This window comes from Podarcis erhardii, assembly GCF_964252035.2.
Source record: "Podarcis erhardii genome assembly, chromosome: 12".
Classification (NCBI taxonomy): domain Eukaryota; kingdom Metazoa; phylum Chordata; class Lepidosauria; order Squamata; family Lacertidae; genus Podarcis; species Podarcis erhardii.
In genome coordinates, this window is record NC_138513.1 from 44,358,283 (window position 1) to 44,502,461 (window position 144,179).

A 144,179-nucleotide genomic window follows, 5' to 3' on the forward strand; every position below is an offset into this window, starting at 1 on the left:
TGTTATGTAGTGAAGTTTCACCCTGGGCCAGCAGGGGGATACTGTATATAGTTTTCAATCAGGTCTGTAGATAGTTTTCCCTCAGGTCCGCGTCAGTTATTTTAGGCGGGAACTCTGGGCTGTTGTTGTTACAATGTTGACAGCCGGCTGCCTATAAAAGCAGGCCGGCTGAGCTGTTTGCAGTCAGTTCTATTCCAGCTTACGAAATAAAGAGCTACTTGGAGAAATCGCTGTGTCGTCGGCTATGTCAACCCACAACCTAACAGTTTGCACTTATAAATAAGACTTAAATGAAATCACTGCAGCTTTAACTAACTTGACATTCCCCTGGAAAAACATTTGCTACAACATACCTCCAGGAATGTGTTGTTACTTGCAATGCTTTAAAAACCGTCTCTCTTTTTTTGCATAGAGTTCCAGAAATAGCTCTGATGGGAACATGTTTGCTTCAAAAAGCCAGGTCATCATCAACAGTACTTTGGTTTATTTGCATAGTAGGTGTACAATTCTGTGTTTATGTGAGCACATGCATTTATAGACCAAATTGTTTGCATTTCTTTCAGAGGTAATCGGGAAGCAGCGTGCTTTCACAGCAGCGGGCAAGCTTGTAAAAAAATAGGAATTATTTCTTAAAAGAAAATATCCTGAAGCTGAGTGTGCAGAGTGAAGTGGGATTTGAGCAAAAAATGCAGAGGGCATCCTGGCTCAGCTTATATCAATGGGCATCTTTCTCATTGGCTTTCCAACGACGTCAGTTTGCCAACATATTTGTCTGGCGGAGTGCCACTGCCTTTAACAGCTGCGTAACAGGATGTAACAGGCTGACCGTGTCATAGAACTACAGTATTGACAGAAGCTGTATCTGGGGGGAATTTTTTTTTTTTTTACACCACTATCTATATTAGGAAAATGTTTGCAGTCTGCTGTTCAGTCTATCACTCCTGCTAAAAACGAACTTGGGATGTGAGGTCCAACCAGACCAGGAGTCAGAATGGGGAGGCAGATTTGTCCGATCAGAGAAAGCTTGATGCTGAGATGACCTTTGTGGTCAATTGACAGGGCAGCCAGGTCAAGCCTCAGGAGTATGGGAATACAAACCTTTTGGCCTAATTTCACTGCTTTTTTGGGGGGGGGCATTTTTGATCAGTTCATCTTCTTCTTCATTCAATAAAGTTGTGGCTATTTTAGTGCCCTGATCTCTTCATTGCCCTCACAACTGTGCAATCTGATAGCTAGCTGTTTCTGATCTGCGTCTACACCTGAGAATTACAGAATTGGTTGGTTCACTTTCAGATGCAGACTGAAGAACCTTTTTCTCCCCTCCTAGATTTGAATCCAGGTCTCAGAGGCAGACTACATTGGTACCTCAGGCTCCATACGCTTCAGGTTACAGACTCTGCTAACCTAGAAATAGTACCTTGGGTTAAGAACTTTGCTTCAGGATGAGAACAAAAATTGTGCTCCGGCGGCACGGCAGCAGTAGGAGGCCCCATTAGCTAAAGTGGTGCTTCAGGTTAAGTACAGTTTCAGGTTAGGAATGGACCTCTGGAATGAATTAAGTACTTAACCTGAGGTATCACTGTACATCACACTTGCTCCAAAACTCCTGCATTCAGCTGCCAACAGCACCTAGCATATCATACATAAAAACCTTGTTTTGGCTCTATGAAATGTATACCTCAGAAATCATCTATTCTAATCCCTCTGACCTTAATGACCTTAATCTTACATTGATGGTGACGGTATCTTGGCTCTACAACATACAATATAATAAATGAGCTTGCTTAGTCAAATGTCTGTTCTTTCTCCTTCCACACAAGATCTGTTTATATTTGGAGTGAAGCCCTCCTCGATCTTGCTGTTATCTAAATGATCCCAGATAAAATACCTTTGAAAAACAGGTTTTGCTTTAGACATGGAGCTGGGCGTGGATTATGAAAATGTCACTGCAGGATAGGCAAATGTTTGTCTTTCACCCTTTTGCTTGCTTCGTTTAGGAGCAGCAAGACAAAAAGGCTTCAAGTATTTTAAAGGCTGCAAGAGATATCACTTCGACTTGGGAAACTTACTGGCTGGATTTCTGTCTGTATAAAAGTCATTGGAAATGTCACCCGGGCATCACACTCCAATAGGTAAAGGTCTTTATTTTGGATTCTGTGTTTTATTCCCCACCCCACACACTATGGGTGTGATTGTGTGAGTGAAGAACACTTGTAAAAACGATTGGGTCTCGATGTGATCTTTCACTTCTTGTCCGGCTTCAGAATTACCAACATCTCAAACTTAAATTAAAATTTGATGGACAGTAAAACTGGGGGAAGCAAGTGAAAGTTTAAATGTATGGGTATGACTGTTATCTTGGGTGCTGTATTCTCTCTCTAAACAGTGAAAATTAGGACATCTATTATGTTGATCCTGTATCAAACAACCTTGGCTGAAGCACAGCAGAACCGTTTATTACAGATCATCCAATACTATTCTGTTCATTCAGGAGAAACTCCCATTGAAAATAGTTGGATTTACTTGGTTCAGGTCAGGTTAGAATCATAGAATCCTAGAGTTGGAAGAGACCACAAGGGCCATCGAGTCCAACCCCCTGCCAAGCAGGAAACACCATCAGAGCACTCCTGACATATGGTTGTCAAGCCTCTGCTTAAAGACCTCCAAAGAAGGAGACTCCACCACACTCCTTGGCAGCAAATTCCACTGTCGAACAGCTCTTACTGTCAGGAAGTTCTTCCTAATGTTTAGGTGGAATCTTCTTTCTTGTAGTTTGGAACCATTGCTCCGTGTCCGCTTCTCTGGAGCAGCAGAAAACAACCTTTCTCCCTCAGGAGTCATTTGGATGGTCTTGTAATATCCTCTTTACCGGTTGTGTAATTGTGGTTCAAGAATGAAATTCCCACAATAGCAGGTGGTAACCTCTCTCAGAAGAAGTGTGTGGATCATCGTTTGAGGTAGCCGGGAATGTTATTCCTTGTTCTCCAGACACCTGTGGGTGTGCTGTTTTCTCTGCTTCCGGCATACAGTGGTACCTCGGGTTACAGACACTTCAGGTTACAGATGCTTCAGGTTACAGACTTCGCTAACCCAGAAATAGTACCTTGGCTTAAGAACTTTGCTTCAGGATGAGAACAGAAATCGTGCTGTGGCAGCGGGAGGCCCCATTAGCTAAAGTGGTACCTCAGGTTAAGAACAGTGTCAGGTTAAGAACGGACCTCCAGAACAAATTAAGTTCTTAACCCGAGGTACCACTGTACTCTAATTGTGATGATTCGGGATTATCTTTTAATAATGATCAGGTATAAAAAGGTGAAGGGACCCCTGAGCATTAGGTCCAGTCGTGGCCGACTCTGGGGTTGCGGCGCTCATCTTGCTTTATTGGCCGAGGGAGCCAGCGTACAGCTTCCAGGTCATGTGGCCAGCATGACTAAGCCGCTTCTGGCAAACCAGAGCAGCGCATGGAAACGCCATTTACCTTCCCGCCGGAGCAGTACCTATTTATCTACTTGCACTTTGATGTGCTTTCGAACTGCTAGGTTGGCAGGAGCAGGGACTGAGCAATGGGAGCTCACCCCGTTGTGGGGATTCGAACCGCCGACCTTCTGATCGGCAAGTCCTAGGCTCTGTGGTTTAACCCACAGTGCCACCCGTGTCCCATATCATGGCAGAGGGTTTTCCCATGTAACATTTTAGTCTTCAATGACCCTCTGGTTTGTTTGGTACACGTGTTTTGTGTACATGCAGGACAGGTGCAGCCCTCCATATGTTGCTGAACTACAGCATCCATCAGTCCCAGCAACCATGGCTGATGGTCATGGATGATGGGAGTTATAGTGCAACAACACTTGGAGAGCCACATCTTCCCCATGCCCAATGTGCTTTCCTGTGTTAGATATTATACTGGGCATGCAGTTAGGAGGCACTCTGCCTGCTCCTCTCTTTCACTTCTAAAATGACTGACAACTGGCTGTTGGGCACTTGTGAAGTGCTGCCCACTGCTCTTTGACAGGTTAAAGTCACATGACATCATTATAGTGAATGATTGGCAGGTGGAGGTCCCACCCACCTGTCAAAGTTGGGTGAGTGAAGATAAAGATCTGGCCCACTAGGTCAGATTTTACGTTTTGATTGCTGTAAACAGCTTCGATATATGTTTTATGAAACACAGTGGTAGACAAATATTTTTTTTGAATGAATAAGAGGTCTCCCTGCCCCTGTTCTCTCACTCTGCTCATCCCAGATTTGTTTTACCACGTTTTCAGAACCATAGTGTCAGAGTTGCCTCCAGGTCCCAGCTCACAGAGGACCAACGCTAGCCAGTAATAACGTATAAAAGTCTTTATTGAAGATTAGTTTCCATTTCCAAATCACAGCGTGCAACTCTACGTCTTAGAGCTTAGACCGGCGAAGCTCCATCTGAGTCTCCGCCTCCTAGACACCAGTTTAAGACTCTAGCCTTACTCCACCTCTTCCGTTGTTCTTTCCTCCTCTGGGTCCTTCTGCCCCCTGGGGTTTCCTCCTTTCTGGACTCTTCTGACGCTGACCCCCCTGAGTCTTGCCCCTCCTTCCGGCGGGCTTTAGGACCTGGCTCCCTATCCGGGCTACGAGCTGTGCCGCTCGCCTGTACATTTGAACTTGGCGCGCGCGCCCAGCCGGTAACCTTCCTCTTGACCGTTTCCCCGCTCTCCGATGGAGGCGTGGTCAATCCTGACTCATCTCCTCTCGCTGGTGGTGAGAACACTGGTCCCGATTCCTGGGACTCCTCCCCCCCACTGCGCTCTGGTGGGGAAGCTGGTCCTGATTTCCAACTGCTGCTCTGGGAGTCCCCGCTGGCCCCTTCCTTCTGGGGTTTCCCCCTTGGCACCCCCCTTGCCCTGGTCATCGGCGCTCCCTTCTGTGAATCTTCCGATTCGCTGGAGAGGCTCGTGGAATCCCTCTGACCACTGTCACCGCCTACGCTCCCCTCGGATTCCTCCCCCTCGCTCTCCATTTCCTCCCTCTCCTGTGCCTCTGCTCCTGAGCCCCTGACACATAGTAACAAAGAAACAGCTTGTGTTCCCTTGATCGCTTTATTGTCTTTTACCTTTTTTAAAATTTAAATTTTTATTTGCATTTTTAATACAGAAACAAAGAACACACGTCCCACACCCCCTTCCCTCCACCCACCAATTATACAACTTTCATACCAATCACAGCGTACTGCTAAATCCCAAATGACTCCCCTTCCAACTTTTTCCTTGTTTCTTTACTTTTCTACTAAATCACGTATTTCAAATTTTTAGTCTTCATATTTCTTCCTCTATTAGCTCCTGTTCTGCTGGATTTACTCAAGACCTGCTAGGTTAATTACTTATTTATCCTGTTTCTCAAAATATCCAATAAACATTTTCCAATCCTCCTTATATTCTTTATCACCCTTTTCTTTTCTCTTATCCTATTCATTATACCTGCCAATTCAGCATCCCCAAGCATTTTAATATGGTCACTCTTCCTTGGTGGGTACCGTACTTGTTTCTCACCTTTGTACCAATAAGATTCTGGCCACAGTGGTGGCATATAATAATAATTTCTTTTGTTTTTAGGGACTTCTGTTGTTACCATTCCCAAGAGGAATGTCTCAGACTTTTTTGGGAGGTTTTTTTTTAATATCTGTCAGAGCCACCCTGGGTCCCAGCTCACAAGAGACCAAAGTCCAGTCCAAGCTATATACAAAAGGTTTTATTGAAGATCATTGTCGTCATTACATCCAAACTCCGTGGCTCCGCATCTGTTACCCTTAGATGTTAGAAGTCCCCTCTGAGTCCGTCCCTCCCCTGCACCAATTTAAGAGGCTTGTACTGCTCCACCTTTTCCTCTCTTTCCTTTTCCGCAGGGTCTTCCTGCCCCCCTGTCTTCCCTCTTTCCGGGACTCCCCAGAGGCTGAGTCTTCTCCCGCCTGCTCCCCCCTCCTTCGTGCTTTGGCACCAGGCTCCTCCTCAGAGCTCTCCTCATTTCCGCGCGCCTCTATATTTGAACTTGGCGCGCGTACGTTGCCTCTGACCTTCCTTTCTACAGTTACGCTGCTCTCGGTACTACACTCCTCCCTTTCAGGCAGGACGTCTTGCTCCGAACTCCTCCCCCTTCCTCCTTCCTGTCCTGCTCTTTCTGACACACTGGCAACTCCCCCCCCTCTACTCCGTTCCGACGGGGGAGCTGGTCCCGCTTTGCCACTCCCACTGGGGATTCCCTCTTCGTTCCCCTCTCTCTGACTGATTCCCTCTCTATTGCCCCTTGGCCTGACCAGGGGGGCTCCCTTCTGGGAATCCTCTGATTCGCTAGACGGACTTTGGGACAACCTCGGCTCGTTGTCGTCCTCTTCCTCCTCGCCCTCGCTCTCTGTCTCCTCTCTCCCTAAAACCCTGACATCCATCCCCCCCTCGAAGCCCCCCCTTCCCCCCTTCCGCTCATCGGGTGCAGGTTGTGGAAGCTGCCGCTCTTCGGAGGCGGACGCAGGATACAGATTCTGCACCTCCATCTCCTCTGTTTGCAGTTCGTTGTACGAGTGTTCGAATTCGGGTTCTTGACCCAAGGTGTTCTCTTCTCCCTCCTCCATTGGTACCTGGTCCGGTGCTGCCTGCCAAGGTCCCGTCAGCCATTTCCTGCGCCAGTCCTCCTCTGGTTGCTCGTCCCACCAATAAGAGGGTTCTGTGTCCACCCCCGAACACGATCCCCTGGGCGAGTTGGAGTCCGGCGACCTTTCTTCAGCTGAAGAAAAGCCGTGGAAAGTGCTGCCTGAACATGTGGGCGTAAAGAGCCAGTCATCAAAGTACTCGGCTGGCATGGGTCTATGAGGGAAAAGGGCATGGAACTCGTCTTTTAAAAGAGGTTCGTCTAAGGCGTAGCCCGGCACCCAACCATTGGCACTGACTGGGGCACCCTCTCTGACTAGAAAATATTCTACTCCCTCTTGCCCCCATCTCGAGTCCAGGATCTCTGTGACCTCGTTGAGTGGTTCGGCCCTAGGCGCCCTCTCCCTCTCCTGTGACTTAGTGTGTTGTTGCGTGACTGTGTCAGACTCCTGAAACCTGTGCGGTGCCTTGTAGGGAGTGAGCACCGATCTATGAAAGACCGGGTGCACTCTGGAACCTTCGGGGAGGGCTAGTCGAAAGGCTACAGGGTTGATTTTAGCCTCCACCTGGTACGGCCCTAACTGCCTGTGCCCCAGCTTCTTCTTGGCCAACGACTTGGCTGGCATCGCTTGGGCCGCTAACCACACCCAGTCCCCCACCTGGATCTCCTCTCCCTCTCTCCTGTTTTTGTCAGCCTGCACCTTATATGCTTGCTTGGCCAGCTCTAAATGTCTCCGCAACTCTTCGTGCACCTCCTGCAGCTCCGCTGCAAACTGGTCGGCTCCTTGCGGCACCCCCTCTCCCGGTGCCACGAACCCCGGGAAGGTTCTGGGGTGACGACCATTGTTCGCGAAAAACGGCGTCACCCCCGTGGACGCGTGCTTCGTGTTGTTATAGGCAAACTCTGCCATCGGCAGGTAGTCCACCCAAACTGCTGGTCGCTGGTTGGCGTAACATCTCAGGTACTGCTGCATGATCGCGTTGACCCTCTCAGCTTGGCCGTTGGTTTGTGGGTGTCTCGCCGACGTGAGGTTGATCTTGACGTTCAGGATACCTAAAAGCTTCTGCCAAAAATTGGAAACAAACTGGCGCCCCCTGTCGGACAGGATGGACTGCGGCAGCCCATGCACCTTGAACACGTGATCGATGAAGAGTTTGGCAGTCTGTTCCGCCGTCGCCACCTTTGCGCATGGAATGAAGTGCGCCATCTTGGTGAACAGGTCCACAACCACCAGTACCGCCGTCTTCCCCCTGGAGCTGGGCAGGTCAGTAACGAAGTCCAGAGCTACCCTCTCCCACGGTTGCTGTGGCGTTTCCAGCGGTTCCAACAGCCCCGCTGGCTTCTGGTGTACTGGCTTGAACCTCTGACAAGTGTCACACCTGGCGACGTAATCCGCTACCTCTCCACGCATCCGGGGCCACCAAAAGTCTCTTGCCACCAGTTCTATTGTCTTCTCCTTACCGAAGTGGCCCGCACTGGGGGCGTCGTGCAACTGCTGCAGAACCTTTGCGCGAAGCTCGTCGCTTGGCACGTAGAGGGCACCTTTGCGAGTTAGCAGCCCGTCGCGTAGTTGGAACTCTTCGCCACTCTGCACACCTCTGCGCAATTCCTCCATCTTGGACTGTGCGAACTGATCCACTTGCAACGCGCGTCGCACCGCGTCCAGATCTACTGTGGCGGCAGCGCACGACCACGCCTGCGGTGCGAAAATGTGCTTGGCTGCTACAGGCGCCGCTTCAGCGAGATATTGCGGTTTCCTGGATAGCGCATCGGCTATAACGTTGGAATCTCCTGGGACGTACTCTATCCGAAAGTCGAAATCCGCGAAGAATTCCGCCCAGCGCATGTGCCTCTGGCTTTGGAGCTTCGCCGTGCGCCAATACTCTAGGTTCTTGTGATCCGTGCGGACCTGTACTGTGTGCTTGGCTCCTATGAGGAAGTGTCGCCACGCTTTGAAAGCTGCGTGAATGGCTAACAGCTCCCTGTCCCATATGGTGTAGTTTTGCTCCGCTTTGCTGAGCTTTCTGGAGTAAAAGGCACCGGGTCTCCAGTTTCCATGTGGATCTTCTTGCAGGAGTACGGCTCCAACCGCTCTGTCTGACGCGTCGGTCTCTAGTCGTATGGGCTTGCCTGGATTCACGTGCAGCAGCTGCTCCTCGGAGGCGAAAAGGCTTTTAAGCTTCTGAAAAGAGCGCTCCGCCTGTTCCGTCCACACGAACCTCTTTTTCTTGGAACTGAGAGTGTCCGTGATCGCTGCCGTCTCCTTTGCAAAACCTCTGATGAATTTGCAGTAGAAGTTGGCGAAGCCGATGAATCTTTGGACTTCCTTCCGATTGCGAGGGCTCTTCCAGTCCAACACCGCGCGGACCTTGGCGCTGTCCATGGCCAGCCCCTTGTCGGACAGCTTGTAGCCTAGGAAATCCACGTCCGTCACATCAAACTGGCACTTCTCTAACTTGGCGTAGAGCTTGTTCTCCCGTAGTCTCTGCAGGACTTCCTTTACGTCCTTCTCATGGGCCTCCTCCGTTTCCGAAAAGATCAGGATGTCGTCGAGGAAACACACGCATTTCTTGTAGAGAAGTCCCGCTAGCACGTGATGCATAAATGCTTGGAAGACGTGAGATCCATTTTGGAGACCAAATGGCATAACTCTGTATTCGTACGTGCCCAGAGGCGTGAACATGGCCGTCTTCCACTCATCGCCCTCCCGGATGCGTATGAGGTTATACGCTCCACGCAGATCCAATTTGGTGAAGATCTTCCCCTTCCTTACGGTTGCCAGGAGATCATCTATCTTGGGCATGGGGAAGGCCTTGGGTTTGGTCTTACTGTTTATGAATCGATAGTCCACAATGAGTCTTTTCTGGGGCGTGTCTTTCTTCTTTACAAAGAAAACAGGACTGCCCCCCACCGCTTTCGATTCTCGGATGAATCCGCGCTTCAAATTGTGCTCTATGAACTCCCTGAGTTCTTGCATCTCATCCTCAGACATGGAATACAGCTTTGCAGTCGGCAACTGCGCCCCTGGCACCAGGTCGATGGCACAATCATAAGGCCTGTGGGGCGGCAACTGGTCAGCTTCCTTCTCGCAGAAAACCTCCAGGAACCCCTCGTACTTGCGGGGTACTGCCTGCACCATGCCAAGTTGCAACTGCTGCTCAGCTCCCTCCTCCTGGCTGGACTGGATGCAATGTTGAGCACAGTACGATGAGCAAAAGGTGATCTGCCGTTGGTACCACGCTACAGCAGGACTGTGTCTCTCCAGCCAACTCATGCCTAATACTATAGGCGTGTCTGAAAGGCGGGTGACATTGAAGCTGATGACTTCTCGATGATTTCCAATCCTCATCACCATGGGAGGCGTCTGTTGCACAACTTGTCCTCCTAGCAATTTCCTGCCATCCACCGTGACTACGTTCAGAGGTGTTGTCGCTGGCAGAAGCGCTATGCGATGCTGCTTGACAAAGTGCGTCCCCACAAAATCTGCGTTGCTCCCAGAATCAATCGTGATGGGGACTTCCAGGGTGGTTCCATTCGGCAACTGAAGTGTTGCAGTGAGCTGCACCGCTGGCTTGGGTGGTAAAGGGTCTGTGCGTTGCAAAAGCGCTGGGGACTGCTCTACAGATTCGCCTGGCTGAGCCCCAGCAGCTCTGCTTCCAGCCAGGCACTGTCGTTTCCCTGAGGTTGCTCTGCTTGCATCATTTCTGCTGCAACAGTTGCTAAAGCTGCAGTGTGTTTCTGCAGCCTCTGGGGACACTCTTTCGCCATGTGCTGTGCACTGTCGCAAATGTAACACTTCCTGGTCCCTCTAGGAGGCTTTGCCTTCACTGCACCGGAAGCTGGGGCTCTGGCTGTTGCTTGAGCCTTAGCACCACCAAGTTCCATGGGCTCCTCCCCCTGCCTTCCCAGTGGCGAAGGATGTGACTGACTGAACTCCCTGGGGATGAAAGAAGACGTCCTCGCTGGTGGACGCACCTGACGTTCTTCCTCAGTGTGCCAAGGACGTCCCTCGTGCCGTATCCCAATCGCCAAAGCCCTCTGCACAAGCTCCTCCAGGGTCTGGGGTCTGTCTCCCCTGGCAAGTTCATCCTTAATGGGACCGCTGAGCCCCTCCCAGAACAAATCCCTCACAGGTGCACAATCCTTCTCCCAGCTTAGCGCAGTCAGTAAAGCAAAAAATCTAGAATGGTACTGACGCACAGTGGCTTTGCCTTGCCGCAATCCAAAAATTTCCCTGCGTGCAAGATCCACATCTACAGTAGACTGGAAGCAGGCATCCATCGCTTTAATGAATTCATCTGCATCGCGGCGGGCAGGGCCATCTTCACGCCACAAATTGCGCAACCAGTCTCTGGCCGGCCCATGCAAGTGAGAAACAATAAACCCCACTTTCTCCTCCTCATCTTTAAAGTCATGACGAAGCAAGTGCAATGCATACAAAACGTCTGCTCTGAAACTGGGGTAGTGCTTCAGGTTCCCATCGAAGTGGGTGACTAGGCTGCCCCCCCTCCGTCCAAGTCCAATCCCCTCTGATCTGGACCCTGGGAACCCTTCCCTGCTTGCACGTTCCCACCTTGTTTGCAGGTCCTGGCAGCGCTTCTCCATTTCGTCATGCTTCTTCTGAGACGCAAGGACTGCAGCAGTGAGTTCGGAAACTGTAGTTCGCAGCGCTGTCAACTGCTCCTCCGCAGTCATGGCTGTCACCGTTCGTGAGCTTTGCAAAAAAAAAATTTTGCGTTCTTTGGAGGGGACTTTCTGTCAGAGCCACCCTGGGTCCCAGCTCACAAGAGACCAAAGTCCAGTCCAAGCTATATACAAAAGGTTTTATTGAAGATCATTGTCGTCATTACATCCAAACTCCGTGGCTCCGCATCTGTTACCCTTAGATGTTAGAAGTCCCCTCTGAGTCCGTCCCTCCCCTGCACCAATTTAAGAGGCTTGTACTGCTCCACCTTTTCCTCTCTTTCCTTTTCCGCAGGGTCTTCCTGCCCCCCTGTCTTCCCTCTTTCCGGGACTCCCCAGAGGCTGAGTCTTCTCCCGCCTGCTCCCCCCTCCTTCGTGCTTTGGCACCAGGCTCCTCCTCAGAGCTCTCCTCATTTCCGCGCGCCTCTATATTTGAACTTGGCGCGCGTACGTTGCCTCTGACCTTCCTTTCTACAGTTACGCTGCTCTCGGTACTACACTCCTCCCTTTCAGGCAGGACGTCTTGCTCCGAACTCCTCCCCCTTCCTCCTTCCTGTCCTGCTCTTTCTGACACACTGGCAACTCCCCCCCCTCTACTCCGTTCCGACGGGGGAGCTGGTCCCGCTTTGCCACTCCCACTGGGGATTCCCTCTTCATTCCCCTCTCTCTGACTGATTCCCTCTCTATTGCCCCTTGGCCTGACCAGGGGGGCTCCCTTCTGGGAATCCTCTGATTCGCTAGACGGACTTTGGGACAACCTCGGCTCGTTGTCGTCCTCTTCCTCCTCGCCCTCGCTCTCTGTCTCCTCTCTCCCTAAAACCCTGACAATATCCTTTTTAATTCATTGTAAATTGCTTCCCAGAATTCCCTGATTACCTTACTGGACCACAACATGTGGGGGAAAAATCCCTCTTTTCCAACATTTGCCTTTTTCTTTTTTAAACATTTTCGCTAGTTTGGCAGGTGTTAAGTACCATCTGTGGGTCATTTTCATCATATTTTCTTTTAATGCATAACACGCCGTAAAATTCATATTTACTGTCCATAAATTCTCCCATAGCTTATAATTAATATTATGACCCACATCCTGTGCCTACTTAATCATACTTGATTTCACAATTCCTCTTTTGTTTCCTGCTCTAGCAGCAGTTTGTACATTTTTGAGAATACTTTTACTTTTGTATCTAATAAATCCCTTGTAAATTTGGATTTTTGTTCTGCAAATCCATTTTTTTTATCTATGTTAGTTTGTTAATCTGATGTATCTGTAACCAATCCATTAATATATATTTTTAATTCCTCAGGATTTTTCAACTTTAGTTCCTGTCCTCTAAGATCTAGAATTTCTTTATATGTTAACAATTGTTTATCCATATTTGTTCTTTTCCTTGCAGTGGCTTCAGTCAGGGATATCCACATTGGTGTTTTCTTTTCTAATACTTTTTTGTACTTTTCCCATACTCTGTATATATTTTTTCTGATCACATGGTTTGTAAAGATTTTATAAATTTTTGCCTTCCCATACCATAGGCAGGCATGGCACCCAAATTGTATATCATGTCCTTCCAATTTTAACACTGATATTTTCCAACAATATCCAATATTCTATCCACCACAAACATGATACCTCAAAGTAGATTTGGAAGTCTGGTAGAGTGAAGCCTCTTCTTTTTTAATGTATCAATCATGACTTTGTGTTTTATTCTGGGCTTCCAGAATAAATGCCAGATAAACCTTGATATATTTTTCTGCCACGCTTTGTAGCATCGAGTGTTGTTAATTATTGGGTTATTTTGAAATAAGAATAACATTTTTGAAAGGATATTCATTTTAATAGCCGAAATCCTGCCCAGTAACAATTTCATTCTTTTCCATATTCCTCTTTATCTCTTTTCAAACCTTTACGTAATTATCTTGGCAAATATTATAGCTGTTTGTTGTTAACCAGATCCCCAGATATTTAATTTTTTTCTCTACATTCCACCCACACATAGTTTCTAGATCCTTGTTTTGCTTGGTTGTCCATATTTTTAACCATCATCTTGGTTTTTCTTTTATTTAATCTGAAATAAGCCAGTTTTCGAAATCTATCTTTTCTATCACTTCCAGTATGCTCTCTCTTGGCTGTTCTAAAAGTTAATATTAAGTCATCCGTGAATGCTTTTAATTTATAGTTATGCTGTCCCACTTTTATTCCTTGTATTCTATTGTTTTTCTTGATATTTATATTAATATTAAAAGTACTGGTGGAAAATAACAGCGGAGACAATGGACAGCCCTACCTCATCCCTTTGTGCATCTTAGATTTTTCTGAAATATTATTTACTATAATATTGGATGTTTAATCTTTATAAATTGATTTTATGCCCTTTAGAAAGGTTTCACCAAATCTCAGCTTTTCCAGGAACTTTGACATAGATAGCCACGAGACGTTATCGAAGGCCTTTTCGGCGTCCACAAATATTATCGCCACCTGCTTTTCATTATGAACACAAAACATTTATGATGTTCCTAACATTTTCTTTCATTTGTCTCCCAGGAAGAAAACCCACCTGGTCTTCATATATTAAATTTCTTAGAGTCATTTACAATCTATTTGCCAATATCAACGTAAAAAGCTTGTAATCGTTATTTGATAATGATATTGGTCTATAATCTTTAGGTTCCATTAGGTCTTTATCATATTATGGTATCACAGTAATATATGCTTCTTTCTAGGACTCTGGCATCCTTCCTGTCTCCAATGCCTCTGATTTGTTTTACCATGTTTTCAGCACCATAGCAACAAAGAAACAGCTTGTGTTCCCTTGATCACTTTATTGTCATTTTATTTTAACCCCTTTGGCTCTGCTGTTCAAGTTGAAGTCAGAGTAGTGAAATCACAGCTAAGAAGCTAAAATTGTATATGACTGACACCCTTCTTTGGAAATTAAACCCATGTCCAGACTTTAACATTTCAAAACTTTACTTGCAGAAACATAATATTTGCAGTCAAATGCTCATCCAAGCATGGGCTTACAGTCTCTTCTTTTAACTTCCAAACAACTGTATTTTCCTCCCTTTCCAATGTTCAGCACTTTCAGCCTTCGTATCTCAATCACAGCTCCTGTGAGAGATTTCTACTTTTACCTTCTTCTCCTGCAGCTTTGCTCTCGTTCTTTCAAGACGAGAAGAGGCACTCCAACACTCTATTCAACATAGCAGTGTTCACAGTGGATTCTAAAACACAGTCATCTTGCTTCACATAAAATGGAGTCTCTGCTTCACTAGATACCTCCCATGTGACCAATGTTAGCCAATCACAGGAGAACTACTAAAGAACTCTCTAGAATTCAGTTACCAACCAATCAAATTTAAGCACATAGTAATGGATACAAGCATTTACAGTTTCAGTGAATTAAATTACTATACTTAACAGTCCACACCTAATGTCAGCTTGTCCCACAAGAAGATTTTCACACCCAGCCCCCATTTTATTTATTTGAAATGTTTATGGCCTCCTCTTCATTGCAGAAGCAACCCCGGGGGTGGGTACATAAAAATGTAAAGGCCCGTTTCAAAGGAATGCATTAATTTCCCAATTCACTGCGGCATGTCATCTTCTTCAGTCCCCTGCATTTTCCTTTGCTATTCTTTACAATTGCAGGACTGGAGACTGTAAGGTAGTTTACAAATTCTATGGTGCACCATGATCTCCTGTGAAATCCACCCTCACGTGAATGATTGTGCAAGTTTAAGACTACAAGACCCAAAATGCACTGTGATCCTGAGAGGAGTATAAACCCCACACGGTGCTGTCCAAATTTTGATTGGAATCATGTCTTTTCTGTAGAAATCCATTGGAGTGAGGCCAAAAAAGATTGGCAAAACTATTCCTCTGAAGATTTTGCATGTGCCTACACTCAAGGCCCTCAGCTGAAATTTGGCTTCAGAAAGGATCGAGAAGGGGCCAGATGACCCCTTCTTGAATTCTCTAGCCAGTTTCTGCTTTGTAGAGAGAGGAGTTGCAAATAGATAGATGACAGACAGACACACCTGTAGAGACTGTATTTGTTTTATTCTAATCAAAATTAGGAGTGTCATTTATAGGATACAAGGACTCGAAATTGTGAGACTGGTAAGTCCTTTTCAAGCGCCACTATTCATACTGGTAATTGCCAGCTCTCAAAATGGAAGTTCCACAGCCTGTCTGCATTCAGAATACCAAGTTGTGTGTCCTCTACTGCTCGCTGTTGCTTTGCAATGCAAATTGGAGGGTTTTGTATCACTCAGCACTATATCCATGGCAACCAAAAGAGAAAAAATGAAGGGGTTTTTTGGGGGGGAGATAAGTTTGCATTACTTCCTTAGTGGAGTTTAATCCTTCCCCTTTGTGCACGGGCCAACAGGTCAAACTGTTTTAAAGGGACATCAGTGTCTTGCTTTGGAATCGAAGCAGAGAGGAGTTCCGGTTTTAGAATCGGCTTCAATTCCCTCTCCCGTTCCCTCCTCCCACCCCACTGCCCACATCACTAAAACTTAGATGACTTGTTGTTCTCCTCTTCCTTTTGCTGAGAGGGCAAGCAAAGAATCATCCATCGTAGCTGTCGTCTCAGAACGCCAGCATTTGGCAAAAAGCCCCTTTTGGCCTTTCATGGAAGGCTTTTTAATTCAATGGGGTTTGGGAAGGCAGGCCAGGAGCGCAAGTTCCTGTACCTTGGCTTTTCAATCCAGGGATCTGTGGAAAAACACAAATATAGAGGCACCAGACTAGCAAGGACCGTCCTATTGTATCCCTGCAGAAGCGGCAGAAACCAGGACAAATTGGACTTCACCATCATCTAAGGACCCTTGTCTATCCTGGTAAACTTTGAGATTCCCTTCTTCATATAATTAATGTCTGAATTAAGTTCAGGGAAGGTTTCGCTCATTCTTTGATATCTTGAAATTGTGCTTGTCGCAGAGGTTTTTGGCAAAGGCAGTGTTATCTAATGTTTGAGTTCTGACAGACCGCTGTTTCCTTACAATTTGCAGAACTTGCTTCCAAGTTAAGTTGGAAGGACTAGAAACTTAAATACTTATTTGGGAAGAAACGTTAGTTGAAATCCTGGGGCAGGGGCAGGTATAATTATTATAGTACACAATAAAATATTTTTTCCTTTGGGTTCTGACGTTTAAGAGGCCAAAGCTGAATATCCTGAGCTCGCTTTCTTTTTTGTACCGAATCCTAACCGGTTTTGGTGCTGCTGTGATGTTTGTTTTTCTCTAGCACACTCTTGACTTCAAGCTGCACCTGATTTTCTGGATCTATAAATATGTGTAGAACTCAAGAGAAAATATATCCCGAGCTTCTGCATATATAAGAATTAGTAGCTTTCAGACTTGGACCGGCATCCTCACATGGGAAAAAAGATGTATGCTGTCAAGAGTTAGCATTAGAGGTTAATGCAGTTGAAAGTTACTGCTTAGCCCTGATCCTTTAAAAATGCAGATAGGAGTCAATCTTATGGTCGCCAGCTGACCATAGAAACCTTTGAAAGTTGCTTCCATGAACTCAAGTATGGGCTAAGTATCGCCAATTTAACGAATTTGATGAATTCGTTATTCGTTATTATTGACGAATTCGAATTTGACGAATTTAAATGCTGTCTCTCTGCCAGTGTCAACCCCGTTCCCCTCTTGGTGCAGAACATACAAATGATTGATTTTTTTTAACACACTTTTGCCTCTGACTTTGCTCATCTGAGGAATCTCTGCCACTTTATGAAGAGAGTCGCATGCTGATGGCCCTCCATAGATTGCCGGTAAAAATACTTAAGATTTATTGGTGATACTGTTCAAGTCTAGGATCCGTTACAACACTTCTGTTGATGTGATTGTTAATGTGACTTGCGATTGTCTTTGTTCGCTTAGTTGAAGCCTTATTTAAATCAGAAGCCTGAAGTTGTTTGCCTTGGTGCACCAGTGATGGCCAAACTTAGCCCTCCAGCTATTTTGGGACTACAACTCCCATCATCCCTAGCTAACAGGACCAGTGGTCAGGGATGATGGGAATTGTATTCCCCAAACAGCTGGAGGGCTGTGTTTGGCCACCACTGACTTAGACCCTGCCATGCTATAGACATGAAAGATGCATGGGAATGACAGGGCTATGTCTAGCTGATGGCGACATGCAAAGCTTTGAAGGGCCCATGACTTCGTCACCAGGGAGATTTCAATATGGTGGCTGCAATTGAGTTAACAGAGTGCATCTTCCCTGAGAGCATGCTCTGATCTGTCACTCCCGCTGTATTATGTGTGGAGAGGGGTGTGTGCCTGATGGCACATGCCCTGCTACCATGTTGAGTGGAGCAACTTCAAAGGGTCTCGGTATACACATAGGCCTTTGTACACAATTGGAGCAATTGCACAGGGGACCAGTTCACACGAAATGCCTTTGCAAGCATAAGTGTGTATGTGCGCATTTACCTCTTTGAAGGTGTACTACTCAGTGCACACGTGTCAGATCAGAGCTGGTGGGCTGTTGGTGTTGCCCTCCTTAAAGGTAAAGGTAAAGGGACCCCTGACCATTAGTCATGACCAACTCTGGGGTTGCGCCGCTCATCTCGCTGTACAGGCCGAGGGAGCCAGCGTACAGCTTCCAGGTCATGTGGCCATCATGACTAAGCCGCTTCTGGCGAACCAGAGCAGCGCACGGAAATGCCGTTTACCTTCCTGCCAGAGCGGTACCTATTTATCTACTTGCACTTTGATGTGCTTTTGAACTGCTAGGTTGGCAGGAGCAGGGACCGAGCAACGGGAGCTCACCCCGTCGTGGGGATTTGAACCGCCGACCTTCTGATCAGCAAGCCCTAGGCTCTGTGGTTTAGACCACAGTGCCACCCGCATCCATGGCCCTCCTTACCTCCATGCAAATAGACTACATGTGGAAGGCAATCTGTGAGATGAGCATTTGTTGCCTGCACTTGTGGCCAATTAAGTGGTTGGCAACCCCTGTCCTACTTTTCTTGCTCTGCTCCTTACATCATGTTTATTTTTAAAAAATATTTATTTAAACAAAGTAATAATCATAAATAAAATAAGAAATGGGCACCCCACCCCAAGACCATTCCACTGTAACTATCCAACCTCCCCAAATTTCAACACCTCTTGCATTGGTTTGACCCCTTTCTGTTTTAACAGTACAAATTCTACGAATACCTTCCATATCTCCTCCAAATCATTTCTCCTGCATGTTCCCCGTCTTACCTTAATAGCACATGTTAATTTATCATTAATGGCTATATCCCACAACCCTTTATACCATTCTTCCATTTTATATTCTGCTTGCCCCTTCCACTTCCTAGCTATAATAATTTGTGCAGCTGTCAATAAATTTGTGAGCAAACCTTCCACCCTATCGTAAATTGGCTTTTGGTTAGCTTTAACCCAGTGATTTCTGTTATCTGCTTAAACACCCTTTCCTCCAAAAAATGTACATATTTACAACTCCCCGACATGTGAACATAAGTCCCAGTTTCCTGGCATCCCCTCCAACTTAACACTGAATATTCCTTGTTTATTTGATTTAATCTTACTGGTGTACAGATTTTTATCATTGCATTATATTTAATGCAACACAAGATTCAGGTTCAGACGCTGTCAAGGAAAGAGCTCATTCCAGTCCTTTAGCAATTTTGACAAACCCTTTTATCCACTTAGCTGAGATACTATTTCGTAATTCATCCAGTAGTGTTTCATATGCAGTTCGTTGAATCATGAAGCTTATTTCATATAAATTATACACAGGTTTTACTAATGCAGATTTGGTTCAGTCTTTGTTCCACCAATCTCTGTAGCCTTGAGTTCAAACAACAAATAGTCTAGTGGCATCTTAAATATTACCAGATTTATTGTTGCTTAAGCATTCATAGACTAGAACCCACTTCATCAGATGCAGGCCGGGCACAATAAATCTGTTGCTGTAACAAACTAAGCCGTTACCCTGCTGGAAGTCATCTCAATCCAGAGGCAGTAATTTCTGAATTGCAGTCATATTGATATGAGTCTCTGGCTGGCTATAACTGAGATCTCACTGTGCTATCAGATATAAATGTTAATATTTGGCTTTTTAAAAACAGATTAAATGGTGACACTTGCTCGATAGTTTTCTGACTGGTAGGCTTGTTAGTCTCTTGCAGCAAAACCGACAAAGAGTTTTGTGGCTCCTTAAATATTAACCGGATTTGTTAAGGCATAAGTCATGGTGCTCTGCTTGTGCTGTGATCTAAAATTCCCATCTTCCCATCTTCTGCTGGGGCTGATGGGAATTTGATTTTCCCCAGTCTGGCTCAAAAAGAGAGCTTTTAACTCTTTGTAAACACCAGCCACTTCAGTGATATCCAGCAGTTATACAGCATAATATTTTTTATATATTGTCTTGAATAAGCCACAAGCTGCAGCATTTGCGTGTTCAGACCCAGAAACCTCCCGCTTAAATAAATTCACACATGACTCAAATTTTTGGTTTTGGTTTTTGGCAGAATTTAGGCCACAACTTTATTGATTACAGAAAGTAACTGGTTGCATAGGCTCTGGTTCGACTAGCTCCCTGCCATTCAGGTAGCGCTGACCCAGGGCACCAGCATAGGTCAGCCAAGGATGAACACCTGGATAAGCGGAAAGCCGGGAACGGCCTAACTCCACCTCCCAAATGTCCACCTGGACTCAGGCATGGGCACAAGCCCCTCTCAGGGGTTGACCAAACCATCGAGTCCCTTGATTCCTTTAACGGAATACCCTTCACATAGGGATGGCGAGAGCATTCTCCCATCCCTATCACCTGAACCAGAGCCTATCCGCAATCTTACAAGTTGTGACAATTTGCTATGCAGAAGGCAAAACCCAAATGGCAACAGCTAATTAGCCAAATGGGGGAAATTTCTGCTGTGCCCCTGTCCCAACGACAGATGACAGACGACGGCATAGCAAGGTCAAGTGCAAAGCCCTAAAAGTAGGGAGAGGTGGGCAGGTGTTCCAAATGTACACGCCGAAAGAGGAAGCTCTGGGTCACATGCATGGGCATAAATAAGTTCCTCAAACCATTTGGACTTTGTCCCATTGGCCGGATTGTACCCAGCTTTGAGGGACCTACCAATTGGGTGTTGTGGCTGACCAATAGAACCCACCCACAACACAGGGTGTCGGTTATCCAGATCTCACCGCAATATGTGCCCTCTTTAAGGGAGGACCCAATTTGCAAACACCAGCCACTTCAGTGATATCCAGCAGCTATACAGCATAGTATTTTTTAATATATTGTCTTGAATAAGCCACAAGCTCCAGCATATTCGGGAACATTCTTTGCTGCTTCCCTCTTTGGGGCCTCTGAAGGTCTACAATGTTCTCTTACATATTGCCAAATTATACAGAAGGTGGGAACCATTTTACCAACTGATTTTCTAGGCTGAATGTTGCTTTTGGAGACGAATTAAAAAGGAAAACCCAGATATGATGTGTGGAGCTCAATACCACACAAAAAAGTGTACTCATCTGAAAGGACACACTGACCTGAAAAACATGCATCCCGTCAAATCTGTTGTTAGAGGTTAATATATTTGAAATCTAAAATCAACATGCACAAATTCAGCAGTGATAATTTAGATTTAGTATAGCTTTATTTGTTCTTTCAGGTGAACAAAAGTGGACTTAAAGTTGGGTTCAGTGAGGGGCATGCAAAAACAACAACCCATGTCCAAGGTTGTTGAGAGGATGAGCTGGAAAAATTCCTTGTACACTGCTGCAAACTCCTTAAATGAAGGGAGGAATATTAATGTGGCTATTTATTATTCTTATTATTTACTTGATTTCTTAGCTGTCCTTCACCTGAAGGCCCCAGACTGGGTTACAACAATTTAATAATTGAAGCAAAAAGAAATCGGTCATATATGTTTGGTATGGGTCTTGCTACTTCCCTTGCCTTTTACCTAATAGTCTATATTTTATACAGCTGTTTACAGCTATATTGCATTCTATTAAGATATACATTTTCCTCATGAAATGGCTTCACCAGACTGATTTGCAGAGCCATGACGTTCTTCAGTTTTTCGCTCCGACCTGAGTTGACTTTTTCAGTCAGCTTCAGTTGAGTATACATATTTTGCAGTGGAACTGTGTTGGGGTCATTTTGACCCCTTCACAGAATTGTAGTAACTCATGCAGGTCTATCCCAAGTCATTTTAGGTTGAATCCTTTAGTATCCTCAATATGGACCCTTCTGTAGATCCTTCTCTCCCTGTTTATGAATGGTTTCCTCATTGTCATGTTACTCTCTTATGAAAAGAAGACCATTGGATTTCCATTTCATGTTTACCAGCCCTGATTTAGAGTTTTGTGGATATTTAATGTACCTACAAGGGACTTGGGTGGCACTGTGGTCTAAACCACTGAGCCTATTGGGCTTGCCGATCAGAAGGTCAGCAGTTTGAATCCCTGCCACGGGGTGAGCTTCTGTTGCTTGGTCCCAGCTCCTGCCAACCTAGCAGTTCGAAAGCACACAGAAAGTGCAAGTAGATAAATAGGTACTGCTCCGGCGGGAAGGTAAACGGCATTTCCATGCGCTGCTCTGGTTTCGGTGTTCCGTTGCGCCAGAAGTGGCATAGTCATGCTGGCCACATGACCCGGAAAAACTGTCTGTGGACAAACGCCGGCTCCCTTGGCCTGTGAGTGAGATAAGCACCTCAACCCCAGAGTCATTTGTGACTGGACTTAACTGTCAGGGGTCCTTTACTTTTTTAAAAAAATGTACCTACAGTAATATATGCAAGTATCTTCTCCATTCTTTTTAGTACAGGGGACAAGGAACTTGATGGGCACACCAGAGCAGTCATCTTCAAGCTTTTAAGACACAGAACTCAAGCATGGTTTCTTTTAATTTCCTTTATCTCTCTCTTCCCAACTCTATGCACCCACTCACAATGCATTATTCAGAAGAACTGCTTTTGTAAAGCACTGGTGTGCAATACCACATATACCCACAACCCTGGGCAATGGTGATCTGGTGTAGCTGTTTGTATGTCCTTTCTTAAGGGTCAAGTGTTAGGGTTGAGCCGTTTGTCTTTTAGATTATTCCATTATCAGCCTCCAGGATATTCTGCTCGTATTAAGATGAGCCAATAATCTCCAAGATTCTTTTGCTCTATCCATAGAGCCTTTATCAAATGAAGAGCACAGCAAACTGCTCCACACTCCTGGACTGAAATTGGGGCCTCTGGCAGTGCTTTCACAATTTTACCCTCTTGGAGCAATAAGTTGCTGGTTAAGTTAAATCTTCTCCCCCTCTCCAATTCCCAGATTTGCTTTTCTAGCTCCAGCTGCTCATATTTATATATTTTATGATTTTGGCTCATATATGATGATACCGCCTTTATAGCTTTATGTCCCTATATCTTATGCCTGCATATGCTGGGGTTTTCTTTTATATTGTTTTCCATGAGCACCGTCTATTATTTCCACAAAGCCCTTTTCTTTTCAGCAGCATAATGTTCTCTGATGTCCGACATCTGATTGTTATTGGGGATTTTGCTCTCGTAAATTAAGGTTCATGGTCTACTATGAGAACAAGTGTATAATAGTATCTTGGCAATAGGGATTTTGGTATTAACACTGGATCAAATCTAGTATACACAAGTGTTGTCTCAGAAAAGAGAGCCAATTTCTTTTTATCCAGATGCAAATGCCTCCAAAAATAGACCAACCTGTGCCACAACATGCTTAAGATTCTTATACGGTTAGTATTATATCCAGGGCACAGTTTCTGTAACATTTACATTTCTTAGTACATGTCTTAATGTTTTTAGTTGTTCTAAAAATCTTTTTTGCTACTGCTTCTGATATGCTAAGATAACTCTTGTTGACACTACGTCAGCTTTTCTATGCTGATACAGTGGTACCTCAGGTTACATACGCTTCAGGTTACAGACTACGCTAACCCAGCAATAGTACCTTGGGTTAAGAACTTTGCTTCAGGATGAGAACAGAAATCGTGTGGCGGCAGCGCGGCAGGAGCAAGAGGCCCCATTAGCTAAAGTGGTTAAGACCAGTTTCAGGTTAATAACAGACCTCCAGAACGAATTAAGTACTTAACCCGAGGTACCACTGTAATTCCTAATACTATTGATGTAGTTCTGCTGTCACAGGATTGATTCACACAATCCTTTCTATGTACAGAAAAAGAACTTGGCAGGCAACGTGTAGATCAAATTTGCTTGTAAGGCAAGTGATTACCCAGGACTCTATAAACGTTTCAGTCAACATTTTGTTGTGTCATTGCCACAGAGGTTTCCAGTTATACCAGGGGTTGTCAACCTGGTCCGTACTGCCCACTAGTGGGCGTTTCAGGGTTCTAGGTGGGCGGCAGGGGGTTCTACAGCACAGGCTGAATCCTCCTTCCATCGAGCACTGGTGGGCAGTAAGGAAATTTGACCATCAAGAAAGATGCATTAGTGGGCGGTAGGTATAAAATGGTTGACTACCCCTGAGTTACACTAAGACAGTACACTACAGTTAAAAAACAGGCAGTCAGAAAACATTGTAAGGACCCTCTGAATTCCACTTTAGATAGCTGGTTATTCAGGTTGATGACATTGTCCCATTTAGTTTTCTGATTCTCCACTTTTCTAGAACTCTCCTTGTACTAGCTGCTTTATTCACACTGTACATTTTTTCTTAAGACGTTTGCATCTCTTCTGCATCCTGGGCTGAGGCCAAAGTCCCCATTCCATACCCTCCAACATTTCTCCAATGGAAATAGGGGTGTCCTATTCAATTATTATTATTACTACTACTACTACTACAGTGGTACCTCGGCTTAAGTACTTAATTCTTTCCGGAGGTCTGTTCTTAACCTGAAACTGTTCTTAACCTGAAGCACCACTTTAGCTAATGGGGCCTCCTGCTGCTGCCACACCACCAGAACACAATTTCTGTTCTTAACCTGAAGCACTATTTTCTGGGTTAGCGGAGTCTGTAACCTGAAGTGTATGTAACCTGAAGTGTATGTAACCTGAGGTACCACTGTATTATCCTCCGACCATCTGAGTGGGGCAATCAGTTGCCCCAGTCACTCTGGGTGGCTTCCAACATGTATAAAAACATAATTAAACATTTAAAAACTTCCCTATACAAGGCTGCCTTCAGATGTCTTCTAAAGGTTGTATACTTATCTCCTTGGCTTGGGTGGCATAACTCCATACCTTCCAACATCTCTCTGATGAAAATAGGGACGTCCTAAGGAAAAACGGGATGTTCCAGGATCAAATCAGAAACTGGGATGACTTCTGTAAATCTGGGACTATCCCTGGAAAATAAGGACACTTGGAGGGTCTGTCATTCTTCCTTCCTTCCCACTTTGTAATTGTTTTGAGGCTGAGGTCTTCTTCTGTAGGCAATTGTCATTTCCAGTGTATCATGAGGCTGATTCAGACACAAAATTAAACCTTTGCTTAGGTTACATTAATGAGCCTTCAAGGAGCCTCTATTCTTTCCTAGTTTTCAAAAACCCATAGTTTGCCGCTTCGTTCAAATCAATAAATTGTGGTTTGTGCTTGCCTCGCAAACCCACTTTAGAAACCAGAATTTTATGTTGGTGAGTCTCAAACTGGGAAAGGAGGGAGTTGAAGGGAGTGTGGGAGCCAAAGGCGGCATGAATCTTCATTCACAAAACATCAGATCAGCCTAGTGAATTGGCATGGTTGTCCCATGGATACTACGGGCACTTTTTCCTCAACACTCAGCCAAGTGGTGTAAGAGCTTTTTATCTCAGCCAGCTTTGGGCGGCTGACATGAAGTTGATGGGATGGGGTTTCAGTATTTCTCCTGATTAGCCTCAAGGCTGCCGTTTAGTGAGAGTGGGGCAGTTGACTTCCCCGTGTTTCTGACCACAGGAGATTATTCTTCAGGAGCTTTTTACACATCTGGCAAAGCTCATTGGTTCTATGCTCCAAGTTAATTAACAATGAAACAATTGTTTAGACAATTAAATGGACCCTACTGCTAGGGTATGTACACCAGAGGGCACAAATACCTGTGCTTCAAAAAAGAAAGAAGGAAGGAATAGAAAATGAAAAAAGAGAGAAGGGGGGGCTCCTGTTTGTTTTGTGTTGATAACATTTTTATAGATTATATGATCAAGCTCTGCTCTTTTACCTACAGCTCTTCCTCTCCACAATTTCTTCAGCTTCATCCAGGGTTGTCAATCATTCATTCACTATATTAAACTGATCTTCGTTCTGTCTTTTTTTAAAAAGCCGTTTCATTTTTACACTGAGATGTTCTCGGAATCCCACCACCATGGAACCAATATTGACACTGAAAAGAAGAGAGGACTGCTTTCATCAACCCAAATGTCATGGACGCAACTGGGTGAAGATTTTCCAGCTCCAAAAGCTGTGGTAGACAAGCCTTTTTCTCCACCACAACTTGGTAAGAGGTTCTATGAGGTGTTTTAAGATCTTAGTATCTAAAGGTCCCTTATCTTCCTCACTTGGGAGCCAATTTGGTATGGAATGAAAATCAGAAGCATTGTGGTGGCCATCCTATTCATATTTAGCTGGGAGTAAGTCCCACTGGACTATCTGGGGCTTACTCTAAGTAGACATGTATTAACTTGTACTCCGTGTCACGTTGGTGGACTCCATGACATGATTCTTTCCCATACTCATGCTTTCCTAGTTTCTGGAAGGAGTGAGACTGCAGTGAAGGAACCTCCTTAGGGCCTGTAGATGCTCTCATTGTGCAGTGATGTTCTTGTGCATTGTCTACAGATGAAGCCTTCAGACTCATATTTCAAATGATATATAACAGTTATGCAGTAGATAGTTGTGTTGCTTCATTGGCAGGGTGGGGGGAATCAAACAACCACAGTGTGGCAATTGAGTTGTTTGGTCACATTCTAGCCAAATAGACATGAGAAGACACAGGTTCACATCCCCAGTAACTATGAAACTTTGTGGTTGGTTCTGGGCCAGATACAATCTGTTTGCCTAACCAACCTTGCAGATGTTGTGAGAATAAAATGGAGGGGAAGAAAGAACCATAAGAAAATAAGTAATATTCTGCTGTGTCTAATTTTTAGTGGACCACAAAGAAAAAAACCTTTGCAACTGGATGGACTCTGGTTTCTAGTAAGTATGAGCAGTCCTGAATAGCATGATCAATTAAAAAAAAACTAATCCTTGCAATTGTATGGATAAAGTTTCAATATAAAGAGCCAACTGTACATTTAATAATGAGATGATTGGAGTGGATAAAAATCTCATTCTCTCTCTCTCTCTCACACACACACACACACAGAGAGAGGTTTTTTGTTGTTGTTTTAAAGGAAATACCTTCTCTCTCTTAAACAATAAGCTTCATAACAAATGATCTAGTTATAAACGTATTGGTACTAGACACATGGATACGTTCTATGTAGATGAAGAAACATGGATATTTACCAAACATAGGCATTTCATTTCCATCCACACACTTTAGTCCAAGCGTCCAGATTACGTCTCCCAGTAGCTTCGTTTATGGACACAGGGGACCAAATGGGATTCTGAAACACCCCACAGAACAAAGACCATAGAATGGGACATATGTCCTTCAGCATTCCTCAACACAAGTTATCCACCAATGTGGCCAAGGCCAGTTCTGTCCCCAAGCCGCATCAGATATCAGACAGGAATGCCTCCAAAAAAGCAGTATAATCCCCCAAACACCACCTTTTCCACTACCTTACTCAAGGGTGGAACATGAAATACTGGCCAATAGTAGTCCATAATGAGAGGATCCACATTTGTTTTCTTAACAAGAGTCTCACGGCAGACTCTCGTTTCCATTGCCCAAATTGCTTGAGACCCCCACCCCATTTTGCTGATTGTCAGTGGGATAACAACATGAGGAAGCATCTTGGCTCAGCCTCATGAGAGAAAGACTCTCAGAAACAGTTCACTAGGGCAGTAGTCTAGTTGTATGAATAGGTCGCTGCCCCAACAACCTGAATCTGTCCCCAGACAGCTGCCACCTGCCTGCTTTCTAACAACCAATCCAGGAGTGACACTACCTTTTCATCTCCTCCCCCTTAGTCTCCATGTGACTCTTGTTGTATTCAGCAGGGAGCACCTCTCATTGATTCAAGCTCCTCCTAGTGCGAATCTCTGTGCCTTCTGTGTTTCCAGTCCCCATGGACACCAGCCAGCACTGCGCTGGGGGGAAAACATGTTTTATTCATCCTGGTCAATGAATCAGAAAGAACTTTTCAAAAACTACCCTTACCAGAGTTCATAGGAACAGGAGCATCTTAGAATGCGGAAGCAGGTTAAAAGCACCCTTCAACGTTGACCTTGAATGCTGTTTTAACTCCTACCACCTTAGCAGCTAAATAAGGGAAGGGAAGGGCATTGGTGGAAATTATGGCTACCCTGAATCTTTCTGAGCTAAAAGGGTTTATATGCTACTCATAATAAATTAGGGATTTCTGAAAGGAGGGAGGTCGTTTCCCAAGAGCGCACGCATTTCCTAAGTAACCTGTATCCCTAATAACCAGCAGCCTTTATTTTTTATGAAACTTTTATTGGCATGTTGTCTTAATATATGTTACCAGATGTCCCCGTTTCCCGGGGACAGTCCCTGGATTTACAAATTTGTCCCTGGACAAAATCCGTCCCCGGATTTCATTTAATGTCCCCGGATTTATATCTTAAGTGTTGTAGATTTATTAGTAGGGAAAGAATGTTGCGTGATTGGTCCAACGGCACAAAACACATCATATGGGGACTTCTGGCGAGGCAAAATGGCGGGCACCATGGCAGCAAGCCGCTCCTGAAGCCAAACAGAGCCAACTGCACTACCAGGCTGGCTCTGGGCTGCTGACTGCCGCTGCCGCTGCCACTGCTTAAGGGGAACTGGGGACGCCTGGCATGTCAACTGGGGGAACCGCTGACACCCCCCCATACCTACATACCCCCGTGACCCAAATTGAGCCAGGAGCGAGAGCACCCAGCCAACTGCCCAGCGGTGCTCCAGGGTCAGGAAAACCCCGAAGCTGATGCAGGGAGAAGGAGGAGAGGAGGAGGAGAAGGAGAAGGAAGAGAGAGAAAGAGGAAGGAGAGAAAAAGGGAGCCACTGAGAAGGAGGGGTAGGAGAGCACCAGGAGGGCAAGAACATGTGGCTGAGCCCAGGCCTGGCCCAGCCCGAGCCTACTCCATGGCGGCTAGCACTCCAAGAGAGCAGGCTGGGGCCCAGAGGAAGGCCGTGTGACAGAGGAGACCACAGAAGAGATTACTTCTCAAAATAATAATAATAACTTTTTTTCTCTTTTCAAAAAAAAAAAAAAAGTGTCCCCGGATTCTTTGAAAAAATTCTGGTAACCTTACCTTAATAGGCAAACTTCCTAGATTAATGGTCATCCAGGAACTAGGAATATAAAAAATAATGTTAAACTAGCAAGCAGAATAATATAGAGAAACTACATCAGACTGGCAAACTTCCTAAGCAGTCGCAAAGAATCTCTTCTGTTAGAAAGGATCCTTGCCACATCTGTTTTGTAAATAAGTGGATCAGAGTTCTGGATATTTAATCTTCCCTCTTGAACGGCAACAACCAGTTTCCCCACCTTTCTTTTAACAGTTTATCTGAAAGCGAAGATCTGCAGGAAAGCCAAGGCAAAGCAGCAGGTAAGGCAACACTTGGACTTTATTTGACAATAATGTGGTACAGGAAGGGTGCCTAAAGTAGGTCATTAGAAATCCTTCATGAAACATTGCCCCATTCATTTAATCATGATTCAGAGCAAACATTTGCTTAATCAGGCAAACACTGACTCTTTAGAAATACATGTAGAAAGAGCAGAGACCAAAGCCATGGGGCAAGTCTGAGTAAACAAAGACAGAGCATTACATCAATGACTTGCTAACTAGTTTTCTGTCCCATTTCTAACTGAGCTCACAATGTTTTCAAACTATTTCTTTCACATGCCATGTTCCTTTTTCTGCTGTTTTTGAGTTTTGGATCCTGCCGTACATTGTACCACTTTTAAACTGCAAATTGATATCCGCAGATACAATGAACTTCACGTCAGTGAAATAGTGTTCAGTAATTCAAGTTGCTAGTCACGTTGTGTTTTTCACAGTAACGTTGTCACTATATTCATATACTGAACTGTTTTATAGAGTTATTACTTCAAATCCAATGTATCACCCGAAGTGCTTAAGCAGCCAGATGTAGTCACACTCAGCTTCTGTAATTCTGTCCAAAAATCAACTTATTCAGCTTCAGGGATCCCAGCTGTAAAGCTGCATGGTCTGGAATACATTTACAATGCTCCACATGTTATCCAAGTGTGCAAGAAGTTTCAGGGCGTGTGGTCTGGAATTTGGTTTCGTAGAACCAAAATAACTGTTTCAACTAGGCTGGATCTAATCTGGAGGTTGCGAGGGCCAATGCAGCATGGGATCTTGGTGGACTGATGGCTGGTGCTATTTCCGAAAATATATCAGTCATCTGCACACTTAGTAGAATGTGTTTCAATGGCCAGACTTACTTTTATTAATACCTCATTCCCTTATATAATTGGCTGACCCTACCATTAGGCAGAGTAAATCAGCCACCTTGAGCAACCTGCTTTTAGGTGTCACGAAAGGCCAGCACTTTGTTATTTAAATTATTATGCTTTCATTTTCACTGCCATGGAGGGGAAGAGGTGTCTGTGGGATTTTCTGCCTCTGGCACCAAAATAATTTAGATAGCCATGGGCACTATTCACCTGACTTGGAGGGCTGGGCATCTTTTGTGCCTGTGCTTCCGGAAGCAAAATGCATTGGGATGGCCCTATCCCAAAGAATTCTGGGAAGTGTAGTGTGTTAAGAGTGCTAAGAATTGTTGCTGTGTGAGGGGGGAACTACAGTTCCCATGATTCTTTGGGGGAAGTCATGTGCTTTCAATGTGCTTTGAATGTACTTTAAATGTATGGACCCTCCCAAAAATATTGGATAAAAAAGTCTTCTTAGAATCATAGAATCATTGTATTGTATAGCTGGAAGAGACCCTGAGAATCATCCTAGACCAGTGATCTCCAGCTGTTTTTAGATTACAACTCCCATCATCCCAAGCTAACAGTGGTCAGGGATGATGGGCACTGTAGTCCCAAAACAGCTGGAGGGCCAAGTTTGGCCATCTCTGTCCTAGACCAACCTTCTACAATGCAGGAATCTCAACTAGATCACACATGACAGATGGCCATCCAATCTCTGCTTAAAAACCTCCAAGGAAGGAGAGTCCACGACCTCCAGAGGGAGACTGTTCCACTGTCAAACACCTTTTACTGTCTTCCTGATGTTTAGCTGCAATCTCCTTTCTTGTAATTTGACTCCATTGCTTCGAATCCTACCCTCTGGTGTAGGAGAAAACAAGCTTGCTCCATCTTCCATGTGATGGCCCTTAAGATAGCTGAAGCTGGCCATCATATCTCCTCTCAGTTCCCTCTTTTCCAGGTTGAACATACCCAACTCCCTCAACAGTTCATCATCAGGCTTGGTTGCCCTCCCCTGCATATGTTCCAGCTTGCCAATATCCATCTTAAATTGTGGTGCCCAGAACTGGACACAATACTCCAGGTGGGGTCTGACCAATGCAGAACAGTGTGGTACTATTACTTCCATTGACTTGGAAGAAGAAGAAGAAGAAGAAGAAGAAGAAGAAGAAGAAGAGGAGGAGGAGGAGGAGTTTGGATTTGATATCCCGCTTTATCACTACCCAAAGGAGTCTCAAATCAGCTAACCTTCTCCTTTCCCTTCCTCACAACAAACACTCTGTGAGGTGAGTGGGGCTGAGAGACTTCAGAGAAGTGTGACTAGCCCAAGGTCACCCAGCAGCTGCATGTGGAGGAGCGGAGACACGAACCCAGTTCACCAGATTACGAGTCCACCACTCTTAACCACTACACCACACTGGCTCTCTTGGACACTATACATTGGTTGATGCAGCCTAGAACAGCATTAGCTATTCTTCATATTACAATACTATTGTTACCCATTTTATTTGTGGCAATACATACTACCAACACACAAATATATTTACAGCCGAAAAAGACATTTCCCATATCTCAGTTTCTTTGTTTCTATGGATGAATAACTTTTGTCTTCCCTTTATCTCCTTTGTAAAAAATATATACCTGGTCATGCAGTGAAGTTCAAATCTTGATTTTAAAAATCCTGCCTGTTGGACAAGGAAAAAACAAATATCAATGAATTCTATTTCTTTGCAGCTCTTTCACCTCCCTCAGGAATGGCCCAAATGACCGTGCAAAATTACATGCGGTAGGTTCATGTATGGTGTTTGGGTGCATGTTGTGAGCCATTCATTTCTGCACTTTTCAAAATTCAGTGAAGGCAGTGCAATTAATTGTGTAGGGAAGCTTACGATGTCTGAACTGTAAGGTGGCAGGAAGAATATTTGTTAGCTTAATGATGACATCTACATTTTCCTAGTATTAAGCTAAATGTGATATGTATAATTAGGCAGAATTGTATGTGGGTGTAAATGCGAAATATTCACGCTAAAATATGGAGCAATCTTTCATGCTAACACAAGCAAGTAACAAGGAGGGGAAGAGGCTTCACTCTGATGCGTAGATGCTCTCCAACAGGAGGTGAGTAAAAACAGGGTTGAGGAGCACAGTCAGATGTTCCTACATGTAAGCAACCCAATGTGCAACAGTCACATGAGGGAGCAGTCGGACGAACCTGGCTGTACACATAGACAGCTGGCAGCCCTTTCTCTAATTCTAGTAGAAAAAGACAGTCACAGAAACTGAAAACTACACAAAACAAATGAAATACCGTGAAAATCCCTGAAACGAGAAGTAATTGACTAGAAATATTATCTTTTAGAATTAAACTAAATAACAAAAATCACAAAGTTTAAGGAAAAAAATAGAACAACCTAGAATTGAACAAAGCCTTAATGGGATGCCGGCTACAAACCTCATTTCACTGAACTATTCAGTTTCCTCAGAAGGAAACAGAGAAATCATAAACCTTAAATGATTTTAAACAAACTCGAGAACAGGGCTGAAACGCTCCCCTGAGTTTACAAAAAAAGTTTGAAAACCTCAAAAGCAGGTTTAAGACACAGCCCTATTTAAAGCAAGCCAAGCAGTAGTGATGAGGAGTTGACACAAATTCAAAAAAACACAAATTCAAAAAGCACAAATTCAAAAAAAGGAATACTAAGATAAGCTGTTTTAGATTTTAAACTAACTCAAGAACAGGGCTGAAATGCTCCTGTGGTCTAGATGTTACTGCTGATGTTGAAGACTGATCCTGTTAAGGCTTTCTCTAATTCTGGCTGGTGGTTTCTTTCCAGCTGGTCAAATCACAGCAGAACTGTATCCTGCACACAATTGCATGGGGGAAAACACCATCACAACTAGCCCATGTGAACTCAAAAACATATGCTCAGACATAAATGCTCCCTCTGCCGCACGCTCCCAAGCAAACAAATTCAACAACATACACAGTTAGCTTACTCCACCCCACCCATACACAGAACCTAGAGACACTCCTCTCATATGTTGCATTTCCCAAACATTGAGTCTATTCACTTGAAGGCAGCAGCGGCCAGTGTTTCTGATCTGGCTTCCCAGTGGCGCATGGCACTGGGGGTTAGTGAAAGGGACAAGGGCAACGTAACGGGGAGATCTGCCCAGGGGTGGGGTTTGATAAACTTTTGTAATATGGTATCAGGCTTCAGGGAATCTGATCCCTCCATCTCACAACAGGCTGCCAGTAATAGATAGACAAGAAGCTCTTACCATAATAATAATAATAATAATAATAATAATAATAATAATAATAATAATAATAAATTTTATTTATATCCCGCCCTCCCCAGCCGAAGCCGGGCTCAGGGCGGCTAACAACACTAAAACAGTACAACATTATAAAACATTATAAAAATGAATTAAAATCAAAATTGATGGCAACCATAACTAAAGTTTTGTAAAGATTGCCAAAGGAGGGAGTCAGGCTGCGCGCTGACTAAAGGCCAGGAGGAACAGCTCTGTCTTGCAGGCCCTGCGGAAAGATGTCAAGTCCTGCAGGGCCCTTGTCTCTTGTGACAGAGCGTTCCACCAGGTTGGAGCCGCAGCCGAAAAAGCCCTGGCTCTAGTTGAGGCCAGCCTAACCTCTCTGTGGCTTGGGACCCTCAAGGTGTTTTTATTTGAAGATCGTAAATTCCTCTGTGGGGCATACCAGGAGAGGCGGTCCCGTAGGTACGAAGGCCCTAGGCCGTATAGGGCTTTGAAGGTTAAAACCAGCACCTTAAACCTGATCCTGTACTCCACTGGGAGCCAGTGCAGCTGGTATAGCACCGGGTGAATGTGATCTCTAAGCGAAGACCCCGTAAGGAGTCTCGCTGCGGCATTTTGCACCCGCTGGAGTTTCTGGGTCAGTCTCAAGGGCAGCTCCACGTAGAGCGAGTTACAATAATCCAGTCTGGAGGTGACCGTCACGTGGATCACAGTGGCCAGATCAGGGCGGGAGAAGTAAGGGACCAACTGCTTAATGTGGCGAAAATGGAAAAATGTCGCCTTAGCTGTTGCTGTAACTTGCGCCTCCATGGAAAGGGAGGCATCAAGGATTATACCCAAACTCTTAATGGAAGGCAATGACACTAATTGGGGGGGGGAGGTCTGGAATGCTTTCTAACGATAATGTGTCCTCCTCCCTCCTCTTCTCCTGTTATCTCCCAGCTTTGCCCCTCTTCTGTCTCAGAACCATGACCTTCTGCAAACCACTGTTCTAAATCTATACTCTCTTCCTCTTCTGTGGGAGGTGCAGGGGGAGGGGTCTCCACCATTCCTCCTCAGTCCAGTCCCTGACATATGGGGCCCAAGGCAAGCCCAAAATTTGGCACCCCCAAATAGATCTTCACAACTATGGACCTTCTCCATTAGGTGACCCCTCGGCTCAGCACCCTGTGTGAGGGAACGACCTGCATTGCCATATGGGACAGCTCAGTAGGTACAGCATGAGGCTCTTAATCTTAATCAACGTGGGTTCAAGCCCCACATTGGGCAAAAAGATTCCTGTATTGTAGGGGGTGGAGCTAGATGACACTTGTAGTCCCTTCAAATCAGAACCAGTGAAGGTTGTGAAGGTCCTGTGTGAGTGTCTGGAGGTGGTTGGAGGATGGATGGCAGCTAACAGATTGAGGTTGAATCCTGACAAGACAGAAGTACTGTTTTAGGGGGACAGGAGGTGGGCAGGTGTGGAGTATTCCCTGGTCCTGAATGGGGTAACTGTGCCCCTGAAGGACCAGGTGCGCAGTGACTACTTTGGACTCACAGCTGTCCATGGAGGCGCAGTTCAATACTATGTCCAGGGCAGCTGTTTACTAGCTCCATCTGGTACACAGGCTGAGGCCCTATCTGCCCACAGCCTGTCTCACCAGAGTGGTCTAGTTATCTCCCACTTGGACTACTGCAATGTGCTCTGCGTGGGGCTACCTTTGAAGGTGACCCGGAAACTACAACTAATCCAGAATGCAGCAGCTAGACTGGGAGTGGCCGCCGAGACCATATAACACTGGTCTTGAAAGACCTACATTAGCTCCCAGTACATTTCCAAGCACAATTCAAAGTGCTGGTGCTGACCTTTAAAGCCCTAAATGGCCTCAGTCCCATATACCTGAAGGAGTGTCTCCATCACCATCGTTCTACCCGGACACTGAGGTCCAGCTCCGAGGGCCTTCTGGCGGTTCCCTCGCTGCGAGAAGCCATGTTACAGGGAACCAGGCAGAGGGCCTTCTCAGTAGTGGCGCCCTCCCTGTGGAACACCCTCCCACCAGATGTCAAAGAGAACAACAACTACCAGACTTTTAGAAGACATCTGAAGGCAGCCCTGTTTAGGGAAACTTTTAATGTTTAACAGACTATTGTATTTTAATATTTTGTTGGAAGCCTCCCAGAGTGGTGGCTTCCAACAAAACCCAGCCAGATGGGTGGGGTATAAATAAATTAGTAGTAGTAGTAGTATACTGTACCATTCTCTAATTCTATGAAATCCGGCAGTGCTCTGCCCACTGTGCCAAGCTCCCAGCTACCTTGTCCCCTCCCCTCGGTAACTGACAGTGACATGTGCCATTGGGAAAGCAGGTCAGCAACACACACGGTCTGTGCCACCTGCTACTGCTTCCAGGGACTTCTCTGTGGCAGCCCCCAAATTGTGGAACTCCTTTACAGCAGTGCGCCTGGCCCCATCATTATTCAGCTTCTTCCAAATGCTGAAGACAAACCTGTTTTCCCTTTGACAGTTAAGGTATTTTTGTGGGACCAACCTGTGCCTCTTTGTTTAACCTATACTAGTTTTGCTTGGGTTTTTTCTTCTTTTTATAATGGTGCAAACCATTTTACCTGTTTTGAATTGTATGGCTGTATGGTAAAGGGCTGCTTTAAAAGATTCTATAAACGGACAAAACAAAACAAAGCAGGTAGCCAAGTTCTTATTAATTCCTTTATCTTTTTTATGAATTACCTTTTCCTTATGTTTCCAGGTGATCTAGAAAAACGGACCTCTGGGATAGAGGGCATTTGAGGCGGGGGTTGAGGAGAGTGCAGCTCACACTTTCGTAATCCATTGCAGACAGCAAACTAGTTAACAAGTCGCAGCTAGAAATCTTGACAAAATAAAGATGGGAGGGTGTTCCTTCTGGTATTGCTCATTGCATGTTACAGAGATAGAGCTTTATTAAAAGCAGTTATATCTTTCTAGAAAGTAGGTGGTTAGAGAACGTGTGCTCCCCAAAGACTTCCAAAGCTACGCCATCTGTCAAAAGCGAAGAAGCTCTGCCACCTTTATAATTAGCATTTACCGGTACCTAACACCTACATTCTAACACCTCCTGTAACATACTGTTCCTGAGAACAAATGTGTTTTGCCACAGTATCATACATGCTCTTCTCCTGAAGAGCTCCAGCAAAGTAACATTTTGAACTAAAAGAAAGATGCAAATGTTTACTCCAGAAAGAAATTATAATGACATCCCAGAGGACCTTGAGTGTAAACAAATTTCATTGTTGCTTTCTCCCACTACTATAGATCCCTGCATCAGTTTTCAGAAATGCCGGTCCTTTCACGATGGAATAGTGCTGGCTCATCGCATTCTCTTCCCAGTGCCCCCAAAAGGTCAGCGTGAACCAGATTTCAATGTTTACGGCTTTCACGGTGCAAGGCACACGCCTCAAATTTGGCTATGCGGGGCGGGAAGTTTTTTCTGCTGCTTTGTTTTTCTGCGGAAAATTTTCTGTTTCACAAGTTCATTCATAGCAACGAACGGCTGCCAATTGCAAATAAATATTGGGCATACTTGGCAGTTTTGAAGTGTTTGGCTTTGTTTACTCAATCCGAGTAAAATAAACATGCTAAATTACATCACTCTCAAGGGCAGCAGAAAATGTTCTGATGCAAACTGGAAAAAAATCTGATGCAAGTTGCCCTCCTTTCCAACTCAGAATTTCCCAGAAAGACCACATTGGTGCTCAAAGAAAATATTTGTTTGTTTGTTTGTTTGTTTGTTTATTAATTTCACATAATTTACATGCCGCTTGATTGTAAAAACAAGGTAAAAGGTAAAGGGAACCCTGAACATTAGGTCCAGTTGTGGCCAACTCTGGGGTTGTGGCGCTCATCTCGCTTTATTGGCCGAGGGAGCTGGCGTACAGCTTCCGGGTCATGTGGCCAGCATGACTAAGCCGCTTCTGGCGAACCAGAGCAGTGCACAGAAACGCCGTTTACCTTCCCGCTGGAGCGGTACCTATTTATCTACTTGCACTTTGATGTGCTTTTGAACTGCTAGGTTGGCAGGAGCAGGGACCGAGCAACGGGAGCTCACCCCATCGCGGGGATTTGAACCGCCAACCTTCTGAACAGCAAGTCCTAGGCTCTGTGGTTTAGCCCACAGACCCACCCAGACCCACCCAAAAACGGAAAGTGGTTGGACCTAAATAGATATGCATGTTTTGTAGATGATGCAGAAACCACCCACATGGCCCATTCCAGATGTGTGCGCATGTGTGCAATTCAATTGCTTCATCTTCCAGCATCAGTGTGGTCTGCCATGGTAACTGACAGTGGTCAAAGCTAGTGAGGATGTGTGACTGAGCTTTTTCCTTTTCAGTGGCTTCACAGCACATGCCAGATTCTCATGGCTCAGTTGCCCCCAAATTCCTCTGAGCTTCAGACCCTGGTTTAGTTATGATTCGCAATGTTCAGAATGTTCTCTGGTTCTCTCCAGGAACAAATTTCCGAAACTTGTAATGCTCACCTTAAACAGGTAAAAAAGGTAATGGTAAAGGATTCCTGGACGGTTAAGTCCAGTCAAAGCTGACTCTGGGGTTGTGGCACTCATCTTGCTTTCAGGCCGAGGGAGCTGGCGTTTGTCCTCAGACAGCTTTCCGGGTCATGTGGCCAGCATGACTAAACCCATTCTGGCGTAGCAGAACACCATGAAGGAAACCAGAGCACATGGAAACACCATTTACCTTCCCACCGCAGCGGTACCTATTTATCTACTTGCACTGGTGTGCTTTCAAACTGCTAGGTTGGCAGGAGCTCGGACCGAGCAACCGGAGCTCACCCCCTTGCAGGGAATCGAACCACTGACCTTCTGATCATCAAGCCCAAGAGGCTCCGTGGTTTAGACCACAGCGCCACCCATGTCCCTCGACTTAAATACAAAGGGAGCGGACCAACACAGACCCGAAAGTTCTCCTGGATAGATTCCAATTTGAGCTAGAGAAGAATTAAAGTCCTCTTTCCCCGCCATCCAGCTCCAAACCCTACCCTCGTCTGAGCCACTTTCCTTTCCTCCTGCTTCAGCAGAATGGAGAAAGGGGTGGTTTTCTCTCCTCCACTCCAGTTGGCACTTAGCACCCTGCTGAGGCTACATTCAAGATTCCAGAAAGTGTCATTTCCCCAAGTATTACATCTGCACTGAAACTATATATCCCAGCAGTCCTGATGCCTGCTCACAGCTGTAGTAGCATGCCGGGTGCCAGAGAAGGGCGTGACAGTGACAGAGACCTCCCTCCCTTTCTCTGTTCTACTGCTGTTGTTGCAGTAGACGGAAGTCCAGCGCTGAGGGCCTTCCAGCAATTCCCTCTCTGCGAGAAGTGAGGTTACAGGGAACCAGGCAGAGGGCCTTCTCGGTAGTGGCACCTGCCCTGTGGAACGCCCTCCCAGCAGATGTCAAGGCAATAAACAACTATTTTACTTTTAAAAGACAACTGAAGGTGGCCATGTTTAGGGACGTTTTTAATATCTGACGCTGTATTGTTTTTAATATTCGGTTGGAAGCTGCCCAGAGTGGCTGGGGAAACCCAGCCAGATGGGTGGGGTATAAATTATTATTATTATTATTATTATTATTAGCCAGTAAGCAAGTCAGGAGAAGGGATGGGATTAGACAGAAGGGAGGCAAGTAGATGGGGGAGAGGAAAGGATCTGAACTCTCACCAGGCAACGTTGAGAGAGATATCCCAATCACATAACCAGGGATGCAACAGGGCCTGATGTGGTTTGACCAATTCCAACTGAAGATGAGGTTGAGTTCATCAGCAATCCAGAAAATTGGATTGAGTTGCATGAAAGAGAATGAGCCAAAGGGCCCTCTGGATGCCTTCCCTCTTAATAGGAGAAGTCTCTCCCACTCTGAAATCATTTGGGATCTTCTCTCTGTTCACTTCCATTAGGGTGTATTGTGTTAAGATTTCCATCCCACCTTAAGGAACAGATGTGTGTCACATGTCTGTTTACATTCCAGCACAGCTTGCTGGGAACTTCTGTTGTATATAGCTTTTGCTTTTCCCGTTCTCTCTGAGATGACATGAGAGAGACGACATGTTTCTTTGTCCTGATTTATGAGTAATAAATCTGTAGTTGTAGTATGCTTCTACAAGCCTCACACCTATTCTGTGTGCGCAGTTCTCTCGCTGATAGCGTGCCCTGGCTTTGAAGCCCGGTTCGCTGATTTACGTCGGAGCATGGGCCGATGGAAGGAGACGGCACAGCTGGAGTTTGCCAGCTGGCCTCCCAGCCCTCTGCATGTTGGCCCATGTGTTAGTTTTCTCTGTGTGGTTAGAAGCCGAATTCTGTGGAGGGTTTGGCTCAGGCACTGGCCATGAGGCAAGTCTTCCTGGAGTTGTAGTTCCAGTGTCCTTGAGTGACCAATATTAAACTGAAGGAGCTGCGCACCGACCATTTTCTACATTACACCCACTGATTGACTGTGTCTCCAGTTTGATTAATTTCAGGGATGAAAACTTAATACATAATGAAACTCCAAAACATTCCTAGGAATCTTCATGGCATGAAAGAGAGTTGTACTTAAGTGAGCGCTGGATGGGTGACAAGCAAAATTATTGCCAGAAACTCTTGACATGAGTAATGATTATTGAAATGGACATGTGCATTGTTACCTGGCTTGAGTCATTGGGATGAGGTGAGCTATAAGCCCAAACAAACAAACAAACAAACAAATGTAAACAAAGCATAGTTTATTTATCTGGGAACAAATTAAAAGTTTACAATGTCAATTTAGATTTGTTGGGTGGTAGCTTCTCATATGCAATTTTGTACTTGTCTAGCTCAGAGATAGACGTAGGTGGCGCTGTGGGTTAAACCACAAAGCCTAGGACTTGCCGATCAGAAGGTCGGCTGTTCGAATCCCTGCAACGGGGTGAGCTCCCATTGTTTGGTCCCTGCTCCTGCCAACCTAGCAGTTCAAAAGCACATCAAAGTGCAAGTAGATAAATAGGTACCGCTCCGGTGGGAAAGTAAACGGTGTTTCTGTGCACTGCTCTGGTTTTTACAGAAGCAGCTTAGTCATGCTGGCCACATGACCCAGAAAAACTGTCTGCGGACAAACACTGGCTCCCTCGGCCTATAGAGTGAGATGAGAGTGTAACCCCAGAGTCATCCATGACTGGACCTAATGGTCAGGGGTACCTTTACCTTTACCTTTACCTTTACCTTTACCTAGTTCAGAGATAGCCAATGTCATTACATCCAGATTTTGTTGGGCTCCAACTCCCATCAGGCCAAACCAGCATGGCCAGTGGTCAGAGATGGTGGTACATGTAGTACAGCAACATCTAAAGAGTACCACATTGATCACTGCTCATCTAGCTCCACAATACAGACATGAGCTAGGAAGAGGAAGAAGGAAGAGTGATATCCAGTTAAATCGTGCTCAGAGTAGGTCCATTGAAATCAGCAGAGTTACATGCATTGATTTGACTGAGTATGATTTATTCTGGATATATTTTAGCTTAGTGAAATGAAATAACATATCAAGCCAGCAGCATAATTTATGTGGTTGTTTTCTCTATAGTGTCACTGAATGGTTAGATTTCTCGGAAAAGGATCCAGTTGAGATTCTGCTGGATTTGGGGTTTGGTACAGATGAGCCGGATATCTGCACTAAAATCCCTTCCCGGTTCATCAGTTGTGCTTCCATAGCTAAAGGAATCAACATCCGTGTCTTCATTGAAGCTCAAAGAAAACGAATGGATATAGAAAGCCCCAATTTATGTGGTAAGTAAATGAAAATAATAGAATAATAGAAGGTTTTGCTGAGGGGGGAAAGATCAGGAGGATAAATCTTATTATAACCATCAAACACTTTGAGAGGTTAGTCCAGTGGGCTATTCATTGAAATCAATTGAGGTATCTGCACTTAATAAATATGGCAAGGTATTTTTGGACAGCAGCCAGCTTTGAGTGTCTGAAAGGGTTGTCATTATGGCTGCCTCTGATTCAGAATTGCTTTCTATGTAAGCCCATTCAATCAGACTATAGCTGAAAATAATACTCTGCTTCAATAATGAAAGGAGAATCTGACCCACTATATCTATACTGTATAGTATACTGAATTTGTACTGAATCCTGTGAGGCTTCGAACAATCATTGGCTGAGCTAGGATGATGTCAAAAAATGTTCAGTCAGAGAAAGAAGCTGTTAGAATGTTCGAAATCTAGTTTCTGTAAGAGAAGAAGAAGTTGTCAGTATGGCTTGCACTAATATGAAGTTCAGTTTCTCGGGCTATTTAGTTTAGGGCCAAGTTGAAATGCAAGAATACAATGTAATGCTGGAATTCAGAAGAATAGAAGATGGAGAATTCACTGCTTATCCTCCTTAAGAGGTCAATTACAATAGATTAAGAAACACAACAGGTCAACAAATGTTACTTTAGCCATGTGGAAAATTTGCTTTTCTGTTACTAGCAAAATTGTATAGTAGCTGCTGCTTAAATGGCACAACCACTCAGACAAGGACTGATTGTGTGGGCCTTGACCAAAACCTGAAGTGGTTGGGCCATTTATATGTTATCCCTTTCTACATAGGAGCAGCTCTCAGAAGACCAACTCTTTGGTAGCTTCTAAAAAGGCTCTTTAATATGAGGTGCTTTGTTAGCTTTTAGTTTGTAGAATGTGTGTGGGAGGTAGGGATGGGGAGAAATTTGATTCAGTTCACACTTAAAGGCAGGTCTATCAAATGCATACTTTTGGAAATAAATGAGAACCAAAGCACAGCCAATCTTCAAAATTCACACTTGTTCAAATTTTGAGATACAGTTCTCCAACCAAGCAATGCTTACCAATAAATAAATAAATCATCTGTTAGGGAAAGGCATGCATTAAAATTAATATACAAAAATGCATTATATCAGGGAAAGTTGATTGAAAAGTGTATACCGTAGTCAAAGCTGCATACAAACATGTGCTTATTCAGAGAAATATTCACTAAATGTTGATGAATTTTCATGAGGATTATGTGTGCGTGCAAAAAACCCACAAATTGCTGCAGAAATGTGGACAACTGAATTTAAAATGGGGGGGAAATGAGAAACTGAAAGAATTGAAATCAGCAGATCCTTCCATCTTTGGGGAAGGTAAAAAAATCATCCCTAGGTGGTGATAATATGACTTTGCCCATTTCTGATTTTCAAAGATCAAAGAGCCCCTTTTTCTTTTATTCTAAGCATCCTAAAATTGACACACAGGTTTAATGTAAATGTGATAAGTGTTAAAGAAAATCTGGAGTGTGTGCTTCAGGGTTTTATTGCTGAGTGAAGCATGGTTAATGAAAAGTCCAAGTCTCTGATTCACCTCTGCAAATACCCAGATTACACTCAATTAATAGTTCCCTCCGAGAGATCTTTATCATGGCAAAGGTTCTCTCCTGAGGCCATTTTCCTCACTGCAATCCAAAAATGGTTGGACCATGGGAGTCCTTTTAACAACAGCATGTTTCCCTCTTTCAGGGTTGCTGATGCATGTGTTCTAAGGTTACACATGATTAGGAAGGAATGAATCTTCCAATTCTGGTTTCTTACAGTTTCTTACAGTTGTTCATTTTTCCATTTTTAAGTTCAGTTCACTCCATTTCTACATCAGTCTACATTTTTAAGAACAAAAAAATCATATGCATTTTATTCACAGTTTTCCTAAAATGTGCAATTTCATAAGCCATTTATCCCAATCGAATGTATTCATTAATATATAACACATCATCATTAATTTATTTATTTCGTATGCATTTTGGGACCAATTTTCCCCAAACGCACATAGTTTTTGTACACATTTTTGGGGTTGAGAACTGCACCACAAAATTCAAAGAAGGGCAAATTTCAAAGGAATTTCAGTTCTGATTCATAAAATAGAGCTGCCAAACATTTATTTTACATATAATAGACATATAACTATGTACAACATGTGTGACAGCCACAAAGCTCTGCGGCAGCAACCACACTGCAGTGTTAACAATACGATCTGAGTTTAGAGATTGAGCGTTGTCTGTCTGCAGCTTGTTGTATGAAGCCTGGAAGCTTTCTAGGTTTGGTCTGCAACTAAACAAACAAATGTATAAGTTTTGTTTTCATCTGTCTCAAACGTCAGGACGTTTTCGGCAACTGGAAGTCCTGGATCATGTGACTAGTGCCTTTTCTTCTTTGCTGAATGACATCAACACCCTGCATCATAAGTCAGAAGAGAGAACTGGAGAGGAGAACTGTGCAGTGGGCTCTCCGAAGCAGAAACTTGTGGTCACACAGGCAAAGAGGAGGAGAATAGGTCAGCTCCTGAGAAAAGTGTCCAGGCAGACAACATTGCATGGCCCTCAAGTGTACCGAAATGCTGGCACATGCCAGGCCAAAGAAGACAATTCTTCTGTTGATGTGGACCTGCACATGGCAATGCGGACTGGCTTGTCTGAAAACCCTGCCTTGGTCCCTCTGAAAGAAGAACCGTTTCCAAGTGAGAAGGAGGCAAAGACTCCGCAATCCATAGCAAGTAAACCTTGGGTGTTGCCTCACCTTCCAGTGAAACTGCCTCATCTTCCTTCCACCTCTGAGATGCTCATTAAAGACAGACCACGCAAAGAACCCAATATCCTTTTGACCCATGCGCTCAGGAGAGTGTCTAGCTTAAACTGCAAGCCTTCAGATTCCTTTGAAATGGAGGAGGTAAGACAGATTGTTGTGTGTTGTGCATAGATAGGTATGGAGGCACAGAGGAAAGTTGGTTTTGGTGTACATCTTAGGTTAAAATAGTTCTACGCCACTTTCCAGTCAATGCTTGCCCAAAGTGGCTTATAGCAGTAAAAAAAATAAAGTAAACCATAAAATAGATCATTGTTACAAAATTTATGGGTTAAACCACAGAGCCTAGGACTTGCTGATCAGAAGGTCGGCGGCTCAGTCCCTGCTCCTGCCAACCTAGCAGTTTGAAAGCACGTCAAAGTGCAAGTAGATAAATAGGAACTGCTCTGGCGGGAAGGTAAATGGCGTTTCCGTGCGCTGGTCTGGTTCGCCAGAAGCGGCTTAGTCATGCTGGCCACATGACCTGGAAGCTGTACGCCAGCTCCCTTGGCCAATAAAGCGAGATGAGCACCGCAACCCCAGAGTCAGCCACGACTGGACCTAATGGTCAGGGGTCCCTTTACCTTTACCTTTATATAAAAGAATAAAACTCATCCAATGAATTAGAAATCCATAGGCCTTGAAACATAACTCTTGACCCAGTCCATCCAGTGTCAATTTCATTTTACCAGTCTTCAGTTCATCACATTTCTGTATCAATTTGTGATTTTGTCAGGAAGTCCTGAAACAATCCTCCTTTTTGTATGTAATTTCTCCTAATATGATGAATACTTATGCTGTTTTCACCAATATATGCACACTTAGGCACATTCCTCACCCCCCAACACAGTGGTACCTCAGGTTACATACGCTTCAGGTTACATACACTTCAGGTTACAGACTCTGCTAACCCAGAAATAGTGCTTCAGGTTAAGAACTTTGCTTCAGGATGAGAACAGAAATCATGCTCCGGCAGTGCAGCGGCAGCAGGAGGCCCCATTAGCTAAAATGGTGCTTCAGGTTAAGAACAGTTTCAGGTTAATAACGGACCTCCGGAACGAATTAAGTACTTAACCCGAGGTACCACTGTATACCAATTTTTGTACACAATTTTTTTGTTTGTTGAAGTGTGTACATTTCAAATAATAGGTGAGTTTTGGTTCACCACATTGTTTTGGGAAGGGCAAGTCAGGAAGAAAGAAAACCATATTTCTCCATTCTGTAGTGGAGAGTGGTGACTGGAAGATTGGAAGTCGGTTACAAGTCTTGCCAGCTTGTTCACCAAGCAGAAGTTTAGAAATAGCATGCCATTTGGGGATTGATGTGATACTAGCAACATCCTTGTTTTTAGATGCTAGCCTGTGAGCATTATAGTATGACATAATCACTGAACGATTATTTCCTATCATTAGCTATCCATGCTAATTTTGGGTCGTTATGGGTTCGGGTGTTTATGAGATATGTCTTTATGACTTAAAGTGTGAAGAGGGCAATATTTTCAAGCAGTTTGAGAAGAAGACACCCTCCCCCAAAAAACCTCAATATACCATCCCAATACTTCATTCACTTTATTGTGCTCAATTCTAAAGGTGCTTGCAGAAATATTTAAGATTCTTCATCAGAAGGTTGGCGGTTTGAATCCCCGCGACGGGGTGAGCTCCCGTTGCTCGGTCCCTGCTCCTGCCAACCTAGCTGTTCAAAAGCACTTCAAAGTGCAAGTAGATAAATAGGTACTGCTCTGGTGGGAAGGTAAACGGTGTTTCCGTGCGCTGCTCTGGTTCACCAGAAGCTGGCCACATGACCCGGAAGCTGTACACCGGCTCCCTTGGCCAATAAGGCGAGATGAGCACCACAACCCCAGAGTCGTCTGCAACGGGACCTAATGGTCAGGGGTCCCTTTACCTTTACCTTGAGACTGTACCAAGAAAAGTGCCCCCAGTTGTTATACAAGCCCTTGGTTCTCTGGCCAATGACTGGGGTCATGCTGATTTCCCTCCTCCTCTCTGTAGCCAGCTCCTGCAGAGCTACAAGATATGGAATACAAGTGTGAATAAAGACTTGGATGCAGCAGACTGAGAAAGGACATCTCTGCATCAAACTAAGTCGTCTGCCTCCCTGTCACTTGCCTGTGGGACATGAAGGTGACAGAGATGACCAGGGCATAATTTGATATGGAGATGTTTCAACAGAAAATGAGAGGGGCCCCTCAACTGTAGCAATTGCCTTCTCTGCAGTGCATTGTTCATAGTCTCCACTCTGGGTAATGTCCTGGGGCAGAATGAAAGCCATAAAGTCCTGACCATTCATATTCACAATATGAACCATGATTAATTTTTCTCAGCCCTCATTGGGCTGTTTGGGGGAAGGAGGGGGTTGCCCTTAGGGTTTTTTTTAATGCACTTGTGCTCATCCCTCCTTCTTGTTTCTCAGTGTTTTGCATTCTGGCAGCACAAATGGAGGCCAATCCATTTGGGTGAATAAGGCCCTGCCCCATGCCCCTCAAACTACCCTCAGCCAGTCACCACCTGCATTCTTACCTACAACTAGTCCAGAGAGTGGCCCTGGCTGTAAGCTTCCTCCTCCTTATTCCCAGTTTTGTAAATGTAGAACTCAACAGAGAAGAGGATGGGGGCAAATCTAGAATTAGTTGGCTCCACATATCCTTGGCTCTGGCATCCAACAGCTGCAGGTCTCCCACCTTGCCCGTCTCAATGGGCACCAGCCTACCATTGGCACTCAACACTTGATTTTTCTATTTGAGAGAGATTTCCACTAGACAAAAATGTGCTTTGACCTGGCAATAGTATCACGTGGAACAGATCTGTGTTATAAACTCGTAACTTACAGCCCCAAACCCAAGTTCTATTCTCAAAGACACATCAACAACAGAAGAACATTCAGCGTTGCTTTGTTCAGTGTTGTTTTAGTTTGAAATCCTAATGTCAAAGTGAAGAAATATACTTTTAATAGTGAACAAAAACGAGCTGCTTTAAGGAGTGTTTTCCCCCTCTCCTGTCGCAGATCCAGAGCTTTGAGGATGAATCTTCCTGGGGAAATCCTCTTGAAAGCACTTCAGGTGGGTATTAGCAACCATAATTGCTCTATAACTTTTTGCAAATTTGCCGTATGTGAGAGCCTTGGAAATGGAAATGCCAGAGATATGGACTGAGTGGTCAACCAAAAACATTCCCTCACAACCTGATGTCTTTATTCAACATATAAACCCTCTCTGTTTTGAAGGAGAGTTTCATATGGATGGATGGATGGGATTCTAGTAAGAGACAAGTTGTAAATGGGTAGGAGAGTGTAATGGAAGTAAACAAAAGAGATTGCAGGAAGTATCTTCATTTCAGTAGACTTTGATTGTTGGCGTTCCTAAGATGTGTTTCCTGAGTAATTCTTACTTGCTAGAAGGTAGGAAGTAGAGCCTGAGATTTCATGGTTGAGTTACACCAGAGATATGTGGCTTGCTGTTTGCACCATTAGCCAGTCCACTCTGCTACTAGCTCTGCATTGTTTTTTGTTCTATATAAGCAATGTCAACCGTTTAGATCTGCTCTTAGTTGCGTGCTGTGCAAGGTTTCAACTGCATCCAAAGTCTCACGAAAATCTATGCATGAATTGTGGTAGAACTGGGACCTACATTAGGTACCTTGTGGAGATGTCAAATGCAAATGCCTAGACAGCCTTCAGTTAGCATCATAAAATACCACCAGCTAATAATGTATGGAGTGGGACGTGGGTGGCACTGTGGTCTAAACCACAGAGCCTAGGACTTGCTGATCAGAAGGTAGGCGGTTCAAATCTCCACGACGGGGTGAGCTCCTGTTGCTCGGTCCCTGCTCCTGCCAACCTAGCAGTTCGAAAGCACATCAAAGTGCAAGTACATAAATAGTACTGCTCCGGCGGGAAGGTAAACGGCGTTTCTGTGCACTGCTCTGGTTCGCCAGAAGTGGCTTAGTCATGCTGGCCACATGACCCGGAAGCTGTATGCCGGCTCCCTCAGCCAATAAAGTGATATGAGCACCACAACCCCGGAGTCGGTCACGACTGGACCTAATGGTCAGGGGTCCCTTTACCTTTACCCTTTAAGGTGCTACTGGAAGGAATTTTTTTTTTATTTTGTTTCCATCATTAAAAAAAAAAAGTCTTATTTCAAAACAGAGCTTTGAAATTAGATTTTTTTTTGTCCCGAGACTTCAGGTATGGGATGAGTTAATTATTCCAAACTCCCCCTGCTCTAATTCATGTACTTTAAATCTGGCCATATTTATAAGAGTTGGTTAGGGGTACAGACTATGCTGTATGGCAGATCTAAATGAGCATGAAAGAGGAAGATTACAGACCGAGTATTTTGGTTACGTAGACATGATGAAAATACTTTCCAATGTACCTGGGTCCCTTAGCTCTAGGACCAGGCCTCCGTCCTCATCAGTTGTTCAAAATCCCCCTCCCCAAACCCCTCATGCAGTGAAATACCATTTCTTGGCTGCTGTGAGCTGTTTCTCTTAGCTGTTCCCTTTGCCAAGAATCTTGATGCTCCTTTCGTCTTTCCTTCCCCTTGAGCCGATGGCAGAGACTTAATTCTAAAAGACACTCAAACCCCAAGCATCTCTAGATAACTTCCAAGGAATACCGGAGTGTTTTCGAGCAATTTGTGTGTGTGTGTGTGTGTGTGTGTGTGTTCTACACAAAATATTACGATTTTTATTAGGCAATTTTATCATTGTTATAAATAAGTAATTGTACTGGGGAGAAGGGATAATCCTTATTTAATTAAATTCATCTATACTCCCAGGTTGGCAGCAACCAGACATATGTGAGACTAATACCCACAGCCTGCCTTGTATACATGCGCAATTAAAAATTCACTCTACAGTAGCACTGGCAGTTTAGTGTTGCTTTTGGCATTTACAAATTCTTTTATTTTGTGACTTTTCCCCCACCATACACATATGCTGGAGCAGATGTTGCTTATTTGTTGTTTATTCAAATCTGTAAGCTCTGGCAGCAAACGCCATTGTTCTGTAATGAAGCTTTGCTCACTGTCCTGTATTAGGGAGGCCCAGCAAATGTCTGACAGGCACTTAGCTCCCAGCAGGAGGATGTACGCATTTTACCAGCAATTTATACATCCATTTGAGGGTCCTGGCTGCGGGGCAGTGCAAAGGAATGGAAAGGCATAGAGCATAGGGAAAATCAGGGCAGCCTGGTCGTAGGGGCCTTGTCTTTTATTTTCACCCGAACTTACGTGGTGTGCAGATTCGCGGTTCAGCACCTGGGAACAGAGTTGTTATTGCACACCAGTGCTTTCCCCTTTTCAGCTGGCTTTTGGGGAGGACGTGAAGGTGACTAAGATAGCATGTGGCTGAAAATTCAGCAGCAGCAGCAGCAACCCTTAATTGTCACAGGTATGGCATTTGTGCGTGTTGGTGTCCATCAACACCAACACCAGTGTGGTGTAGTGGTTAAGAGCGGTAGACTCGTAATCTGGTGAACCGGGTTCGCGTCTCCGCTCCTCCACCTGCAGCTGCTGGGTGACCTTGGGCCAGTCACACTTCTCTGAAGTCTCTCGGCCCCACTCACCTCACAGAGTGTTTGTTGTGGGGGAGGAAGGGAAAGGAGAATGTTAGCCGCTTTGAGACTCCTTCGGGTAGTGATAAAGCGGGATATCAAATCCAAACTCTTCTTCTTTGGGCTTGTCCCCCTGCCTCTTCTCCCCTCCACCCCAGGCAGCTTTTTCCAAGGGGCCCCTGACCAAAGAAGGAACGGCTGATCCCCAAACCGGCTCTGCTAATGCAAGAACATCCGTTGGCTGAAAAGCCCCCTTTGCAGCCCAAGAGGCAATCAATCAGAGAAAGTAACCACCTCCATCTGGCACACGGTAGCCTGGATACTCACTTCCGCAGCCTTTTGCGATTCATCTTGTCCCAACAAGTGGTGCCAGGGACCAAACCGCACTCGAGTCTTTCCAGCAGCTGGGTACGTTTACCTCCCCAGCCTGCTGAGCTGACATATTAGCTCCCCTGACTTATTGAGTGGCAATGCTTTTAATTATCACACCTTCCCTTCCTCCTCCTCCTCCTCCTCCTCCTTGCAATCTCTTTCACATACAGTTTGGCACCATGGGAATATCTGCAGAAGGCAATCGGCATTTTTCTTAATTGACTGTGTTCCAATAGTGTGAATCCTGTTTATTATCCTCCCGTAAAGTACATATGGGAACGATTGCTTGATGGCGAGAAAGAGTGCCACAATCATTTCCCTGTTTCTGATGGCGGCGGGCAAGTTGTGTTGGTTTTCACAGATGGTAGTTGCTTGCCAAAAGCTAAAGATGGGCAAAAGGTATTATGTGTGCACTTATTATTTAAAATCTCTCTTCCCCTCCCCCCAGTCACATTTCTTCAAATCACATCTCTTAAATTTCCTATGAAGTCCTATGGTTTGCATAGTTTATCTGAAAATATCTGCATGTTGACGAATAATGGGCAGGAATAAATAGAATGATGTTTAATGCATGGTCCTTACCATTTGATAGGATTGGCTATTGGTTTTTCTTTTTAAAAATCTGGTATAAGAGAGAGCACCACAACAGTTCATAGTTCCCTGTCTTTCTTTCTTTCCCAGCTGTTACGTCTTGTCCACTTACACCCTTGCCTAATATTTTTGAGCTGTAACATAACCTCATAGAATTATGGGATATAACTGCATTGGCAGATGCAATTGCAATAGGCTGGCGCTAAACATCTGAGAGGCTGAGTATCCCAGGTCACCATCAAACATCTGGAAATAGCAGAGGAATGCCAATTTCCAGTGATTTCCTCATAAGCCTGCCTCCCACCTAGAGCCAGGGTACCAGATGTTTATTGCCACATCTCTGGGAAGGCTGACGTGGAAGAAGGAGAATGCTCCAGCTGGGTAGAAGCAATGAGTGAGAAAAGGGATAAGCGTAGCCCTTCAGCCTGCAGCTTCTCCTCAAGAAATTGGCCCATGTCCTCCTTTCCACCAAGAACCTCAAGATAGTGGTCATGGTTCTCCTCCCCATTTTGTTCTAGCAAGAACCCAGGTCAGGCTAACTGGTTCAAGATCACCTAGAGCAACCATTCTCAACCTGTGGTTCCCCAGATGTTGCTGAACTACAACTCCCATCACCCCTAGCTACCAAGGCCAGAGCTCAGGGATGATGGGAGTTGTAGTCCAACAACATCTGGGGACCCACAGGTTGAGAACCGCTGACCTAGAGAGTTTCATGATTGAGTGGGGATGAGAACCCTGGTCTCCTAGGTCCTAGTCTGTCACTATGACCACTTCACTGATCCCCAGTGAGAGGGTCACAACATAGTTCTCCCTGTGGTTTTTATGGCATGCTCTCATCACCTGTAGAGGCAGCATCTGCAAGGTAGCAATGTCAAACATCGATGTAGGGCAGAACCCAATGACTTTTACTCAGGGTAGACCCACTGAGATTAATGAACACGCTAGCTCTATGCATTGCACTAGGACTACTTTGAGTAAAACATCATTGAACACCATCCACAACTTCCCCATCTATGGCTGTCCAATGCCAGAGTCATCCAGACCATTGGGTGAGGAGGGATAGTGAATGACTGCAGCCAGAGCAAGTCTTACAAACTTATCAAAGGTTCTCTCCCAGTCCTACCTGCAGGTGCCAGGGAGGGATTCATAGAATCATAGAATCTTAGAACTGGGAGAGACCCAAGGGTCATCTAGTCCAACCCCCTGCCATGCAGGAATCTCAGCTAAAGCATCCATGACAGATGGCCATCCAACATCTGCTTAAAAACCTACAAGGAAGGAGAGTCCACCACCTCTCGTGGGAGTCTGTTCCACTGCCAAACAGCTCTTACTGTCAGAAAAATTTTCCGAATGGTTAATTGGAATCTCCTTTCTTGTAACTTGGAGCCATTGCCTCGAGTCCTACCCTCCCAAGCAGGAGAAAACAAGCATGCTCCCTCTTTCATGTGACAGCCCTTAAGATATTTGAAGATGGCTATCATGTCTCCTCTCAGTTCCCTCTTTTCCAGGCTAAACATACCCAGCTCCTTCATGCACTCCTCGTAAGGCTTAGTTTCCAGACCCTTGATCATTTGGGTTGCCCTCCTCTGCACACACTCCAGCTTGTCAGCATCCTTCTTAAATTGTGGTGCCCAGAATTGGACGCAGTGTGGTCTGACCAAAGCAGAATAGAGTGGTACTACAGTGGACACTCGAGTTGTGAACGTGATCTGTATGGGAGGTACATTCGCAACCCAAAGCATTCGCAACCTGCAGCATCGCGTCTGCGTGGGTTGCGATTCGGCACTTCAGTGCATGCGCAAAGTGCGATTTAGGGCTTCTGTGCCTGCGCGACCGCCGAAACTCGGAAGTAACCTGTTCCAGTACTTCTGGTTTTCAGCGTGTCCGTAACCCGAGAAACCGCAACCTGAAGCGTCTGTAACCCGAGGTATGACTGTATTTCTTCCCTTGGTCTGGACACCTTACTTCTGTTGATGAACCCGGGACCTTCTGCATGCAAAGTAGCTCTACCACTGAACCATCCCCCTTTCCTTAAGTTTGCAGCTTCAGCGGCCGCTATTTAATGCCCCTTCCTTAAGTTTGCAGCTTCAGCGGCCACTATTTAATGCCAGCTGTTCCTTCCTACTATCCACTGCTCCTCTGAAACAATCTTCCTTTTTTCTCGTGTTTCATTTACACTACAGTGGTGCCCCGCAAGACAAATGCCTCGCAAGACGAAAAACCAGCTAGACGAAAGGGTTTTCCATTTTTCGAGGCGCTTCGCAAGACGAATTTCCCTATGGGCTTGCTTCGCAAGACGAAAACATCTTGCGAGTCTTGCGAGTTTTTTCGCTTTCCCCCCTTTTTCTAAGCCGCTAAGCCGCTAATAGCACTAAGCCACTAATAGCGCTAATCCACTAAGCCACTAATAGGGTTGCTTCGCAAGACAAAGAGTCTCGCAGAACGGATTCTTTTCGTCTTGCAAGGCACCACTGTACAGCCTTCAGGACCTTTTCACTCTGTTCACCAAATACTCTTCATGTTACAGTCTTCAACACAATCATCAAGTGACGGCATTAGAAGGAAACAAATGTGTATGCCATCTCTCTGTGTGTATGAAAAAGTCTACCGCCTAATCTAGGCAGAGAGGTTAACTGCATCGCTGAGCACCGTAACAAAGATTTAGGTGTTACAATGCACTGGGAATTTGCCAGCCTTAAGTCTGACATGGAAAAGGTCTTCATCCTGTCCAAATGTATTCATGTGTGACTCTCCTAATGTCACCAGCAGCCTGCCATGGGTCCCAGGGTCCCTCCACCACATTACCATGCTGTTTTGCTCGCTAGTCAAAATGAGCATGTCACATTGTCACTCAATGATACTGAGCTTCCAACTTTGCCTTCCCCTCTCCTCGTCTGCAAATAATCCCTGGCCGCCTCGCTACGATCCCAGTTGCCTCTTGTTGGGAATGTGAGGGGAAAGATGTGGCCGTGGACGCTCACAAAATCCTAAAGAGTTGAAGTGCTTTGGGGAAAGCCTCAAGCTAATCTCAGACGTTGCTTTTCCTCTGCGGCAGGAGATTGACGTATCAGCCTCTTTGCAGAGCTCAATCAAGGTCTGGCTTAGATGAAATCAAGATAAAAGGAACCGCCGTCTCAAATATTAATCACCTTCCTTGACTAAGAACATAAGAAGAGGCCCTCTGGATCAGACAAGCAGTCTGTCTGGTCCAACATCCAGTTTCCATAGTGGCCAACTGGCCAGGCTAGAAGATCTCTGGTCTTCGGTCTCTGGTCTTCAGTGGCATGTGGCCCCTGAATCCTGAAGGCTGCATATGGCCGTCCTGGCTGATAGCCAATGATAGGCTTATTCTGTGCAACAAAGGGACGCGGGTGGCGCTGTGGGTTAAACCACAGAGCCTAGGACTTGCCGATCAGAAGGTCGGTGGTTTGAATCCCCACGACCGGGTGAGCTCTTATTGCTCGTTCCCTGCTCCTGCCAACCTAGCAGTTTGAAAGCACGTCAAAGTGCAAGTAGATAAATAGGTACCGCTCCAGCGGAAAGGTAAACGGCGTTTCCATGTGCTGCTCTGGTTCTCCAGAAGCAGCTTAGTCATGCTGGCCACATGACCCGGAAGCTGTCTGCGGACAAACACCGGCTCCCTCAGCCAATAAAGCGAGATGAGTGCCGCAACCCCAGAGTCGGTCACGACTGGACCTAATGGTCAGGGGTCCCTTTACCTTTACCTATGCAACAGGAGTGGGGAATCTGTGGCCCACCAAATGTTCCTGGGCTGCATTTCCCATCAACCCCAGCCAGCAGAAGCAGTAGGGGTGGTGTGTGGTAGTCACAGCTTAGCCCCCCATCATCATCATCATTAGTTAAATTTATATACTGACCTTCACAGGCCTGCGGGTCTCAGGGCAGTTCAAAATTCCAATATAAAAGCACAAAATGTCTGACAAAAATGAGAACGAGAACTGAACAAACCTGCCCACTCTCCCTTCCCACAAGCGCATTTAAAAGGGCATTGGAGGTCAACCAGCCAAAGGCCTGGTTGAAAAAGAACGTTTTCGCCTGTCGCCTAAAGGTGTATAATGTAGGCGCCAGAACCTCCCTGTGGAGAGCATCTCACAAATGGGGAGCCACCACAGAAAAGGCCCTTTCTTGTGTTGTCACCCTCCAGACCTCATGTGGAGGAGGCACATGAAGAAGAGCCTCTGATGATTCTTGCAGAGTCTGGGACGGTTTAGATGGGGAAAGGTGGTCCTTGTGGTATTGTGGTTCTGAGCCATTTAAGGCTTTATAGGTCAAAACCAGTGCTTTGAATTGGGCCCAGAAACTAATAGGCAGCCTACACAGTCAGGCCAGGATCAAACTTGACATGAGCCAACAGTGTGACGCGGCAGCTAAAAAAGCCAATGCAATTCTGGGCTGCATCAATAGGAGTATAGCATCTAGATCAAGGGAAGTAATAGTGCCACTGTATTCTGCTCTGGTCAGACCTCACCTGGAGTACTGTGTCCAGTTCTGGGCACCACAGTTCAAGAAGGACACTGACAAACTGGAACGTGTCCAGAGGAGGGCAACCAAAATGGTCAAAGGCCTGGAAACGATGCCTTATGAGGAAAGGCTAAGGGAGCTGGGCATGTTTAGTCTGGAGAAGAGGAGGTTAAGGGGTGATATGATAGCCATGTTCAAATATATAAAAGGATGTCACATAGAGGAGGGAGAAAGGTTGTTTTCTGCTGCTCCAGAGAAGCGGACACGGAGCAATGGTTCCAAACTACAAGAAAAAAGATTCCACCTAAACATTAGGAAGAACTTCCTGACAGTAAGAGCTGTTTGACAGTGGAATTTGCTGCCAAGGAGTGTGGTGGAGTCTCCTTCTTTGGAGGTCTTTAAGCAGAGACTTGACAACCATATGTCAGGAGTGCTCTGATGGTGTTTCCTGCTTGGCAGGGGGTTGGACTCGATGGCCCTTGTGGTCTCTTCCAACTCTATGATTCTATACCAAATCAAACCATTGGTCTAGTTGGTTCAATCCTGTGTGCCCTGACTGGTAGGAATTCTTTGGGGTTTCAGGCAGGAGTCCTTACCTCCCTGCTTGGAAATCCCATGGATTGAAGTTGGGACAAGGCATATATTCTGTCTCTGAGCTGTGGCTCTGGCACAGCAGTTTACTTGTGTGTAAAAAGTGAAAGCAACACATGAACTGGCTCTTATGTTTCTCTGGAACTCAATGAAAGGACAGCAGATTGCATTGCCTCTCCATGACAAAAGCCAACCATCCCTGCTTAAGAGTCTTGAATTGTGCAATGCTGTAGCACCCGTGGCCACACCAAACTTTCTTGTGTTCATTCTCACATGCACATTGGACGTATAGAAGCGGATGCATGGACTCAGATTCCTCCTCAGCTATCTCCGGTCTCTTCACTCATTGAATGATCAGCCTGATGACTGGGGAGTGGCGATTTGCATTGCCTAACCCAGTACCGTGTCTACTTTACAATTTGTTTATTTATTTTGCTGCTATTGCCCAAATGGGGAGGATGGAGAAATTTGCTGGTGTGGGGAAATTAGACTCCCCCCCCCCAAAAAAAAAACCCCTGGGGTTAGCCACCTGGGCTGTAACATAATGTTGCTTCGCACCGTCTTTTCTACAGTTGACAGTGAATAGTCTCTTCCTTCCATAAAGACTTTTCAGTTGTGGAATCTCCAACAACCCCAGTTCTCCCAAAACCATTTTTATCTCGCTTCCATCTCTTGGAAGCTGCGGGGTGTGAAGGTCTGCCGCAGCACCAATGGCATTTCTGCACTTCCAAACACTCACAGCTTTGTGTCTCATTTCATTAGAACTCAACACAGATGTCAGCCGGCTTTTTCACTGTTTGGCAAGGATTAGGAACTGGACTAAAGCCAGTTAGTGAGATGAAGATAATATGAACAACTGGGAAGGCAGGACACTGTGAGAAACTGACAAAGATGCATTACATACAGGAAATGGTCCAAAGCCATCTTTTAAGGTGGTTTGGCAACTTGGGGTTCTGTGGATAACCTCCCCATTATATTGGAACCAGTGGCAAAAATATGTTAAGATGCTTCCAATCCTTCTAAAATGGGTTTTAATATTATGCTTTTGCCTCTGAGATAATAATAATAATAATTTATTATTTGTACCCCGCCCATCTGGCTGGGTTTCCCCAGCCACTCTGGGCGGCTTCCATAGAAACCAAAAATACAGTAAAATATCACAGATTAAAAACTTCCCTGAATGTCAGGTAGTTATTTATCGCTTTGACATCTGATGGGAGGGCGTTCCACAGGGCGGGTGCCACTACCGAGAAGGCCCTCTGCCTGGTTCCCTGTAGCTTTGCTTCTCGCAATGAGGGAACTGCCAGAAGGCCCTCGGCGCTGGACCTCAGCGTCCGGGCAGAACGATGGGGGTGGAGACGCTCCTTCAGGTATACTGGGCCGAGGCCGTTCAGGGCTTTAAAGGTCAACACCAGCACTTTGAATTGTGCTCGGAAATATACTGGGAGCCAATGTAGGTCTTTGAAGACCGGTGTTATGTGGTCTCGGCGGCTGCCCCCAGTCACCAGTCTAGCTGCCGCATTCTGGATTAGTTGTAGTTTCCGAGTCACCTTCAAAGGTAGCCCCACGTAGAGCGCATTGCAGTAGTCCAAGCGAGAGATAACTAGAGCATGCACCACTCTGGCGAGACAGTCTGCGGGCAGGTAGGGTCTCAGCCTACGTACCAGGTGGAGTTGGTAGACAGCTGCCCTGGATACAGAATTGACCAGCGCCTCCATGGACAGCTGTGAGTCCAAAATGACTCCCAGGCTGCGCACCTGGTCGTTCAGGGGCACAGAATCCAAACTGGTCAAGGTCACCACAGGTGCTTTTTGAAAGACCCTCGATTCCTCCCACCCTGAACTATACTTTTCCTAGCCCTGCACCAGCACTGTAGCATCCTATCAAATCTGCACAAGACGGTGGGGAGAGAGATAGAAAGCATTGCAGTGGGGGTCATAGTTATTTCTTTTGCTGCTGTTGTTGCTATGTATTACCCACCCTTTACTCTAAGGTCCCAGGATGGGTTGCAACGTTAAGACACAGCATTATTAATATAACAATATAATTTTATAATGGGACGTGGGTGGCGCTGTGGGTTAAACCACAGAGCCTAGGACTTGCCGATCAGAAGGTCAGCAGTTCGAATCCCCGCGATGGGGTGAGCTCCTGTTGCTCGGTCGCTGCTCCTGCCAACCTAGCAGTTCAAAAGCACGTCAAAGTGCAAGTAAATAAATAGGTACCGCTCCGGCGGGAAGGTAAACGGCGTTTCCGTGTGCTGCTCTGGTTCGCCAGAAGCGGCTTAGTCATGCTGGTCACATGATCCGGAAGCTGTACGCTGGCTCCCTTGGCCAATAAAGCGAGATGAGCGCCGCAACCCCAGAGTTGGCCACAACTGGACCTAACGGTCAGGGGTCCCTTTACCTATAATTTTATAATAATAATTACATATGTTATAATATATTATATAATTATATAGTTGTTAACTCTTTATTGTCAAAAGAGGACACTCGCAGTAGTTTCTACGGCTCTGAACCCCGACAAACACCAGTCCAGCATCCAGGCAGCTGTACTCTAGGCAGCAGTTGCAGCAACCACTGAATAAATGAACGACTCTTTATTTGCATCAGCCATCGGTCATAGCAATAAAACAACAATACGATATACAAAGGATAGAAATAAAAAGTCAGTTATATAAAATACATTTTAGGGTTTTGAATCAATAGTAAAATAGTGGCTCTTATTCTGATTGCCCCAGCTAAAAACCTTGCAACCTTTGCTGTCACCTGCTCATCTTGATCTGCCAAGAGAAAGGACACCGTGGCAGTGGTTGGGCGACTTTCCGTTTGGTCACTTTCCTCTTCCAGCTTTCAGTTTTTCTTTCCTCTGACTACTGGAGTGTTTGTGGGAGAGATTCCCCCATGAATTCATAATATAGGGTATGTATCTGCCCCTCTGCAAATTTTGGGCTTTCCTTCAGCATTCTGATACTTCTCTCTTGTTTTTCAGTTGGCTCTGTTCAGACTCCATTTCTATCAGCCCTCACACACCTGAGTTTGCCGTTAGATGGAGTGATATTTTTGCTAGCCACCATTTGTCAATACTTGGCTGCAGATGTACAACGGCAATTATATTTGACATCCGTCTTGTGATGCAATTGTATTAACAACTCATTCCTTGGGCCAGTTTAATTTCTAATTTCTTTTCCAGAATTCCAATGCTGAATTTTTAGATTGGATCTCAGTTTTGACATTGGGAAGTTCCACATATTTCGAGCTTTGCAAAATGTCATTTTGGCATTATTACAAAGAATAGTAGTAAAGAAACAAAACTTGAGCAGTTGGATGTAAAATCCCCTGGGCTTCATTAATTTGATGTTAGTTGGTCTAAGCCACTTGAATGCCTAGGTTGAGGGGAAGTTCTGTTTTGTTCACATTTTAATGCAAAGCTACTTAATCCACACTTCCGAACCAGATTTTCAAAATTCATACATCTCTGAATTTTGCGAGGCAATTCTCCGAGCAAACAATTTGTGCAAACATGCATATGTTAGGAAAATAGTTGCATTAAAATTCATATATTAGAAAATGCAATTAAAAATGCATTATATTAGGGGAAATTGCTCACAAAGATTATTAGCCAAACCTGCATACAAAACTATGCTTGCAAGCAGAAATTTGCACTAGAACGCTGACAAATTTCCAAAAGAAAATTTGCAAATTATTGTGAACTGAATTCAAGATTGGAAAAGGGAGAAAATGAGAGAAGCAAAATTGACCAATCTTTCCATGCTAAAGTGTTTAATTTAACACAGCTCTATCTACTGTGGTGCGTCAGTTCCTCCACCAGTCCATGATAACACACACTGAGTACATTGTCTTCCACCTTAATATGTTTTGCAATTTAGTGGCATATAAATACTTTTATAAATAAAGAAATATAATGTGCGGTTTTCTCAGATGTGAACCCAGCCAGGTTCAGTTGGTTTTGCTCTTAAATTTGCATGCATCTGATTGCAGCCTTAGTCTTTAATTTTTTTGCTCCATTGCTATTCCTACATTCAAAAGGAACAGAGGCATTGTAAAAGAGTTTATCTGAGTGTTCACGTATTTCAAGTTTTACACTGGAGGTTTGTCTGCTGCTGCCACCTACTGGTCATTTTAAGGTTTGAAGTTAAGGTTTTTAAATTGCTCTGTTACGTTGGTTTCCTTGGTCTGTTGCATTTAGTAGACTAGCATGGCTTAAATTAGTTTTGTAGCTTTTATATGTCAGAGAAATTCTGCTGACCTTTTTGGGAATATGATTTTGCTGAGGAAAAGCAAACTCTGTAAGGCTTTAAATCTCAAGCATCTCGTCAGAAGCAAGGTGTTTATTAAATTCAAAAAATAGGTTTATATCTGAATATAACCAGGTAGGGCAATTTTCTACCAGGATTACTAATTTCCCAAAGAGACTGCAATGTGTGGCACAACTGCATGTGCACCTACTCAGAAGTAAGTCCCTCAGAATTCAGTGAGGCTCCTCTCATGTAAATCTGCATAGCCCAAAAGTTCCTTTATTTAAAAATGTCTGTTGTTTGAAACACCTTGGGCCCTATTTTTCCAGTAAAATTTATTTCTACACCATCTCTGTGATCGGTTGCCTTTGTTTTTAAAGTGAAGATCTGTGTCCTCCTTTGGTCTTTGCTTTAGCTTTGCTTTAGCAGCAGCAGCAGTTAAAATTAGCAGGTAATTTATTAGTGTTACTATCGTGATCTTTGCTTTTACAGCCTTCCTTATGCCCTGTAACAAAAAAAAGTTACATAATTGTATTTACCTTTGCTGCTGTGGCCTTTGGACATCTGGAATTAATAATAAACCTGAAACAGATCCACAGAGCACGACAGCAGAATGACTTCTTAGCAAGATCAATGTGTGACTTTTTAAAAATGTAAAGCTTCAAATGGAACGTTACACTTGAAGAAGAGTCAGCGGTGGTAAATAGCTAGAGTTTAGCATGTGTGGGTCCCATGCACATCCACCTCCTCATTTATGGGATGCTCTAGGGTTGTCCGGCTTCAGTCTAGTGATGGCACCTATTGTTTAAAAGCTGCAGGGCACTGTGTGTTTGTGAAGCCTATTCTGGTCTGGCAGAAGTGTCCATTATGAATACAGCGGCAGTCAGGGTACCACTCTTCTTTGGAATTGTGTTCTTAATGTTGTGCGCCACCCTGGGATCTTTGGATCAAGAGTGGTGTACAAATCGAAGAAATATAAATAAGTAAATAAATTCCGCATTTTTCGCTCCATAAGACACACTTTTTTCCTCCTAAAAGGTAAGGGGGAATGTTGGTGCGTCTTAGGGAGCAAATGTGGTCGATCGCTGGCTCCCTTTCCGGCCCTTTGCCCAGGCCTCCATTGTTGAATGTTCTGCAGAATGAGGCCGTTTGTTTCCCCAGCAACATGTGACTGGCTGGTTAGATTATCTGTCTAGAAAATGTAGAAACGGCTCCCTCTCCTTTCCTAAAGAAGCTGCAGAACTGTGAGTTGAACCCCATAAAAACAGGATTTTCCCTTTTTGCAAAAGAAGTTGCACAACTTTGAGCTGATCCTCCAAAAAATGGGGCTTTCCCCCTTTGCAAAAGAAGCTGCACAACTGTGAGCTGATCCCCCCCCAAAACAGGGCTTTCCCCCTTTCCTCCTCTAAAAACTAGGTGCGTCATATGGTCAGGTGTATCTTATGGAGCGAAAAATATGGTAAATAAATAAAGGCTCAGCACCTACTTGGATGAGGCCAATCTGACTAGGCAATGACACAGGATCAACAACTGGAAGGTAAGGAGGCGCTGTGGATAACAGGTCTCACCCATGTGAAGTTGGACTTTTTATTATTATTATTATTATTATTATTATTATTATTATTATTATTATTATTATTTATACCCCACCCTCCCCGGCCAGAGCCAGGCTCAGGGCGGCTAACAACAGTAAAATTACAGTAAAAACATAATGGGGGGCAGTTTAAAATACAGGTTAAAATGCAGTTTAAAATGCAGCCTCATCAAAACCATAAGGGGAGGGAAACATAAGGGTCAGACTGAGTCTAAAGGCCAGGTGGAACAGCTCTGTCTTGCAGGCCCTGTGAAAAGATGTCAAGTCCTGCAGGGCCCTTGTCTCTTGTGACAGAGCGTTCCACCACACTGGGGCCAGTACTGAAAAGGCCCTGGCCCTGGTGGAGACCAATCTAACCTCCTTGAAGCTTGGGACCTCCAAAATGTTGTCATTTGTGGACCTTAAGGTCCTCCGCGGGACATACCAGGAGAGGCGGTCCCATAGGTATGTGGGTCCTAGGCCGCATAGGGCTTTAGTGGTCAAAACCAGCACCATTGTAGCAGCATCATGGGATGAATTTGCAGAAATGTGGCTCCTCTGGCACCTCTGGAATAATACATGCCCACATGACCTGCCTTCCTCCTACATGCATAGCCATTGGAAGAGTCTGGTTGCATACAAACTGCATATTCATAAGCACTGTGCATGCCTGTGGCGTTTGCCCATTCATTTAGAAAATGTTTGAACGGGGGGGGGGAGAGATAGGGTTAAAAATATAGACCAATAGGAAAGCTGGGGCGGAGCCTACCTGTGTATAAGAGGGCTTAGCCCGAGGTTTGAGTTAGTTGTTGTTGGGAGTTGTTGGTGGGCAGTTGGTTGGTTTCAGTGGGTTGGCTGGTTGGGAAAGGCAGTTGGAGAAGCAGTTGGCTGGCAGTTGGAAATAGAGAGACAGTTAGGGTAGTGGGTTCTTGAGTGAGGGGAGGTAGAAGAGATAGAGAGGGGAAAATAAGACTAAGAAAGTAAAGAGCAGCAACGTTTGGAATGCCGGAAAGGTTTGTTTGTGTCTGAAATAAAACACACTCTTCTTTATTAATTGAGAACCTGACTGAGGCTGAAGTGATTTTACTGGGGAGGACCTGGTTGGTGGCAGCGGATTAGTGGTGTACGGGTCAATAGTCCGTGAGACAACTGGGGGCTCCATACGAACGCCACAATGCCCCACCCCCTTTTGGCAGTATCCCTGATTGCTTGGACACAGCCTAGGCAAAAACAGTTTGTACTTAGGTATAGGCTTTTTCCCAAGCTATGCATTGAGGGAGAGGCGTGAGCAAGCCCAATCCTCCTTCCCTTATTATCTCCCTCTTTCTTCAGGCTGGCCCTCCTCCGTTCCTATCTGGTACTAGGGACAAACAAAGGAACACCCTTTAGTGATTGCCCATGATAATACCCAAGATAATATGTTCCAACTTTAGAACAGTGGACCAACACCAGCTGATGACATGGTTCCCCAAATCTCTTTTCTGATGAGAGCAGCTTTTGCATCTCATTTGGAAACCAAGGACCCAGAGTCTGGAGGAAGAATGGGGAGGCATACAATGCCAGATGCTTGAAGTCCAGTGTGAAGTTTCCACAGTCTGTGTTGATTTGGGGAGCCATGTCATCAGCTGGTGTTGGTCCACTGTGCTCCATTAAGTGCAGGGTCAACGCAGCCATCTACCAGGAGATTTTGGAGCACTTCATGCTTCCTTCTGCAGATGAGCTTTATGGGGATGCTGACTTCATTTTCCAGCAGGACTTTGGCACTTGCCCACACCACCAAAAGTACCAAAACCTGGTTCAATGCCCATGGGATTACTGTGCTTGATTGGCCAGCAAACTCGCCTGACCTGAACCCCATAGAGAATCTATGGGGCATTGCCAAGAGACAGATGAGAGACATGAGACCGAGCAATGTAGAAGAGCTGAAGGCTGCTATTGAAGCTTCCTAGTCTTCCATAACACCTCAGCAGTGCCACAGGCTGATAGCATCCATGCCACGCTGCATTGAGGCAGTGATTGATGCAAAAGGGGCCCAAACCAAGTACTGAGTACATATGCATGCTTCTACTTCTCAGAGGTCCAGTATCGCTCTATTTTCAGTCCTTGTTTTGCTGATTTCATTTAATATTCTAATTTTCTGAGATTGTTAATTTGGGGTTTTCATCAGCTGTATGCCTTGATCATCACAATTATAACAAATAAAGGCTTGACATATCTTGCTTTGCATGTCATGAGTCTATCTCATGTATTAGTTTCACCTATCAAGTTGAATTACTGAAATAAATGAACTTTTTCACGATATTCTAATTTTCCAAGTTTCACCTGTAAAATAAATAACATGGAACTGGAAAACCTCTCTCTCTCTCTCTCTCGCTTGGCTGTCATGAGTAGCAGATGCTGAAACCACCCGAAATAAAGGCTGAAATAAAACTCTCCAGTTGTCATTTCAATTCCTTTCCTTCTCACCTTTATTTTTCTAATTATAGATGTGATTGTGACAAGAACAAACAGTTGCCAGTCTGACAGCAGTGGATTTCTGGAAGATCCTTCAGAACCCTTACCACTTCAGGTGAGTAGGGACCGAGAAGCCTAAACCTAAAAAAACTAAATCAAACTGTAATTTGGAACATAGGTGTTCTGCTGACCATGCGGTGGGCTTCCTTGTTGACATGCTAAATCCAGCTTTGGATGTCCATGCAAAATATATCACTTCTCGGTTGCAGGAATTTTCAGCGGCTATTTTCTGACTGATAAAAGTGCCTGCCTGGATGTTTTCCCTTCTATACTGAGAAGTTCTAAGGCATGAGTAGGCAAACTAAGGCCCAGGGGCTGGATCTGGCCCAATCGCCTTCTAAATCTGGCCCACGGACAGTCCGGGAATCAGCGTGTTTTTACATGAGTAGAATGTGTTCTTTTATTTAAAATGCATCTCTGGGTTATTTGTGGGGCCTGCCTGGTGTTTTTACATGAGTAGAATGTGTCCTTTTATTCAAAATGCATCTCTGGGTTATTTGTGGGGCCTGCCTGGTGTTTTTACATGAGTAGAATGTGTGCTTTTGTGCTCCTAGCCCCAAAACCCATCCCCATGGAAATAAAGACAGTGGAGGCAGAATTTAGTTTAAAGGTTAATGGGCTAATTTTGGCCACAACTTTATTGAATACACAAATGTGACTGGCATTGGCTTAGGCATTAGTATCAAGATATAACTGGCTCCTGCCCACCCTGCAGGAAGCCTGGAAAGGTAAACAACCAGCAGGGGGAGCTCCATCAATGTACGGTGGTACCTCGGTTTACAGACGCTTCAGGTTACAGACGCTTCAGGTTACAGACTCTGCTAACCCAGAAATAGTACCTCGGATTAAGAACTTTGCTTCAGGATGAGAACAGAACTTGTGTGGCGGCAGCGGGGTCCCATTAGCTAAAGTGGTACCTCAGGCTAAGAACAGTTTTAGTTTAAGAATGGACCTCCAGAACGAATTAAGTTCTTAACCTTAGGTACCACTGTATATTGACTGGTGCTCACCCCTGGGGTTCCCGGAGGTCCTGGCATGGTCCTAGCCCCTCTCCGGGCTTCGGATGAGATCCAGACTCCCAGATTCCTTTAACAGAATATCCTATTAACTGGAGGGGCAAATGATGGCCGCACCTCCCCTCCCCACATTCCCCTAAACCAATGCCTAACCACCAAACCTTACGCTGCTCCAGAGAAGCGGACACGGAGCAATGGTTCCAAACTACAAGAAAAAAGATTCCACCTAAACATTAGGAAGAACTTCCTGACAGTGAGAGCTGTTCGACAGTGGAATTTGCTGCCAAGGAGTGTGGTGGAGTCTCCTTCTTTGGAGGTCTTTAAGCAGAGGCTTGACGACCATATGTCAGAAGCACTCTGATGGTGTTTCCTGCTTGGCAGGGGGTTGGACTCCATGGCCCTTGTGGTCTCTTCCAACTCTAGGGTTCTATGATTCTATGATTCTATGAGGGTCCCCACGTTGCGCTGCCAAATAAATACCCCCAACCTTGCCACATTGCCGATTGGCTAAAGGCCAGTGGCATAATTGTGGCACTACCAGCTGGAGCGGGGCAAAGCCCCAGCCACAAACCAGTTGCGGAAGAGTTCCAGAGCCATGCACAACATGGACCCTCTGTTAGAAGGATCCAACTTATTGAAAATGCATCTCTGGGTTGTGGAGCATAGGAATTTGTTCATTTTTTTTCTCTTTCAAAATATAGTCCAGCCCACCACAAGGTCTGAGGGACCCCCTGCTGAAAAAGTTTGCTGACCCTTGTTCTAAGCCTAAATTTCAGGTGTGTTGGTGGTGCCCATGCTAATCTTCCGAGTGAGATTCGTCTTTGCAGCTGCAGAAGGCATGTGCCAACTGCAACACACACAGCACAATCCTCATGTTTACTCAGAAGTCAGTGCATAAGCTCAATGGGACTCACTGCATTCCTGCATTGCAGGATCCCTCCAGCTGCATGATTCTATGATTCTACATGGACTCAGAAATAAACCTAACTGATTTCAGTGGAGCTTACTTCCAGGCTGGAGTCCTAAACACCCTAGGAGGTACGCCCCATTAAACACAGTGGAGCTTACTTCTGAATAAGCAGGTATGGGGTTGTGTGATTAGAAGAATAGGCCAAAGCCTTCCAGTTCCACTGGCCTTCTACTGTTTGCGAGAGGCTGGGAGTAGGGATGCGTGAATCTGTCAATTTATTTCCCATTTCCCCAATTTTAAGTTCAATTTACCAACATTCTCATATCGGGATGTGATTTTTTAAAAAAATCAACAGAATTTTAGTACGTATTTCTCTTGACAGACACACATAGTTGTTTGCAATTTTGCCTACTATATACAGTTCCCCCAAACAATTTCCCCTAATATTTTGCCATTTTGTATGTTGTTTTCATATATGCATTTTTGTGTGCACACCCCCCCATACAGACAATTTTGAACCCTTTCATACGCTTAAAAAAAAAAGAACTTGCAAAAAGCTAAAGTAAGCAATTTTGCTGAAAAAAATGGGCTGGATTCAGACTAAACAGCAGAATCCTATATATGTCTCCTCAGAAGAACACTGAGTTGAGGTGAGGATTACTCCCAAGTAAGTGGAAATAGAATTGCAGTCGAATTGAATTTAGCTCTTAGTGGTTTCTCTTCATCTCACCTTACACCAGATTCAATCCATAGTAATGTTAAAGTGATATTATTTTTCTTCCAGGGCTTGTCTCTGCCTGGCAACTTGAGACTTAGCTGCAGTTCCAAGGATTGTCAAGCATTCCTGCGACAGAGGAAAGATTCTGCTCTGACTAGCCAGGATCTTCTGCCCAGTGCTAGCGTGTCGAGAGCAGATGGTAGCAATGCTTTCTTGCCCAGCCTCAGCAGAGAACACACTTTTCAGGGAGAGGAGATATTTTATTCCATAAATGAAGAAGATGATATGTGTGAGACTTGCAGTGGTCTGTTTGAAAGCGCAGCTGAAGAAACCCTACAGGATATGGATGAGGAGGAGTTGCAAGGACAACAGAAGAGAGAAGATAGTGGTGTACAAGGCTGCAGTTCACGACCTTGTCATACTGACAAAAGCCCTTTAGATGGGAACGACCTCTCCTCCTCTAGTGAAAGGCACCAAAGTGCAAGTTCTGCTCTCACAGAGGGAAGCAGTGGCCACCAAATCAGTAAAGATACAAGAGGAAGTGAAGAATGTTTGACTGAAGGGGAGGAAACGAGAGACGGGTGTGAAGAAGGTGTTCCTGAAAGTATTGCAGAATGTGTGGAAGGAAAGTACTCTGTGAAGGGTTGTAGAAAGTTGGACTTCCTTGTTGTGGAGGATGTTGCAAGTGGATGCCAGGAGACTGGTATAAATGGGGCGGTTAGATCTTTGGATATATCTGGAGCACCCAAAATTGAGCGTGACACGATGGCTTCACAACCAGAGATCAATGCCATCTTGAGAAGCCCTCTTCATGATTCTAGCCTTTCCCTTCACTGCTTCGAAGAGGGGGACATTAGAGCCTCGGACACATTGACAACAGGTGCAGAACTGGGAGAAGAAGGAACTGGTGCTAAAACAAATACTAGCTTTTCAAAATCTGTCACTGTTCAGATGCCTTCAAGACTTATCTCAACGATGCGGAGCTTCTCACTGGGTGAAGCTGCTGTAAAAGGTCAATATCTGGATTTCACATCCAAGGATGAGCCTCAAATTGCATCAGTACCAGGTATGCCCAAAGAGGACGAGAAGCAAGTGAGAGAAGCTTCTATTCAGACTGAAAGGAGCCACAGAAAGAAAGCAGCTCTCCCTCTGTCTCAGAGTCTCCCTTCGTTTCATGGGCATGAACCTCTTGTGAAGTCTGCATCTCTGGATACAGGGCTTTATGGGAAATACAGATCTTACGGCCCGGAGCCTTTCAATGCCTGGTGTGCCCAGCATAGAGGTTCCTGCTACCCTTTGTGCTCCCATCACTGCTGTTTACTGTGGCCTTTTCCTTTAGCTCCTTCATGCAGACATCCAGTGGCCTGCTTCTCATCTCATGCCACCATTGAACTGCAGCTTCTGAAAACTCTCAAGCTATTGCAGGACACAGCAATGAGAAATATTTCCTCGGTGAGTATATAACTCAGTGGGCTACCCAGCAAGTGTTCTGCTTGCTTCAGCCCATGAAACCTGTGTTCAAGTAAAATTTGCTATATATTTTGGAAAGTTGTTCATCTGCTTGCCGTGCATTTGGGCACCTGGATGATAATCAAATTTGGCAAGATGGTTATTGAGACCAAGCAGTAGGTTTTCATCTATGTTTGTGTATAATTGGGTGCCATTTTGAATCAAGATGGCAGACTGAACCTTTCAAAACTGCCTTGATTTTAACCACTGGTTTCAAAACAGCACTGATATTTTGCTTCCATAAAATCCCTGAGCTATGCCGGGTATGAGGTTGCTATTAATCAATACAGGGGTTTTAAACAACAAATTAGGAAGCTGTCTTACACAAGGACAGACAATATGCTGAGCTAGTCCAAGAATGTAAACTCTGACCGTCTCCTGGGGAAAAACACTGACTTACATCTTACATCCTACCTGACATTTTAACTTGAGATTCTTACCTGGCTTCACTTGCTCTTCCTTGCCCTTCTGACAGTGGCGTAGCGTGGGGCGTGCAGGGGGGGGGGCGGCCGCACCGGGCGCAACATCTGGGGGTTAGGGTTAGGGGCGCAAATCCACGGGTTAGGGGGCGCAAATTACTTGCCTTGCCCCGGGTGCTGACAACCCACGCTACGCCACTGCCTTCTGATACTTCTAATGAGGGAATTGTGTGTGTCTGAGTGGCAAGTCTAATCACAATGTCTGTGGCCCTATTCAGACAGATTTTATAAATACGAAACGTGGGGATACAGAACCAGGATCTCAACCCACTTGGCCAAACCTCTGAACACCTCAGTTCTTTTCAGAGATTTGGTTGAACACTCAGAGGCTGGCAGTGGAGGCACCATGTGTGATCCTGTTCCCCTTTCTGTACATGCAATAAACACAGAATAGCCATCTGAATAGGGCCAGGGCCTCCAGGAAAAGGCATGCATAAAAGGCATGCATTCCTACATAAAGAAAGGAGACCGATTTACATGGCATTTTGCCAGTGCTGCCTGTTCCATATTTCACACCATGCTTCAAGGAGGGTCTAAATCAGGGGTCAGCAAACTTTTTCAGCAGGGGGCTGTTCCACTGTCCCTCATACCTTGTGGGGGGGCCGGGCTATATTTTTTGGGGGAAATATGAATGAATTCCTATGCCCCACAAATAAACCAGAGATGTGTTTTAAATAAAAGGGCACATTCTACTCATGTAAAAACAACAGGCAGGCCCCACAAATAACCCAGAGTTGCATTTTAAATAAAAGGGCACATTCTACTCATGTAAAACCACGCTGATTCCCGGACCATCTGCGGGCCGGAATTAGAAGGCGATTGGGCCAGATCCAGCCCCCGGGCCTTAGTTTGCCTACCCATGGTCTAAATATATGGCCTACATTGATTTCTTTGTATTTGAAACACAATGTTGTAGCAGTTTCCCAGGGAGAGAGTCAGATGGGGCTGGATTTAACACGAGAGATAGGATTTGGTCGTGAGATATGGCTAAGGTTCAGGTTAAGAGAGAGGGTTTGATTGGAGTTGGGAGTTAAGGAGTGAGATAAGGAGAACTGGTTCTGAGTGGAGTTAAACACCCACACTGGGACTGAGCCTTGCAGCTTGGATAGAGAGACCAGGGTGAGGGTCTGGGGGAGGTATTCAGGCAGGAGGGTCCTGGGAGGGCTGAGTCTGAGCCATGAGAGGGAGATCCTGTGGGAATTCAGGCTACGTGGGGCTCAGTCTAGCCAGGAGGGAAGAGTTCTTCTAGGTACTGAAGACTCCCAACCCAGTCACAAGGTCAGGGTTTGTTATACCATTTGGAATACCTCAGTTGTGGGAAGGTTAAGAGAGTGGGCAACTGAGGAGAAGTGCCCCTCGCTCATGAACCAAAGTATTAAGCTGCGAAGGAAGTGGTATAGTGTTGAAAATATTTAACTGTAATATCTAAGCGACAGAAACAGAGTTGAGCATTTGGCCATCAATTCTGGACACCTGAACATCTACCACCTGAAGTGTAACACCTGGTTTTTAGTACAGTAACTGAAGTTTAAGAGGAACTGTGCCTATGCAGTGGTACCTCAGGTTACAGATGCTTCAGGTTACTTACGCTTCAGGTTACAGACTCCGCTAACCCTGAAATAGTATCTTGGGTTAAGAACTTTGCTTCAGGATGAGAACAGAAATTGCGCGGCAGCAGCAGGGGGCCCCATTAGCTAAAGTGGTGCTTCAGGTTAAGAACAGTTACAGGTTAAGAACGGACCTCCGGAACAAATTAAGTACTTAACCTGAGGTACCACTGTAGTAGTGTGTTTAAGTCTGAAACATCTTACAGTTAGTTAAAGTAAACAAGTTAACTTCTACCTGAAAGAACTCACTTCCTGACCCACTTTGTTTCATAAACCATTTTTGCTTAATAAAACATTTTATTGTTTGTTTGATTATTTTCTGCCTCTCTAATCATTCAGTTTTCCCTCGTACAAGTCCCCCACTAGATAAGCTGTGGGTGCACTATAATTAATTGGGGGCAATTAGCGGGAGTGGATCTGCCGCATTATTAATGGGTGGTATTAATTGGGTGGATTCGCTACTGAGGCCTTAACCCCTAGTGGTTTGAATGTGAACAATAACTATTAGTAAGGAGGAAATGGGGTTCACAACATTGAGGTGCCTTCTGTGACATCTCCCCCCCCCCCCCATGTCACAATTTTTCTGGAATATTCCGGCGCTTGCAAATGCCCACCAGATGGCAATGTTTCATTAACTCGCTCTCAACTGGCTAAGCCCTTTTGAACTGCATGGACAGTATCTGTTTTCTTTCTTGCGAGGACTGATAGAAAATGTTTTCCCCTCAGGAAACCTAAATGATAATGGAGTGGCCTGAGAAGGCAGCACTGCACCACTGTACTTGGAGCAAAAGAGGAAAAATAGATCAGATTAAATAGCTCTGTTGGTAAAAAGGTACCCCTGCCCGTATGGGCCAGTCCTTTCCGACTCTAGGGTTGTGCGCCCATCTCACTTAAGAGGCTGGGGGCCAGCGCTGTCCGGAGACACTTCCGGGTCACGTGGCCAGCGTGACGGAGCTGCTCTGGCGAGCCGGCACCAGCGCAGCACATGGAAACGCCGTTTACCTTCCTGCTATAAAGCGGTACCTATTTATCTACTTGCACTTAGGGGTGCTTTCGAACTGCTAGGTTGGCAGGCGCTGGGACCGAGCAGCGGGAGCGCACCCCGCCGCGGGGATTCGAACCGCCGACCATACGATCAGCAAGTCCTAGGCACTGAGGTTTTACCCACAGCGCCACCCGCGTCCCCTAAGCTCTGTTGGTAGAGACTCTTAATTTCAGGGCTGTGGGTTTAACCCCCACATTGCAGGGGATTGGACTAGCCAATCCTTGTCCCTTGCAACTTAATGCTTCTATGATTCTACTCCTGTTTCACACTTCACTCTATTAAATCATTATCTTATATAGCTTAAAAACAAAACCAGAAAGAGATTACTCTGTCCATATGTTCCTAGCTTTGAGATGTGAGCAAGCAATCTCAGGATCTTATGTTCCCTTGACCAGGGCCGGATTTAGGTTTGTTGAGGCCCTAAGCTACTGAAGGTAATGGAGCCCTTTATATGTGATATTTTAGGGAGCAGCAGCCTCAAAAATAAGGGATCAGCAGCCAAAATAAGGGATTTTAGTCAACCAGCAGCCAAACGAAGCCTCAAGTGGTGGTTCCCATAGTGCAGCAACCCGGCAAAGGGGATGCAGCAAGGAAAACCACCGTCACCTCTCCGCTGGGAAGCGCTGAGCAAAGGCGAGTCCCCAGGCAATGCGGCCGATTTGACCACCCCCCAGTCATTCTTAAACTCCTTATTGGGTGAGCAATGCAGCCAAGCAACACAGTTGGAGCCTCCCTCCTCCCTGGCCGGCAGGGAGGGAGGGAGGGAGAGGAGCTGCTTCCTTTGAAACCTGGGAAATTTAAGGGACATCATCAATAAGGGACAGCAGCAGGACATGGCACTGGGATAAGGGACTGTCCTGCCAAATAAGGGACGGTTGACAGCTATGGGCCCATTATAGGAGCCTACACAACACAAAACACTGTTGTTGTATGTAGGTTTTATTTTATTTGTTTTTTATCGTATATTTTGGAAATGTACATCCAGGTGTTTATTCCCTTTAAATTTTGGGGGGGCCCCAAGAGAGTGGCACCCTAAGCTATAGCTTGTTTAGCTTATGCTGTACGTAAATCCACCACTGCGTTTGACACATGTACCAGAGAAGCAGTATGGGGAAAGGTGGCCTTTGGTAAAACTGGTGAATGTCTATGAAGAGACACAGATTTATAGGTTTAGGTTTATATAAGGTTACATGTGTATGTGTAGAAATCTGAATGTCTACCTATAACAGCTGTGGCTATATGTTGAATTTGTTATGTACTGAAGTTCTCACCCTGGGCCAGCAGGGGGATACTGTAGATAGTTTTCAGTCAGGTCCACATATGCAAATAAGGGATTGAAAGTGACCTTCAACGATTGGATAGTTACAGAAAATGGTTACTGTTGCGTTCTAGTGGAGCTCTATATAAGCAGGCTGGCTGAACCCTTCAGTTCAGTTCTGTTCTGGCCTGTGAATAAACAAGAGCTGTTTGAAGAATCGCCGTGTCGTCTGATATGTTCACCCACAACTTAACAGAATTGTTGCCTCTTCTTGATCTTATGTTTAGTGCACAGTCCATGAAATCGAAGTCATGAGGAATTCGTGCCAGAAGTTTCGAGAACGGCTGGATGAGATTGAGCAGTACATGATGGAGCAAGAGGCTCTCTTTTCCAGTGCGATGTCAACGGAGGGGCGGTAATGTGCCTTCATTTCACCCCCCAGCCCTGCATTTGTGGCACCGTCATGTGCACCACAAAAGCACACAAACACACACAGTGCATCCTATTATACACAGAAGGGCTTCTCTTAAAAATGGCGCAGTACACTCTATTGAAACTTCAGAGTGCTCTCCAAACAAAACAATCATGACAATGGCCTAAATTGCATGCAGGGTGGTTTTTTTTCCCACCTGCCAGACATCTCATCACATTTCCTACAGCTGTGCAACATCTGCAGTGCCATTAGGGTGGTGTGAGGGAAATCTAACAATTACCCTTGGTGCCATGGCAAATAAGCGGTGGTTATATAATAAGCATGATCTGTACATGAATTAATGCACCAGCTTGATCTTAAAAGACTAGCAGAGAGAGACAGAAGAACTGAATCCCATGGTTATGAATTTAATTTACTCAGATTATCGTGTTCCAGCTTTAATTCAGTCCTATGAACAAGAATATTGACCCACTGTGTTGCCAAGTATAGGAAATGAATTGTGTCCAGGTGTGAATGTAATTAAACTTGAACACGATTGTCTTTGTAATATCTTTTGATGATGTTAAGGGAAGCGGAGGCCTCACTGAGGGTTCCCTTTCTGTCTTTTGTCTTGTCCCCCTGCCGTCTACCACAGAGAGGAAAGAAGACAGTTGCAGGTCTTGCGGCAAGCTGTTCGCCGAGAGGTCGCTGAACTGGAAGGGCAGCTGCAGGATCGGGCTCGCCAGGTTAGGGAGGGAATTCTAATGGTACGTAACCAGAGCTCTTCAGCATCTGCACTGGCCTCCTGGACACAAATCACAGGCCTCTTTTCCTAAAGGACTTAAGGCCACGTAACTCAAGAGGTCAAGCATTTTGGTCAGACAAGGGACTAGGCAACCAGCTAGGCCTCATGAACCCTGTTGTGTGAGGGAAACTGGGATTTGCCTGGTGTAGGAACACCACATATAAACATGGTAGAAAGCAGGGCTATTTTTCAGCAAGAACTCACCAGAGCTCAGTTCCGGCACCTCTCAGGTGGGCGCCATTGCCATTGTAAGAGAAGGTAAAGGTAAAAAGGTAAAGGATCAGTCAAAGGCAACTGGGGTTGTGGCGCTCATCTCGCTTTCCAGCCAAGGGAGCTAGCGTTTGTCCACAGGCAGCTTTCTGGGTCATGTGGCCAGCAGGACTAAACCATTTCTGGTGCAACAGAACACCGTGACGCGAACCAGAGTGCACAGAAACGTCATTTACCTTCCCACCACAGTGGTGCCTATTTATCTACTTGAACTGGTGTGCTTTCGAACTGCTAGGTTGTCAGGAGCTGGCTCAGAGCAACGGGAGCTCACCCTGTTGCGGGGATTCGAACCACTGACCTTCTGATCAGCAAGCCCAAGAGGCTCAGTGGTTTAGACCACAGCGCCACCCACACCCCTATTGTAAGAGAATGGGGGAGGTGTTCATGGTGAGTTCCGGCACCTCTTTTTCTGGAAAAATAGGTCTGGTAGAAAGCAAACAACAGCTCAGCAGTTAGTAGCAGCTGGTGTGGTGGGACAGAGTCACCCCTTCTGACATGAGCAAGCTGGTTCAGCCAATCTGGCATTCCAGCTGGTGCATCAGCAGAACCCTAACATCGCTTCCACCCTGCCCCAGTGACTCTGCAGTGGCAAAGGTGTAAAGTTGTTGCTGTTGTTGTTATATTTTATTTATACCCTGCCCATCTGGCTGGGTTTCCCCAACCACTCTGGAGAAAGTGGTGACTCTGTGGTTCCAACACAACAGCTCCTACTCTGAGTAGTTCTCTTGGTTCTTTGCAGATTAGTTGCGCTGCAGAAAGCGTGCTGTGGAGACCACATCTTTAAGAAACGCAAAATAACTTTTGCTAGGTTTTAAAAACAAAAAGTCCTTTTACACTAAATTACAATATTTAATAAGCATGACCCATCCATCAGGGTACTACATGCTGCTCTTTATATTCCATACCCAACAGCTTACTTACCGCAACTTAACAGCACCTGCTATACTGCTTCACAGCTGCAAAACTAGGTCACGTTATTTGCTCTGGCCTTCAAAGAAATACACATCTTGTGAAACAATAATGAACCTTAAAATATAAAGAGACCATTCAGCAAGTTCATGGATGCTGCAAGTTATCAGGCAACACCTGAACACCCTAAGCCATAGGGCTTAGCAGAAGCAAAATCCAGGAGCTATTCTATACCAGTTGTTACACAGAAGGACTTCTGCTTTAGCTTTGAACTTATGCATTCTCCTCTCCCTTCTCCTCCTCCTCCTCCTCCTCCTACATGGGTTTGGAAACTATGTAATCTATAACTTCTCATTTTCTCCAAACTAGAGAATCGTACTAACTATGGTTAGTCTAAACAAACCCGCTTCAAAAACCATGGTTTGTAGTACACTTCCTTTGAAACAGACCATAGTTACTGTTAATTTCTATAGACAAATAACCCTGAGGCTCATTCATGTAGCGCTAAACCATGGACTCAGCTAGACTGGCAAAGAAAAAATGATTTATATGTGTTGTATATGCAATATATCATTGTGCCACCAAGATGGTGATGTGGAGCCCCATTTTTCTCTACCTGTTTTCCCTGTTTAAATTTACAATGCTTTAAACTGAAACGCTTCTTTGATGTGTCTGGATCCAGTCCTTGTTTAACTAGGGTTGCCATATTCCAGACAAAAGAGTTGTTGACCTTTTTTCAGAGGATGGGGAAATCTAAAAAAAGAAAATAATTTTTTTGGCTAGAAGAAAATAGGGGCGGGGGGTTTGGCTAGTTTTAAGAAAATCAGCAAAAATAACCCCACTTACAACATGGGTTGCCATACACCCGGGTTTTCCTAGACATTTAAAGCGGACATTAAACATTCTGTCAGGACCCCATTTTGGGGATCGAAATCCTGTCAAAGGCCAGGATTTTCTGGACGTATGGCAGCCCTAGCTTAATGTTATATCTGAACTTCGTCATTATTGTTTACTAATGAGTGGTCCACCTCTCTTTTAAATCAATATATCTCTGTGTGGCACACATCTCTGTTTCCTTTGCAGCAGCTGAATCAGCTAATAGTCGAACAGTCTAACCTCTGCTCAGAACTTGGAATTCCTGATCGGACAGAAGAAAGAGAGCCTAAAAACGGGCACGCTCACAGTACTCTTCCAGATGCTGCTGACGATTTCTTCTCGAGAGCTGGGTATTCCAATAATATCCACCACAGGCCTCCGAGTAGGAGTGCAACAGTCCCCTCAAGCCCCTCCAGCTCTTTAGTCAGACAAACGGAGCTGAAGGCATCAACTGCTCTCGCAACTGGCAAGGCCAATTCTGCGTCGGACCCCAAGGAACTTCACACCAGTAAGAAAGAAGTCAAAAGTCAAAAGATAGACTTCAAGGCCTTCATCCAGAATGTAAGAATCAAGTTGCATTCTGGTTCCTACTGTAGCCTTATTAAACTTATTAGACTTTACCGATTGGTTGGGTGAGCGTTGCTCCCGGAGAGTGAAGAAAGAGTCAAATGACACCGAGGTTGATTCAGAGAAAGAGTTTATTCTGCTCTCTGGATAGCAGAAGGCACTTGTGTGATCAGCTCACAGCAAGACCAAAGAAATGAGAAATTTCATGCAGTATATATATCCTCCAGGCACCCTCTCCCCCCTTCCCCAGGAATCCAGCCACGTCAGCTTATACACGCAGGTTGACATCACAGATATTCCTGCTCCGGTACTTTTAACCATAAAAGGGTGTTCCTCTTCCTGTACTCTTGACCATATAAGAGTATTCCTGTTCCGGCACTCTTATCTTGGGGTAAGAAGGTTACCAACTCTCCTGGCGCTGTTCCTGGACTAGGTCTGTGCGTCAGAGTGTGGTCAGGACGTAAGATAAGACCGAGGCGTGTCATCCAGTGTTCCACTGGAACAGTCAAGGCCATGCATTGCCGTCACAGACTGATAAGGGAGAGGGCTTTGAGCACTTGTTTATACAGCTGGGTTTTCTGTTTATACATTGCCTCAAGCCTGAGCTTGAAAAGCTCAAGTTAATGCATTTTAGAAATGCTCCCTTGGAGGAAGAAAGGGGATTTTGGGGCAGTTTCCAACTGACTGCACAGAAGCCCATTCCTTCACTACCAAGGGTGGAACCTCTATTCTCAAGGGCCTTTGAGGGTGGGCAGAGGAAGCACTCAAGTTCTTTGTCGAGTGGGAACCATCTTGAATGGTGTTGCACAGCTTTGAGTGTATAGGCTACATTTTTGTGGTTGGTTCGCTCTTAACTCTTCTTATTTCTCTCGTTTTCTCCATCAGCTGAAGAAATCTTTCCGAAATTCTTTCAGCAACGACGCAGCAGAAGGAAAAGACTGAGGCGGGGCAATGCCCCCCGACCCGCTACCCTGGGATGTTTTCTTGCAAGAGGATCTTTCGAACCACCACACAGGATTGGAGAGGATTTCCCATAAATGTTCAAAATGCTTTTTTTGCGAGAGAGCATGTCGAATAGAGATGTATACTGGGGGAAGTCCTGAAGGACGAGTGTCGAGAGGCGAGTGCCGAAGAAATCGTCGTAAAGAGATTAGTGAAGGCAATATCTAGATGGCTGTTTTGCTATTGAAGATTTTGTGGTCTTTAATAAGGCCCGCCTAGTCCAGCGTCCTGTTCCCACATTGCCCAACCAGGTGCCTTAACCCTCTTTCTTCTAGGACTAGTGCCAGGAACAAAGGGAACCTGGATAGTTAGCCATTTTGTGTTTCCTCCAATAAGGAAGGCTATCTCTGAACATTTGATTTCCCCCTACGAAGCACCACCTATTGGTAGGTATTTAAAATAGCAGAGACAAGAACTCTTCTCACAGCTATGACATGAGAAATCATCTTCTTAATGAGGGCTGTATTTCTACATTATATGCTTGGAATATTAATTTTTGTTTTACTCCAGGAATGTGTTTTGTGGGTTCTTCAGGGAAAAAAGTCTAGATTTGGCCTTTTTTACATTTTGAAAGTTTCCTGGCCTAATAATCAAACCCAGGAAAGAAAGAAAGAAAGAAAGAAAGAAAGAAAGAAAGAAAGAGGGAGGGAGGGAGAGAGAGAGAGATATATATATATGCGACCCTGCCTAAATCTCTGTGTGCTTTAATTTGGAACTAATACATATTCTGCTTTTTCAAAATATTTTTTTTCCAGGCATCTTTATTGAAAGTTAAAAAGTACATAATTATATGTGCACTAAACATGGTGAGATTGTATAAATCTTCCGCCTTTTACTTTCTCAAAATCTTGAGACTCCCTTTCTACTTCCTATGGACTAATCCTCTCTTTTAGAAAAGTTTGAAATCAAATGTGTCGGCCTTTGTTTGCAGTTTCCCAATACAGTGGAATCCTGGTTTTCAAACGTAATCCATTCCGGAAGACCATTTGACTTCCGAAACGTTTGAAAACCGAAAACGCAGTACGGAAGCCTCAAAACGGAAAAATTAATACAGAGAACTCAATACAGAAGCCGCCTTGGAAGTTTGACTTCTGAGGCATGTTCGAAAGTGGAAGCTTTTACTTCTGGGTTTCTGGCGTTCAAGTTCCGAAACGTTTGTCAACAGAGACGTTTGGAAACCAAGGTATGTTGAACTACATAGCTAGGGATGAACACAAGAATAAAAGCTGCCTTGGGCTGGTTTCTCACTGGATATCCTACCTGACAAATCCAGATATGTCTTTGAAAAGCTGCACATATTTTTATTTTTTGACATAAATTTTAGGAAGAAAAATCAGTGGAGGGGGAACACTTGCAAGATGGTCTGAGTGCTTCTGAGGCAGCCTGGGGGCTGCCTGTCTGCCTTCTGTTGCTGTTTTTAAAAAGTCATTTTGTCTGCCTAAGAGTGACTAGCTAGTGGGCAGGGCGCTTTCTGCCACACATGTTGAAATCAATGTAGTAATGCCCCCTGGGTGCGACGAGTCTTTGATATGCTGCTGCCCTCACAGGGAATTTTTACGGATACTGCGTTCAATTTTATGTGTTTTTATGTTCAAGGGGACTGAATACAACAAGAAATGTATATAAAATCTGTAAAATGTAGCAAGCTAGCCACTCTTAGGCAGCTGAAAAGGCAGCTCTCAAACTGTAGCATATGCAACACCACAAAAGAGTACGAATCTGGCAATGAACAAATCCCACAATCCCAAATCATTGAATTGGTCTGGACACGTGTCCACTTCAGAATCACAGCTTGTCCATTTCTTTCCCCATCCTCATAGTCAGCATTGTGCTTGCTGTGATTTAACAACACATACATTATTATTATTATTATTATTATTATTATTATTATTATTATTTCTTCTTCTTCTTCTTCTTCTTCTTCTTCTTCTTCCGATCACTTGTAGCTGAGTAAGACTGTCTTCCATAAACACGGTTTTAACAATGAGTCCGTAAGTAACTGTGGAGGCCAATTCTGGATCCACACATCCTTCCACAGTGGGGACATTGGTTTCTGGGCAGGAGCTGATCATGGTGTGGATTTGCCAAGCGTGCCTTCCTCCTACCACGTTTCTCCCTTGCGTCCTGAGTTCAAGTGTCTTCAAAGCCCATGATACCTTTGGTAAAGTGCTGGAGTGCTCACAGGCCAGTGTTTCCCAATTGTTGGTGTTTATACTACATTTTTTAAGATTTGCCTTGAGACAGTCTTTAAACCTCTTTTGTTAACCACCAGCAATAGAGTAGTTGCTTTGGAAGACAAGAATCAGGCATCTGCACAACATGACCAGTCCAACGAAGTTGATGTTGAAGAATCATTGCTCCAACACTGGTGATCTTTGCTTCTTCCAGTACACTGATATTAGTTCGCTTGTCTTCCCAAGTGATACCCAGAGGTCTCAGGGCAGTTCACAGAATTGGCCTTCGTTTCCTGGTTTCCACTTCGGATTAACACCAGGGTCACTTCTTCCCAGATCAGTTATATGACCAACTAATTGGCACAGTAATTTAGTATACTGCCTATGCACACAATCTGGAGCAGGGGTCAGCAAACTTTTTCTGCAGGGGGCCGGTTCACTGTCCCTGAGAACTTGTGGCACACACACATGCCTTCCCTCCCTCCTTCCATCGGAGACAGAGCGGCTGAGATACCTCCACTCACCGCGTTCAGACGGAGTGGGCTGGGCTGGAGAGGGGGCTCCCCGCCGGTGCTGGGTCTCGGCTTGCGCAGAGGGGCTGCAGCCACCCCGCCAGGAAGGGCCCCTACCCCGGGGTGTCCATGACCGTTGCTAATGTGCCACCACCGAGCAGCACAGAAGAGTCCTCTTCTTCCTCCCTCCTCGCATGCGATGTAGTTGGGGGGGGGGATCACAAAAAAATGGCGCCCAGAAATTTTTTTGGGGGGGAATGGCAATTGCGCCAACCCAAGCTGCGATTGCAGAACCATTTGTGGGCCTTTGGGCCGGATCCGAGCAAATGGGCTGGATCTGGCCCACAGGCTGTAGTTTGCTGACCCCTGATCTGGAGGGTCTCCCTCCCCTCCCCTTCTCTCTGCACCAGGATCTGAGTTAATGGCTGATTATATATCAAAACAACTTGCTTGAGTACTGTACTTCAGAATGCAGGCTTTGACTAATGAATGCTTCTGATAAAAATAATTGCGAGGAAGCAAAGGTAACAAAATGGTGCTAATATTTTGCATACATCTCTAGGCAGAAGGGTACTTTGTATATGTTCCCTCTGTTTCTCTCTCAAATACACACCCCTAATGAATCAGCCAGTTTGCAACACCAGACGCCACCCACAGCAGGTTCCTGTGGAGAAAAATGTATTTGCCAGAGACCTGTCATTGGATCGGGGCAATTTGGCTGTTAATTCCACAAAATATCAAGCATAGTTACGTTGATAGCTAATCTACTGGCCTAAGACTGGTCTGCCTTGTGGCAAATTTCACTCACAGTAAAGGAGAGCAGAGCACTTGAAGTCAAACACCAATATGATAGCGCTGAGTCGGGTCCTGTAATTTAACGAAAGGCAGAAGGGCCATGCAATGCTCTGTGGTCAGTGACAAGGTTCCACCAGCAGTAATGAAGTATGAAGATTCAACAGTCAATCCAGCCTGTTCCTGTATGAGGAATTTGAGGTGGGGACACCAGATTGTCCTTTGCCTCAGGCAGCAAAATATCTTGGGCTGCCCATCACTCTGATACAGAAAGTCAAGAGGTGTGGGGCAGAAGATGATGTATCGATGGTATCTCACCCCAACCAAGTTGGCAAAAATGTACAGGATTAGAAGTAAAAAATGCTGGAAATGTTTAGATAAGGATGGCCATTTTTACCACATGTGGTGGCTGTGTAAAAAAAAAGGCATTTTGGGACAATATATACAATGAACTAAAAAAAGAAAGAAAAAGTTTAGATATACCTTCCCTAAAAGGCTGGAGGCATTTCTTTTAGGAATGGTTGGGGATGAGATAGCAAAAGAAGATGAAAAACTATATCTGTATGTGTCAACGGCGGCCAGAGTTTTGATAGCTCAAGGATGGAAACATCAAGATCTGTCGACTATCAAGGATTGGCAAACAAAGATGGTAGAGTACACAGAATTAGCCAGGCTGACGGGACAAATTTGTGAGCAGGATGACCAGACGTTCCAAAAAGACTGGAAGAAATTTATAATTTACCTTGAGAAACACTGTTTACAGATAAGAACACTGGCAGGTCTGAGATAAACCTTACAACATATGCCGTATTTTTCGCTCTATAAGATGCACCAGACCACAAGCCGCACCTAGTTTTCGGAGGAGGAAAACAAGAAAAAAAATATTCTGAATCTCAGAAGCCAGAACTGCAAGAGGGATCGCTGCGCATTGAAAGCAGCAATCCCTTTTGCTGTTCTGGCTTCTGTGATAGCTGTGCAGCCTGCATTCGCTCCATAAGATGCACACACATTTCCCCTTACTTTTTAGGAGGGAAAAAGTTAGTCTTATAGAGCAAAAAATACGGTAATTGATGGAGCATTCTATATGAGATTATAGAAAGAACCATTTATAGATATGAACAGTATGCTCATATAAATCAATGTATAAATATTATAGTGTGGAAACAAGAAAAGCAGAAGAGGGGTAGAGAGAAGTGGTAATCCTGAGCGTTTTAGGTTACTAATATTGTAAGAATGTATAAATATATAATATGAAAATCAATTTAAAAAATTGCAAAAAAGAGGTGCAGGGCGGAGGAAACAGAGCTAAGAGTGGAACAAGAAGAATTGTGGATGAAAGAACTCTGATTGGGGTGAGCAGAGCTCTGAACATTTTTGGGTCACCCTGAGGCCTACAGCCAGCTTTGGATTGCGTACGAAAAATATTAGAGACGTTTTGGATTACCTTAACTTTTCAACCTGCAGCATAAGCAGATGGATGTTCTTAAAGTCCTCTAAATGTTCTTTCTTCCTCTAAACAAAAACCCATAATAATGACGAGCATTTCTACTTGTTACATGCTTCCTTTGAAGAAGGGACAGTGTCTGCTTATCCTATAAACTCCAAGGTGTAAGCTCCATATCATCATTTCCACAGCTTGCATTTTCCCTAGTCTTCAGTTTTTATTAGACTAACCTGAAAGACACACAGGAATAGCTTATATTCAATATCACTTCATATCTGTTATGTTGTAGATCATACTTTGTTAAAACAAATGGAAACAGATGTGTAACCGCTGATTAAATTAAACATCATGGGAAGTGAGCTGTGTATAAAAACTTAAGTTGTGGCCATTTCCAAGGACAAGATACTAAAAGCTCCAAGGATGTGGAAAATCAATAACCTCCTCATGTTGTCACCAAGTCAACGTCGAGAGGATGTCAGATTGCATCTTCACGCTATGATTATAAACAGGGAGACAAAAAATAAAAAGAGTTTGTGTTGGCCCATATTATCATTCTATTTTAGATATTCTGATAAGCGAGAGAAAAGGAAAAAATCCAGGTGTTTGAAATAAGATTCATTTCGTCCGTCAATGTGCTTCCTAGTCATTAAGCTGTCTCCTGACATTGATTATTGCACCTTCTGTTGATTGCAATCTTAGGAACTAAGCTTTAGTGTATATAATCAAAACAAATACACATTATTTCCCTATTTCCCCCTGCCTGCATCACCAACCACTTCCCATGTCGTCTGCCCTGTGCTAAATTTTGGACTGAGATTGGATGGCAGCTTCTGTCAGGTACTCTGTCATTCTTAGGCACCAGTGATAAATCCACAGATGAAACTGATTATTATTGCAATCCTGGAGAGAGAGGTAAACAACCCAAAAGGACTGTTAAAGCCCCACATAAATCCATAGAGTTACTATCAAGTGTATGATGCAAAGACTATGGGATGGAAAGGAAGCCCCAAGGCCTGCCAAGTCTCGCTGGTGATTATTCTGCAGAGTACGAGAAAAGCACTGTTTCATCTTAGATGAGCAGCTGAACTTTAAAGGAACAGCATCTGGACACTTCATAGTGGGAAACATTAATACTGGATTCACAGTGTCGCTTTCTGAAGCTGCCTCTCCCTGGGGGTTGCTCTTTCAGATTTCATTCTCTGCGGTGGCCTTGAGGGCATTGTAACCCCAGCATCCTGCTTTGTGGCCAGCGTATCCATTTGCATGCCCCAAAGCCACATTTTAAAGGGAAACGTGGTATACTGTATATATAAATATATTTCAACAGGTACTAAGAAGCGATTTTGTACCAGTGAAAAGCAGCAGAACTGGCTCCCCTTTGTGTGGGTGCCATTAAACAGCAGCTTCAGACAATCCTGAGAAGAAGCAGGGCCACATGCATTGGAAGGGAAGGTTGTTGTTGTCATGATGGCAATTTCCCCTCTGAAGCTGCTATTTGCGTGTATTCCTCCATCAGTGCCAATAGTAGCTGCTTTTTACTTCAGAAAGGAAAAGAAAAAAAGCACATTCAGGGCCAGATTTAGGTTTGATGAGGCCCTAAGGTAATGGGGCCCTTTATATGTCCAGCTGTCCTTTGTCAACAACAAATTGTCGCTGTTTTTTGTGTTGAATATATGCTATATGGTAATTTATAGACCTAATAGGTATCTAAAGCCATTTGCACATAACAAAATATGTATTTTATCAAAGTACAGTGGTACCTCTGGATGCGAATGGGATCCATTCCAGAGCCCCGTTCACATCATGAAGCGAATGCAACCCGCGTCTGCGCATGTGCGGGTCGCGATTGGCCACTTCCATACATGCACATGGCGTCATTTTGAGCATCTGCACATGCGCGAGCAGCAAAACCCGGAAGAAACACGCTCCGTTACTTCCGGGTTACTGCAGAGCGCAACCCGAAAATGCTTAACCCGAAAATGCCTGAAGCTACTTCAACCAAGGTATGACTGTAATTGTTGAACTGAAAGACAATTAAGAAGTATATTAATAGTGAAATACAGGCGGGGTCCATTACTATACATCATAGGAGCCTATACACTCTTGCTGTATGCAGATTTTATTTTATTTTTGTTTTTTATCTTATATTTTGGAAATGTACATCCAGTTTTTCCCCCCTTTAATTTTTTGGGGGGCCTCTAAGAGATTGGGGCCCTAAACTATAGCTTGTTTAGCTTATACGTAAATCCGACACTGAGCACACTAATATCATTCATGCAATCTCACAACACATCTCATTTGGCCTGTACTTATCACAATGAAGGACCACACATATCTGCTATTTGGGTCCCTGAAGCACAGATTCACACAAAGCGACAAAACGCTCTTGCAGGTTATTAACAGGATTTTTATTTGAAGTGCATATGCAGAACAAAGGCACAGGGCAATCAGTACACAACCTGTACACAGTAGTCAGGGTGCGCCACTTTATATAAATTTGCAAAATAGAATACCACCTGATCTCTTGCAAGTCACCTGATTTCTGGGAAATCGAAACTTATAATAAGTTCCTATATTACCATATAAGGTCTTGGTCTTCTCTCCCTCCTTCCTGCAACCTCCCTCATCCTGGTGTGACAATAAATCCTTGTTCTTTATCTCTATGTGCCCAGGCTAGACATTCTGAGGGGCCCATTTGCAATGTAACATTTAAGCATGTCCTTCAATAATAGAACAATTATATTGTAATATGCTCCTTCAACAAACCTCCCTTTTTGTGTGAGTGTGGTTGCTCCAGAAGAAGGGTCTGTTGAGCAAAAAAGAATGCACACAAACAATTCCTGCATTGTTTGCGTCCCTTTCAACGCTACAGTCCTGTGATTCTATATTAGACTTAATACACAGAAGATGGGGGTGGGACCAGCAGGCTTTATTAATTTTCCTTCCCCTTTGGTTCATGTGGATGTGTCACAGGGCAGGGCCTGCGACACTAAAGGCCTGGTCCTTAAATGTCACTGCTACTCCTCCTTGTAATACTCATAAAGGCTGACCAAACCTCAGAGACGTGAGGAACCACAAGATGTTTCTCATCAGTGGACCTCAATGTGCCTCAAGATGGCACATAGAGGAGCAGACTATAAGGTCCTTGTTGCTCCTAGATTGCATCCAGGATTTATGTGCTCTATGTGGGGCTACCTTTGAAGGTGACTTGGAAACTACAACTAATCCAGAATGCAGCAGCTAGACTGGTGACTGGGAGCAGCCACCGAAACCACATAACACTAGTCTTGAAAGATCTACACTGGCTCCCAGTACGTTTCCGAGCACAATTCAAAGTGTTGGTGATGACCTTTAAACCCCTAAACGGCCTCGGTCCAGTATACCTGAAGGAGTGTCTCCACCCCCATCGTTCTGCCCGGACACTGAGATCCAGCGCCGAGGACCTTCTGGCGGTTCCCTCATTGCGAGAAGCAAAGCTACAGGGAACCAGGCAGAGGGGCTTCTCGGTAGTGGCACCCGCCCTGTGGAATGCCCTCCCATCAGATCTCAAAGAGATAAACAACTACCTTACATTTAGAAGACATCTGAAGGCAGCCCTGTTTAGGGAAGCTTTTAATGTTTAAAATACCATTGTATTTTAATATTTTGTTGGCAGCCGCCCAGAGTGGCTAGGGAAACCAAAACTAGCACAGAACTTTTAAAGAACTGCCTATGCTGGTTCATATCTAGATCAGCACTCTCTTTCCTTCAGCAGGCCCAACAAGCAGAGCAAAGTGGAGTTAGTCATCTCTCATCGCTTATCTCCAGCATATGGAAATCAGGTAGCCTTCTTCTAAATATGGAAGTTTAATTAAGCCTATCCGGCTTTTTCTGATTGTTATGTAGTGAAAACAGAGCTCTTCACTATTTCCCTTTCTATAGCCTCTTGCCCAGATGTGGTAAGAGCAGGGAGCAGGGACGGGACTCAACACTCAATAGCCTCCTTTGATTTGATATTTTTTTAAAAAAATCTTTTTGAATGTTACCAAGCAAAATGCCAGTTTTCAAAGTGTTTCCTGCTTGGCAGGGGGTTGGACTCGATGGCCCTTGTGGTCTCTTCCAACTCTATGATTCTATGATTCTATGAAAGGGTTTTGTGAAACCTCTGGCTACGAAATCATGACCATTGTTCTCCACCCAGCTTCTTGATGTGTCAATGAATGTACATTTAATTAAAACCGCAGGCTAGAGAGGCTCTCGAGGCAGCAACACAATTTGGGAGACTTCTTGAAATATTATAATGGCAATATAACCTGGAATTTTCACGAGACGCATCTGCACTCCTCTGCATAGAATTACCTTTGTGCAACACAATGCTTACGCCTGTATTAAGACAACAGCTTCCCTGCAGCTTTGCATTATGTTCAGCAGAAGTGGTATCATCCTGCAAAGGACCACTTCAAGGCAGCATCTGGCATGTGGATACAGAAATAAAAACACCACGGACTTGAATAGTGCATATGCACATCTGAGCTCGCTGTGATTTTTTAAAGTCCACCTCTGTGGAGCTAAACAGAGTTCATTCATTCATATTCATCCACCTCCAAAGGCTGGGAGTGAAGAGCAACATAGTTCAAGAAGATAGATAGTTCAAGAAGAGTTATCTCCCGCTTGGACTACTGCAATGTGCTTTATGTGGGGCTACCTTTGAAGGTGACCCGGAAACTACAACTAATCCAGAATGCGGCAGCTAGACTGGTGACTGGCAGCGGCCACTGAGACCACATAACACCGGTCTTGAAAGACCTACACTGGCTCCCAGTACGTTTCTGAGCACAATTCAAAGTGTTGGTGCTGACCTTTAAAGCCCTAAACGGCCTCGGCCCAGTATATCTGAGTATACCTGAAAGAGCGTCTCCACCCGCATCGTTCTGCCCGGACACTGAGGTCCAGTGCTGAGGGCCTTCTGGCGGCTCCCTCCCTGCGAGAAGTGAGGTTACAGGGAACCAGGCAGAGGGCCTTCTCAGTGGTGGCACCCGCCCTGTGGAACGCCCTCCCACCAGATGTCAAAAAGAACAACAGCTATCAGACTTTTAGAAGACATCTGAAGGCAGCCCTGTTTAGGGAAGCTTTTAATGTTTAATAGACTATTGTATTTTAATATTATGTTTAAAGCTGCCCAGAATGGCTGGGGAAACTCAACCAGATGGGCAGGGTATAAATAATTTATTTATTTATTTTATTATTATTATTATTATTATTATTATTATTATTATTATTATTATTATTACTACTACTACTACTACTACTATTACTACTACTACTAGCACTACTACTACCTACCCACCTAAAATATAAACTGAACACAATAATGGTGCAAACTTACAGCTAACAGAGGAGTGGGGAAACTGGTCTTTCAGGGACTGTTGGACTGCAACTCCCATAATCTTTGGGGCTGATGGGAGTTGGACTTCATCACCATGTGGAGAGCTTCAGGTTCCCCACCTCTGAGCTATCTAGATGTGACTTCATAAATGAGGGCAGGTATTTCTGGTGGGTTTTTTAAGTAAATAGTCCAGATCGACTGCTGTGGGAAGGGGGGGGGAGGGCAAAGGGTTCAAGCCCCTTTATCTATACCTGCCAGAATCTAAATCTGGGTCTGACCAAACTGCGGGAGGCAGTGGAAGACAGGAGTGCCTGGCGTGCTCTGGTCCATGGGGTCACGAAGAGTCGGACACGACTAAACGACTAAACAACAACAAAAACAATTTATTTTATAAAACTATTTGCAAACTTGCTGATTGTTTGAATAGTGTCACTATGGTTTGTCTGTTAATCCTAAACAGCGAAAGCCCCAAAAGTCAGACGTCTTCTTCTTTTTCTTTGTAAACCTAAACCTCTTTTGAATGGCTCTGTGTTCATTTCTAGCAAGACTAGGTACTTTGTGCATTGTGGCGAGGGACTGAGCTGTTTGGGTCTTGGGAGAAGGCCCTCTGCAAATGGGTTAATCAGCTGTTTGTGGGAGAAAACAAACTTCAGGGGTGAAAAATTAGTCCTGGTGCACATCGAAAATTGCAGTTATCTGTACTGTTCCAGTAAATGCTGGCTTACAGTGTGCTGTTTGCTTGTTTGTTTGTGCTTATAAATAAAATCGTTTTAAAAAGTTAGTCCTGGTGGGTGTCATATAACACTTTTATGATGATCACAGAGGCCTCTCTTTGGAAAGTTAAGTAGCAATGTAAGCCCACAGCATTCTCACTGGTTATGGCTTAGCTTCACGAGAGAAGTGCTCTCCAAACGTGAAATGAGATCCCAGAAGTGTCTGGTGCAAGAAAGAGGTGAAGGAAAATGAGAAATCTGTTGTGAGCCACTTCTAGCCTGCTGGCTGCATGTTGGCTGTTTCAGTCATAAAGGTTGATATATTTTGTAGACATTCTTTTGGAAGACATGAGGTTCAAATCGTGAGTGTGCCTCATTAAGCAAGCTACCGTCAGTCAGCCTCAGTTTTTGTGTCTGCAAAGTGATAGTTTCTCTTGAAAAGTATGATCTTGGGAAAGGAAAGTCAAGACAAGGAGGAGGATTGTAGGGCCATGGGACATGAAATGGGATAGTGTTGTAATAATAATAATAATTATTATTATTATTATTATTATTATTATTTCTATATGATTGTCACAGCCACTCTGGGTAGCTTCCAATACATGTAAAAAAAATAATAATAAAATCAAACATTAATAATAACAATCTGATCCAATATAAAAAGATCACAATAACTTTAAAATAAACAACTTTTATTGTTATTGTTATTATTATTATTATTATTATTATTATTATTATTAATTCCCCACCCATCTGGCTGGGTTTTCCCAGCCACTCTGGGCGGCTTCCAACAAAACATTAAAATACAATAACCTATTAAACATTAAAAGCTTCCCTAAACTTATAACACATAAACTTATATAAGTTTACACTTATCTAGTACAATAAAGAATTACCAATCTATAATCAATAAAAACAGCAAATCACAATGCATAAAATACCACTAAACATACAAAACGGTGTAAAAGGGTCAAATTTAAAAACAAGGACGCACAACGTATAAATTTTTTTAAAAAAATATCCCCGAAAGTCCCAGCTGCTTCTGGAGGGGGTTGGGCAAGGCAGATGGAAAAAGCCATTGCCTGGTGACCAGCAAAAAGTTTCTCTCCCCTCAGAAGAGACAATAGAAGCATTATATCAGCCAGATCAACATTACCCAAATGGACTTGGACCTAAAAGAAAGCTATATACACAGCGGATAAAACCATGCATGCTGCAAGAGTTTAGCTTCCCTTATTGTCACAGCAATCCCCAATGCCCAGAAGCCAAAGTGCCATATTATTTTTTCATGGAGCCAGTTCGTGGTCAAAGGTCACACACTTTCTTTCCTTGATGGAAGAGGGTGCCCAGAAACAGGTCTGATCCCCAACTGGAATGGGCCAAAATAGTTGGTTTCATGCAAGAGCACTTGGAACTGTCACCGCATAACTCTTCCAGTCCCCTTCCCCAGAGAAGAGGTACAGTGGTGCCCCGCAAGACGAATGCCTCGCAAGACGAAAAACTCGCTAGACGAAAGAGTTTTCCATTTTTGAGGTGCTTCGCAAGACGAATTTCCCTATGGGCTTGCTTCGCAAGATGAAAACGTCTTGCCGCTAAGCCGCTAATAGCCACTAAGCCGCTAAGCCGCTAATAGCCGCTAAGCCGCTAACAGCCATGCTTCGCAAGACGAAAAATTTGCTAGACAAAAAAACTCGCAGAACGAATTAATTTCGTCTTGCGAGGCACCACTGTAATTGCAACTAAGCAGTACAGTGGTACATCGGTTTTCAAATGTACAGTCATACCTTGGTTGTTGAACACCTTGGTCCTTATACGTTTCAGCTCCCGATCGAAACCCAGAAGTGAGTGTTCTGGTTTTCAAACATTTTTTGGAAGCCGGACGTCTGATGCAGCTTCCGCTATTGTTTCCAGTGCGCCTGCGCAATCGGAAGCCATGCCTTTGGTTTCCAAATGTTTTGGAAGCCAAGCGGATTTCTGGAACACATTCTGTTCAGAAACCAAGGTACAGCTGTAATCTGTTCTAGAAGACTTCCGAAAACCGATGCATTTACTTCCGGAAGCATTTGCTTATGGAAAACTCAAAACGGAAGCCGTGTGGCCCATTCCACTTCCGAAAAGGATTCAAAAACCGAAGCAGTTACAGTGGTACCTCGGGTTAAGTACTTAATTCATTCCGGAGGCTGTACGTAACCTGAAACTGTTCTTAACCTGAAGCACCACTTTAGCTAATGGGGCCTCCTGCTGCTGCCACCACACGATTTCTGTTCTCATTCTGAAGCAAAGTTCTAAACCTGAAGCCCTATTTCTGGGTTAGCAGAGTCTGTAACCTGAAGCGTATGTAACTTGAAACGTATGTAACCCGAGGTACCACTGTACTTCTGGGTTTTCAGTGTTTGAAAAATGTTCAACTTCCAAGACGTTAAAAAACCAAGGAACCGCTGTAGTTGTCATAGAATGATGGATCCGTGGTGGGCTTCTTAGGGGTGGTCAAATCACCACTTCTTTCAAGACTGCAGGGATCGTTCCTTCTTTCAAGGACTCATTGGCCACACCCTGAACATACCCCTTCAGGCAAGCTTAAACCAGCCAAGAGGGGAGAGGGAGCATGTGATTCACATCATCACAAGCACCTTGCCAGTGTTACCAGCCAGAAGCATCTGAAACTGATCCTGTGCTGTTGCGTGTCGAGGTCCCCAAGCCACCTCCCAATAATTCACACATCACACATCAATTTTTGTTTAGGTTTTTGGCATGATTTTGGCCACAACTTTATTTAAATACACACACGTGAGTGGTTGCTTAGGCATTGGTTCCGACTATCTGTCCTTGCCCCAGGGACAAAACTGACTTCCGGATTCCAGCGGAAGCCAGTCAGGGAAACAATTTTGGGGAGAAATGAAGCTGGGTCTCAGTCCCTCACTTCTTACCCTCATGCTCCTGGTGGCTTGCACAGCCCAAGTCCGATGCCAGAGACTAGGACGAAAAGGATGGCAAGCCCCTGGATTCCTTTAACGGAATTCCCTTTCCGCACCACCATTGGAGGGGCAGGCACTTACCCCTCCACCAACCAATTTTAACCAATGCCTAACCGCCAACCTTACAAGTTGTGACGATTTGCTACGCAGTAGGCAAAAACCAAATGGCACCAGCCAATCAGCCAAACGGACAAAATTCCTACCAGGCCCCTGCCCCCAAGGCAGACGACCCCATGACAGGCATAGCAAGGTCAAGTGAACAACTCCCCAATAAAGGGAGGGTGGGCGGGTGATCCGGTGCAAGCAGCCAAGAGGACGCCCAAAGCTGGGGGTCCAGCATTTAAAACCTCTGACCCCTCCTTCAAAATTGGCAACAGGCAAAATTGGCAACAGGATCTGGGGCAGGAATGGGGAGTGTGCTGGGAGGAGAGTCCATATAGCCCCATTGCACTAGGGTGCTGCCTTTCACTAGCAAAACTGGGTAGTCGAACCCGGCCCCATGGCTCTGTGGCTCTTTCAAACAGAAAGAGCAAAGAAAACGGAGACAATGAGCCTCCGCCAATTCTGGCGCTGCTAAATCTCTGAGAGGAAATGGCCCAGGTCGAAGGCCTTTCCCTGTGAATGGTTAAAGGGCTCCAATTCATAGCGCTGCACAACAGGCAGAAAGTTTCCTCTGGCTTCCCAGAGGCCCAGCCTGTTTGTATGCCTTTCCCCCGTTCCAAACAAAACCTCCCTCTCAAGCGATGGGCGAAAATAGCCAATTCTGCTCACCACTGGCATGTACACAGGAGCCACAGAAGACTCCCCACCCGGGTCCCTAAATGGCAGCAGTGTGCCAAGTTTGTGTAACAAACCAATCCGTAAACATACTCAACCACCACAGTCGTCAGAGAAACCTCATTCCTAGACACGGTGTGCCTTTGCTCTGACGGTTTAGGTGCCCTTTCCAGACTCTGCTTCCTTCATTGCTCTGTATTTTGATCGGTGATCAACTAGCTCCTGAACTTCTGGGAAAGGCACAGCTTGGATCTGCTGGACACCAAAGTTTTAGCTGCCTAAAGCCCATGCACATAACTTATTTTCTTCATCCCTCAGTGTCACCCTTGGGCAGTTTCTGCCGTCAGACTGTGGCAGGAGGTCTCGCCGTTTCGCGAGTAATATTTTCCCTGCTGGAAATTTTTATCTGTGCATTTTCTCTCCTCCTGGCGACGCTAATTTGAGAAGCGGCAAGCCCCACTTCATTCAAATCTGCTAGTACGCAGGCTAAAGGTTACTCTTCTTTCCCTTCCTGGGGTACTTTGGGAAACAAAGCATCGCCATAGCAACTGCTGCTGCTGCTCCCTAGATAAGGGCAGTGCAGGAGCACTCCATGCGAGAAGACAATTCCTGCTCCAGTGAACACTGACTCCATATCACACCTATCCCAGCTTCCCTGCTTGGTAAGTTCTTCAGCACTTTTGCCGGGGTGGGAGCGGGGCGTTCTTTCTCCAAAGGGAACCAAAAAAATCTGCCTGCGATGTGATAGTAATAAAAAGTCACAGATCAATTCCTCTGCGAGGCAGAAGATGGCTAGCAGATTATTCTATCTGGCAAGGCTTGGGAATGGTTATCGAGCTGTAAATTGAGAGAGAAAAGTGGTGCCAGAAAAAGAGAGGGGGTGGAAATATTACAATTTTGTTTGAGCTGCACCTTTATGGCATGAAGGTATTTGGAAGTTGGACAGTTCAGCTGAATCCTAAACTCATTTATGTGCAACTCTTATCCCAGGCTCTTAAATGAACAAATATTTCCAAGTTTGTGTGGGCTCACTGGTCTGATCCTATGCATGTTTACTTGGAAGTAAGTCCTACTGAGTTCCTTGGGGCTTAATTCGAGGTAAATGTATCTAATTGCAAAAGTGTACACAGCTTGGCATAAGTCCCATTGAAATCAGTAATACTTCTGAGTAAACATGTTTAGGATCTGGTTGTTAGCCTTGCGGTGTAAATCAAATTAAAAATAAAGTGCTTTTGATTAATTGAATGTATTTTTGCTGCTGGAAACAGGAGAGGACAATCTACAATCCAGTTAAGCTTAATGGATTCAGACAGCTGTAGATTTATAGTACAATCCTAAATAGTTCCAACGATGTCCTTATGCTCCATTTAAAAACGTTTACCATTGAGGTACTGTTTAAATTCTAAATCTATGGGGTTAAATCAGTTTAATGCTAAGAATTTCATTTTAACGTTATGAATCACGTGTCTAAAAATAATGTAGAACAACTTCCAAAGGGGGAAGCTTTTGTTTGAAATTGGACAAGTAGGGAAAACAGAGATAAAATCACACGTGCTCCTGATCTGTAGCCTTCTGTGGTGGCGTCATGGCTTTTTAATCCTTTAAAGCCATTCTTTAAATCCTTTCTGGAAAGTGTTTCTTTCAAATCTTTTCTTTCTTTCTTTCTTTTTGTTCATGGTGAGGACAAACTAATATTTTCTGTTCGTGAGCTGGAAAACAGACATTTGTCTTCCATATCTTGCAAAATCCTATTCTTCCACAGCAACTGAAACAAGATGTGTTTGTGTACTCTTTAGTTTTATTGCAGTTTGTAGAGTTTGGGTCTAAATAAAATAGTGTTGATTTTGGGAAAACTTTTGAAAAAGACTACCCTATATTATTTTAAAGCATCTAAAATTTGCTCTAGAAATGTTGCCACAATCCTATCAGATTATATAGCTAAACACCAGATATTTAAATCCTTCCCTTGGGGATCCACTATTAGCATGTCTTTGTATTTTCCATGCACTGCCCATTCCTCTCTGGAAAAATATTGTGTGTGTGCTTAAATCAAAAACAAAAATTACATCTCATTCTTAAAAGCAAGTAAGTTCCAGTGAAATTGGGAATAAACTTATTTAGAATCAGGGTGTCAGTAGTGGGTGACACAGAATAGCATCTCAAGATATAGAAGTCATCTTCTCAACTAATCTAACGGCCTTGCTTATCTCAACTTGAGGTACAAGTGTTCTGGTTAGGCTGAGCTCCTGAGACCCTCACTTTATGAAACACAGACAAGTAACAATGTTGAGAAGACTCATCACTGACCTGTGAGGTGGGATGGGCATCCCTCTCTGATATTGTAGTATGACCTAAAACATAGAAGCCAGTTGTTTAGCACATTACTTCATGGATCACTGTCCTTAGAAGCGTTGACAGGATCTATGTGCCCTTCTGATATGTCAATTGTCGACAGCAATAGCATTTTGGCCAGCAAAAACGGATGTTATGGAGCTCTCCATGCAACATTGCTTCCACTTGCGCAAGTAGCTGTCGGAGGCTATGAGTTACTAGAGCACTTAAAAGTACTACAGCTCTGTGCTGTGGTAGCTCTGGATGTTACTACACCTCTGTGCTGTAACACCCAGAGGAGAACTGTAATGACACCCATAACTAGCTGCCCGGAAAGAAGCCCTTTAGCATGCTGGATCTAAGCCTCAAATCCTTCTCTCTTGGACCCCAATCAAGCACCTCATTTTCTCTGCCATCAACTGGACCCACTGAGGTATTTGCCTCATTGCGGGGAAACTGCTGTCATAGGCATGGGAAATCAATAATAATAATAATAATAATAATAATAATAATAATAATAATAAATTTATACCCCGCCCATCTGACTGGATTTCTCCAGCCACTCTGGGAGGCTTCCAATGGAATATTAAAATACAATAACCTATTAAACATTAAAAGCTTCCCTAAATAGGGCTGCCTTCAGATGTCTTCTAAAAGTCTGGTAGTTGTTTTTCTCTTTGACATCTGGTGGGAGGGCGTTCCACAGGGCGGGTGCCACTACTGAGAAGGCCCCTCTGCCTGGTTCCCTTGGCTTCTCGCAGTGAGGGAACCACCAGAAGGCTCTCGGTACTGGACCTCAGTGTCCGGGCAGAACGATGGAGGTGGAGACGCTCCTTCAGGTATACTGGACTGAGGCCGTTTAGGGCTTTAAAGGTCAGCACCAACACTTTGAATTGTGCTCGGAAATGTACTGGGAGCCAGTGTAGGTCTTTCAAGACCGGTGTTATATGGTCTTGGCGGCCGCTCCCAGTCACCAATCAAGAAATTACCACAGCACAACACAGCAACCAAACCTGGATGAGTGTTTAGGATGAGTGAGAAAGGAAACGTCCATGTTGGCTTCCGTGTAAGAGAAGTTCCTCATGAAAGTTTTGAAGTATGCTATTCCGAATAACTGGGGGTTTTACGGCTTTGCTGGATAGTTGTGTGGCTGTGGAAAGAGGGGCATTGATAAGAGCTGGGCAGTAGAGGGCACAGAGAGGTATATGGCAAGGGATGGAAGAAGACACCCACATGAGACCCTGAGGCAATTGTAAAGGGACCATGCAATGCAGATATCTTTTGCCCAACAGGGGCTCAAACCCATGACCATCCATGAGATTAAAAGTCTCACACTTTACCGACTGATCTGAGCTTGTATTTCCATTTATAGTGAAGAGTAGAAACTTTCATTTTTTTTTTAAAAAAAAGTGTTGAATTCCTCACAAATCCAAATTCTATAGCATAGACAGTCTAGGCATGTGTAGCCTTAGCTTTTGGCTAGTGGGTCATAGAATCATAGAACTGTAAGGGATCATCTAGTCCAACCCCGAACAATGCAGGACTGTGCAGCTGTCCCATATGGGGATCGAACCTGCAACCTTGGCGTCATCAGCACCAGACTCTAACCAACTGAGCTATTCAGGCTCCCATCTCATGGATCACTGGCAATGCATGCAGCATTGTGCCTAGAAGCCTTGGCTCCCATGAGTGTATGAACAAGAAGATCATCCATTCTAACTGGTGAGATGCTGAATTACAACTCTTTAACAGGTGGTTAAATAGGGATGTGGGTGGTGCTATGGTCTAAGCCACTGAGCCTCTGGGCTTGCCGATTTGAAGGTTGGCGGTTTGAATCCCTGCGATGGGGTGAGCTCCGGTTGCTCTGTCCCAGCTCCTGCCAACCTGTTCAAAAGCATGCCAGTGCAAGTAGATAAATAGGTACCACTGTGGTGGGAAGGTAAACAGTGTTTCCATGCATTGCACTGCTTTCGCCAGAAGCGGCTTAGTCATGCTGGCCACATGGAAAAACTGTCTGCGGACAAACGTTGGCTCCCTCGGCCAGCAAAGTGAGATGAGCGCCACAATCCCAGAGTTGTTCGCGACTGGACTTAACTGTCAGGGGTTCTTTACCTTTACCTTTTTAACAGGTGGTAGGTCCAGCAATATTTATTTGCTACCTTATGACATGGGCCATCAAGGCTGGGATAAGCAACAATGACCATCTCTCAGACTTGCTGATGTGGTCCAAAGGAAAGCAGAGCAATACATTTGGCACTAGCCTGGCTGTAGAAGCTGCCGGAAAGAAGACACACCCAACCATCTTAGGGACTTCACGCCGGATTTGTGCAGGGTTGACTCTTGAAAATATCCCACAAGGCAATGGTGGCTTAGGACCAGAGTTTTCCTTCTCTTAGATGAGCTACTTTCCTAAGCTGACAGGCCTCATCTGTACATCTCACTTCCCTGTACAGCACGTGCAGAAACCGCCTTCTTGGCCATTGGACCCACAATTGGTCTCAATCGCTCAATCTGCCAGAGCTTGTTTTTGCATGCAGGGGAAGTCCCTAACTCACCAAGGGGTTGGCACCCATTGGCTACCATCACCCGGTTTAGCTGGCCAATTCAAGCCATTCCCAGGGTGTGGCTGCCGTCGCATTCTGACAGCTTCTAGGAGCCACCGGTAAGAGTTGAGTGCAAGGTGAGGAACAAAGTTGGACAAGCTACCCCAGAAGAAGCATGCATGCCCCCCACCTGAGATATTACCCATACACACCTGTTGTGATGAGAATTGTAATCCATAATATCTGGAGAGCACCACGTTGGCTATCCCTGGTTTAGTGGTTTACAGTATGACATGGAGTAGAATCCATTTCCATGGAGGCGCAGGTTACAGCAACAGCCAAGGCGACATTTTTCCAGCTTCGCCGCATTAAGCAGTTGGTCCCTTACCTCTCCCACCCTGATCTGGCCACAGTGATCCATGCGACGGTCACCTCCAGGCTTGACTACTGTAATTCGCTCTACGCGGGGCTGCCCTTGAAACTGTCCCAGAAACTCCAGCAGGTGCAGAATGCTGCAGCGAGGGTCTCCTCACGGGGTCTCTGCTATGGGAGCATATTCACCCAGTGCTTTACCAGTTGCACTGGCTCCTAGTGGAGTATAGGGTCAGGTTTAAGGTGCTGGTTTTCACCTTTAAAGCCCTTTGTGGCTTAAGGCCCTCGTATTTACCGGACCGCCTCTCCTGGTATAATAATAATAATAATAATAATAATAATAATAATAATAATAATAATAATTTTATTTATAACCCACTCTCCCCAGCCGAAGCCGGGCTCAGAGCGGCTAACAACAGTAAAATGATACAACATTTTGAAGTCAGACTATCCTCCACCAGGGCCAGGGCCTTCTCAGTGATGGCTCCGACCTGGTGGAATGCCCTGTCCCATGAGACTAGGGCCCTATAGGATTTAACCTCCTTCCGCCAGGCCTGTAAGACAGAGCTATTCTGCCTGGCTTTCAATTTGAATTTAGCCTGATCTTTTATTCCCCTCTCTTCCCTCCCTCTCCCCTTTAATGAAGATTACCCACTCTGGGACCCCACAGCTAATTCTCCCCGACCTCCTCGCTGGCCCAAATATGACTAATTTAGCCAGCTAGCCCTGGTGACCATTTCCGTGCGCTGCTCTGGTTTGCCAGAAGTGGCTTAGTCATGCTAGCCACATGACCCAGAAGCTGTACGCCGGCTCCCTTGGCCTATAGAGCGAGATGAGCGCCGCAACCCCAGTCATCCATGACTGGACCTAATGGTCAGGGGTCCCTTTACCTTTACCTTTAGCCCGCTAGCCCTGGTGACCATCTAATGTTTATTGGATGGATTTTCCCCCAAATTGATTTTTGAACTTTGAATTTATTGTTATTCATGCTTTTATATTGTATTTTATGCTTTTTTGGGTGAATCACAATTAAGTGTTTTAAATTTGTTGTCAGCCACCCTGGGCCCGGTTTTCTGAACCGGGAAGGGCAGGGTATAAATAAATTATTATTATTATTATTAGCTGAAATGGGCCTTAATGGCTTTGCAAGACAGTTGGCCATTTTTGTCTGTCGTCAACACGCACAAATACAGACACATCCACTCCCCACATCCACTGCTTTAAAGAGGTGAGGAATTCACAGAAAAGTCATATCATTACAAGATACATGTGGATGTGAGCGCACATCATTTTCTTCTCTAGGAAACTTCAGTGGAAGTTTTATGCTCCTAAAAGTTGTTGGGAACATAAAGGAAGAAATAGCCAGTGTTTGACATAAAGACAAGCTTGGCTAATATCACAGCCTGTCCATCGCCCTGCTCCAGACACACCCTGCTGCTCCCCCCCCCCCCCCAAGACGGCTGTAGGATTATAACTCTGATTTTAGCTTGTGCATATGTACAGCAGGCCACTAACTCTATAAAATATGCATAGCGCCATTTATGAAGCTCTGGCACACTAGCAGCAGGAAGCAGGTGTTTGTCACAGTCATAGACAAGTCCATGGTTGCCTTGCCGTAGTTGTAGTGTTAATTCCTAGATTACTCACTAAGGACAAGGTACTTTATCACCGTACTTTACTGGTGGGAAACAGATAATGCCAAATATCAGTATAATAACACAGGTAAATCCCGTTTCAGCTACTTTATTGCAGTTAACTACAGGCATCACAGTCCTGGGAAATGGTCAACTTGTTATCAAAATCTTTTCTGATAAGCAAATAGACAGGATGAAAGAGGAAACTCGCGGCAAGTTCCACAGCTGCAGCATTTGCTCAGCTCACTCCCAGATGTATAGCTGAAATGACAGATTTACATGCCAGCAAATTAAATGGATGTATGTTCATCTTTTCGTTTGTCACATGGAAATTTCTTTTCAAGTGCTCTAAAGATCGGAGGGGGGAGTTTCTTGAAGCACTTGCTTCTGTCGGACATCTGCAAAACCTCTGGGTTTTTCCCTCCAGAGTTCTACCCTGAAATGGAAAGGTATGTTTGGATTCAATACAGCAAGGCAATGTATTGCATCTGTATACCGCTTTTCCACAAAAGAGCTCAAGGCAAGAGCTTTCAAGCAGCTGTTAAAATCACACACACACACACACACACACACACCATTTCCAACAATCATTTAACATATTTTCTTATCTTATACAGTGTTTTAGACTTCCATCTGCCACATCAATCTTTATCACTTTATCTACATTTCTTAATTTTTCTATTACTTCCAATCATCCTTAACTAATAACTCTCTTCATAGTCTTCATTGCAATATTTCACACAGTCCTCCTTACAAAACTTCTTGCAGTCTTTCTACCGTAATCTGTTTATTACAATTGCTTTTCAAATAGTTCAAATATTTACTCCATTCCTCCAAGAATCTCTGGTCCTGCAGGTTTTGGATCCTTCCTGTCATCTTATCTAATTCTGGGTAGTCCATTAATTTCATTTGCCACTCTTCTTTCATCGGTAATTCTTCTTGTTTACATTTCTGTGCCAATAATATTCTTGCTGTCATTGTTGTGTATAAAAACAATTTATTATCCTGTCTATAAATATCCTCCCCTACAATGCCAAGTAAAAATGCTTCTGGTTTTTTTTAATAAATGTATATTTCAACATCTTTTTCATCTCATTATATATTATTTCCCAGAAGCTTTTCACTTTTCTTACATTCCCACCACATGTGATAAAATGATCCTTCTTTTTCTGTTAAAATCTTATGTTGGTTTGTATTTATTATTTATTATCTGTTAAAATCTTATGTTGGTTTGTACTTATTATCTGACAGACTCACGTAAAGGTTGCAGTGCTACATTTCTCAGAAAGGGTTAATGAAAAGTGGTGAGACTTTCACAATCATAGTATCAATCCTCTGGTTGGAAGCAACACTTTGATCTGGACTTTGTTTTAGTGTCTCAACTGATACTATTAAGCCATTAACAATTATTTTGTTCACTGATTGCTTATAAATGAAGAATGATGCCAAATCTTAGACTGTGCCAGGGTCCAAAAGTCCACAAAATCACACACACAGTTTTTCCAAATTTGTCGTTCGTAGCAGAGAGAAGATGGCTTATACCCGAGGTCCCCTTGCAGAAATCTTAGCACAAACCATTCACTGCAGAGTGGGAATGTTTTAACTTCATAATGTCAACACTGCATTTGAGATGAAAAATAATATGACTAGCTAAATGTGAAAGTCTGGCCTAAGATCCTCAACTCTAAAGTCACATTCATTGAAAGGTGCAGAATAAACAACAGGGGAGTTTCTGTACTTCTTGATATTTTGGAGTGGGATTCAGTCATACTCTGGCCAATTCAGGTTGCATTCTTACAGCTGATTTTGTACTCTTGCATAAACCCAATCTCAAAGTTTCCCCCACAGGGAATGTGATGGGAAATGCACTGGAAAGTGTAAGACAAAACTTGCAAACAAATAAAAATGAGTGCTCAGTTCATAGCTGAGGCTCTCTAATACAAACACACAAACTTTGTGCGAACAAATTAGGATGAAGGTGCAATGAACAAGATGCTTGGAAGCAACCCAGGTGGCAGAACCACAATCGCACCCATTGGAGAAATTTCTGTTTTGCCATTTAGCTCTTAAACTGACAAACCCCTTCCAGACAAAGGAGATGACCGCAGAGCTGATCCCCAGATGCATAGCCAAACACAGTGGGGTGGAAAACACCCACCCATTGGCAGCAGGGGTGCCAACGTGAATAAAATATTGGGGGGTAAGCCCTGCCCACCCCACAGAAATATTTTACTAGAGGGGACCGAAGGGACCCCAGCTCCTAGGAGTTGGTTCCTATGAGTGACAGTCTTCAAGCTGACAACAGTGAAGAAGCCACTTGAATCCTGGATGATAGGTTCTTAGGCGATTATTATTCCTGCCAACCTAGCAGTTTGAAAGCACGTCAAAGTGCAAGTAGATAAATAGGTACCACTCCAGCGGGAAGGTAAACGGCGTTTCTGTGCGCTGCTCTGGTTTTGGCAGTCATGCTGGCCACATGACCTGGAAAAACTGCCGACAAACATCGGCTCCCTCGGCCAATAAAATGAGATGAGCGCCGCAACCCCAGAGTCGTTCGCGACTGGACCTACTGTCAGGGGTCCTTTGCCTTTAAGACAGAGTTAGGCGAAATGAGGTTCGATCTGTAGGGCAGGTCTGCATGGCCCATTAGAGACTGGAGACGCCTCCTGTTTTTCTGATGGTTTGGGCCCGCCAAAAGGGGCACTGCCAAGAACCTGACAGGCTATAAAACATGACTAGTGTTTACTTTCTGGGGCCACACACTGCGCTCCATCACCCGATGTCAGAGAATGCCTTGAAAGTGTTAGTGGTTCATGAAGCATTCCCGACATGGCCAAAGGACCCCATACATGACTGAACCAACCCTTGTGTCAAAATTGTCGCCTGTTGTTTACCGAGACGGCTATTTTTGTACAGAATTCTATTTTACAGTTGTGTTGACTCAAAAACATTTCTCTCTCTTTTTTTCTCCAGAAGAAAAGTAACGTTTTCTAGATTAAAGCAAAAGAAAAGTAATGTGTCTATGTTTCCCCCCCTCCCCTTACAGGTTCTAAAGAAAAGCCTCTTCAGTGATGTCAACTGAATATGCGCAAGCATCACATGATATCTCAGAAGACAGATTGGATGGGCGAGATACCCACTGTAACCACTTAGGTCAGTCTTCTCGAGGTGATGTCAGCGCTTGCTGTGTAGCGAAAAGGTCTACTTTGCATCATTAAGCGCTGTCCATTGCCATCCCATCCCCCTCCCCCCCACCCCCTCCATGGAACAACTGCTGCTCTTGAAACCTGATAGACGGTGCCTTCTGGTGACGCATCTCATGCCAGATGGAGTGGCAATGGGTGGGAACGGGTGTTTGGTTGTGTCTCCCTCCCCCCTTTCTTTCTGCTGGGTTCAGCATATAAATATTAGCCAAAGCTCTAGAGACAAATTAATTAAAGACGAAGAAGAAGAAAGGAGAGAAGGAACGCCGAAGCTTTCATCTCGTCTCCTTTCATATTTCTGTGCACATGTTCCACAAAAGCAGGCAAGTGTGCCGACGCAGGATTTTATGCAGCAATGTTGCCTCGGGAGTTTAAACTTTCCTGCAAATCTGTTGTCCTCTTTTGAAAATATGTGCTGTAGACAACAGCATAGGGACTGGGAAGTTTGCATTTAAAGTGATCACACCTAGTTCGCATTTTTCAAAGCAATGCAGGAACCAAAACATAGTCAGAATTCCATATCCATGTTTCTTTAAAAATTTCAGTGCAAATCCCCAGCCCCATTAGTTGCACAAAAATGCATATACTAGGGTAAAGTGTCATATGAATCTTGGCTGTCCCCCCCCCCCACACACACCTTAAGCTGTAGTTTCAGGGAAGTGCAAAGCTGGCGAGAAAGTAGCTGTTCAAGGCTGAACGTTGTCTGATTATTTTGATAATAGTTGTATACTTTGCTTTGTTTGATGCAGATAACCTTTCCGAACAGTTGCTCAAAAGCTGTGAACTCAAAAAGATACCGAGGAAGGGCAAAGCTCTTCAGGTCTCTCAGAAAAGTGAGCTTGAACAGAAAAAACCGAAGAGGAAAGATACGCCAGCAATTCACACGCCTCCACCAATAGTTGGTGAGCATTCCTGAAATGGCCACTTGAGCTACTGCTAAACCACTTATACTTACATGGATCACAAGCGGAGTAATAATGTGTCTTCTGCTACTGCTTCCAAAACCTCTCTGTAGTGCAGGGATGAGAGGCCCTCAGGGCTTCAGATGTTGTTGCTCCAACTCCCATGAGCAATAGCAGAGGTGGATTTAGGGCTGTGCCAGCAGATGGGCCACAATGGGCACCATCTCAAAGACTGGTAAGCACTTGCCTGGCTTCAGGAAAGAGGTGTGAGGACTCTGTCAGGGCCCTTAAGTCCTCCTTCCTCCTTCCCGAAGCCAAGCAAGAGCCACTGTGGTGCAGTGGTTAAAAGCAATAGACTTGTAATCTGGGGAACCGGGTTCGCATCTCCGCTCCTCCACATGCAGCTGCTGGGTGACCTTGGGCCAGTCACACTTCTTTGAAGTCTCTCAGCCCCACTCACCTCACAGAGTGTTTGTTGTGGGGGAGGAAGGGAAAGGAGAATGTTAGCCACTTTGAGACTCCTTTGGGTAGTGATAAAGCGGGATATCAAATCCAAACTCTTCTTCGTCTTCTTCTTACCGGGCTTTGGGGAGGTAGGTGGACCCTAGGACCTCACCAGAGCCTCGTGCCTCCTTCTCGAAGCCTGGCTAGGGGGAGGGCATCAAATGTTGGCCTCGCACAGGGCAGCATGTTACCAAGGCCAGTGCCAGATTTACGTATAAGCTAAACAAGCTATAGCTTTTGGGCCCCCCAAAAACATTTAAAGGGAAAAAAACTGGATGTACATTTTCAAAATATAAGATAAAAAACAAATAAAATAAAACCTACATGCAGCAACAGTGTTTCACTAGTCATATACTTCTTCTTAATTGTATTTCAGTTCAACAATTACTTCGATAAAATACATATTTTGTTATGTGCAAATTTGTTGCTGACAAAGGACAGCTGAGCATATAAAGGGCCCCATTACCTTCAGTAGCTTAGGGCCTCATCAAGTCTAAATCCATCCCTGACCAAGGCCGGCCCCTGTCAATGGACAGGGATGATGGGAATTGTAATCACAGAGCATCAGAGAGGGCACAGATTCCCCATCCCATATATCATGCTATAAGATGTAGGGTGCAGTAGATGTCCCAATATTTTTTTCTGACTGCGTTAGGGGAGCAAATGGTGTCCTGTCTGCACATCCCAGTGCATAATGTGCCAGGCTGTCCGTGTTAATTGGGCACCTGAGGAAGACAATCCCTCAAAGTGCAAAGATAGAGTTCAGAGCATTCCTAACTCCTGATCCAACATGCTTGGGGGGTTAGGATGTGGCAAGGCTCATTGCCTGGCTCTGTTAAGCTCCTTCATTGGAGATGGTGGGCCTATGCTGCTGTAAAGGTCCCCACTGTGTCTGAGCACGGGTGGCGCTGTGGTCTAAACCGCTGAGCCTCTTGGGCTTGCCGATCAGAAGGTCAGCGGTTCAAATCCACACAACGGTGGTAAGTTCTCATTGCTCTGTCCCTGCTCCTGCCAACCTAGCAGTTTGAAAGCACACCAGTGCAAGTAGATAAATAGATACCGCTGTGGTGGGAAGGTAAATGGCATTTCCATGCGCTCTGGCTTCTGTCATGGTGTCCTGTTGCACCAGGAGCAGTTTAGTCCTGCTGGCCACATGACCCAGAAAGCTGTCTGTGGACAAACGCTGGCTTCCTTGGCCTGAAAAGCAAGATGAGTGCCACAACCCCATAGTTGGTTTTGACTGGACTTAACCATCCAGATGTCCTTTACCATTACCTTTACAAATGGGTGGAAGCCATCCCTGCGTGTGTGTAGTGTAAAAACTACACACACACAAAGCACATGAGGCATTTCAAAGGCAGGAAAGGGGATGGAGTTGAGCTGGCCAAGGCTCCTTCTCGGCAGTGGTGCCCTCCCAACAGATGTCAAGGAGATAAAGAACTACACAACTTTTAGAAGGCATCTGAAGTCAGCCCTGTATTGGGAGGTTTTTAATGTTTGACATTTCATTATGTCGTTATATGTGTTGGAAGCCATCCAGAGTGGCTGGGACAACCCAGCCAGATGGACGGATATTATTATTATTATTATTATTATTATTATTATTATTATTATTATTAAGCCAGTTCAGCTACAGCAGTAGACCCAAGCCAGGGTTTCTGCTGTGACAACCTAGACCTGGTGCAGCAGAGATTACAGCTTTTACTGGCCTCCCATGTTCCACCCTGGTCACTGTGAGCAGCAGGGCTATGGGGTAGTGTTAGTGGCTCTGTGACTCTTGACCCATCCAATTGTAGGAGCTGATGTCATGTGGGGGGGGGGGCTTATTTCCCAAGCGGGGTTTTTGCTAGTGAAAACGGAGAAGACCATTATGGTTTGCAAAGGCTAACGTCCAGTCCTAATGGCGTTTCTGCAGGCATTCTTTCAGACCACTTAATTAGGAGGTGTGACTTCTCTGAGAAACCTCCGAAGGGTAATGGCAGCCCAGCCCTTCAGAAAATGGAAGAGGAACAGAGAAAACCCAGAAGGAAAAACACGCCAGCGATCAATACACCCCCTCTACTTGCAGGTAAGGGAAATGCAAAAGAGAGCACTTCTTAATGCATCACACGTGGGTTTGAACATGATGTGTCTCAGTGATAGTCTCTGTAGTTAAATATCTATTTTGAAAAAATGGCAGGGGGCACATCTGCATGAGCACTGTGTAACTTCAGGTTTGCTAGGCTTGTAGAAACAGAGACTTTTAATTGTTGGAGGAGATGCTCGCATATTATGTTTTCACTTTTTTATCTTTCCACTTTTCCTAAACCCATAGTGAGCGTTTCCCCTTTCTACTTACTATTCTCTTCCTTTACAATTCTGTGTCTATATGTTAATTGGAATACTCATCCCCACCCCCAATCCATTGAACAAAGGTGTGACTTGTTAATGGCCTTTCAAGACAAAATCAGGCTAATTTTCTTACATCGAAACCCTGCACTGGGAAACTTTTGACCCTCTGAAATGATGATGGACTATAGCTGTCATCATCCCTGACCATTGGTCATGCGGGTTGGGACTGATGGAAGATGAAATCCAACATCACCTGAAGGGCCACAGGCCCCCAGCCCTGCTAATGCACCAACGGTAGCCAATATGGCGTCCTCCAGATGTTGTGGACTACAACTCCCATCATCCCTGACCATTGGCTGGGGTTGGTGGGAGTTGGAGTTCCTCAACAGTTCTCTATACCTGCTAGGCACACTGACTTGGGAATAAATCAAGAGTTCTAAGGAATTCCTTAAAACTCCACCTGGAAACATATACTAGAAACAGTCTGAGCACCTTGCCATCATTTGTCTTGAATTAACATAGAGCAAGTCACCCCGGGACTCGCCACTACCAGGAAAAACTGTACAGAAAAAACACGGCTGACCCCATGCAAACAACTGTCTGATTCCTTAGAGAAGCAGCTTTTTTGTGTACAATATTAATTGCACAACCTGAATTTGGCAGCATGCGCTGGGAGCCCAACCTGAAAATAGCAACAGTCTGGGAGCACCCTGAGAGGACATTTTTATTTCCTTTCAGCGCTGTCGAATGATGGTTGGTGTTGGAATCTATCACCTACTAAAACATATGTTCTCTTAACCACTTATTCATCGCAAAGAAATTACATCCCTTTCATGTTTCGACTTTAATCCAATCTAGTCATTTCATGCAGCATTTTCCTTGGTTAATACCAGGAAAATGTTCTCCTTTGACTGGAGCACAGAAGTGAACAAAGCCATTCTGTGTGGCGCGGCTTCTTTTTCTCCATCTTTGGACTTCATGAAGTGCTTCATTATTTGAAAGATTTTTCATAGCAGAAAAGACGGGAAATGGCAAGGCCTAATTGAATCAACACAGCCAGCCACCAAACCCCAAAAGCCCACTGACAGAAATCTGCAGGAGGCTGATTTATTAGTGAAACTCGCTTGGCCTCAGACTGTGATGTCCCTCTATATGACTCACTAACTTTTGACAAGCAACGAAGAATGTACAGGGTATTTGTTTTGTTTTCTAATGGAAGTCAGTAAACTCACAAAAATGGCAATTATCCCCCCCCCCCGCCATCTTTCTCACAACAATCTTGTAAATTGGTTAGCAAGAAGAAGAAACTTAGGTAGCTTTCAATTACATTCTGCTTACAAATTTGATCATACTCATTTGACAAAGAACAGTAGATGTAACGCTTTGTGACTGAAAATCGAAAGATTTCTGCGAGCCTAGCATTCTGGCTGCAAGCTCACCTGGAGTAAGTTGTGCTGCTTAAACCTGTTGTGGAGCACAGTTCTTATTCCTATTCACTCAGAAGTAAATCCATATGTGTTCAATAGGGTTTACTCTTAGGAAAGTGTGCATAGTAGGATTGCAGCCAAGAGCAAAGGATTTTGGTGTGTTGGATCTTCTTGCCTTCAAAAGCAGTTAGGGAATCTCACAACCCAAACGTATAGAATAGTTTGTTTTTAAGGCAAGCAATCTGTCAGAGATGCCAATCTTAATATTACTTATAATATTAAACAAAAGAACATGAAGAGAGGACATTTCCATCTTCCTTATAATTGGCAGGTGGGCCATGAATGCTCTCTCTTTTATTGAGACTTGCGTTTTAGAAATTGTTGGACACAGACAACCATGAGGAAGTCAAGGCGAGTCCCTCAAAAACTCAATGGAAAATTTTAATTATAGCTTGCAAGTGCACAGCCACAATTTTCAGATTCTGTAACAAACCAGAAGATATTTATGGGAACGTTTTGATACACCTTCTATGTTGCTAGGAGGTTAAACCAGGACACAGGGAGGACATTCTGGAGGTTTCTAGAATGAGCCACATGGCTTGGGTGTGGTTTCCAGGGCTTGGATCAATGTGGGACATCCTTTAGACTCGCAGAGCTTTGCCACCCAAATATGTTAAAACCCCAGTATTTGAGGAGGAAATCCACAAGCAGGATGAACTGCCACTGCTGAACACAACCATCTCAAAGAACTTTAATTCTTAATAGACAAAGATGGGGAAACAACCAGGGTATGAACATCTATTCACAAATGAGAAAATGAGGTGATGTGTCTTGCATCCCACCCAAATCCCAAACATCATACTCGTTGCTGGGTTAGCCAAGCAGTTGTTGGTTTTGTGTAATCAAATCAGCTGAAATTGCTAACTATTCCTAAAGCTTAGGAGAATCGATATAATTTTAAAAGCATAGCTGTGCATATATAAAATACCCAGCTGAAGCAGGTAGTCATATATACCTTCTTTTGACAGGCATAAGTACCGTATTTTTCGCTCTATAAGACGCACCAGACCACAAGACGCACCCAGTTTTTGGAGGAGGAAAACAAGAAAAAATATATTCTGAATCTCCGAAGCCAGAACAGCAAGAGGGATCGCTGCGCAGTGAAAGCAGCAATCCCTTTTGCTGTTCTGGCTTCTGGGATAGCTGTGCAGCCTGCATTCGCTCCATAAGACGCACACACATTTCCCCTTACTTTTTAGGAGGGAAAAAGTGAGTCTTATAGAGCAAAAAATATGGTATTTATTGCGGCAATGCTGAATTTTGTACAGAGCACTCTTCACAGGGCAAAAAGAGGTTTAGAGCAACTCAGTAATGAAAAAGGCCAATTTTACAAAACCAGCTCAAATACTTTTCTTAGTTTTGAAATATTAGCAGCCTTATGCTATTCTGGCTAGAAACACTTTTTCTGATATGTTGCCCCCCCCCCCCTTGCATGGAGTTAGTTAGTTAGTTTGATTTATTACGGCCATTGGCCTATATCTAAAACAATACAATTTAAACAGTTCCAAGTTAAAACACCCATATAAAACCAATTTTACTTCAATTAAGTAAACACTATACACAATAAGCTCCCTCTATGTCAACCGCGATTCGAATCCCTCAGATTTTGGGGGATATGCGTCTTAGTTCTGGCACTTATTTATGGTTCTTAAGTTTGGCTAAGCTGTCAGAGTCATCCAGTGCTCCATTTCTCCTCTTATGAAATAAGACATTAATCAGGTATCTAGCGACTGCAAGGGATCTACTTGAGTCTTCGTCGTTTAATAAGTATATCTTTGCATGGAGTTTTCCAGGTGAAGCATTGGTACCCACCTACCACCTGCAGTTTAAAGTGGTACTAACCATGCTGCCATCTCAGCATTTGATCACCTCACAAAACAGAGTCTCCTAAAGTCATGTTTAATTCCCCTGCCATCATTCAGAGCTGTTCCGCCTGGCCCTTGCTTTGGACTCGGTCTGACCCTTATGTTTCCCTCCCCTTATGGTCTTGATTTATCAGCTACTTTAAAATGAGGCTGCATTTTAAATTGCATTTTAACCTGTATTTTAAATTCCCCCCCCTCTTTCCCCCCCTATTATGTTTTTGCTGTGATTTTATTGGTGTTAGCCGCCCTGAGCCCGGCTCTGGCCGGGGAGGGTGGGGTATAAATAAAAACTATTATTATTATTATTATTATTATTATTATTATTATTATTATTATTACAATACCTTTATTAGGACAACCAAAATGTCACAGAATATTGCGTAAGGTTTTCAGAAGCCTTTGCAAGGCTAGATCATCAAAAGTTAGGCTGTTGGCCAAGCTAGCTGAGGCTGAAGGGAACTGAAGGCCAAGAACATCGGGAGCAAGTGCACCAGCTCCTAGGGTCTTTGGCCCCTTCAATATTGGTCTCGATGTTGAGGGGTTGGTAGAGGCCGAGCATGGTGCAGTTCAACGGCTGAATTCTCCTGAGCACAACAGAGGAAGCTGCGCTGTGTATGGCTCCTCTCTTGGCCTCCTCCCAACAATGCGCAGGAGTGTGACAGTGCCTCTGATCAGTAGGGTGGGTGCACAACGATTCTACATCAGTCTCCACCCCCGTCATTCAGCCCAGACACTGAGGTCTAGCGCTGAGGCCCTTCTGGCAGTTTCCTCGTTGCGAGAAGTGAGGTTACAGGGAACCAGGCAGAGGGCCTTCTCAGTGGTGGCACCCACCCTGTGGAATGCCCTCCCAGCAGATGTCAAGGAAATAAGCAACTGTCTTACTTTTATAAGACATCTGAAGACAGCCCTGTTTAGGGAAGTTTTTATTGTCTGCTGCTGTATTGTTTTTAATATTCAGTTGGAAGCCGCCCAGAGTGGCTGGGGTATAAATAAATTATTATTATTGTTATTATTATTATTATTATTATTATTGTTATTATTATTATTAGGGAGGGGGCAGCAGACAGCCAAATGAAGCTCTTTTAAGTGTTCTGCCCTCTTATCCTGGATCTCCCATGTTACATCTTCTTTGGACCTGAAGGTTCTTGTAAGGGAACTGCCATCAGTGCCGGAGGGAGAGAGCAAAAGCCAGAGGGATTCCAGAGAGCGTCCAGGTTGGGAGAAGCAGCCCATCTTCTGGGGAAGAGAATCAGCGTAGCACCAGTGGAGAAGGGGGGCAGGTGGGGGAAGCGGCAAGGCGGTCCCATGACTCCTTGCCTGGGACCAGCGGGGAGAGTAGGGGTCCTCCGTTGCCCACACCCTCCTTGCGCAGAAGGCTTCCGCGCAGAGAGGGTAGGCGGAGACTAGGCGTCAAGGAGCTTCTTTGCTGGAAGAAGTTTAAGAAACGCCCACTGACGGATTCTGCCAGCGACTGAGTCAGCCACGGGTGAGTGGCGTCTGGACAGATAAAGTTTACTTAGGCAGCCCAGCCAGGTGTTTGCACCCAGCCAGGGAGATAGTTGCTTGCTTACACACGAGCAACCCCTTAGAAACCTTTACAGTTCTGAAGCTGCAAATCTGATTTCAGTGAAATTTCTGCACATACACAAGTCACTAGTCATCAGATCTCTTTCTGTCACGATGGGTAACCTAGCAAGTTTAATGCCCAGAGAGTGATTGGCCCAAGGTAAATGGTCCACAGAGATATTTAATCTAAGCTTCCTCTTTTTTTGCTTGTTTCAGGTATTAAACTACTTAAAGAAGATCAGCAGACTGTGATTGTTGAAGATGAAGAAAAGGAGGGAGAAACTTCAGCTTTTTAGATTCTTGCCATATTCTCTCGTGTGTGTGTTTTGTAAATAATTTTTTGCAGTTGAGTAGTATTAGTATTTTTCCAGTTGTTTTTTTAAATCAGAAATATAACCATGCTGCCTTCAGACATGCTTGCTCAGACATGTGTAATTAAATATAGATTACATGGACCATTTTCTTCCTATATTATGAAGTACTAAAAATACAAAGTTTATATACAGTGCTTTAAGAGGCTGGTGCAACTAATCGAAGAAAAGACAACATTTAAAGGCCAGGGCAGTGACACTCGTCTTATGAGCTTTTCCTCTGGGCACTGCTAGATCAACCCACGAAAAAGATATATCCCACCCTGCTTCCCAAAGTGCACCTTCCTGCCCTCCTCACTTCATTGTCTGCCCCATCCCTAAGACATCTTCTCCATCAGCCATCGCCCACTCAATTTCCAGACATTAGTTCAACACCATCCACTATTCATCCTTTTTGCCTGGAGCATGCAGCCCCTCCCATCATGAGATCATTCATTCCAAGTTGCCCTTTCTCCTCACCATTTGCAGATGTTTGCCAACGTTCTGTTGCAACCATCTGCCAACGAAGGGAAACCAATGCTTTGGGTTGGGTGGCACCTATCAAGACATGGCACCTATCAAGTTTACATTTCTGGCAGGTAAAATCTGCAGGTTTGGCTGCTACCTCTGAGTACTTGAATCCTGCCACATTTTAGACAGATAGGTTCAGGGTTTGTGTGCCAGGAACATCCAATTTGGAGCAGTTTATGAAGTTTCTGCTGCCCTGTTGCCGGTTGCTGTTGTTTTAACTATGTTTTTGAGTGAAACTCAAGTATTGGAGCCACAGCTTCAGGATCTGTCCTTCCAGTGAGCACTCAGGACTGATTTCCTTAAGAATGGATCAGTTTGATTTGCTTGCAGGCCATGGGACTCTCAAGAGTCTACTCCACCACCATAATTCAAAAGCATCAATTCTTTGGCGATCAGCCTTCTTTATGGTCCAGCTCTCACTTCCATACATCACTACTCTACTGGGAAAACCAGAGCTTTAACTATACGGACCTTTGTTGACAAGGTGCTTTTTAAGATCACCATGGCAAGGTGCTTTTTAAGATCACCATGGGGTGGGGTTAAAAACTGCCAAAATGCCCGGGAATTTGCAAACAGAACCGGGAAGTAAGTAAGTAAGTAAGAGAGAGAGAGAGAGAATCACTCTTTACTTTTTTCCTATGTCTATGGACGCGCCTGCTCTCTCTATACAAAGACTCGCTTTGCAAGCGGAGCCAGCAGGCTGTGTGCGAGGATCACTCTTGTTCCTTTTCCTATCTCTATGGTGCATGCTGGAATGGGGATCATCACCAAACGGGGCAGATCAGCTCAAATGGGGATCATCACCAAACGGGGCAGATCAGCTCAATTCATTACTTTGGCCATTGCATGATTTTAAAGGAGAGGAAAGGCAGGGTGTCTCCCTGGTGAGTTGCATTTGGGGCAGGAAAAGATTCTGCAGCTGTTTGGGGGGCAGCACTTCAAGGTGGGTTGGAAAAGTGGTGGAAAATCCTACCCCCAACTGTTTAGAACAAGTCTCTCTCTCTCTTTTTCTTTCTCTTTCTCTCTTCCCCTCTCCACTTTCTCCTGTTGAAGTTTTGCAAAGTCTGCGATCTCTTAACCTTGCACTCCCCTTCCCCCTGTGTGAGAGGAAGAGGTTCCAGAACATAGCTGTCAAGCATCCCTTATTTGGCGGGACAGTCCCTTATCCCAGTGCCATGTCCCTTATTGATGATGTCCCTTAAATTTCCCAGGTTTCAAAGGAAGTTGCTCCTCTCCTTCCCTCCCTGCCGGCCAACTCCAACTGTGGTGCTTGGCTGCATTGTTCACCCAATAAGGAGTCTAAGAGCGACTGGGGGGTGGAGCTTGCATGTCTTGTGCCGATCAAATCAGCCGCATTGCCTGGGGACTCGCCTTTGCTCAGCGCTTCCCAGCGGAGAGGTGACGGTGGTTTTCCTTGCTGCATCCTCTTTGCCGGGTTGCTGCACTATGGGAACCACCACTTGAGGCTTCGTTTGGCTGCTGGTTGACTAAAATCCCTTATTTTGGCTGCTGATCCCTTATTTTTGAGGCTGCCGGTCCCTTATTTTCAGATCTGTAAGTTGACAGCTATGTTCCAGAATTAGTTGGGAATTATTATAGAATTAGGCCCAGGAGTCTCTACCTCATTCGACTCTTTAAAGAAAGAAAAAAATGACTAGGAACCACCTCTGATTCCTGATTCATTCTGGATGTTGTTATCACTTAAACTTATCCCATTGACACAGCCCTTATATCTTTTGTGAGGAAGCATCTCTCTGTATGATGCTAAGATATTTAAAAACCGCTGTTATTGAGTGGGGAATCAAGTCCGCAGTTGTTCATGTTAATCCAAGTACTCTGGTAGTGTGATGCAGTTTGTTTATTATCTTCATTTGTACAAGTGATTCGGTTCCATTTTCCTCATTGTCAAATGCAGATATAATGTAGCGCTCTGAATTAGCATTTGATGAGAGCAATCCATCTTTGCAACTCTGGATTAGAAAATGCAGTGCCATCTGTAAAGGAACTGTCTATGAGTAAAGCCTCTGTAGTATGTGCATAGTACGTGTATTTGGGTAGATGATTGTTTTAAACTTTGGTTTTCTTTTTGGATGATCAGAACCTGATTCTCTGCTTTTGAACATACTTTTTCAGCTTATGTTTAGTGATCCTCTCAAAATATTCATGTATTTTCAAGAATGGCTTGAATTGTGTGGTCTTTCAGGAATATTATGCATTGTGACAATTGCATCGACTCATATGGTTTTATTACTCGAAGTGTGGAAATAGCATGGCATATCCTTCCTTATTCATCACATACAGAAGAACATTCTGACCACGGCAAAAACATTCACCTTGACTGTTTTCTCTCTGTGTGTCCTTTGGGCTTTGCAGACCAGCTCATTAGGAAACTGGGTTTTCTTTTAAAAATGGGAGGTGGGGTGGTAAATGTCCCAATTATTTTGTCCTAATCAAAAGTGTGAACTTTGAAACAAAAATCACGCAGCGTTAATTTTAGTGCAGTCCCCTTTGTCCTCTTTAGCTATGTACTTGCCATTATAAATTTATTAGTTCAAATTGATCATTGGAAGTTTCCAAGTTCATTTGCAATGCTGAAGGCTAGTAACATGATATTGGAACGAAATTAATGGCAACATTCTTTGAACCCTATAACGCTTTAACAGTATACAGCTTTATTTTGGTTGTGTAGATTTCTAGAACTTTGGTTTATGAAGGTCTGTTACCAGTTGTACCATTTGCACCTCAGGTGTTCTGCTCTGAATAATTTGTTGTGTTTGTTTTTAAAGAGCTTCTAGCATCTGTCAATCAGCTTTTCTTCTCAGTGCAAGTAAAGCCAAGGCTCCCCCCCCCCAGCTGGAACTCACCTGAACTCAGTTCTGGCCCCTCTCAGGTGGGCACCATTGCCATTAAACGAGAACAAGGGAGGCATTTCTGGCGAGTTCCAGCACTTCTTTTTCTAGAAAAATAGCACTGAGTAAAGCCAACCTTTCTCCCCTAGCAAAGGGTTTTCTAATCTCTCTGCTTATTTGGGCTTTTCTTCTTCAAGTTGGTGTCTTCAAGGAAAACACTGAAGACTGCTGGAAAAGAGATGTAGAGAATTTATGTGGGTCTGTGTTTGTATTATGCCTAGAATTCCAGTGTTTAGAATACTTAGAGATGCTTCACAGTAATTACTACTATTATAATAAATGTCTTGAAATTATAGAGTCACTCTTTATTGTTTCATGAACTCCAGTTAAAATGTAAATATCTAAAATGTAGTTTTACCAGTATACCAAAGCAGCTGCTTAGGAAAATGATGCTACCATATTCTTTCAACTTCCCTTTGCTCTCCTATACAGTGATACCTTGGTTTACAACCATAATCCGTTCCAAAGGTCTGGTTGTAAACCAAAGCAGGTTGTAACCCAAGGCGCACTTTTGTCAATGGGGCCTCAAAAAAAAACACCTGGTTGTGATAAAAAAAAAATGGGTTGTAATCCAAAGAAACGGACACACACTTCAGGGTTTGATGTGGTTGTAATCCAAAACGGTTGTAATCCAAAACGGTTGCAAACCAAGGTACCACTATACTCATTTTCAATTTCAGCAAAAATCTGACTTTCGGCAATTGACTCAAAAATGGTGCCAAACGGTTGCAAATGCTCCCCTGAAAGGTTTGGCGTTCCGAAGAGAAGGCTTTTTCATCGCAGGAAAAGAAATAAGCCCTCGACAACTTAACCGGCAGAAAAATATTTTTTTGAAAAAATCCCTAAGCCCCGGGGTCACAATTTAATCAAATTCTGACTTTTGGCAATTGACTCAAAAATGGTGCCAAACGGTTGCAAATGCTCCCCTGAAAGGTTTGGCGGTCGAAACAGAATCCATTTTATCACAGGAAAAGAAATCAGCCCTCAACTACTTAACCAGCAGAAAAATATTTTTTTGAAAAAATCCCTAAGCCCCGGGGTCACAATTTCATCAAAAATATGACTTTCGGCAATTGATTCCGGCTGAATTCCTTGTAGACCTCCCCGCTGCGACTCCCGGCAGGAAAACAGGCGAGGTCTGTAATCGGCGATCCTTCCCAGATGTGAGAAAAACACACCATTCCTTCTCTCTCCCCTTCGGTATCCCCAGGGAGGGGAAAGTAACAGACAGAAATGTATCTACATGCTTTATTCCTGTCTTTTGCAGCAGTACAGAGAAACGTGTCTGCACTCAACAGCAGAGAGAATAAACTCCACCCATGTACTTCCAGTACGGGTCACATGACACACACTGAGCTAACATCCGGTGCTCAGTACAGAATGGACTGCCCATTTCTTCCCATGGCAACAGTCACAAACATCCTGTCTGGCTTTCCAGCCACCAGCAGCTGACGAAGCTGCTAAAGCTTTTGCTTGCTGCCGCATTGGTCCTTTTTGGTAACATACTCCCCCAAAAGAATCAATGCGTGCTGCGAGCAAAGCGTCATCCAGAGAAGAAAACAAACAGTTGTTATACATATAACATTCCCCTGTTGTTTCAATTCCACCCCTGGAACTACCCGCCACTGGTTTCACCAATGTACCTCTCTGGTTGTGTGACTTCCAAGGAATGAGTGCTTCTGCATTACCTTGGTTAGCTACTCTCTGTTGTGCCTTTGTCTCTGACTTAGACACAGCTTCAATCTCTCCTCGGTTGTTTACAACAGCAACACATGCAACAGCTAAGTTGGCAAACTCTTCTGAATACCTCTTTGGTGGTACACCCTTCGTTGCTCTCTCAGACCTTCGTATGAGGTGCTGATCTTCTCTGCTTTCTGGTTCAGTCTCTGAACTCTCTGGAGAACTAAAGGTAATCAGTGGTTTATCCTCCTCTACCTCTGAGGGTCTAGCCATTATGTGAGATTTCCTCTCAATGACTGTTTCAACTGAGCTCTTTGAGCTACTACTGTCATCATCAGTACCACTGTCATCATCAGTACCACTGTAATCAATAAAATCATCATCATCATCTGAATCATCTCCTGTGGGAAATGTGTTAACAATCACTCTCTCCTGTTCAGGAGCACTCTCTAGAAATTTTGTGAGAATCACCTGACCAGATTCAGACAAAATTACTCTGTAGAGACCCTTTTCATAACCCACAAAAATGCCTCTGGCATTCTTTACTCCACCTGGAGCTTCTGTCCTCACATGAGACCCAAAAACCTTGAAATGGGCAACTGAAGGTTTTCTCTGGAACAGTTTCTCAAAAGGAGAACTTCCCAACTCTTTTGAAACCTTTCTCAACCACGTATAAGTATACGACTGTCAGGGGTTCAGGAGCAGAGACACAGGAGAAGGAGCAAATGGAGAGTGAGGAGGAGGAATACGAGGGGGGTGTAGGCAGTGACAGTGGTCAGAGAGATTCCACGAGTCTCTCCAGCGAATCGGAAGATTCACAGAGAGGAGCGCCGATGGCCAGGGCAAGGGGGGTGCCAAGGGGGAAACCCCAGAAGGAAGGGGCCAGCGGGGACTCCCTGAGCAGCAGTTGGAAATCAGGACCAGCGTCCCCACCAGAGCGTAGTGGGGGGGGAGGAGTCCCAGGCATCGGGACCAGTCTTCCCACCACCAGAGGGAGGAGATGAGTCAGGATTGGCCACGCCTCCATCGGAGAGCGGGGAAATGGTCAAGAGGAAAGTCACCGGCTGGGCGCGCGCGCCAAGTTCAAATGTACAGGCGAGCGGCACAGCAGGTAGCCCGGATAGGGAGCCAGGTCCCAAAGCCCGCCGGAAGGAAGGGCAAGACTCAGGGGGGTCAGCGTCAGAAGAGTCCAGGAGGGAGGAAACCCCAGGGGGCAGAAGGACCCAGAGGAGGAAGGAACAGCGCAGGAGGTGGAGCCGGGCTAGGATCTTAAACTGGTGCGGAAGGGGCAGTGACTCAGAGGGGACTTCGCCTATCTAGAGTCTAGACGTAGGGTTGCACGCTCTGGCTTTAAAATGGAAATTATACTTCAATAAAGACTTTTGTACATAATATCAGCCTGGCGTTGGTCCTCTGTGAGCTGGGACCTAGAGGCAGCCCTGACAACAACAATAGCGATTCCGCCCAGTACTGATGTGGCAGATGTGAACTAAGCAATTGCGCATGCATCCCCTTTTGCAATTCTCTGTTCACCCTAACACAGACACCCCTGTTCCATGCTTCTTCGGAAGCAGCAATCTTGTGTCTTATCCCTTTCTTCTGCAGGAACCTCTGGAAATTCTGTAAAAGAAATATTGGCTTCTCATCTGTGAAAAGACAAGCAATGTTAGCATCATGCATATTTTTAACCTTGTCACAAAACTCTTTAAACCTTTCTAAGGCTTCTTGTGGTTTCTCTAAGACATAAATCCAAACAAAATTTGAGAAAGAATCCACACACTCAAGGTAAAATCTTGCATTGCCTCTAGAAGGTGCTAGAGGACCAATCACATCAGCATACACCCGTTGAAATGCCCTATCGACCCTTGAGGTCACCTGCTTGGCGTTCTTCTTGGTTACACCTGCAAAAGAGATCATGTTAGAATCACATTTCATGTAATCACATTAATCAAAAATCAACAAATACAGTCCATCTTTCTCTTTGGCAGAAAGATACAACTCTCCATCTTTGTAGATCTTGCAGCTCTCAGCATCATAGGACAGTTTTAGTCCCTTCTTAGCAATCTGCGAAACACTCAGCAGATTGAACTTCAACTCAGGAACCAAGTAAACATTGTTTATAGTCAAGTTCAGACTCTCAAGATACACAGTTCCAATCCCGGTCGCTTCCAGCTCCTGACCGTTGGCTTGTTGCACAGCGAAGCTTTGCTTCTTAAACATCGAAAACAGATCTCTGTGTGGACACATATGAACGGTGCAACCCGTGTCCAGGACGAAGAAGTTCCCCACCTCTGGTGTGGCTTTAAGTGACATCAAAGCCTTTGCAGTCTTCGCCTATGACGTGGTATGACCTTTGCCTGACACCTCAGACTTCTGAGAGCTCCCTTTGGCTCCTTTGTGCTGACGCGGCTTCTTACAGCTCCGCTGAAGATGCCCAGTCTGTCCACAATTGTAACATCGGACAACGTTGAAAGCTACAGCATTCTCTCCAGTAGGAACAGCAGTGGGGGTGTTAGAACTCCATTCTTCCCTCCCCCTGTCTTTTACCTCCAGTGCTGCAAGTCTGTCATGTTCATTAAGCACAACCGCATACACCCTCTCCGCGGTTAACTGGGCCGCCGGTAGGGACCCAAGCTGACTTGCAACCGTTTTGTAAGTCCGATTCAGGCTGTTTATCACCATGAAGCAAAACACTTCCTCCTGCAGACGGAAATTGCGTTCCACCATCTGTTGGCGCAGATATTTCATTTCCGTCAGGTGCACTTGAACATCTCCATCAGGCGCAAGCCTCAGATTGGTCAGCTTTTCAAAATACAGCAACGCTGAAGAACCAGCATCTCTCTGATGTGTCCTTCGCAATGTGTCCCAAACCTCTTGCGCGTATTGTAAATCCTGAATATGCACAAGCTGGGAATCTGTAACACAGAGAATTATCGCCGTCCTGGCCCTCACATTCTGTGACTCCCAAGCACGTGTTGGTGCTGCAGGGATGGGGTTCTCAATCACCCCAAACAGTCTCTGACTCTGCAACAGGGCCTTCATCTTAATAGACCAAGATGAATAATTGTCATTTGTTAGGGGGGGGTGGACAAGGCAGGGCTCCCCCTTCTTGGCATCCATTTTGAGTCCTTGCCTTTACTGTCACTCTCAAACCTGCTAAAACACAATAGCTGGTTGTTTATGCTCTTGGCACCTGGCAGCTCTAACGCTGGCTGCTCTGGAAAGTCCCTTTCCAAGAGTTCGTGAGATACTGTAGCCAAAACAAGATGTTGTTTTCGCCTCTCTCAGGCACAGCCTTACGGTCCAGCCCACTTCTGGTAGATTTCCACTGCTCTGACGAGCGTTGCTTAGCAACTGTGCATTCCTTTCTTGTACAGGAAACCACAAGAATTTCCGGAATGCAAACCTTCTCTCTCGGAGCTGTTTTTCCCAAACGCTGCTCCCGTGAACCAGAGAATAACTCAATCTGTGTTCACACTTTTAAGCCCGAACTTTTTCATACCTTGGGCTCCGTGGCTTGGCTGTCTTTTCGTCTGTTCAGCTTCTGGCTGTAGGCAGAAGTTATCTCCCTTTCGTAGGGCAGAGGATCAACCTCTCATTGCAGAGGTTGATGGATCGAAACCATCCTCTGCTACCATTGTTGGAATTCTGCCTCGGTCAGAGGAATGGGCCACACCGTAGGGACCGGCTGAATTCCTTGTAGACCTCCCTGCTGCGACTCCCGGCAGGAAAACAGGCGAGGTCTGTAATCGGCGATCCTTCCCAGATGTGAGAAGAACACACCTTTCCTTCTCTCTCCCCTTCGGTATCCCCAGGGAGGGGAAAGTAACAGACAGAAATGTATCTACATGCTTTATTCCTGTCTTTTGCAGCAGTACAGAGAAACGTGTCTGCACTCAACAGCAGAGAGAATAAACTCCACCCATGTACTTCCAGTACGGGTCACATGACACACACTGAGCTAACATCCGGTGCTCAGTAGAGAATGGACTGCCCCTTTCTTCCCATGGCAACAGTCACAAACATCCTGTCTGGCTTTCCACCCACCAGCAGCTGACGAAGCTGCTAAAGCTTTTGCTTGCTGCCGCATTGGTCCTTTTTGGTAACATGGCGGTCCGAAGAGAAAGCTTTTTATCACAGGACAAAAAATCAGCCCTCGACAACTTAACCGGCAGAAAAATATTTTTTTTGAAAAAATCCCTAAGCCCCGGGGTCACAATTTCATCAAAAATCTGACTTTTGGCAATTGACTCAAAAATGGTGCCAAACGGTTGCAAATGCTCCCCTGAAAGGTTTGGCGGTCGAAACAAAAGCCTTTTTATCACAGGACAGAAAATCAGCCCTCAACAACTTAACCGGTAAAAAAATATTTTTTTGAAAAAAACCCTAAGCCCCGGGGCCACAATTTCATCAAAAATCTGACTTTTGGCAATTGACTCAGAAATGGTTCCAAACGGTTGCAAATGCTCCCCAGAAAGGTTTGGCGGTCCGAAGAGAAGGCTTTTTATCACAGGAAAAGAAATCAGCCTTCGACAACTTAACCGGCAGAAAAATATTTTTTTGAAAAAATCCCTAAGCCCCGGGGTCACAATTTCATCAAAAACCTGACTTTTGGCAATTCACTCAAAAATGGTGCCAAACGGTTGCAAATGCTCCCCTGAAAGGTTTGGCGGTCGAAACGGAAGGCTTTTTATCACAGGACAGAAAATCAGCCCTCGACAACTTAACCGGCAGAAAAATATTTTTTTGAAAAAATCCCTAAGCCCCGGGGTCACAATTTCATCAAAAACCTGACTTTTGGCAATTCACTCAAAACTGGTGCAAAACGGTTGCAAATGCTCCCCTGAAAGGTTTGGCGGTCGAAACAGAAGCCTTTTTATCACAGGACAGAAAATCAGCCCTCGACAACTTAACCGGCAGAAAAATATTTTTTTGAAAAAATCCCTATGCCCACACAATTTCATCAAAAACCTGACTTTTGGCAATTGACTCAAAAATGATGCCAAAAGGTTGCTAATGCTCCCCTGAAAGGTTTGGCGGTCGAAACAGAAGCCTTTTTATCACAGGACAGAAAATCAGCCTTCAACAAATTAACCGTCAGAAAAATATTTTTTTGAAAAAAATCCCTAAGCCCCGGGGTCACAATTTCATCAAAACAGTGACTTTCGGCAATTGACTGAAAAATGGTGCCAAACGGTTGCAAATGCTCCCCTGAAAGGTTTGGCGGTCGAAAGAGAAGGCTTTTTATCACATGAAAAGAAATCAGCCCTCGACAACTTAACCGGCAGAAAAATATTTTTTTGAAAAAATCCCTAAGCCCCGGGGTCACAATTTCATCAAAAACCTGACTTTTGGCAATTGACTCAAAAATAGTGCCAAACGATTGCAAATGCTCCCCTGAAAGGTTTGGGGGTCGAAACAAAAGCCTTTTTATCACAGGACAGAAAATCAGCCCTCAACAACTTAACCGGTAAAAAAATATTTTTTTGAAAAAAACCCTAAGCCCCGGGGTCACAATTTCATCAAAAATCTGACTTTTGGCAATTGACTCAGAAATGGTTCCAAACGGTTGCAAATGCTCCACAGAAAGGTTTGGCGGTCCGAAGAGAAGGCTTTTTATCACAGGAAAAGAAATCAGCCTTCGACAACTTAACCGGCAGAAAAATATTTTTTTGAAAAAATCCCTAAGCCCCGGGGTCACAATTTCATCAAAAACCTGACTTTTGGCAATTCACTCAAAAATGGTGCCAAACGGTTGCAAATGCTCCCCTGAAAGGTTTGGCGGTCGAAACGGAAGGCTTTTTATCACAGGACAGAAAATCAGCCCTCGACAACTTAACCGGCAGAAAAATATTTTTTTGAAAAAATCCCTAAGCCCCGGGGTCACAATTTCATCAAAAACCTGACTTTTGGCAATTGACTCAAAACAGGTGCAAAACGGTTGCAAATGCTCCCTAGAAGGCTTTGGCGGTCGAAAGAGAAGGCTTTTTATCACAGGAAAAGAAATCAGCCCTCGACAACTTAACCGGCAGAAAAATATTTTTTTGAAAAAATCCCTAAGCCCCGGAGTCACAATTTCATCAAAAACCTGACTTTTGGCAATTCACTCAAAAATGGTGCCAAATGGTTGCAAATGCTCCCCTGAAACGTTTTGCGGTTGAAACAGAAGGCTTTTCATCACAGGAAAAGAAATCAGCCCTCGACAACTTAACCGGCAGAAAAATATTTTTTTGAAAAAATCCCTATGCCCCGGGGTCACAATTTCATGAAAAATCTGACTTTCGGCAATTGACTCAAAACTGGTGCAAAACGGTTGAAAATGCTCCCTAGAAGGCTTTGGCGGTGGAAAGAGAAGGCTTTTTATCACTGGAAACGAAATCAGCCCTCGACAACTTAACCGGCAGAAAAATATTTTTTTGAAAAAATCCCTATGCCCACACAATTTCATCAAAAACCTGACTTTTGGCAATTGACTCAAAAATGATGCCAAACGGTTGCTAATGCTCCCCTGAAAGGTTTGGCGGTCGAAACAGAAGCCTTTTTATCACAGGACAGAAAATCAGCCCTCAACAAATTAACCGTCAGAAAAAGATTTTTTTGAAAAAATCCCTAAGCCCCGGGGTCACAATTTCATCAAAACGCTGACTTTCGGCAATTGACTCAAAAATGGTGCCAAACGGTTGCAAATGCTCCCTAGAAGGCTTTGGTGGTCGAAACAGAAGGCTTTTTATCACAGGAAAAGAAATCAGCCCTCGACAACTTAACCGGCAGAAAAATATTTTTTTTGAAAAAATCCCTAAGCCCCGGGGTCACAATTTCATCAAAAATCTGACTTTTGGCAATTGACTCAAAAATGGTGCCAAACGGTTGCAAATGCTCCCCTGAAAGGTTTGGCGGTCGAAACAAAAGCCTTTTTATCACATGAAAAGAAATCAGCCCTCGACAACTTAACCGGCAGAAAAATATTTTTTTGAAAAAATCCCTAAGCCCCGGGGTCACAATTTCATCAAAAACCTGACTTTTGACAATTTACTGAAAAATGGTGCCAAACGGTTGCAAATGCTCCCCTGAAACGTTTTGCGGTCGAAACAGAAGGCTTTTCATCACAGGAAAAGAAATCAGCCCTCGACAACTTAACCGGCAGAAAAATATTTTTTTGAAAAAAATCCCTAGGCCCAGGGGTCACAATTTCATCAAAACTCTGACTTTCGGCAATTGACTGAAAAATGGTGCCAAACGGACTTCCGGTCGGCGCCAGCGTCTTAATGGCGGTCTTTGCCTCGAGCTCCGAGGCAGGACTGCTTCACGAGTTCGGGTCTGACCCGCTACGGCGAGCGGGGGACCCCTAAAATCACAGGCGCAGAGGCCTGTGGACAAGGAGATTCGGTGGGCACCTTTGCACCCCCCGGTATCGCAAAGGAGTCTTTTTAAAGGCTCCGGAGCGGCATCGGGTGTGAGTGCGGTGCTGAGGATCGCAACCCAGCTCGTGGAGTGAAGCCGCGTCGCCATTGACGGAGAGCGCCGATTCCTTCCTGAAATTACTGATTGGCAACAAACCTGTGAGTAGGAATTACAAAATATTAAAAACGGACTATTTTTAAGAAGATTTGGCCGAAAACGGGAAAGGCAAAAATTAAGGAAGTCAGCCTCCCGGAACTGCACGATTAACGCAGCAATGAAAAAAACTTGCTGTATTTAAAAGGAACGTCTTGTTTGAACTTTGCTAAACCCCGACATTGAAAGGACCTTCCCCCCACGAAGCGGGAGTAGGGGGGAAGGAAAAATTGGCTCAATTTAAACCGCTAGAAGAAGTAAATTGTGAACGGAAACTCTCCGCTGCCGATACCTTTGATCAGGCTGCCTGAACGGAGAGCGCTTGAAACGAACTGTCAAAAAGAGAGGACTGTGGATACAAAGTAAGAGTATATCTGGAACATAATAACGGGACCTTACTTAGTAGATCCAGATTTTTAAATTGCAACAAAGTAAGACTTTGGGTTGAATTTTATTTTTTTTGGGACATTGTATGGCTACTTGCTTCACTGTTTCTTTGGATACAATTTCCCCCTCTAGAGGACTAAAAGAGAGACTGCAGCATTGAAGTAAAGAACTGGGATTTTCCACTTGTAACTTTCCTGTGAGAACGACCTTGAGTTATGAGCACGCCACTTGATGAAATATCAACAAGAAGTAAAACAAAGCAAGCTCAAAAGCAGGCTCAGAAAAGAACCTCTATATCAGGAGCAGCAGCTGGACAAGAGAGAGTAACAACAGCATCAATGGATTCTATGACACAGGCACTGCTCAAAATAAATCAATCTTTGGAAGTACTCACTAAGCAATCTACAGAAAACTCCAAGAAGTTGACAGAATTAACAACAAGACTCGACTTGAACACAACGACTATATCGTCTAACACAGAGTCTATAAATCGTTTGATACAAGAAAGTACCGAAACAAGGAAAATAGCTGAATCTGCTAAAATTACTGCCGAGGAAGTCAAGGGAAAATATGTACCTATTGCAAAGAAGGTACATGAACATGATGCAACCTTAGCTCTTATGGAACTGGAGAGGAAAGGCAAAAATCTGAAATTGAGATTGGTACCAGAGGAGGAAGAGGGCAACCTTGGGGAATTTCTCACAGATAAATTTCAGGAATTTTGGACTGATGAACTAGAAGGAGAAGAAGATGAATTCGTAATAACTACAGCCTTCCGGATTGGCAGAAAGCAAGGCAAGAAACCAAGGGATTGCCTAATCACCTTAAGATCCAAGGAAGAAAGAGATAAAATATTGAACCTACATTTCCAGAAGGCATTGATTATCAAGAATTCTCAAATACAGATTTATAAAGATATCCCTAAATATTTTTTGGAGGTGAGGACTCAATTTAAAGATTTAGTGGATTTGCTGAAAAAAAACAATACTCCATTCAGATGGGAGTTCCCACAAGGGTTGTCCTTTAACTTCAAAGGGAAGAAAATCAAAATAAAAACAATTCAAGATAAGGAACACTTTTTGGAGAGAAACTTTGAGGATTTTCAAAAAGGAACTGTGACTGAGGGAGAAATACCAGATATTGCAAATTTATCATTTGGACTGAACCCAGCACCGACTGATCAGGAACAAGAACTTGGAGCGGTTGGGGGAAAAGACACCCAGTAACAAAAATGTCTCTGCAACTCCTGAGTTGGAACTGCAACGGCCTTAACCATCCCCGAAAAAGGACCCAAGTCTTTCATATACTAAAGAAAGAGCAATTGGACATAATATGTTTGCAAGAAACTCATATTGCCAGAATACATAGAAAACTCTTGATAAATAAAAGATTAGGACTGGAATTTATTTCCTCAGATAAAGTTAAGAAAAGAGGAGTCGTGATCTATGTTAAGGAAAAATGGGAACCAAAAATGATTTTTAAAGATGAACAAGGAAGGTTTCTGGCAGTGGAAATTCAAATACAAGGAGAAAAAATCTTGATTGTAGGAATTTATGCACCTAATGAGGGGAAGGCTGAATTCTTCAAGAAGTTGCATGAGACATTAACGGACTTTATGGACCATAAAATAATAATGATGGGCGATATGAATGGAGTCGTCTCCACAAATATGGATAAAGCTCAAAGACAAGTAATCTCTAAGGATGGGAGACTACCAAAGACCTTTTTTGAACTGACTGACACAATGGACTTGATTGACATTTGGAGAACAAGGAACCCTCTGGAAAGGGAGGGGACCTTCTTCTCTGAAGCTAAAATGACATGGACCAGGATTGACCAAATATGGATTTCTAGCAATCTGGCACCAAGGGTTAAAAATACAGAAATCTGCCCAAAAACCTGCTCTGATCATAATGCAGTAAAGATGGAAATGAAATTGACAACAGCTGGAACTTTCAGATGGAGAATGAATGACACCCTTTTTAGAGATGAAGAAATTTTAAAAAAGGCCCAAAAAACTCTGAAAGATTACTTTGAAATAAACCTTAGAACAGATCTGGAAAGAAGAATAATATGGGACGCAAGTAAGGCTGTCATGCGTGGTTTTCTAATTCAACAAAATTCGATAAAAAGGAAACAACAAAATGAGAAGAAAGAAAAAATCTGGAATCAGATGAAAGAAGGAGAGAAGAAACTGAGGTCAAAACCAAAATCCCAGGAGATTTTAAGAGAAATAAAATACTACCAGACCCAATACATGGAACTGATGAACCAAGAAATAGAATGGAAAATAAAACAAATGAGGCAAAAAACTTTTGAATCAGCAGACAAATGTGGGAAATTGCTGTCATGGCAATTGAAAAAGAGGCAAAAGTTGAATACTGTGACGTCCCTTGAAGTAGAGGGGAAATTTGTAAACAAACCAAATGAAATCAGTAATTGTTTCCAAAGTTTCTTCAAGAAATTATACGCACAAGGGCCGAAAGATGAACAAGAGATAGAAGAATTTATTAAAAAATATGGATTATCAAAGATCTCGGAAAAAAATAAAAGGACTTTAAATGAAAAAATTACGAACCAGGAAATTGAGGGTGCCATCCAGAATATGCAATTGGGAAAATCACCAGGGCCAGATGGACTGACGGCGAGATACTACAAAGCAATGAAGGAATGGTTAATACAACCATTGAAAGAAGTGTGTAACCAAATCTTGGAGGGGAAAAAGGCTCCCGAATCGTGGAAAGAAGCATTCATCTCACTTATACCGAAGACAGAAACTGAGAAACATCAAGTTAAGAACTACCGCCCTATATCACTCTTAAATGTGGATTATAAAATTTTTGCAGACATTTTAGCAAAAAGATTTAAAAAAGTGTTGGTAGAGGAGATTCAGAAAGACCAAACAGGCTTTCTCCCAGGGAGACATATGTCAGAGAATGTAAGGAATATTATAGACATTTCGGAACTATTGGAGACTGATTTAAATAGAAAAGCAGTATTGATTTTTGTGGACGCGGAGAAAGCCTTTGACAATATTTCTTGGAGTTTTATGAGGAAGAATCTCCATGGGATGGGGGTAGGCCAAAGCTTTGAAAACGGTATAGGTGCAATATATTCAGAGCAAAAAGCTAAATTAATTGTGAATGGTGTTGTTATGGATGAAATCTCAATAGAAAAAGGGACACGACAGGGTTGCCCAATATCCCCTCTATTATTTATATCGGTCCTGGAGGTGTTGTTGAATATGATTAGAAGGGATCAGCTGGTTGAAGGAATACACCTCGGAGCTAAACAATATAAGTTAAGAGCATTTGCAGACGACCTAGTTTTGACATTACAACAGCCAGAAGTCAGTACAAAAAGAGTTTTAGAATTAATTGAAATATTTGGTCAAGTGGCTGGTTTTAAACTAAACAAGCAAAAGACAAAGGTACTGGAAAAAAATCTAACGATGGGGGAAAAAGATAGCTTTCAAAGGGAAACTGGTTTGGAGATAACAAAAAAGGTGAAATATCTGGGGGTGAATTTAACATCCAAAAATATGAACCTGTTTAAAGACAATTATGAGAAATGTTGGTTAGAAGTGAAGAAAGATCTTGACACATGGTCTAGATTGAGATTATCCTTGTTAGGCCGAATTGCTGTTATTAAGATGAATGTATTGCCGAGATTGTTGTTTCTGTTCCAGACATTGCAAATTATAGACAAGATGGATTGTTTCAAGAAGTGGCAGAAAGATATATCTAAATTTGTCTGGCAGGGCAAAAAACCCAGAATAAAATTTAAGATTTTAACTGATGCAAAAGAAAGGGGGGGTTTTGCGCTGCCGGACTTAAGACTTTATTATGAAGCAGCAGCTTTTTGCTGGTTGAAGCAATGGCTACTTCTTGAAGACACAGATATTTTAGACTTGGAAGGGTATGATAACAATTTTGGCTGGCATGCATATCTATGGTATGACAAGGCAAAGATATACAAAGGTTTTAAAAATCATATTGTCAGGAAAGCTTTATATAATGTTTGGAATCGATATAAGGATTTGTTGGAAAATAAAACACCCAGATGGTTGTCACCAATGGAAGCTAGAGCGGTAAAAAAACTTAACATGGACTCTAATTGGCCAAAATATAGTGAAATTATAGAATATGATGGTGAAAAAGTTAAATTACAGAGCTTTGAGAAATTAAAATCCAAAGTTCGAGACTGGTTACATTACTATCAGATAAATGAAACTTTTAAGCAGGACAAGAAACTAGGATTTCAGAAAGAGAGGTCAAAATTGGAAACAGAACTGTTAGAGACCAATACTAAGAATTTATCTAAAATGTATAACTTGTTGCTGAAATGGAATACACAGGATGAAACAGTTAAATCAGCAATGATTAAATGGGCACAAGACTTAGGTCATGATATTATGTTTGCTGACTGGGAACAGTTATGGACCACAGGACTTAAATTTACGGCATGTAGTGCCTTGAAAGAAAACATAATGAAAATGATCTATAGATGGTACATGACTCCAGTCAAGCTTGCAAAGATATATCATTTGCCCAGTAATAAATGCTGGAAATGTAATGAATGTGAAGGAACTTTTTATCATCTTTGGTGGACCTGCCCAAGGGTTAAAGCCTACTGGGAAATGATCTATAATGAAATTAAGAAAGTCCTTAAGTGGACATTTGTAAAAAAACCGGAGGCTTTTCTCTTGGGCATGGTCGGCCAATTGGTACCAAAAAAAGATAAGATCTTTTTTATGTATGCAACTACAGCAGCAAGAATACTTCTAGCAAAGTATTGGAAGATACAAGAATTACCTACTCTGGAAGAATGGCAGACGAAGGTGGCTGAATTTATGGGATTGGCAGAGATGACCGGCAGAATCCGTGATCAGAGGAAGGAGACGGTGGAAGAGGACTGGAAAAAATTTAAATCATATCTTAAGAACTGTTGCAAAATTTTGGACTGATAAAATGTCAAGGGTTAAGAAATAGAGAATTATAGTTGGAAATATTTAAGTTAAGAAAATCATGAAGGAAATCAAATTTTGAAAAGGAATGAAGGATTGCTAAAAATTTTGGACACAGGGGTGCAGTGAAGGGGAGGCATGGGGAAGTCATGTATTGTTTGTTTGTTTGTTTAATTTTGTGTTTTTTGTTTTATGAAAATTAATAAAAATTATTTCAAAAAAAAAAAAAATGGTGCCAAACGGTTGCAAATGCTCCCCTGAAAGGTTTGGCGGTCGAAAGAGAAGGCTTTTTATCACATGAAAAGAAATCAGCCCTCGACAACTTAACCGGCAGAAAAATATTTTTTTGAAAAAATCCCTAAGCCCCGGGGTCACAATTTCATCAAAAACCTGACTTTTGGCAATTCATTCAAAAATGGTGCCAAACGGTTGCAAATGCTCCCCTGAGAGGTTTGACGGTCAAAACGGAAGGCTTTTTATCACAGGACAGAAAATCAGCCCTCGACAACTTAACCGGCAGAAAAATATTTTTTTGAAAAAATCCCTAAGCCCCGGAGTCACAATTTCATCAAAAACCTGACTTTTGGCAATTCACTCAAAAATGGTGCCAAACGGTTGCAAATGCTCCCCTGAAACGTTTTGCGGTCGAAACAGAAGGCTTTTCATCACAGGAAAAGAAATCAGCCCTCGACAACTTAACCGGCAGAAAAATATTTTTTTGAAAAAAATCCCTAAGCCCCGGGGTCACAATTTCATCAAAACTCTGACTTTCGGCAATTGACTGAAAAATGGTGCCAAACGGTTGCAAATGCTCCCTAGAAGGCTGTGGCGGTCGAAAGAGAATGCTTTTTATCACAGGAAAAGAAATCAGCCCTCGACAACTTAACTGGCAGAAAAATATTTTTTTGAAAAAATCCCTAAGCCCCGGGGTCACAATTTCATCAAAAACCTGACTTTTGGCAATTGACTCAAAAATGGTGCCAAACGGTTGCAAATGCTCCCCTGAAAGGTTTGGCGGTCGAAAGAGAAGGCTTTTTATCACATGAAAAGAAATCAGCCCTCGACAACTTAACCGGCAGAAAAATATTTTTTTGAAAAAATCCCTAAGCCCCGGGGTCACAATTTCATCAAAAACCTGACTTTTGGCAATTGACTCAAAAATGGTGCCAAACGGTTGCAAATGCTCCCCTGAAAGGTTTGGCGGTCGAAACAGAAGCCTTTTTATCACAGGACAGAAAATCAGCCCTCGACAAGTTAACCGGCAGAAACAATTTTTTTTGAAAAAAATCCCTAAGCCCCGGAGTCACAATTTCATCAAAACTGTGACTTTCGGCAATTGACTGAAAAATGGTGCCAAATGGTTGCAAATGCTCCCCTGAAAGGTTTGGCGGTCGAAGGAGAAGGCTTTTTATCACATGAAAAGAAATCAGCCCTCGACAACTTAACCAGCAGAAAAATATTTTTTTGAAAAAATCCCTAAGCCCCGGGGTCACAATTTCATCAAAAACCTGACTTTTGGCAATTCACTCAAAAATGGTGCCAAACGGTTGCAAATGCTCCCCTGAAACGTTTTGCGGTCGAAACAGAAGGCTTTTCATCACAGGAAAAGAAATCAGCCCTCGACAACTTAACCGGCATAAAAATATTTTTTTGAAAAAAAACCCTAAGCCCCGGGGTCACAATTTCATCAAAACTGTGACTTTCGGCAATTGCCTGAAAAATGGTGCCAAACGGTTGCAAATGCTCCCCTGAAAGGTTTGGCGGTCGAAAGAGAAGGCGTTTTATCACTGGAAAAGAAATCAGCCCTCGACAACTTAACTGGCAGAAAAATATTTTTTTGAAAAAATCCCTAAGCCCCGGGGTCACAATTTCATCAAAAACCTGACTTTTGGCAATTGACTGAAAAATGGTGCCAAACGGTTGCAAATGCTCCCCTGAAAGGTTTGGCGGTCGAAAGAGAAGGCTTTTTATCACAGGACAGAAAATCAGCCCTCAACAACTTAACCGGTAAAAAAATATTTTTTTGAAAAATCCCTAAGCCCCGGGGTCACAATTTCATCAAAAATCTGACTTTTGGCAATTGACTCAGAAATGGTTCCAAACGGTTGCAAATGCTCCCCTGAAAGGTTTGGCGGTCCGAAGAGAAGGCTTTTTATCACAGGAAAAGAAATCAGCCTTCGACAACTTAACCGGCAGAAAAATATTTTTTTAAAAAAATCCCTAAGCCCCGGGGTCACAATTTCATCAAAAACCTGACTTTTGGCAATTGACTGAAAAATGGTGCCAAACGGTTGCAAATGCTCCCCTGAAAGGTTTGGCGGTCGAAAGAGAAGGCTTTTTATCACAGGAAAAGAAATCAGCCCTCGACAACTTAACTGGCAGAAAAATATTTTTTTGAAAAAAATCCCTAAGCCCCGGGGTCACAATTTCATCAAAACTCTGACTTTCGGCAATTGACTGAAAAATGGTGCCAAACGGTTGCAAATGCTCCATAGAAGGCTTTGGCGGTCGAAAGAGAATGCTTTTTATCACAGGAAAAGAAATCAGCCCTCGACAACTTAACTGGCAGAAAAATATTTTTTTGAAAAAATCCCTAAGCCCCGGGGTCACAATTTCATCAAAAACCTGACTTTTGGCAATTCATTCAAAAATGGTGCCAAACGGTTGCAAATGCTCCCCTGAAAGGTTTGGCGGTCGAAAGAGAAGGCTTTTTATCACATGAAAAGAAATCAGCCCTCGACAACTTAACCAGCAGAAAAATATTTTTTTGAAAAAATCCCTAAGCCCCGGGGTCACAATTTCATCAAAAACCTGACTTTTGGCAATTCACTCAAAAATGGTGCCAAACGGTTGCAAATGCTCCCCTGAAAGGTTTGGCGGTCGAAACAAAAGCCTTTTTATCACAGGACAGAAAATCAGCCCTCAACAACTTAACCGGTAAAAAAATATTTTTTTGAAAAATCCCTAAGCCCCGGGGTCACAATTTCATCAAAAATCTGACTTTTGGCAATTGACTCAGAAATGGTTCCAAACGGTTGCAAATGCTCCCCTGAAAGGTTTGGCGGTCCGAAGAGAAGGCTTTTTATCACAGGAAAAGAAATCAGCCTTCGACAACTTAACCGGCAGAAAAATATTTTTTTAAAAAAATCCCTAAGCCCCGGGGTCACAATTTCATCAAAAACCTGACTTTTGGCAATTCACTCAAAAATGGTGCCAAACGGTTGCAAATGCTCCCCTGAAAAGTTTGGCGGTCGAAAGAGAAGGCTTTTTATCACAGGAAAAGAAATCAGCCCTCGACAACTTAACCGGGAGAAAAATATTTTTTTGAAAAAATCCCTAAGCCCCGGGGTCACAATTTCATCAAAAACCTGACTTTTGGCAATTCACTCAAAAATGGTGCCAAACGGTTGCAAATGCTCCCCTGAAAGGTTTGGCAGTCGAAACAGAAGCCTTTTTATCACAGGACAGAAAATCAGCCCTCGACAACTTAACTGGCAGAAAAATATTTTTTTGAAAAAAATCCCTAAGCCCCGGGGTCACAATTTCATCAAAACTCTGACTTTCGGCAATTGACTGAAAAATGGTGCCAAACGTTTGCAAATGCTCCCCTGAAAGGTTTGGCGTTCGAAAGAGAAGGCTTTTTATCACATGAAAAGAAATCAGCCCTCGACAACTTAACCGGCAGAAAATTTTTTTTTGAAAAAATCCCTAAGCCCCGGGGTCACAATTTCATCAAAAACCTGACTTTTGGCAATTGACTGAAAAATGGTGCCAAACGGTTGCAAATGCTCCCCTGAAACGTTTTGCGGTCGAAACAGAAGGCTTTTCATCACAGGAAAAGAAATCAGCCCTCGACAACTTAACCGGCAGAAAAATATTTTTTTGAAAAAATCCCTAAGCCCCGGGGTCACAATTTCATCAAAAACCTGACTTTTGGCAATTGACTGAAAAATGGTGCCAAACGTTTGCAAATGCTCCCCTGAAAGGTTTGGCGTTCGAAAGAGAAGGCTTTTTATCACATGAAAAGAAATCAGCCCTCGACAACTTAACCGGCAGAAATTTTTTTTTTGAAAAAATCCCTAAGCCCCGGGGTCACAATTTCATCAAAAACCTGACTTTTGGCAATTCATTCAAAAATGGTGCCAAACGGTTGCAAATGCTCCCCTGAAAGGTTTTGCGGTCGAAAGAAAAGGCTTTTTATCACATGAAAAGAAATCAGCCCTCGACAACTTAACCGGCAGAAAAATATTTTTTTGAAAAAATCCCTAAGCCCCGGAGTCACAATTTCATCAAAAACCTGACTTTTGGCAATTCACTCAAAAATGGTGGCAAATGGTTGCAAATGCTCCCCTGAAACGTTTTGCGGTCGAAACAGAAGGCTTTTCATCACAGGAAAAGAAATCAGCCCTCGAAAACTTAACCAGCAGAAAAATATTTTTTTGAAAAAATCCCTAAGCCCACACAATTTCATCAATAACCTGACTTTTGGCAATTGACGCAAAAATGATGCCAGAGGGTTGCAAATGCTCCCCTGAAAGGTTTGGCGGTCGAAACAGAAGCCTTTTTATCACAGGACAGAAAATCAGCCCTCAACAAATTAACCGGCAGAAAAAGATTTTTTGGGAAAAATCCCTAAGCCCCGGGGTCACAATTTCATCAAAAACCTGACTTTTGGCAATTGACTGAAAAATGGTGCCAAACGGTTGCAAATGCTCCCCTGAAAGGTTTGGCGGTCGAAAGAGAAGGCTTTTTATCACATGAAAAGAAATCAGCCCTCGACAACTTAACCGGCAGAAAAATACTTTTTTGAAAAAATCCCTAAGCCCCGGGGTCACAATTTCATCAAAAACCTGACTTTTGGCAATTCACTCAAAAATGGTGCCAAACGGTTGCAAATGCTCCCCTGAAACGTTTTGCGGTCGAAACAGAAGGCTTTTCATCACAGGAAAAGAAATCAGCACTCGACAAGTTAACCGGCAGAAAAATATTTTTTTAAAAAAATCCCTAAGCCCCGGGGTCACAATTTCATCAAAAACCTGACTTTTGGCAATTGACTGAAAAATGGTGCCAAACGGTTGCAAATGCTCCCCTGAAAGGTTTGGCGGTCCGAAGACAAGGCTTTTTATCACAGGAAAAGAAATCAGCCTTCGACAACTTAACCGGCAGAAAAATATTTTTTTAAAAAAATCCCTAAGCCCCGGCGTCACAATTTCATCAAAAATCTGACTTTTGGCAATTCACTCAAAAATGGTGCCAAACGGTTGCAAATGCTCCCCTGAAAAGTTTGGCGGTCGAAAGAGAAGGCTTTTTATCACAGGAAAAGAAATCAGCTTTCGACAACTTAACCGGCAGAAAAATATTTTTTTAAAAAAATCCCTAAGCCCCGGGGTCACAATTTCATCAAAAATCTGACTTTTGGCAATTCACTCAAAAATGGTGCCAAACGGTTGCAAATGCTCCCCTGAAAAGTTTGGCGGTCGAAAGAGAAGGCTTTTTATCACAGGAAAAGAAATCAGCCCTCGACAACTTAACCGGGAGAAAAATATTTTTTTGAAAAAATCCCTAAGCCCCGGGGTCACAATTTCATCAAAAACCTGACTTTTGGCAATTCACTCAGAAATGGTTCCAAACGGTTGCAAATGCTCCCCTGAAAGGTTTGGCGGTCGAAACAGAAGCCTTTTTATCACAGGACAGAAAATCAGCCCTCGACAACTTAACCGGCAGAAAAATATTTTTTTGAAAAAATCCCTAAGCCCCGGGGTCACAATTTCATCAAAAACCTGACTTTTGGCAATTCACTCAAAAATGGTGCCAAACGGTTGCAAATGCTCCCCTGAAAGGTTTGGCGGTCGAAACAAAAGCCTTTTTATCACAGGACAGAAAATCAGCCCTCGACAAGTTAAAAGGTAAAAAAATATTTTTTTGAAAAATCCCTAAGCCCCGGGGTCACAATTTCATCAAAAATCTGACTTTTGGCAATTGACTCAGAAATGGTTCCAAACGGTTGCAAATGCTCCCCTGAAAGGTTTGGCGGTCCGAAGAGAAGGCTTTTTATCACAGGAAAAGAAATCAGCCTTCGACAACTTAACCGGCAGAAAAATATTTTTTTAAAAAAATCCCTAAGCCCCGGGGTCACAATTTCATCAAAAACCTGACTTTTGGCAATTCACTCAAAAATGGTGCCAAACGGTTGCAAATGCTCCCCTGAAAGGTTTGGCGGTCATAACAGAAGCCTTTTTATCACAGGACAGAAAATCAGCCCTCGACAACTTAACCGGCAGAAAAATATTTTTTTGAAAAAATCCCTAAGCCCCGGGGTCACAATTTCATCAAAAACCTGACTTTTGGCAATTCATTCAAAAATGGTGCCAAACGGTTGCAAATGCTCCCCTGAAAGGTTTGGCGGTCAAAACGGAAGGCTTTTTATCACAGGACAGAAAATCAGCCCTCGACAACTTAACCGGCAGAAAAATATTTTTTTGAAAAAATCCCTAAGCCCCGGAGTCACAATTTCATCAAAAACCTGACTTTTGGCAATTCACTCAAAAATGGTGCCAAACGGTTGCAAATGCTCCCCTGAAACGTTTTGCGGTCGAAACAGAAGGCTTTTCATCACAGGAAAAGAAATCAGCCCTCGACAACTTAACCAGCAGAAAAATATTTTTTTGAAAAAATCCCTAAGCCCCGGGGTCACAATTTCATCAAAAACCTGACTTTTGGCAATTGACTGAAAAATGGTGCCAAACGGTTGCAAATGCTCCCCTGAAAGGTTTGGCGGTCGAAAGAGAAGGCTTTTTATCACATGAAAAGAAATCAGCCCTCGACAACTTAACCGGCAGAAAAATATTTTTTTGAAAAAATCCCTAAGCCCCGGGGTCACAATTTCATCAAAAACCTGACTTTTGGCAATTCACTCAAAAATGGTGCCAAACGGTTGCAAATGCTTCCCTGAAACGTTTTGCGGTCGAAACAGAAGGCTTTTCATCACAGGAAAAGAAATCAGCCCTCGACAACTTAACCGGCAGAAAAATATTTTTTTGAAAAAAATCCCTAAGCCCCGGGGTCACAATTTCATCAAAACTGTGACTTTCGGCAATTGACTGAAAAATTGTGCCAAACGGTTGCAAATGCTCCCTAGAAGGCTTTGGCGGTCGAAACAGAAGGCTTTTCATCACAGGAAAAGAAATCAGCGCTCGACAACTTAACCGGCAGAAAAATATTTTTTTGAAAATATCCCTAAGCCCCGGGGTCACAATTTCATCAAAAACCTGACCTTTGGCAATTGACTGAAAAATGGTGCCAAACGGTTGCAAATGCTCCCCTGAAAGGTTTGGCGGTCGAAAGAGAAGGCTTTTTATCACATGAAAAGAAATCAGCCCTCGACAACTTAACCGGCAGAAAAATATTTTTTTGAAAAAATCCCTAAGCCCCGGGGTCACAATTTCATCAAAAACCTGACTTTTGGCAATTCACTAAAAAATGGTGCCAAACGGTTGCAAATGCTCCCCTGAAAAGTTTGGCGGTTGAAAGAGAAGGCTTTTTATCACAGGAAAAGAAATCAGCCCTCGACAACTTAACCGGGAGAAAAATATTTTTTTGAAAAAATCCCTAAGCCCCGGGGTCACAATTTCATCAAAAACCTGACTTTTGGCAATTCACTCAAAAATGGTGCCAAACGGTTGCAAATGCTCCCCTGAAAGGTTTGGCGGTCGAAACAGAAGCCTTTTTATCACATGACAGATAATCAGCCCTCGACAACTTAACCGGCAGAAAAATATTTTTTTGAAAAAATCCCTAAGCCCCGGGGTCACAATTTTATGAAAAATCTGACTTTCGGCAATTGACTCAAAACTGGTGCAAAACGGTTGAAAATGCTCCCCTGAAAGGTTTGGCGGTCGAAAGAGACAGCTTTTTATCACAGGAAAAGAAATCAGCCCTCGACAACTTAACCGGCAGAAAAATATTTTTTTGAAAAAATCCCTAAGCCCCGGGGTCACAGTTTCATCAAAAACCTGACTTTTGGCAATTGACTCAAAAATGGTGCCAAACGGTTGCAAATGCTCCCCTGAAAGGTTTGGCGGTCCGAAGAGAAGGCTTTTTATCACAGGAAAAGAAATCAGCCTTCGACAACTTAACCGTCAGAAAAAGATTTTTTTGAAAAAATCCCTAAGCCCCGGGGTCACAGTTTCATCAAAAACCTGACTTTTGGCAATTCACTCAAAAATGGTGCCAAACGGTTGCAAATGCTCCCCTGAAAGGTTTGGCGGTCGTAACAGAAGCCTTTTTATCACAGGTCAGAAAATCAGTCCTCGAAAACTTAACCGGCAGGAAAATATTTTTTTGAAAAAATCCCTAAGCCCCGGGGTCACAATTTCATCAAAAACCTGACTTTTGGCAATTGACTGAAAAATGGTGCCAAACGGTTGCAAATGCTCCCCTGAAAGGTTTGGCGGTCGAAAGAGAAGGCTTTTTATCACATGAAAAGAAATCAGCCCTCGACAACTTAACCGGCAGAAAAATACTTTTTTGAAAAAATCCCTAAGCCCCGGGGTCACAATTTCATCAAAAACCTGACTTTTGGCAATTCACTCAAAAATGGTGCCAAACGGTTGCAAATGCTCCCCTGAAACGTTTTGCGGTCGAAACAGAAGGCTTTTCATCACAGGAAAAGAAATCAGCACTCGACAAGTTAACCGGCAGAAAAATATTTTTTTTAAAAAATCCCTAAGCCCCGGGGTCACAATTTCATCAAAAACCTGACTTTTGGCAATTGACTGAAAAATGGTGCCAAACGGTTGCAAATGCTCCCCTGAAAGGTTTGGCGGTCCAAAGACAAGGCTTTTTATCACAGGAAAAGAAATCAGCCTTCGACAACTTAACCGGCAGAAAAATATTTTTTTAAAAAAATCCCTAAGCCCCGGCGTCACAATTTCATCAAAAATCTGACTTTTGGCAATTCACTCAAAAATGGTGCCAAACGGTTGCAAATGCTCCCCTGAAAAGTTTGGCGGTCGAAAGAGAAGGCTTTTTATCACAGGAAAAGAAATCAGCCTTCGACAACTTAACCGGCAGAAAAATATTTTTTTAAAAAAATCCCTAAGCCCCGGGGTCACAATTTCATCAAAAATCTGACTTTTGGCAATTCACTAAAAAATGGTGCCAAACGGTTGCAAATGCTCCCCTGAAAAGTTTGGCGGTCGAAAGAGAAGGCTTTTTATCACAGGAAAAGAAATCAGCCCTCGACAACTTAACCGGGAGAAAAATATTTTTTTGAAAAAATCCCTAAGCCCCGGGGTCACAATTTCATCAAAAACCTGACTTTTGGCAATTCACTCAAAAATGGTGCCAAACGGTTGCAAATGCTCCCCTGAAAGGTTTGGCGGTCGAAACAGAAGCCTTTTTATCACATGACAGAAAATCAGCCCTCGACAACTTAACCGGCAGAAAAATATTTTTTTGAAAAAATCCCTAAGCCCCGGGGTCACAATTTCATGAAAAATCTGACTTTCGGCAATTGACTCAAAACTGGTGCAAAACGGTTGAAAATGCTCCCCTGAAAGGTTTGGCGGTCGAAACAGAAGCCTTTTTATCACATGACAGAAAATCAGCCCTCGACAACTTAACCGGCAGAAAAATATTTTTTTGAAAAAATCCCTAAGCCCCGGGGTCACAATTTCATCAAAAACCTGACTTTTGGCAATTGACTCAGAAATGGTTCCAAACGGTTGCAAATGCTCCCCAGAAATGTTTGGCGGTCCGAAGAGAAGGCTTTTTATCACAGGAAAAGAAATCAGCCTTCGACAACTTAACCGTCAGAAAAAGATTTTTTTGAAAAAATCCCTAAGCCCCGGGGTCACAATTTCATCAAAACTCTGACTTTCGGCAATTGACTGAAAAATGGTGCCAAACGGTTGCAAATGCTCCCTAGAAGGTTTTGGCGGTCATAACAGAAGCCTTTTTATCACAGGAAAAGAAATCATCCCTCGACAAGTTAACCGGCATAAAAATATTTTTTTGAAAAAAATCCCTAAGCCCCGGGGTCACAATTTCATCAAAACTGTGACTTTCGGCAATTGACTGAAAAATGGTGCCAAACGGTTGCAAATGCTCCCCTGAAAGGTTTGGCGGTCGAAAGAGAAGGCGTTTTATCACTGGAAAAGAAATCAGCCCTCGACAACTTAACCAGCAGAAAAATATTTTTTTGAAAAAATCCCTAATTCCTAAGTCACAATTTCATCAAAAACCTGACTTTTGGCAATTCACTCAAAAATGGTGCCAAACGGTTGCAAATGCTCCCCTGAAAGGTTTGGCGGTCGAAACAAAAGCCTTTTTATCACAGGACAGAAAATCAGCCCTCAACAACTTAACCGGTAAAAAAATATTTTTTTGAAAAATCCCTAAGCCCCGGGGTCACAATTTCATCAAAAATCTGACTTTTGGCAATTGACTCAGAAATGGTTCCAAACGGTTGCAAATGCTCCCCTGAAAGGTTTGGCGGTCCGAAGAGAAGGCTTTTTATCACAGGAAAAGAAATCAGCCTTCGACAACTTAACCGGCAGAAAAATATTTTTTAAAAAAAATCCCTAAGCCCCGGGGTCACAATTTCATCAAAAACCTGACTTTTGGCAATTCACTAAAAAATGGTGCCAAACGGTTGCAAATGCTCCCCTGAAACGTTTTGCGGTCGAAAGAGAAGGCTTTTTATCACAGGAAAAGAAATCAGCCCTCGACAACTTAACCGGGAGAAAAATATTTTTTTAAAAAAATCCCTAAGCCCCGGGGTCACAATTTCATGAAAAATCTGACTTTCGGCAATTGACTCAAAACTGGTGCAAAACGGTTGAAAATGCTCCCCTGAAAGGTTTGGCGGTCGAAAGAGACGGCTTTTTATCACAGGAAAAGAAATCAGCCCTCGACAACTTAACCGGCAGAAAAATATTTTTTTGAAAAAATCCCTAAGCCCCGGGGTCACAATTTCATCAAAAACCTGACTTTTGGCAATTGACTCAGAAATGGTTCCAAACGGTTGCAAATGCTCCCCAGAAAGGTTTGGCGGTCCGAAGAGAAGGCTTTTTATCACAGGAAAAGAAATCAGCCTTCGACAACTTAACCGTCAGAAAAATATTTTTTTGAAAAAATCCCTAAGCCCCGGGGTCACAATTTCATCAAAAACATGACTTTTGGCAATTGACTCAGAAATGGTTCCAAACGGTTGCAAATGCTCCCCAGAAATGTTTGGCGGTCCGAAGAGAAGGCTTTTTATCACAGGAAAAGAAATCAGCCTTCGACAACTTAACCGTCAGAAAAAGATTTTTTTGAAAAAATCCCTAAGCCCCGGGGTCACAATTTCATCAAAACTCTGACTTTCGGCAATTGACTGAAAAATGGTGCCAAACGGTTGCAAATGCTCCCTAGAAGGTTTTGGCGGTCATAACAGAAGCCTTTTTATCACAGGAAAAGAAATCATCCCTCGACAAGTTAACCGGCATAAAAATATTTTTTTGAAAAAAATCCCTAAGCCCCGGGGTCACAATTTCATCAAAACTGTGACTTTCGGCAATTGACTGAAAAATGGTGCCAAACGGTTGCAAATGCTCCCCTGAAAGGTTTGGCGGTCGAAAGAGAAGGCGTTTTATCACTGGAAAAGAAATCAGCCCTCGACAACTTAACCAGCAGAAAAAAATTTTTTGAAAAAATCCCTAATTCCTAAGTCACAATTTCATCAAAAACCTGACTTTTGGCAATTCACTCAAAAATGGTGCCAAACGGTTGCAAATGCTCCCCTGAAAGGTTTGGCGGTCGAAACAAAAGCCTTTTTATCACAGGACAGAAAATCAGCCCTCAACAACTTAACCGGTAAAAAAATATTTTTTTGAAAAATCCCTAAGCCCCGGGGTCACAATTTCATCAAAAATCTGACTTTTGGCAATTGACTCAGAAATGGTTCCAAACGGTTGCAAATGCTCCCCTGAAAGGTTTGGCGGTCCGAAGAGAAGGCTTTTTATCACAGGAAAAGAAATCAGCCTTCGACAACTTAACCGGCAGAAAAATATTTTTTTTAAAAAATCCCTAAGCCCCGGGGTCACAATTTCATCAAAAACCTGACTTTTGGCAATTCACTAAAAAATGGTGCCAAACGGTTGCAAATGCTCCCCTGAAACGTTTTGCGGTCGAAAGAGAAGGCTTTTTATCACAGGAAAAGAAATCAGCCCTCGACAACTTAACCGGGAGAAAAATATTTTTTTTAAAAAATCCCTAAGCCCCGGGGTCACAATTTCATGAAAAATCTGACTTTCGGCAATTGACTCAAAACTGGTGCAAAACGGTTGAAAATGCTCCCCTGAAAGGTTTGGCGGTCGAAAGAGACGGCTTTTTATCACAGGAAAAGAAATCAGCCCTCGACAACTTAACCGGCAGAAAAATATTTTTTTGAAAAAATCCCTAAGCCCCGGGGTCACAATTTCATCAAAAACCTGACTTTTGGCAATTGACTCAGAAATGGTTCCAAACGGTTGCAAATGCTCCCCAGAAAGGTTTGGCGGTCCGAAGAGAAGGCTTTTTATCACAGGAAAAGAAATCAGCCTTCGACAACTTAACCGTCAGAAAAATATTTTTTTGAAAAAATCCCTAAGCCCCGGGGTCACAATTTCATCAAAAACCTGACTTTTGGCAATTGACTCAGAAATGGTTCCAAACGGTTGCAAATGCTCCCCTGAAAGGTTTGGCGGTCCGAAGAGAAGGCTTTTTATCACAGGAAAAGAAATCAGCCTTCGACAACTTAACCGTCAGAAAAAGATTTTTTTGAAAAAATCCCTAAGCCCCGGGGTCACAATTTCATCAAAACTCTGACTTTCGGCAATTGACTGAAAAATGGTGCCAAACGGTTGCAAATGCTCCCTAGAAGGTTTTGGCGGTCATAACAGAAGCCTTTTTATCACAGGAAAAGAAATCATCCCTCGACAAGTTAACCGGCATAAAAATATTTTTTTGAAAAAAATCCCTAAGCCCCGGGGTCACAATTTCATCAAAACTGTGACTTTCGGCAATTGACTGAAAAATGGTGCCAAACGGTTGCAAATGCTCCCCTGAAAGGTTTGGCGGTCGAAAGAGAAGGCGTTTTATCACTGGAAAAGAAATCAGCCCTCGACAACTTAACCAGCAGAAAAATATTTTTTTGAAAAAATCCCTAATTCCTAAGTCACAATTTCATCAAAAACCTGACTTTTGGCAATTCACTCAAAAATGGTGCCAAACGGTTGCAAATGCTCCCCTGAAAGGTTTGGCGGTCGAAACAAAAGCCTTTTTATCACAGGACAGAAAATCAGCCCTCAACAACTTAACCGGTAAAAAAATATTTTTTTGAAAAATCCCTAAGCCCCGGGGTCACAATTTCATCAAAAATCTGACTTTTGGCAATTGACTCAGAAATGGTTCCAAACGGTTGCAAATGCTCCCCTGAAAGGTTTGGCGGTCGAAAGAGAAGGCTTTTTATCACATGAAAAGAAATCAGCCCTCGACAACTTAACCGGCAGAAAAATATTTTTTTGAAAAAATCCCTAAGCCCCGGGGTCACAATTTCATCAAAAACCTGACTTTTGGCAATTCACTAAAAAATGGTGCCAAACGGTTGCAAATGCTCCCCTGAAACGTTTTGCGGTCGAAACAGAAGGCTTTTCATCACAGGAAAAGAAATCAGCACTCGACAAGTTAACCGGCAGGAAAATATTTTTTTGAAAAAAATCCCTAAGCCCCGGGGTCACAATTTCATCAAAAACCTGACTTTTGGCAATTGACTGAAAAATGGTGCCAAACGGTTGCAAATGCTCCCCTGAAAGGTTTGGCGGTCCGAAGACAAGGCTTTTTATCACAGGAAAAGAAATCAGCCTTCGACAACTTAACCGGCAGAAAAATATTTTTTTAAAAAAATCCCTAAGCCCCGGCGTCACAATTTCATCAAAAATCTGACTTTTGGCAATTCACTCAAAAATGGTGCCAAACGGTTGCAAATGCTCCCCTGAAAAGTTTGGCGGTCGAAAGAGAAGGCTTTTTATCACAGGAAAAGAAATCAGCCTTCGACAAGTTAACCGGCAGAAAAATATTTTTTTAAAAAAATCCCTAAGCCCCGGGGTCACAATTTCATCAAAAACCTGACTTTTGGCAATTCACTCAAAAATGGTGCCAAACGGTTGCAAATGCTCCCCTGAAAAGTTTGGCGGTCGAAAGAGAAGGCTTTTTATCACAGGAAAAGAAATCAGCCCTCGACAACTTAACCGGCAGAAAAATATTTTTTTGAAAAAATCCCTAAGCCCCGGGGTCACAATTTCATCAAAAACCTGACTTTTGGCAATTCACTCAAAAATGGTGCCAAACGGTTGCAAATGCTCCCCTGAAACGTTTTGCGGTCGAAACAGAAGGCTTTTCATCACAGGAAAAGAAATCAGCACTCGACAAGTTAACCGGCAGGAAAATATTTTTTTGAAAAAAATCCCTAAGCCCCGGGGTAACAATTTCATCAAAAACCTGACTTTTGGCAATTGACTGAAAAATGGTGCCAAACGGTTGCAAATGCTCCCCTGAAAGGTTTGGCGGTCCGAAGACAAGGCTTTTTATCACAGGAAAAGAAATCAGCCTTCGACAACTTAACCGGCAGAAAAATATTTTTTTAAAAAAATCCCTAAGCCCCGGCGTCACAATTTCATCAAAAATCTGACTTTTGGCAATTCACTCAAAAATGGTGCCAAACGGTTGCAAATGCTCCCCTGAAAAGTTTGGCGGTCGAAAGAGAAGGCTTTTTATCACAGGAAAAGAAATCAGCCTTCGACAACTTAACCGGCAGAAAAATATTTTTTAAAAAAAATCCCTAAGCCCCGGGGTCACAATTTCATCAAAAACCTGACTTTTGGCAATTCACTCAAAAATGGTGCCAAGCGGTTGCAAATGCTCCCCTGAAAAGTTTGGCGGTCGAAAGAGAAGGCTTTTTATCACAGGAAAAGAAATCAGCCCTCGACAACTTAACCGGGAGAAAAATATTTTTTTGAAAAAATCCCTAAGCCCCGGGGTCACAATTTCATCAAAAACCTGACTTTCGGCAATTGACTGAAAAATGGTGCCAAACGGTTGCAAATGCTCCCCTGAAAGGTTTGGCGGTCGAAAGAGACGGCTTTTTATCACAGGAAAAGAAATCAGCCCTCGACAACTTAACCGGCAGAAAAATATTTTTTTGAAAAAATCTCTAAGCCCCGGGGTCACAATTTCATCAAAAACCTGACT

General features: G+C 44.0%; 2 protein-coding genes across 5 annotated transcripts; both read left to right on the forward strand.

The window, feature by feature from the left end:
* The first annotated feature begins 2,045 nt into the window (after nt 1-2,045).
* Nucleotides 2,046-77,649, forward strand: ITPRID1 (ITPR interacting domain containing 1). 2 transcript variants are annotated; one of them, XM_081834754.1, is made up of 15 exons: nt 2,046-2,132; nt 25,560-25,734; nt 26,387-26,435; nt 28,921-28,967; nt 31,556-31,607; nt 36,390-36,476; nt 40,681-40,883; nt 43,247-43,812; nt 46,729-46,783; nt 63,632-63,714; nt 66,370-67,755; nt 72,489-72,616; nt 73,269-73,380; nt 75,681-76,034; nt 76,926-77,649. In XM_081834754.1, the coding sequence occupies exons 2-15, from the start codon at nt 25,581-25,583 to the stop codon at nt 76,980-76,982; spliced, it is 3,333 nt and encodes a 1,110-aa protein (XP_081690880.1). In that variant the 5' UTR covers nt 2,046-2,132; nt 25,560-25,580; the 3' UTR covers nt 76,983-77,649. The 2 variants fall into 2 exon arrangements, with proteins under 2 accessions (XP_081690880.1, XP_081690879.1); XM_081834753.1 differs by lacking the exon at nt 2,046-2,132 and adding an exon at nt 15,759-16,137.
* Nucleotides 77,650-92,030: 14,381 nt separating this feature from the next.
* Nucleotides 92,031-111,150, forward strand: PPP1R17 (protein phosphatase 1 regulatory subunit 17). Of its 3 annotated transcripts, none has more exons than XM_081834870.1 (5): nt 92,031-92,456; nt 101,721-101,827; nt 102,627-102,779; nt 105,199-105,352; nt 110,741-111,150. In XM_081834870.1, exons 2-5 carry the CDS (start codon nt 101,746-101,748, stop codon nt 110,826-110,828), a joined length of 477 nt encoding a protein of 158 aa, XP_081690996.1. In that variant the 5' UTR covers nt 92,031-92,456; nt 101,721-101,745; the 3' UTR covers nt 110,829-111,150. The 3 variants fall into 3 exon arrangements, with proteins under 3 accessions (XP_081690996.1, XP_081690998.1, XP_081690997.1); XM_081834872.1 differs by having other exon boundaries at nt 92,044-92,456; nt 105,199-105,351; nt 110,749-111,150; XM_081834871.1 differs by lacking the exon at nt 92,031-92,456 and adding an exon at nt 99,048-99,123.
* The last annotated feature ends 33,029 nt before the right edge of the window (nt 111,151-144,179 follow it).

Bases quoted from the DNA above. Each gene is read 5' to 3' on its own strand.
- PPP1R17 (XM_081834870.1), top strand. From the start codon at position 101,746: ATGTCAACTGAATATGCGCAAGCATCACATGATATCTCAGAAGACAGA. The intron at 101,828-102,626 runs GTCAGTCTTCTC...TGTTTGATGCAG, and splicing joins TACCCACTGTAACCACTTAG to ATAACCTTTCCGAACAGTTG. The intron at 105,353-110,740 runs TAAGGGAAATGC...TCTTTTTTTGCT, and splicing joins ACACCCCCTCTACTTGCAGG to TGTTTCAGGTATTAAACTAC.
- ITPRID1 (XM_081834754.1), top strand. From the start codon at position 25,581: ATGTTCTCGGAATCCCACCACCATGGAACCAATATTGACACTGAAAAG. The intron at 28,968-31,555 runs GTAAGGCAACAC...ATTTCTTTGCAG, and splicing joins AAGCCAAGGCAAAGCAGCAG to CTCTTTCACCTCCCTCAGGA. The intron at 73,381-75,680 runs GTACGTAACCAG...TTTCCTTTGCAG, and splicing joins TTAGGGAGGGAATTCTAATG to CAGCTGAATCAGCTAATAGT.